Below are 144,179 nucleotides of genomic sequence, written 5' to 3'. Positions count from 1 at the left end.
TCTCCCTTCCACTCTGGAAAGTCCAAACGCAGCTTTTAGAAGAAACGTGTTTCTACCTCACTGAATCTAAACATAGATGCAACTTCCTAAAAGGAACCAACACACAGCAGATCAGTTTGTACGAAGCGGGTCTTCTGTGTTTGAAACGCATTCTTACTGCTAACTCTTATATGCGTCTCTAGGGCTGGAAATGACTGTTTCTGCATTCTCCAAAGAAAGGGTTTCTGAACCGCTGCAAACGCACATCAATTTAACTCTGGAAGTTGAATGCACACATTGACAACCATTCTGCTAGATAGCTCCGTTTTGGTTTTAGAGCAAGGTATTTCTCTTTACAGCCTTTTCTCCCATCCACTCTGGAATGTCCAAATGCAGCTTTTAGAAGAAACGTGTTTCTACCTCGCTGAATCTAAACATAGATGCAACTTCCTAAAAGGAACCAACACACAAGAGATGAGTTTGTACAAAGCGGGTCTTCTCTGTTTGAAACGCATTCTTAATGCTAACTCTTACATGCGTCTCTAGGGCTGGAAATGACTTTCTGCATTCACCAAAGAAAGGGTTTCTGAACCGCTGCAAACACACATCAGTTTAACTCTGGAAGTTGAATGCACACATTGGCAACCATTCTGCTAGATAGCTCCGTTTTGGTTTTAGAGCAAGGTATTTCTCTTTACAGACTGTTCTCCCGTCCACTCTGGAATGTCCAAACGCAGCTTTTAGAAGAAACGTGTTTCTACCTCGTTGAATCTAAACATAGATGAAACATCCTAAAAGGAACCAACACACAGCAGATGAGTTTGTACGAAGCGGGTCTTCTGTGTTTGAAACGCATTCTTACTGCTAATTCTTACATGCGTCTGTAGGGTTGGAAATGACTGTTTCTGCATTCTCCAAAGAAAGGGTTTCTGAACTGCTGCAAACACACATCAGTTTAACTCTGTAAGTTGAATGCACACATTGACAATCATTCTGCTAGATAGCTCCGTTTTGGTTTTAGAGCAAGGTATTTCTCTTTACAGCCTGTTCTCCCATCCAATCTGGAATGTCCAAACGCAGCTTTTAAAAGAAACGTGTTTCATCCTCGCTGAATCTAAACATATATGAAATTTCCTAAAAGGAACCAACACACAGCAGATGAGTTAGTACGAAGAAGGTCTTCGGTGTTTGAAACGCATTCTTACTGCTAACTCTTACAGGCGTCTCTAGGGCTGGAAATGACTGTTTCTGCATTCTCCAAAGAAAGGGTTTCTGAACTGCTGCAAACACACATGACTTTAACTCTGGAAGTTGAAAGTACACTTTGACAACCATTCTGCTAGATAGCTCCATTTTGGTTTTAGAGCAAGGTATTTCTCTTTACAGCCTGTTCTCCCATCCACTCTGGAATGTCCAAACGCAGCGTTTAGAAGAAACGTGTTTCTACCTCGCTGAATCTAAACATAGATGCAACTTCCTGAAAGGAACTAACACACAGCAGATCAGTTTGTACGAAGCGGGTCTTTTGTGTTTGAAACGCATTTTTACTGCTAACTCTTATATGCGTCTCCAGGGCTGGAAATGACTGTTTCTGCATTCTCCAAAGTAAGGGTTTCTGAACCGCTGCAAACACACGTCAGTTTAACTCTGGAAGTTGAATGCACACATTGACAACCATTCTGCTAGATAGCTCCGTTTTGGTTTTAGAGCAAGGTATTTCTCTTTACAGCCTGTTCTCCCATCCATTCTGGAATGTCCAAACGCAGCGTTTAGAAGAAACGTTTTTCTACCTCGCTGAATCTAAACATAGATGCAACTTCCTAAAAGGAACCAACACACAGCAGATGAGTTTGTACGGAGCCGGTCTTCTGTGTTTGAAACGCATTCTTACTGCTGACTGTTATATCCGTCACTAGTGCTGGAAATGACTGTTTCTGCATTCTCCAAATAAAGGGTTTCTGAACTGCTGCAAACACACATCAGTTTATCTCTGGAAGTTGAATGCACACATTGACAACCATTCAGCTAGATAGCTCCGTTTTGGTTTTAGAGCAAGGTATTTCTCTTTACAGCCTGTTCTCCCATCCACTCTGGAATGTCCAAAGGCAGGTTTTAGAAGAAACGTGGTTCTACCTCGCTGAATCTAAAAATAGATGCAACTTCCTAAAAGGAACCAACACACAAGAGATGAGTTTGTACGAAGCGGGTCTTCTGTGTTTGAAACGCATTCTTACTGCTAACTCTTATATGCGTCTCTATGGCTGGAAATGACTGTTTCTGCATTCTCCAAATTAAGGGTTCTGAACTGCTGCAAACACACATCCGTTTAACTCTGCAAGTTGAATGCACACATTGACAACCATTCTGCAAGATAGCTCCGTTTTGGTTTTAGAGCAAGGTATTTCTCTTTACAGCCTGTTCTCCCATCCACTCTGGAATGTCCAAACGCAGCTTTTAGAAGAAACGTGTTTCTACCTCGCTGAATCTAAACATAGATGCAACTTCCTAAAAGGAACCAACACACAGCATATCAGTTTGTACGAAGCGGGTCTTCTGTGTTTGAAACGCATTCTTACAGATAACTCTTATATGCGTCTCTAGGGCTGGAAAAGACTGTTTCTATCTTCTCCAAAGAAAGTGTTTTGGAACTGCAGCAAACACACATCACTTTAACTCTGGAATTTGAAAGGAATCTTTGACAACAATTCTGCTAGATAGCTCCGTTTTGGTTTTAGAGCAAGGTATTTCTCTTTACAGCCTGTTCTCCATTCCACTATGGAAAGTGCAAACGCAGCCTTTAAAAGAAACCTGTTTCTGCCTCGCTGAATCTCAACATAGACGAAACGTCTTAAAGGGAACCAACACACAAGAGATGAGTTTGTATGAAGCGGGTCTTCTGCGTTTGAAACGCATTCTTACTGCTAACTCTTATATGCGTCTCTAAGGCTGGAAATGACTGTTTCTGCATTCTCCAAAGAAAGGGTTCTGAACTGCTGAAAACACACATCAGTTTAACTCTGCAAGTTGAATGTACACATTGACAACCATTCTGCTAGATAGCTCCGTTTTGGTTTTAGAGCAAGGTATTTCTCTTTACAGCCTTTTCTCCCATCCACTCTGTAATGTCCAAACGCAGCTTTTAGAAGAAACGTGTTTCTACCCCGCTGAATCTAAACATAGATGCAACTTCCTAAAAGGAACCAATACACAGCCGATCAGTTTGTAAGAAGCGGGTCTTCTGTGTTTGAAACGCATTCTTTCTGCTCACTCTTATATGCGTCTCTAGGGCTGGAAATGACTGTTTCTGCATTCTCCAAAGAAAGGGTTTCTGAACCGCTGCAAACACACATCCGTTTAACTCTGCAAGTTGAATGCACACATTGACAACCATTCTGCTAGATAGCTCCGTTTTGGTTTTAAAGCAAGGTATTTCTCTTTACAGCCTGTTCTCCCATCCACTCTGGAATGTCCAAACGCAGCTTTTAGAAGAAACGTGTTTCTACCTCGCTGAATCTAAACATAGATGCAACTTCCTAAAAGGAACCAACACACAGCATATCAGTTTGTACGAAGCGGGTCTTCTGTGTTTGAAACGCATTCTTACTGCTAACTCTTACATGCGTCTCTAGGGCTGGAAATGACTGTTTCTGCGTTCCTTAAAGAAAGGGTTTCTGAACTGCTGCAAACACACATCAGTTTATCTCTGCAAGTTGAATGCACGCACTGACAACCATTCTGCTAGATAGCTCCGTTTTGGTTTTAGAGCAAGGTATTTCTCTTTACAGCCTGTTCTCCCATCCACTCTGGAATGTCCAAACGCAGCTTTTAGAAGAAACGTGTTTCTACCTCGTGAATCTAAACATAGATGCAACTTCCTAAAAGGAACCAACACACAGCAGATCAGGTTGTACGAAGCGGGTCTTCTGTGTTTGAAACGCATTCTTACTGCTAACTCTTATATGCGTCTCTAGGGCTGGAAATGACTGTTTCTGCATTCTCCAAAGAAAGGGTTTCTGAACTGCTGCAAACACATATCTGTTTAACTCTGGAAGTTGAATGCACACATTGACAACCATTCTGCTAGATAGATCCGTTTTGGTTTTAGAGTAAGGTATTTCTCTTTACAGCCTGTTCTCCCATCTACTCTGGAATATCCAAACGCAGCTTTTAGAAGAAACGTGTTTCTACCTCGCTGAATCTAAACATAGATGCAACTTCCTAAAAGGAACCAACACACAAGAGATGAGTTTGTACGAAGCGCGTCTTCTGTGTTTGAAACGCATTCTTACTGCTAACTCTTTTATGCGTCTCTAGGGCTGGAAATGACTGTTTCTGCATTCTCCAAAGAAAGGGTTCTGAACTGCTGCAAACACACATCAGTTTAACTCTGCAAGTTGAATGCACTCATTGACAACCATTCTGCTAGATAGCTCCGTTTTGGTTTTAGAGCAAGGTATTTCTCTTTACAGCCTTTTCTTCCATCCACTCTGGAATGTCCAAACGCAGCTTTTAGAAGAAACGTGTTTCTACCTCGCTGAATCTAAACATAGATACAACTTCCTAAAAGGAACCAAAACACAAGAGATGAGTTTGTACGGACCGGGTCTTCTGTGTTTTAAACACATTCTTACTGCTAACTGTTATATGCGTCACTAGGGCTGGAAATGACTGTTTCTGCATTCTCCAAAGAAAGGGTTTCTGAACTGCTGCAAACACACATCACTTTAACTCTGGAAGTTGAATGAACACATTGACAACCATTCTGCTAGATAGCTCCGTTTTGGTTTTAGAGCAAGGTATTTCTCTTTACAGCCTGTTCTCCCATCCACTCTGGAATGTCCAAATGCAGCTTCTAGAAGAAACGTGTTTCTACCTCGCTGAATCTAAACATAGATGCAACTTCCTAAAAGGAACCAACACACAGCACATGAGTTAGTACGAAGCAGGTCTTCGGTGTTTGAAACGCATTCTTACTGCTAACTCTTATAGGCGTCTCTAGGGCTGGCAATGACTGTTTCTGAATTCTCCAAAGAAAGGGTTTCTGAACCGCTGCAAACACACATCAGTTTAACTCTGGAAGTTGAATGCACACATTGACAACCATTCTGCTAGATAGCTCTGTTTTGGTTTTAGAGCAAGGTATTTCTCTTTACAGCCTGTTCTCCCATCCACTCTGGAAAGTCCAAAGGCTGCTTTTAGAAGAAACGTGTTTCTACCTCACTGAATCTAAACATAGATGCAACTTCCTAAAAGGAACCAAAACACAAGAGATGAGTTTGTACGAAGCGGGTCTTCTGTGTTTGAAACGCATTCTTACTGCTAACTGTTATATGCCTCACTAGGGCTGGAAATGACTGTTTCTGCATTCTCCAAAGAAAGGGATTCTGAACCGCTGCAAACACACATCAGTTTAAATCTGGAAGTTGAATGCACACATTGACCACCATTCTGCTAGATAGCTCCGTTTTGGTTTTAGATCAAGGTATTTCTCCTTACAGCCTGTTCTCCCATCCACTCTGGAAAGTCCAAACGCAGCTTTTAGAAGAAACGTGTTTCTACCTCACTGAATCTAAACATAGATGCAACTTCCTGAAAGGAACCAACACACAGCAGATCAGTTTGTACGAAGCGGGTCTTCTGTGTTTGAAACGCATTCTTACTGCTAACTCTTATATGCGTCTCTAGGGCTGGAAATGACTGTTTCTGCATTCTCCAAAGAAAGGGTTTCTGAACCGCTGCAAACGCACATCAGTTTAACTCTGGAAGTTGAATGCACACATTGACAACCATTCTGCTAGATAGCTCCGTTTTGGTTTTAGAGCAAGGTATTTCTCTTTACAGCCTGTTCTCCCATCCACTCTGTAATGTCCAAACGCAGCTTTTAGAAGAAACGTGTTTCTACCTCATTGAATCTAAACATAGATGCAACTTCCTAAAAGGAACCAACACACACCACATGAGTTTGTATGAAGTGGGTCTTCTGTGTTTGAAACTCATTTTTACTGCTACCTCTTATATGCGTCTCTAGGGCTGGAAATGACTGTATCTGCATTCTCCAAAGAAAGGGTTTCTGAAGTGCTGCAAACACACATCAGTATAACTCTGCAAGTTGAATGCACACACTGACAACCATTCTGCTAGATAGCTCCGTTTTAGTTTTAGAGCAAGGTATTTCTCTTTACAGCCTGTTCTCCCATCCACTCTGAAATGTCCAACCGCAGCTTTTAGAAGAAACGTGTTTCTACCTCGCTGAATCTAAACATAGATGCAACTTCCTAAAAGTAACCAACACACAGCATATCTGTTTGAACGAAGCGGGTCTTTTGTGTTTGAAACGCATTCTTACTTATAACTCTTATATGCGTCTCTAGGGCTGGAAAAGACTGTTTCTATCTTCTCCAAAGAAAGGGTTTCTGAACTGCAGCAAACTCACATCACTATAACTCTGGAAGTTGAAAGCACTCTTTGACAACCATTCTGCTAGATAGATCCGTTTTGGTTTTAGAGCAAGGTATTTCTCTTTACAGCCTGTTCTCCCATCCACTCTGGAATGTCCAAACGCAGCGTTTAGAAGAAACGTGTTTCTACCTCGCTGAATCTAAACATAGATGCAACTTCCTAAAAGGAACCAACACACAGCAGATGAGTTTGTACGAAGCGGGTCTTCTGTGTTTGAAACGCAATCTTACTGCTAACTCTTATATGCGTCTCTAGGGCTGGAAATGACTGTTTCTGCGTTCTCCAAAGAAAGGGTTTCTGAACCGCTGAAAAACACACATCAGTTTAACTCTGGAAGTTGAATGAACACATTGACAACCATTCAGCTAGATAGCTCCTTTTTGGTTTTAGAGCAAGGTATTTCTCTTTACAGCCTGTTCTCCCATCCACTCTGGAATGTCGAAATGCAGCTTTTAGAAGAAACGTGTTTCTACCTCGCTGAATCTAAACATAGATGCAACTTCCTAAAAGGAACCAACACTCAGCAGATGAGTTTGTACGAAGCGGGTCTTCTGTGTTTGAAACGCATTCTTACTGCTAACTCATATGTGTCTCTAGGGCTGGAAATGACTGTTTCTGCATTCTCCAAAGAAAGGGTTTCTGAACCGCTGCAAACACACATCAGTTTAACTATGCAAGTTGAATGCACACATTGACAACCATTCTGCAAGATAGCTCCGTTTTGGTTTTAGAGCAAGGTATTTCTCTTTACAGACTGTTCTCCCATCCACTCTGGAATGTCCAAACGCAGCTTTTAGAAGAAACGTGTTTCTACCTCGCTGAATCTAAACATAGATGCAACTTCCTAAAAGGAACCAACACACAGCATATCAGTTTGTACGAAGCGGGTCTTCTGTGTTTGAAACGCATTCTTACAGATAACTCTTATATGCGTCTCTAGGGCTGGAAAAGACTGTTTCTATCTTCTCCAAAGAAAGGGTTTCGGAACTGCAGCAAACACACATCACTTTAACTCTGGAATTTGAAAGGAATCTTTGACAACAATTCTGCTAGATAGCTCCGTTTTGGTTTTAGAGCAAGGTATTTCTCTTTACAGCCTGTTCTCCCATCCACTATGGAAAGTGCAAACGCAGCCTTTAAAAGAAACGTGTTTCTGCCTCGCTGAATCTCAACATAGATGAAACGTCCTAAAGGGAACCAACACACAAGAGATGAGTTTGTATGAAGCGGGTCTTCTGCGTTTGAAACGCATTCTTACTGCTAACTCTTATATGCGTCTCTAAGGCTGGAAATGACTGTTTCTGCATTGTCCAAAGAAAGGGTTCTGAACTGCTGCAAACACACATCCGTTTAACTCTGCAAGTTGAATGTACACATTGACAACCATTCTGCTAGATAGCTCCGTTTTGGTTTTAGAGCAAGGTATTTTTCTTTACAGCCTTTTCTCCCATCCACTCTGTAATGTCCAAACGCAGCTTTTAGAAGAAACGTGTTTCTACCCCGCTGAATCTAAACATAGATGCAACTTCCTAAAAGGAACGAACACACAGCCGATCAGTTTGTAAGAAGCGGGTCTTCTGTGTTTGAAACTCATTCTTACTGCTAACTCTTATATGCGTCTCTAGGGCTGGAAATGACTGTTTCTGCATTCTCCAAAGAAAGGGTTTCTGAACCGCTGCAAACACACATCGGTTTAACTCTGCAAGTTGAATGCACACATTGACAACCATTCTGCTAGATAGCTCCGTTTTGGTTTTAAAGCAAGGTATTTCTCTTTACAGCCTGTTCTCCCATCCACTCTGGAATGTCCAAACGCAGCTTTTAGAAGAAACGTGTTTCTACCTCGCTGAATCTAAACATAGATGCAACTTCCTAAAAGGAACCAACACACAGCATATCAGTTTGTACGAAGCGGGTCTTCTGTGTTTGAAACGCATTCTTACTGCTAACTCTTACATGCGTCTCTAGGGCTGGAAATGACTGTTTCTGCGTTCTTTAAAGCAAGGGTTTCTGAACTGCTGCAAACACACATCAGTTTAACTCTGCAAGTTGAATGCACGCACTGACAACCATTCTGCTAGATAGCTCCGATTTGGTTTTAGAGCAAGGTATTTCTCTTTACAGCCTGTTCTCCCATCCACTCTGGAAAGTCCAAAGGCAGCTTTTAGAAGAAACGTGTTTCTACCTCACTGAATCTAAACATAGATGCAACTTCCTAAAAGGAACCAAAACACAAGAGATGAGTTTGTACGAAGCGGGTCTTCTGTGTTTCAAACGCATTCTTACTGCTAACTGTTATATGCCTCACTAGGGCTGGAAATGACTGTTTCTGCATTCTCCAAAGAAAGGGTTTCTGAACCGCTGCAAACACACATCAGTTTAAATCTGGAAGTTGAATGCACACATTGACCATCATTCTGCTAGATAGCTCCGTTTTGGTTTTAGAGCAAGGTATTTCTCTTTACAGCCTGTTCTCCCATCCACTCTGGAAAGTCCAAACGCAGCTTTTAGAAGAAACGTGTTTCTACCTCACTGAATCTAAACATAGATGCAACTTCCTAAAAGGAACCAACACACAGCAGATCAGTTTGTACGAAGCGGGTCTTCTGTGTTTGAAACGCATTCTTACTGCTAACTCTTATATGCGTCTCTAGGGCTGGAAATGACTGTTTCTGCATTCTCCAAAGAAAGGGTTTCTGAACCGCTGCAAACGCACATCAGTTTAACTCTGGAAGTTGAATGCACACATTGACAACCATTCTGCTAGATAGCTCCGTTTTGGTTTTAGAGCAAGGTATTTCTCTTTACAGCCTGTTCTCCCATCCACTCTGTAATGTCCAAACGCAGCTTTTAGAAGAAACGTGTTTCTAACTCATTGAATCTAAACATAGATGAAACATCCTAAAAGGAACCAACTCCCAGCACATGAGTTTGTATGAAGTGGGTCTTCTGTGTTTGAAACGCATTCTTACTGCTACCTCTTATATGCGTCTCTAGGGCTGGAAATGACTGTTTCTGCATTCTCCAAAGAAAGGGTTTCTGAACTGCTGCAAACACACATCAGTATAACTCTGCAAGTTGAATGCACACACTGACAACCATTCTGCTAGATAGCTCCGTTTTGGTTTTAGAGCAAGGTATTTCTCTTTACAGCCTTTTCTCCCATCCACTCTGGAATGTCCAAACGCAGCATTTAGAAGAAACGTGTTTCTACCTCGCTGAATCTAAACATAGATGCAACTTCCTAAAAGGAACCAACACACAGCATATCAGTTTGTACGAAGCGGGTCTTCTGTGTTTGAAACGCATTCTTACTGCTAACTGTTATATCCGTCACTAGTGCTGGAAATGACTGTTTCTGCATTCTCCAAATAAAGGGTTTCTGAACTGCTGCAAACACACATCAGTTTATCTCTGGATGTTGAATGCACACATTGACAACCATTCTGCTAAATATGTCCGTTTTGGTTTTAGAGCAAGGTATTTCTCTTTACAGCCTGTTCTCCCATCCATTCTGGAATGTCCAAACGCAGCGTTTAGAAGAAACGTGTTTCTACCTCGCTGAATCTAAACATAGATGCAACTTCCTAAAAGGAACCAACACACAGCAGATGAGTTTGTACGAAGCGGGTCTTCTGTGTTTGAAACGCATTCTTACTGCTAACTGTTTATCCGTCACTAGTGCTGGAAATGACTGTTTCTGCATTCTCCAAATAAAGGGTTTCTGAACTGCTGCAAACACACATCAGTTTATCTCTGGAAGTTGAATGCACACAATGACAACCATTCTGCTAGATAGCTCCGTTTTGGTTTTAGAGCAAGGTATTTCTCTTTACAGCCTGTTCTCCCATCCACTCTGGAAAGTCCAAAGGCAGCTTTTAGAAGAAACGTGTTTCTACCTCGCTGAATCTAAAAATAGATGCAACTTCCTAAAAGGAACCAACACACAAGAGATGAGTTTGTACGAAGCGCGTCTTCTGTGTTTGAAACGCATTCTTACTGCTAACTCTTATATGCGTCTCTATGGCTGGAAATGACTGTTTCTGCATTCTCCAAATTAAGGGTTCTGAACTGCTGCAAACACACATCAGTTTAACTCTGCAAGTTGAAGGCACACATTGACAACCATTCTGCTAGATAGCTCCGTTTTGGTTTTAGAGCAAGGTATTTCTCTTTACAGCCTGTTCTCCCATCCACTCTGGAATGTCCAAATGCAGCTTTTAGAAGAAACGTGTTTCTACCTCGCTGAATCTAAACATATATGAAACTTCCTTAAAGGAACCAACACACAGCAGATGAGTTAGTACGAAGCAGGTCTTCGGTGTTTGAAACGCATTCTTACTGCTAACTCTTACAGGCGTCTCTAGGGCTGGAAATGACTGTTTCTGCATTCTCCAAAGAAAGGGTTTCTGAACTGCTGCAAACACACATCACTTTAACTCTGGACGTTGAAAGCACACTTTGACAACCATTCTGCTAGATAGCTCCGTTTTGGTTTTAGAGCAAGGTATTTCTCTTTACAGCCTGTTCTCCCATCCACTCTGGAATGTCCAAACGCAGCTTTTAGAAGAAACGTGTTTCTACCTCGCTGAATCTAAACATAGATGCAACTTCCTAAAAGGAACCAACACACAGCATATCAGTTTGTACGAAGCGGGTCTTCTGTGTTTGAAACGCATTCTTACTGCTAACTCTTACATGCGTCTCTAGGGCTGGAAATGACTGTTTCTGCGTTCTTTAAAGAAAGGGTTTCTGAACTGCTGCAAACACACATCAGTTCAATTCTGCAAGTTGAATGCACGCACTGACAACCATTCTGCTAGATAGCTCCGTTTTGGTTTTAGAGCAAGGTAATTTTCTTTACAGCCTGTTCTCCCATCCACTCTGGAATGTCCAAACGCAGCGTTTAGAAGAAACGTGTTTCTACCTCGCTGAATCTAAACATAGATGCAACTTCCTAAAAGGAACCAACACACAGTGTATCAGTTTGTACGAAGCGGGTCTTCTGTGTTTGAAAAGCATTCTTACTGCTAACTATTACATGCGTCTCTAGGGATGGAAATGACTGTTTCTGCATTCTCCAAAGAAAGGGTTTCTGAACCGCTGCAAACACACATCAGTTTTACTCTGGAAGTTGAATGCACATATTGACAACCATTCTGCTAGATAGCTCCGTTTTGGTTTTAGAGCAAGGTATTTCTCTTTACAGCCTGTTCTCCCATCTACTCTGGAATATCCAAACGCAGCTTTTAGAAGAAACGTGTTTCTACCTCGCTGAATCTAAACATATATGCAACTTCCTAAAAGGAACCAACACACAGCAGATGAGTTAGTACGAAGCAGGTCTTTGGTGTTTGAAACGCATTCTTACTGCTAACTCTTATATGCGTCTCTAGGGCTGGAAATGACTGTTTCTGCATTCTCCAAAGAAAGGGTTTCTGAACTGCTGCAAACACACATCAGTTTACCTCTGGAAGTTGAAAGCACACATTGACAACCATTCTGCTAGATAGCTCCGTTTTGGTTTTAGAGCAAGGTATTTCTCTTTACAACCTGTTCTCCCATCCACTCTGGAATGTCCAAACGCAGCTTTTAGAAGAAACGTGTTTCTACCTCGCTGAATCTAAACATAGATGCAACTTCCTAAAAGGAACGAACACACAGCAGAGGAGTTTGTACGAAGCGGGTCTTCTGTGTTTGAAACGCATTCTTACTGCTAACTCTTACATGCGTCTCTAGGGCTGGAAATGACTGTTTCTGCATTCTCCAAAGAAAGGGTTTCTGAACCGCTGCAAACACACATCAGTTTTACTCTGGAAGTTGAATGCACATATTGACAACCATTCTGCTAGATAGCTCCGTTTTGGTTTTAGAGCAAGGTATTTCTCTTTACAGCCTGTTCTCCCATCCATTCTGGAATGTCCAAATGCAGCTTTTAGAAGAAACGTGTTTCTACCTTGCTGAATCTAAACATAGATGCAACTTCCTAAAAGGAACCAACACACAGCAGATCAGTTTGTACGAAGCGGGTCTTTTGTGTTTGAAACGCATTCTTACTGCTAACTCTTATATGCGTCTCTAGGGCTGGAAATGACTGTTTCTGCATTCTCCAAAGAAAGGGTTTCTGAACTGCTGCAAACACACATCAGTTTTCCTCTGGAAGTTGAAAGCACACTTTGACAACCATTCTGCTAGATAGCTCCGTTTTGGTTTTAGAGCAAGTTATTTCTCTTTACAGCCTGTCCTCCCATCCACTCTGGAATGTCCAAACGCAGCTTCTAGAAGAAACGTGTTTCTACCTTGCTGAATCTAAACATAGATGCAACTTCCTAAAAGGAACGAACACACAGCAGAGGAGTTTGTACGAAGCGGGTCTTCTGTGTTTGAAACGCATTCTTACTGCTAACTCTTACATGCGTCTCTAGGGCTGGAAATGACTGTTTCTGCATTCTCCAAAGAAACGGTTTCTGAACCGCTGCAAACACACATCAGTTTAACTCTGGACGTTGTATGCACACATTGACAACCATTCAGCTAGATAGCTCCGTTTTGGTTTTAGAGCAAGGTATTTCTCTTTACAGCCTGTTCTCCCATCAACTATGGAAAGTCCAAACGCAGCATTTAATAGAAACGTGTTTCTGCGTCGCTGAATCTCAACATAGATGAAACTTCCTAAAAGGAACCAACACACAAGAGATGAGTTTGTACGAAGCGGGTCGTCTGCGTTTGAAACGCATTCTTACTGCTAACTCTTATATGCGTCTCTAGGGCTGGAAATGACTGTTTCTGCATTCTCCAAAGTAAGGGTTTCTGAACCGCTGCAAACACACATCAGTTTAACTCTGGAAGTTGAATGCACACACTGACAACCATTCTGCTAGATAGCTCCGTTTTGGTTTTAGAGCAAGGTAATTCTCTTTACAGCCTGTTCTCCCATCCACTCTGGAATGTCCAAACGCAGCTTTTAGAAGAAACGTGTTTCTACCTCGCTGAATCTAAACATAGATGCAACTTCCTAAAAGGAACCAACACACAGCAGATCAGTTTGTACGAAGCGGGTCTTTTGTGTTTGAAACGCATTCTTACTGTTAACTCTTTTATGCGTCTCCAGGGCTGGAAATGACTGTTTCTGCATTCTCCAAAGAAAGGGTTTCTGAACCGCTGCAAACACACATCAGTTTAACTCTGCAAGTTGAATGCACACATTGACAACCATTCTGCTAGAAAGCTCCATTTTGGTTTTAGAGCAAGTTATTTCTCTTTACAGCCTGTTCTCCCATCCACTATGGAATGTCCAAATGCAGCTTTTAGAAGAAACGTGTTTCTACCTCGCTGAATCTAAACATAGATGCAACTTCCTAAAAGGAAGCAACACACAAGAGATGAGTTTGTACGAAGCGGGTCTTCTGTGTTTGAAACGCATTCTTACTGCTAACTCTTATAGGCGTCTCTAGGGCTGGAAATGACTGTTTCTGCATTCTCCAAAGAAAGGGTTCTGAACTGCTGCAAACACACATCAGTTTAACTCTGCAAGTTGAATGCACACACTGACAACCATTCTGCTAGATAGCTCCGTTTTGGTTTAAAGCAAGGTATTTCTCTTTACAGCCTGTTCTCCCATCCACACTGGAATGTCCAAACGCAGCTTTTAGAAGAAACGTGTTTCTACCTCGCTGAATCTAAACATAGATGCAACTTCCTAAAAGGAACCAACACAGAGCAGATCAATTTGTACGAAGCGGGTCTTCTCTGTTTGAAACGCATTCTTACTGCTAACTCTTACAGGCGTGTCTAGGGCTGGAAATGACTGTTTCTGCATTCTCCAAAGAAAGGGTTTCTGAAACGCTGCAAACACACATCAGTTTAAATCTGGAAGTTGAATGCACACATTGACAACCATTCTGCTAGATAGCTCCGATTTGGTTTTAGAGCAAGGTATTTCTCTTTACAGCCTGTTCTCCCATCCACTCTGGAAAGTCCAAAGGCAGCTTTTAGAAGAAACGTGTTTGTACCTCACTGAATCTAAACATAGATGCAACTTCCTAAAAGGAACCAAGACACAAGAGATGAGTTTGTACGAAGCGGGTCTTCTGTGTTTGAAACGCATTCTTACTGCTAACTGTTATATGCCTCACTAGGGCTGGAAAAGACTGTTTCTGCATTCTCCAAAGAAAGGGTTTCTGAACCGCAGCAAACACACATCAGTTTAACTCTGGAAGTTGAATGCACCCATTGACAACCATTCTGCTAAATAGCTCCGTTTGTGTTTTAGAGCAAGGTATTTCTCTTTACAGCCTGTTCTCCCATCCACTCTGGAATGTCCAAACGCAGCTTTTAGAAGAAACGTGTTTGTAACTCGCTCAATCTAAACATAGATGCAACTTCCTGAAAGGAACCAACACACAGCAGATCAATTTGTACGAAGCGGCTCTTCTGTGTTTGAAACGCATTCTTAATGCTAACTCTTACATGCGTCTCTAGGGCTGGAAATGACTGTTTCTGCATTCTCCAAAGAAAGGGTTTCTGAACTGCTGCAAACACACATCAGTTTAACTCTGCAAGTTGAATGCACACACTGACAACCATTCTGCTAGATAGCTCCGTTTTGGTTTTAGAGCAAGGTATTTCTTTTTACAGCCTGTTCTCCCATCCACTCTGGAATGTCCAAACGCAGCTTTTAGAAGAAACGTGTTTCTACCTCGCTGAATCTAAGCATAGATGCAACTTCCTAAAACGAACCAACACACAGCAGATCAGTTTGTACAAAGCGGGTCTTCTCTGTTTGAAACGCATTCTTACTGCTAACACTTACATGCGTCCCTAGGGCTGGAAATGACTTTCTGCATTCTCCAAAGAAAGGGTTTCTGAACGGCTGCAAACACACATCAGTTTAACTGTGGAAGTTGAATGCACACATTGACAACCATTCTGCTAGATAGCTCCGTTTTGGTTTTAGAGCAAGGTATTTCTCTTTACAGCCTGTTCTCCCATCCACTCTGGAATGTCCAAATGCAGATTTTAGAAGAAACGTGTTTCTACCTGGCTGAATCTAAACATAGATGCAACTTCCTAAAAGGAACCAACACACAGCAGATCAGTTTGTACGAAGCAGGTCTTTTGTGTTTGAAACGCATTCTTACTGCTAACTCTTATATGCGTCTCAAGGGCTGGAAATGACTGTTTCTGCATTCTCCAAAGAAAGGGTTTCTGAACTGCTGCAAACACACATCAGTTTTCCTCTGGAAGTTGAAAGCACACTTTGACAACCATTCTGCTAGATAGCTCCGTTTTGGTTTTAGAGCAAGGTATTTCTCTTTACAGCCTGTCCTCCCATCCACTCTGGAATGTCCAAACGCAGCTTCTAGAAGAAACGTGTTTCTACCTCGCTGAATCTAAACATAGATGCAACTTCCTAAAAGGAACGAACACACAGCAGAGGAGTTTGTACGAAGCGGGTCTTCTGTGTTTGAAACGCATTCTTACTGCTAACTCTTACATGCGTCTCTAGGGCTGGAAATGACTGTTTCTGCATTCTCCAAAGAAAGGGTTTCTGAACCGCTGCAAACACACATCAGTTTAACTCTGGACGTTGTATGCACACATTGACAACCATTCAGCTAGATAGCTCCGTTTTGGTTTTAGAGCAAGGTATTTCTCTTTACAGCCTGTTCTCCCATCCACTATGGAAAGTCCAAACGCAGCATTTAATAGAAACGTGTTTCTGCGTCGCTGAATCTCAACATAGATGAAACTTCCTAAAAGGAACCAACACACAAGAGATGAGTTTGTACGAAGCGGGTCGTCTGCGTTTGAAACGCATTCTTACTGCTAACTCTTATATGCGTCCCTAGGGCTGGAAATGACTGTTTCTGCATTCTCCAAAGTAAGGGTTTCTGAACCGCTGCAAACACACATCAGTTTAAGTCTGGAAGTTGAATGCACACACTGACAACCATTCTGCTAGATAGCTCCGTTTTGGTTTTAGAGCAAGGTATTTCTCTTTACAGCCTGTTCTCCCATCCACTCTGGAATGTCCAAACGCAGCTTTTAGAAGAAACGTGTTTCTACCTCGCTGAATCTAAACATAGATGCAACTTCCTAAAAGGAACCAACACACAGCAGATCAGTTTGTACAAAGCGGGTCTTCTCTGTTTGAAACGCATTCTTACTGCTAACTCTTACATGCGTCTCTAGGGCTGGAAATGTCTTTCTGCATTCTCCAAAGAAAGGGTTTCTGAACCGCTGCAAACACACATCAGTTTAACTCTGGAAGTTGAATGCACACATTGACAACCATTCTGCTAGATAGCTCCGTTTTGGTTTTAGAGCAAGGTATTTCTCTTTACAGCCTGTTCTCCCATCCACTCTGGAATGTCCAAATGCAGCTTTTAGAAGAAACGTGTTTCTACCTCGCTGAATCTAAACATAGATGCAACTTCCTAAAAGGAACCAAAACACAAGAGATGAGTTTGTACGAAGCGCGTCTTCTGTGTTTGAAACGCATTCTTACTGCTAACTCTTATAGGCGTCTCTAGGGCTGGAAATGACTGTTTCTGCATTCTCCAAAGAAAGGGTTCTGAACTGCTGCAAACACACATCAGTTTAACTCTGCAAGTTGAATGCACACACTGACAACCATTCTGCTAGATAGCTCCGTTTTGGTTTAAAGCAAGGTATTTCTCTTTACAGCCTGTTCTCCCATCCACTCTGGAATGTCCAAACGCAGCTTTTAGAAGAAACGTGTTTCTACCTCGCTGAATCTAAACATAGATGCAACTTCCTAAAAGGAACCAACACAGAGCAGATCAATTTGTACGAAGCGGGTCTTCTCTGTTTGAAACGCATTCTTACTGCTAACTCTTATATGCGTCTCTAGGGCTGGAAATGACTGTTTCTGCATTCTCCAAAGAAAGGGTTTCTGAACAGCTGCAAACACACATCAGTTTAATTCTGCAAGTTGAATGCACACACTGACAACCATTCTTCTAGATAGCTCCGTTTTGGTTTTAGAGCAAGGTATTTCTCTTTACAGCCTGTTCTCCCATCCACTCTGGAATGTCCAAACGCAGCTTTTAGAAGAAACGTGTTTCTACCTCGCTGAATCTAAACATAGATGCAACTTCCTAAAAGGAACCAACACACAGCAGATCAGTTTGTACGAAGCGGGTCTTCTGTGTTTGAAACGCATTCTTACTGCTAACTCTTTTATGCGTCTCCAGGGCTGGAAATGACTGTTTCTGCATTCTCCAAAGAAAGGGTTTCTGAACCGCTGCAAACACACATCAGTTTAACTCTGCAAGTTGAATGCACACATTGACAACCATTCTGCTAGAAAGCTCCATTTTGGTTTTAGAGCAAGTTATTTCTCTTTACAGCCTGTTCTCCCATCCACTATGGAATGTCCAAACGCATCTTTTAAAAGAAACGTGTTTCTACCTCGCTGAATCTAAACATAGATGTAACATCCTAAAAGGAACCAACACACAAGAGATGAGTTTGTACGAAGCGGGTCTTCTGTGTTTGAAACGCATTCTTACTGCTAACTCTTATATGCGTCTCTAGGGCTGGAAAAGACTGTTTCTATCTTCTCCAAAGAAAGGGTTTCTGAACTGCAGCAAACACACATCACTTTAACTCTGGACTTTGAAAGCACACTTTGACAAGCATTCTGCTAGATAGCTCCGTTTTGGTTTTAGAGCAAGGTATTTCTCTTTACAGCCTGTTCTCCCATCCACTCTGGAATGTCCAAACGCATCTTTTAGAAGAAACGTGTTTCTACCTCGCTGAATCTAAACATAGATGCAACTTCCTAAAAGGAACCAACACACAGCATATCAGTTTGTACGAAGCGGGTCTTCTGTGTTTGAAACGCATTCTTACTGCTAACTCTTACATGCGTGTCTAGGGCTGGAAATGACTGTTTCTGCATTCTCCATAGAAAGGGTTTCTGAAACGCTGCAAATACACATCAGTTTAAATCTGGAAGTTGAATGCACACATTGACAATCATTCTGCTAGATAGCTCCGATTTGGTTTTAGAGCAAGGTATTCCTCTTTACAGCCTGTTCTCCCATCCACTCTGGAAAGTCCAAAGGCAGCTTTTAGAAGAAACGTGTTTCTACCTCACTGAATCTAAACATAGATGCAACTTCCTGAAAGGAACCAAGACACAAGAGATGAGTTTGTACGAAGCGGGTCTTCTGTGTTTGAAACGCATTCTTACTGCTAACTGTTATATGCCTCACTAGGGCTGGAAAAGACTGTTTCTGCATTCTCCAAAGAAAGGGTTTCTGAACCGCTGCAAACACACATCAGTTTAACTCTGGAAGTTGAATGCACACATTGACAACCATTCTGCTAAATAGCTCCGTTTGTGTTTTAGAGCAAGGTATTTCTCTTTACAGCCTGTTCTCCCATCCACTCTGGAATGTCCAAACGCAGCTTTTAGAAGAAACGTGTTTGTAACTCGCTCAATCTAAACATAGATGCAACTTCCTAAAAGGAACCAACACACAGCAGATCAATTTGTACGAAGCGGGTCTTCTGTGTTTGAAACGCATTCTTAATGCTAACTCTTACATGCGTCTCTAGGGCTGGAAATGACTGTTTCTGCATTCTCCAAAGAAAGGGTTTCTGAACTGCTGCAAACACACATCAGTTTAACTCTGCAAGTTGAATGCACACACTGACAACCATTCTGCTAGATAGCTCCGTTTTGGTTTTAGAGCAAGGTATTTCTTTTTACAGCCTGTTCTCCCATCCACTCTGGAATGTCCAAACGCAGCTTTTAGAAGAAACGTGTTTCTACCTCGCTGAATCTAAGCATAGATGCAACTTCCTAAAACGAACCAACACACAGCAGATCAGTTTGTACAAAGCGGGTCTTCTCTGTTTGAAACGCATTCTTACTGCTAACACTTACATGCGTCCCTAGGGCTGGAAATGACTTTCTGCATTCTCCAAAGAAAGGGTTTCTGAACGGCTGCAAACACACATCAGTTTAACTCTGGAAGTTGAATGCACACATTGACAACCATTCTGCTAGATAGCTCCGTTTTGGTTTTAGAGCAAGGTATTTCTCTTTACAGCCTGTTCTCCCATCCACTCTGGAATGTCCAAATGCAGCTTTTAGAAGAAACGTGTTTCTACCTCGCTGAATCTAAACATAGATGCAACTTCCTAAAAGGAACCAACACACAGCAGATCAATTTGTACGAAGCGGGTCTTCTGTGTTTGAAACGCATTCTTACTGCTTACTCTTACATGCGTCTCTAGTGCTGGAAATGACTGTTTCTGCATTCTCCAAAGAAAGGGTTTCTGAACTGCTGCAAACACACATCAGTTTAACTCTGGAAGTTGAATGAACACATTGACAACCCTTCTGCTAGATAGCTCCGTTTTTGCTTTAGAGCAAGGTAATTTTCTTTACAGCCTGTTCTCCCATCCACTCTGGAATGTCCAAACGCAGCTTTTAGAAGAAACGTGTTTCTACCTCGCTGAATCTAAACATAGATGCAACTTCCTAAAAGGAACCAACACACAGCGTATCAGTTTGTACGAAGCGTGTCTTCTGTGTTTGAAACGCATTCTTACTGCTAACTCTTACATGCGTTTCTAGGGATGGAAATGACAGTTTCTGCATTCTCCAAAGAAAGGGTTTCTGAACCGCTGAAAACACACATCAGTTTTACTCTGGAAGTTGAATGCACATATTGACAACCATTCTGCTAGATAGCTCCGTTTTGGTTTTAGAGCAAGGTATTTCTCTTTACAGAATGTTCTCCCATCCACTCTGGAATGTCCAAATGCAGCTTTTAGAAGAAACGTGTTTCTACCTCGCTGAATCTAAACATAGATGCAACTTCCTAAAAGGAACCAACATACAGCAGATCAATTTGTACGAAGCGGGTCTTCTGTGTTTGAAACGCATTCTTACTGCTAACTCTTACATGCGTCTCTAGGGCTGGAAATGACTGTTTCTGCATTCTCCAAAGAAAGGGTTTCTGAACTGCTGCAAACACACATCAGTTTAACTCTGGAAGTTGAATGAACACATTGACAACCCTTCTGCTAGATAGCTCCGTTTTTGCTTTAGAGCAAGGTAATTTTCTTTACAGCCTGTTCTCCCATCCACTCTGGAATGTCCAAACGCAGCGTTTAGAAGAAACGTGTTTCTACCTCGCTGAATCTAAACATAGATGCAACTTCCTAAAAGGAACCAACACACAGTGTATCAGTTTGTACGAAGCGGGTCTTCTGTGTTTGAAAAGCATTCTTACTGCTAACTCTTACATGCGTCTCTAGGGATGGAAATGACTGTTTCTGCATTCTCCAAAGAAAGGGTTTCTGAACCGCTGCAAACACACGTCAGTTTTACTCTGGAAGTTGAATGCACATATTGACAAACATTCTGCTAGATAGCTCCGTTTTGGTTTTAGAGCAAGGTATTTCTCTTTACAGCCTGTTCTCCCATCCACTCTGGAATGTCCAAATGCAGCTTTTAGAAGAAACGTGTTTCTACCTCGCTGAATCTAAACATATATGCAACTTCCTAAAAGGAACCAACACACAGCAGATGAGTTAGTACGAAGCAGGTCTTTGGTGTTTGAAACGCATTCTTACTGCTAAATCTTATATGCGTCTCTAGGGCTGGAAATGACTGTTTCTGCATTCTCCAAAGAAAGGGTTTCTGAACTGCTGCAAACACACATCAGTTTTCCTCTGGAAGTTGAAAGCACACTTTGACAACCATTCTGCTAGATAGCTCCGTTTTGGTTTTAGAGCAAGGTATTTCTCTTTACAGCCTGTCCTCCCATCCACTCTGGAATGTCCAAACGCAGCTTCTAGAAGAAACGTGTTTCTACCTCGCTGAATCTAAACATAGATGCAACTTCCTAAAAGGAACGAACACACAGCAGAGGAGTTTGTACGAAGCGGGTCTTCTGTGTTTGAAACGCATTCTTACTGCTAACTCTTACATGCGTCTCTGGGGTTGGAAATGACTGTTTCTGCATTCTCCAAAGAAAGGGTTTCTGAACCGCTGCAAACACACATCAGTTTAACTCTGGACGTTGTATGCACACATTGACAACCATTCTGCTAGATAGCTCCGTTTTGGTTTTAGAGCAAGGTATTTCTCTTTACAGCCTGTTCTCCCATCCATTCTGGAATGTCCAAACGCAGCGTTTAGAAGAAACGTGTTTCTACCTTGCTGAATCTAAACATAGATGCAACTTCCTAAAAGGAACCAACACACAGCAGATGAGTTTGTACGAAGCGGGTCTTTTGTGTTTGAAACGCATTCTTACTGCTAACTCTTATATGCGTCTCTAGGGCTGGAAATGACTCTTTCTGCATTCTCCAAAGTAAGGGTTTCTGAACCGCTGCAAACACACATCAGTTAACTCTGGAAGTTGAATGCACACACTGACAACCATTCTGCTAGATATCTCCGTTTTGGTTTTAGAGCAAGGTATTTCTCTTTACAGCCTGTTCTCCCATCCACTCTGGAATGTCCAAACGCAGCTTTTAGAAGAAACGTGTTTCTACCTCGCTGAATCTAAACATAGATGCAACTTCCTAAAAGGAACCAACACACAGCAGATCAGTTTGTACAAAGAGGGTCTTCTCTGTTTGAAACGCATTCTTACTGCTAACTCTTACATGCGTCTCTAGGGCTGGAAATGTCTTTCTGCATTCTCCAAAGAAAGGGTTTCTGAACCGCTGCAAACACACATCTGTTTAACTCTGGAAGTTGAATGCACACATTGACAACCATTCTGCTAGATAGCTCCGTTTTGGTTTTAGAGCAAGGTATTTCTCTTTACAGCCTGTTCTCCCATCCACTCTGGAATGTCCAAATGCAGCTTTTAGAAGAAACGTGTTTCTACCTCGCCGAATCTAAACATAGATGCAACTTCCTAAAAGGAAGCAACACACAAGAGATGAGTTTGTACGAAGCGGGTCTTCTGTGTTTGAAACGCATTCTTACTGCTAACTCTTATAGGCGTCTCTAGGGCTGGAAATGACTGTTTCTGCATTCTCCAAAGAAAGGGTTCTGAACTGCTGCAAACACACATCAGTTTAACTCTGCAAGTTGAATGCACACACTGACAACCATTCTGCTAGATAGCTCCGTTTTGGTTTAAAGCAAGGTATTTCTCTTTACAGCCTGTTCTCCCATCCACTCTGGAATGTCCAAACGCAGCTTTTAGAAGAAACGTGTTTCTACCTCGCTGAATCTAAACATAGATGTAACATCCTAAAAGGAACCAACACACAAGAGATGAGTTTGTACGAAGTGGGTCTTCTGTGTTTGAAACGAATTCTTACTGCTAACTCTTATATGCGTCTCTAGGGCTGGAAAAGACTGTTTCTATCTTCTCCAAAGAAAGGGTTTCTGAACTGCAGCAAACACACATCACTTTAACTCTGGACGTTGAAAGCACACTTTGACAAGCATTCTGCTAGATAGCTCCGTTTTGGTTTTAGAGCAAGGTATTTCTCTTTACAGCCTGTTCTCCCATCCACTCTGGAATGTCCAAACGCATCTTTTAGAAGAAACGTGTTTCTACCTCGCTGAATCTAAACATAGATGCAACTTCCTAAAAGGAACCAACACACAGCATATCAGTTTGTACGAAGCGGGTCTTCTGTGTTTGAAACGCATTCTTACTGCTAACTCTTACATGCCTGTCTAGGGCTGGAAATGACTGTTTCTGCATTCTCCAAAGAAAGGGTTTCTGAAACGCTGCAAACACACATCAGTTTAAATCTGGAAGTTGAATGCACACATTGACAACCATTCTGCTAGATAGCTCCGATTTGTTTTTAGAGCAAGGTATTTCTCTTTACAGCCTGTTCTCCCATCCACTCTGGAAAGTCCAAAGGCAGCTTTTAGAAGAAACGTGTTTCTACCTCACTGAATCTAAACATAGATGCAACTTCCTAAAAGGAACCAAGACACAAGAGATGAGTTTGTACGAAGCGCGTCTTCTGTGTTTGAAACGCATTCTTACTGCTAACTGTTATATGCCTCACTAGGGCTGGAAAAGACTGTTTCTGCATTCTCCAAAGAAAGGGTTTCTGAACCGCTGCAAACACACATCAGTTTAACTCTGGAAGTTGAATGCACACATTGACAACCATTCTGCTATATAGCTCCGATTTGGTTTTAGAGCAAGGTATTTCTCTTTACAGCCTGTTCTCCCATCCTCTCTGGAAAGTCCAAAGGCAGCTTTTAGAAGAAACGTGTTTCTACCTCACTGAATCTAAACATAGATGCAACTTCCTGAAAGGAACCAAGACGCAAGAGATGAGTTTGTACGAAGCGGGTCTTCTGTGTTTGAAACGCATTCTTACTGCTAACTGTTATATGCCTCACTAGGGCTGGAAAAGACTGTTTCTGCATTCTCCAAAGAAAGGGTTTCTGAACCGCTGCAAACACACATCAGTTTAACTCTGGAAGTTGAATGCACACATTGACAACCATTCTGCTAAATAGCTCCGTTTGTGTTTTAGAGCAAGGTATTTCTCTTTACAGGCTGTTCTCCAATCCACTCTGGAATGTCCAAACGCAGCTTTTAGAAGAAACGTGTTTGTAACTCGCTCAATCTAAAGATAGATGCAACTTCCTAAAAGGAACCAAAACACAGCAGATCAATTTGTACGAAGAGGGTCTTCTTTGTTTGAAACGCATTCTTAATGCTAACGCTTACATGCGTCTCTAGGGCTGGAAATGACTGTTTCTGCATTCTCCAAAGAAAGGGTTTCTGAACTGCTGCAAACACACATCAGTTTAACTCTGCAAGTTGAATGCACACACTGACAACCATTCTGCTAGATAGCTCCGTTTTGGTTTTAGAGCAAGGTATTTCTTTTTACAGCCTGTTCTCCCATCCACTCTGGAATGTCCAAACGCAGCTTTTAGAAGAAACGTGTTTCTACCTCGCTGAATCTAAGCATAGATGCAACTTCCTAAAACGAACCAACACACAGCAGATCAGTTTGTACAAAGCGGGTCTTCTCTGTTTGAAACGCATTCTTACTGCTAACACTTACATGCGTCTCTAGGGCTGGAAATGACTGTTTCTGCATTCTCCAAAGAAAGGGTTTCTGAACTGCTGCAAACACACATCAGTTTAACTCTGGAAGTTGAATGAACACATTGACAACCCTTCTGCTAGATAGCTCCGTTTTTGCTTTAGAGCAAGGTAATTTTCTTTACAGCCTGTTCTCCCATCCACTCTGGAATGTCCAAACGCAGGTTTTAGAAGAAACGTGTTTCTACCTCGCTGAATCTAAACATAGATGCAACTTCGTAAAAGGAACCAACACACAGCGTATCAATTTGTACGAAGCGTGTCTTCTGTGTTTGAAACGCATTCTTACTGCTAACTCTTACATGCGTCTCTAGGGATGGAAATGACTGTTTCTGCATTCTCCAAAGAAAGGGTTTCTGAACCGCTGCAAACACACATCAGTTTTACTCTGGAAGTTGAATGCACATATTGACAACCATTCTGCTAGATAGCTCCGTTTTGGTTTTAGAGCAAGGTATTTCTCTTTACAGAATGTTCTCCCATCCACTCTGGAATGTCCAAATGCAGCTTTTAGAAGAAACGTGTTTCTACCTCGCTGAATCTAAACATAGATGCAACTTCCTAAAAGGAACCAACACACAGCAGATGAGTTTGTACGAAGCGGGTCTTTTGTGTTTGAAACGCATTCTTACTGCTAACTCTTATATGCGTCTCTAGGGCTGGAAATGACTGTTTCTGCATTCTCCAAAGTAAGGGTTTCTGAACCGCTGCAAACACACATCAGTTTAACTCTGGAAGTTGAATGCACACACTGACAACCATTCTGCTAGATAGCTCCGTTTTGGTTTTAGAGCAAGGTATTTCTCTTTACAGCCTGTTCTCCCATCCACTCTGGAATGTCCAAACGCAGCTTTTAGAAGAAACGTGTTTCTACCTCGCTGAATCTAAACATAGATGCAACTTCCTAAAAGGAACCAACACACAGCAGATCAGTTTGTACAAAGCGGGTCTTCTCTGTTTGAAACGCATTCTTACTGCTAACTCTTACATGCGTCTCTAGGGCTGGAAATGTCTTTCTGCATTCTCCAAAGAAAGGGTTTCTGAACCGCTGCAAACACACATCAGTTTAACTCTGGATGTTGAATGCACACATTGACAACCATTCTGCTAGATAGCTCCGTTTTGGTTTTAGAGCAAGGTATTTCTCTTTACAGCCTGTTCTCCCATCCACTCTGGAATGTCCAAATGCAGCTTTTAGAAGAAACGTGTTTCTACCTCGCTGAATCTAAACATAGATGCAACTTCCTAAAAGGAAGCAACACACAAGAGATGAGTTTGTACGATGCGCGTCTTCTGTGTTTGAAACGCATTCTTACTGCTAACTCTTATAGGCGTCTCTAGGGCTGGAAATGACTGTTTCTGCATTCTCCAAAGAAAGGGTTCTGAACTGCTGCAAACACACATCAGTTTAACTCTGCAAGTTGAATGCACACACTGACAACCATTCTGCTAGATATCTCCGTTTTGGTTTAAAGCAAGGTATTTCTCTTTACAGCCTGTTCTCCCATCCACACTGGAATGTCCAAACGCAGCTTTTAGAAGAAACGTGTTTCTACCTCGCTGAATCTAAACATAGATGCAACTTCCTAAAAGGAACCAACACAGAGCAGATCAATTTGTACGAAGCGGGTCTTCTCTGTTTGAAACGCATTCTTACTGCTAACACTTACATGCTTCTCTAGGGCTGGAAATGACTTTCTGCATTCTCCAAAGAAAGGGTTTCTGAACCGCTGCAAACACACATCAGTTTAACTCTGGAAGTTGAAGGCACACATTGACAACCATTCTGCTAGATAGCTCCGTTTTGGTTTTAGAGCAACGTATTTCTCTTTACAGCCTGTTCTCCCGTCCACTCTGGATAGTCCAAACGCAGCTTTTAGAAGAAACGTCTTTCTACCTTGCTGAATCTAAACATAGATGCAACTTCCTAAAAGGAACCAACACACAGCAGATCAGTTTGTACGAAGCGGGTCTTCTGTGTTTGAAACGCATTCTTACTGTTAACTCTTTTATGCGTCTCCAGGGCTGGAAATGACTGCTTCTGCATTCTCCAAAGAAAGGGTTTCTGAACCGCTGCAAACACACATCAGTTTAACTCTGCAAGTTGAATGCACACATTGACAACCATTCTGCTAGAAAGCTCCATTTTGGTTTTAGAGCAAGTTATTTCTCTTTACAGCCTGTTCTCCCATCCACTATGGAATGTCCAAACGCATCTTTTAAAAGAAACGTGTTTCTACCTCGCTGAATCTAAACATAGATGTAACATCCTAAAAGGAACCAACACACAAGAGATGAGTTTGTACGAAGCGGGTCTTCTGTGTTTGAAACGCATTCTTACTGCTAACTCTTATATGCGTCTCTAGGGCTGGAACAGACTGTTTCTATCTTCTCCAAAGAAAGGGTTTCTGAACTGCAGCAAACACACATCACTTTAACTCTGGACGTTGAAAGCACACTTTGACAAGCATTCTGCTAGATAGCTCCGTTTTGGTTTTAGAGCAAGGTATTTCTCTTTACAGCCTGTTCTCCCATCCACTCTGGAATGTCCAAACGCATCTTTTAGAAGAAACGTGTTTCTACCTCGCTGAATCTAAACATAGATGCAACTTCCTAAAAGGAACCAACACACAGCATATCAGTTTGTACGAAGCGGGTCTTCTGTGTTTGAAACGCATTCTTACTGCTAACTCTTACATGCGTGTCTAGGGCTGGAAATGACTGTTTCTGCATTCTCCAAAGAAAGGGTTTCTGAAACGCTGCAAACACACATCAGTTTAAATCTGGAAGTTGAATGCACACATTGACAACCATTCTGCTAGATAGCTCCGATTTGGTTTTAGAGCAAGGTATTTCTCTTTACAGCCTGTTCTCCCATCCACTCTGGAAAGTCCAAAGGCAGCTTTTAGAAGAAACGTGTTTGTACCTCACTGAATCTAAACATAGATGCAACTTCCTAAAAGGAACCAAGACACAAGAGATGAGTTTGTACGAAGCGGGTCTTCTGTGTTTGAAACGCATTCTTACTGCTTACTGTTATATGCCTCACTAGGGCTGGAAAAGACTGTTTCTGCATTCTCCAAAGAAAGGGTTTCTGAACCGCAGCAAACACACATCAGTTTAACTCTGGAAGTTGAATGCACACATTGACAACCATTCTGCTAAATAGCTCCGTTTGTGTTTTAGAGCAAGGTATTTCTCTTTACAGCCTGTTCTCCCATCCACTCTGGAATGTCCAAACGCAGCTTTTAGAAGAAACGTGTTTGTAACTCGCTCAATCTAAACATAGATGCAACTTCCTGAAAGGAACCAACACACAGCAGATCAATTTGTACGAAGCGGCTCTTCTGTGTTTGAAACGCATTCTTAATGCTAACTCTTACATGCGTCTCTAGAGCTGGAAATGACTGTTTCTGCATTCTCCAAAGAAAGGGTTTCTGAACTGCTGCAAACACACATCAGTTTAACTCTGCAAGTTGAATGCACACACTGACAACCATTCTGCTAGATAGCTCCGTTTTGGTTTTAGAGCAAGGTATTTCTTTTTACAGCCTGTTCTCCCATCCACTCTGGAATGTCCAAACGCAGCTTTTAGAAGAAACGTGTTTCTACCTCGCTGAATCTAAGCATAGATGCAACTTCCTAAAACGAACCAACACACAGCAGATCAGTTTGTACAAAGCGGGTCTTCTCTGTTTGAAACGCATTCTTACTGCTAACACTTACATGCGTCCCTAGGGCTGGAAATGACTTTCTGCATTCTCCAAAGAAAGGGTTTCTGAACGGCTGCAAACACACATCAGTTTAACTCTGGAAGTTGAATGCACACATTGACAACCATTCTGCTAGATAGCTCCGTTTTGGTTTTAGAGCAAGGTATTTCTCTTTACAGCCTGTTCTCCCATCCACTCTGGAATGTCCAAATGCAGCTTTTAGAAGAAACGTGTTTCTACCTCGCTGAATCTAAACATAGATGCAACTGCCTAAAAGGAACCAACACACAGCAGATCAATTTGTACGAAGCGGGTCTTCTGTGTTTGAAACGCATTCTTACTGCTTACTCTTACATGCGTCTCTAGGGCTGGAAATGACTGTTTCTGCATTCTCCAAAGAAAGGGTTTCTGAACTGCTGCAAACACACATCAGTTTAACTCTGGAAGTTGAATGAACACATTGACAACCCTTCTGCTAGATAGCTCCGTTTTTGCTTTAGAGCAAGGTAATTTTCTTTACAGCCTGTTCTCCCATCCACTCTGGAATGTCCAAACGCAGCTTTTAGAAGAAACGTGTTTCTACCTCGCTGAATCTAAACATAGATGCAACTTCCTAAAAGGAACCAACACACAGCGTATCAGTTTGTACGAAGCGTGTCTTCTGTGTTTGAAACGCATTCTTACTGCTAACTCTTACATGCGTTTCTAGGGATGGAAATGACAGTTTCTGCATTCTCCAAAGAAAGGGTTTCTGAACCGCTGCAAACACACATCAGTTTTACTCTGGAAGTTGAATGCACATATTGACAACCATTCTGCTAGATAGCTCCGTTTTGGTTTTAGAGCAAGGTATTTCTCTTTACAGAATGTTCTCCCATCTACTCTGGAATGTCCAAATGCAGCTTTTAGAAGAAACGTGTTTCTACCTCGCTGAATCTAAAGATAGATGCAACTTCCTAAAAGGAACCAACATACAGCAGATCAATTTGTACGAAGCGGGTCTTCTGTGTTTGAAACGCATTCTTACTGCTAACTCTTACATGCGTCTCTAGGGCTGGAAATGACTGTTTCTGCATTCTCCAAAGAAAGGGTTTCTGAACTGCTGCAAACACACATCAGTTTAACTCTGGAAGTTGAATGAACACATTGACAACCCTTCTGCTAGATAGCTCCGTTTTTGCTTTAGAGCAAGGTAATTTTCTTTACAGCCTGTTCTCCCATCCACTCTGGAATGTCCAAACGCAGCGTTTAGAAGAAACGTGTTTCTACCTCGCTGAATCTAAACATAGATGCAACTTCCTAAAAGGAACCAACACACAGTGTATCAGTTTGTACGAAGCGGGTCTTCTGTGTTTGAAAAGCATTCTTACTGCTAACTCTTACATGCGTCTCTAGGGATGGAAATGACTGTTTCTGCATTCTCCAAAGAAAGGGTTTCTGAACCGCTGCAAACACACGTCAGTTTTACTCTGGAAGTTGAATGCACATATTGACAAACATTCTGCTAGATAGCTCCGTTTTGGTTTTAGAGCAAGGTATTTCTCTTTACAGCCTGTTCTCCCATCCACTCTGGAATGTCCAAATGCAGCTTTTAGAAGAAACGTGTTTCTACCTCGCTGAATCTAAACATATATGCAACTTCCTAAAAGGAACCAACACACAGCAGATGAGTTAGTACGAAGCAGGTCTTTGGTGTTTGAAACGCATTCTTACTGCTAAATCTTATATGCGTCTCTAGGGCTGGAAATGACTGTTTCTGCATTCTCCAAAGAAAGGGTTTCTGAACTGCTGCAAACACACATCAGTTTTCCTCTGGAAGTTGAAAGCACACTTTGACAACCATTCTGCTAGATAGCTCCGTTTTGGTTTTAGAGCAAGGTATTTCTCTTTACAGCCTGTCCTCCCATCCACTCTGGAATGTCCAAACGCAGCTTCTAGAAGAAACGTGTTTCTACCTCGCTGAATCTAAACATAGATGCAACTTCCTAAAAGGAACGAACACACAGCAGAGGAGTTTGTACGAAGCGGGTCTTCTGTGTTTGAAACGCATTCTTACTGCTAACTCTTACATGCGTCTCTGGGGTTGGAAATGACTGTTTCTGCATTCTCCAAAGAAAGGGTTTCTGAACCGCTGCAAACACACATCAGTTTAACTCTGGACGTTGTATGCACACATTGACAACCATTCTGCTAGATAGCTCCGTTTTGGTTTTAGAGCAAGGTATTTCTCTTTACAGCCTTTTCTCCCATCCATTCTGGAATGTCCAAACGCAGCGTTTAGAAGAAACGTGTTTCTACCTTGCTGAATCTAAACATAGATGCAACTTCCTAAAAGGAACCAACACACAGCAGATGAGTTTGTACGAAGCGGGTCTTTTGTGTTTGAAACGCATTCTTACTGCTAACTCTTATATGCGTCTCTAGGGCTGGAAATGACTCTTTCTGCATTCTCCAAAGTAAGGGTTTCTGAACCGCTGCAAACACACATCAGTTAACTCTGGAAGTTGAATGCACACACTGACAACCATTCTGCTAGATATCTCCGTTTTGGTTTTAGAGCAAGGTATTTCTCTTTACAGCCTGTTCTCCCATCCACTCTGGAATGTCCAAACGCAGCTTTTAGAAGAAACGTGTTTCTACCTCGCTGAATCTAAACATAGATGCAACTTCCTAAAAGGAACCAACACACAGCAGATCAGTTTGTACAAAGAGGGTCTTCTCTGTTTGAAACGCATTCTTACTGCTAACTCTTACATGCGTCTCTATGGCTGGAAATGTCTTTCTGCATTCTCCAAAGAAAGGGTTTCTGAACCGCTGCAAACACACATCTGTTTAACTCTGGAAGTTGAATGCACACATTGACAACCATTCTGCTAGATAGCTCCGTTTTGGTTTTAGAGCAAGGTATTTCTCTTTACAGCCTGTTCTCCCATCCACTCTGGAATGTCCAAATGCAGCTTTTAGAAGAAACGTGTTTCTACCTCGCCGAATCTAAACATAGATGCAACTTCCTAAAAGGAAGCAACACACAAGAGATGAGTTTGTACGAAGCGGGTCTTCTGTGTTTGAAACGCATTCTTACTGCTAACTCTTATAGGCGTCTCTAGGGCTGGAAATGACTGTTTCTGCATTCTCCAAAGAAAGGGTTCTGAACTGCTGCAAACACACATCAGTTTAACTCTGCAAGTTGAATGCACACACTGACAACCATTCTGCTAGATAGCTCCGTTTTGGTTTAAAGCAAGGTATTTCTCTTTACAGCCTGTTCTCCCATCCACTCTGGAATGTCCAAACGCAGCTTTTAGAAGAAACGTGTTTCTACCTCGCTGAATCTAAACATAGATGTAACATCCTAAAAGGAACCAACACACAAGAGATGAGTTTGTACGAAGCGGGTCTTCTGTGTTTGAAACGAATTCTTACTGCTAACTCTTATATGCGTCTCTAGGGCTGGAAAAGACTGTTTCTATCTTCTCCAAAGAAAGGGTTTCTGAACTGCAGCAAACACACATCACTTTAACTCTGGACGTTGAAAGCACACTTTGACAAGCATTCTGCTAGATAGCTCCGTTTTGGTTTTAGAGCAAGGTATTTCTCTTTACAGCCTGTTCTCCCATCCACTCTGGAATGTCCAAACGCATCTTTTAGAAGAAACGTGTTTCTACCTCGCTGAATCTAAACATAGATGCAACTTCCTAAAAGGAACCAACACACAGCATATGAGTTTGTACGAAGCGGGTCTTCTGTGTTTGAAACGCATTCTTACTGCTAACTCTTACATGCCTGTCTAGGGCTGGAAATGACTGTTTCTGCATTCTCCAAAGAAAGGGTTTCTGAAACGCTGCAAACACACATCAGTTTAAATCTGGAAGTTGAATGCACACATTGACAACCATTCTGCTAGATAGCTCCGATTTGTTTTTAGAGCAAGGTATTTCTCTTTACAGCCTGTTCTCCCATCCACTCTGGAAAGTCCAAAGGCAGCTTTTAGAAGAAACGTGTTTCTACCTCACTGAATCTAAACATAGATGCAACTTCCTAAAAGGAACCAAGACACAAGAGATGAGTTTGTACGAAGCGCGTCTTCTGTGTTTGAAACGCATTCTTACTGCTAACTGTTATATGCCTCACTAGGGCTGGAAAAGACTGTTTCTGCATTCTCCAAAGAAAGGGTTTCTGAACCGCTGCAAACACACATCAGTTTAACTCTGGAAGTTGAATGCACACATTGACAACCATTCTGCTATATAGCTCCGATTTGGTTTTAGAGCAAGGTATTTCTCTTTACAGCCTGTTCTCCCATCCTCTCTGGAAAGTCCAAAGGCAGCTTTTAGAAGAAACGTGTTTCTACCTCACTGAATCTAAACATAGATGCAACTTCCTGAAAGGAACCAAGACGCAAGAGATGAGTTTGTACGAAGCGGGTCTTCTGTGTTTGAAACGCATTCTTACTGCTAACTGTTATATGCCTCACTAGGGCTGGAAAAGACTGTTTCTGCATTCTCCAAAGAAAGGGTTTCTGAACCGCTGCAAACACACATCAGTTTAACTCTGGAAGTTGAATGCACACATTGACAACCATTCTGCTAAATAGCTCCGTTTGTGTTTTAGAGCAAGGTATTTCTCTTTACAGGCTGTTCTCCAATCCACTCTGGAATGTCCAAACGCAGCTTTTAGAAGAAACGTGTTTGTAACTCGCTCAATCTAAAGATAGATGCAACTTCCTAAAAGGAACCAAAACACAGCAGATCAATTTGTACGAAGAGGGTCTTCTTTGTTTGAAACGCATTCTTAATGCTAACGCTTACATGCGTCTCTAGGGCTGGAAATGACTGTTTCTGCATTCTCCAAAGAAAGGGTTTCTGAACTGCTGCAAACACACATCAGTTTAACTCTGCAAGTTGAATGCACACACTGACAACCATTCTGCTAGATAGCTCCGTTTTGGTTTTAGAGCAAGGTATTTCTTTTTACAGCCTGTTCTCCCATCCACTCTGGAATGTCCAAACGCAGCTTTTAGAAGAAACGTGTTTCTACCTCGCTGAATCTAAGCATAGATGCAACTTCCTAAAACGAACCAACACACAGCAGATCAGTTTGTACAAAGCGGGTCTTCTCTGTTTGAAACGCATTCTTACTGCTAACACTTACATGCGTCTCTAGGGCTGGAAATGACTGTTTCTGCATTCTCCAAAGAAAGGGTTTCTGAACTGCTGCAAACACACATCAGTTTAACTCTGGAAGTTGAATGAACACATTGACAACCCTTCTGCTAGATAGCTCCGTTTTTGCTTTAGAGCAAGGTAATTTTCTTTACAGCCTGTTCTCCCATCCACTCTGGAATGTCCAAACGCAGGTTTTAGAAGAAACGTGTTTCTACCTCGCTGAATCTAAACATAGATGCAACTTCGTAAAAGGAACCAACACACAGCGTATCAGTTTGTACGAAGCGTGTCTTCTGTGTTTGAAACGCATTCTTACTGCTAACTCTTACATGCGTCTCTAGGGCTGGAAATGACTGTTTCTGCATTCTCCAAAGAAAGGGTTTCTGAACTGCTGCAAACACACATCAGTTTAACTCTGGAAGTTGAATGAACACATTGACAACCCTTCTGCTAGATAGCTCCGTTTTTGCTTTAGAGCAAGGTAATTTTCTTTACAGCCTGTTCTCCCATCCACTCTGGAATGTCCAAACGCAGCGTTTAGAAGAAACGTGTTTCTACCTCGCTGAATCTAAACATAGATGCAACTTCCTAAAAGGAACCAACACACAGTGTATCAGTTTGTACGAAGCGGGTCTTCTGTGTTTGAAAAGCATTCTTACTGCTAACTCTTACATGCGTCTCTAGGGATGGAAATGACTGTTTCTGCATTCTCCAAAGAAAGGGTTTCTGAACCGCTGCAAACACACGTCAGTTTTACTCTGGAAGTTGAATGCACATATTGACAAACATTCTGCTAGATAGCTCCGTTTTGGTTTTAGAGCAAGGTATTTCTCTTTACAGCCTGTTCTCCCATCCACTCTGGAATGTCCAAATGCAGCTTTTAGAAGAAACGTGTTTCTACCTCGCTGAATCTAAACATATATGCAACTTCCTAAAAGGAACCAACACACAGCAGATGAGTTAGTACGAAGCAGGTCTTTGGTGTTTGAAACGCATTCTTACTGCTAAATCTTATATGCGTCTCTAGGGCTGGAAATGACTGTTTCTGCATTCTCCAAAGAAAGGGTTTCTGAACTGCTGCAAACACACATCAGTTTTCCTCTGGAAGTTGAAAGCACACTTTGACAACCATTCTGCTAGATAGCTCCGTTTTGGTTTTAGAGCAAGGTATTTCTCTTTACAGCCTGTCCTCCCATCCACTCTGGAATGTCCAAACGCAGCTTCTAGAAGAAACGTGTTTCTACCTCGCTGAATCTAAACATAGATGCAACTTCCTAAAAGGAACGAACACACAGCAGAGGAGTTTGTACGAAGCGGGTCTTCTGTGTTTGAAACGCATTCTTACTGCTAACTCTTACATGCGTCTCTGGGGTTGGAAATGACTGTTTCTGCATTCTCCAAAGAAAGGGTTTCTGAACCGCTGCAAACACACATCAGTTTAACTCTGGACGTTGTATGCACACATTGACAACCATTCTGCTAGATAGCTCCGTTTTGGTTTTAGAGCAAGGTATTTCTCTTTACAGCCTGTTCTCCCATCCATTCTGGAATGTCCAAACGCAGCGTTTAGAAGAAACGTGTTTCTACCTTGCTGAATCTAAACATAGATGCAACTTCCTAAAAGGAACCAACACACAGCAGATGAGTTTGTACGAAGCGGGTCTTTTGTGTTTGAAACGCATTCTTACTGCTAACTCTTATATGCGTCTCTAGGGCTGGAAATGACTCTTTCTGCATTCTCCAAAGTAAGGGTTTCTGAACCGCTGCAAACACACATCAGTTAACTCTGGAAGTTGAATGCACACACTGACAACCATTCTGCTAGATATCTCCGTTTTGGTTTTAGAGCAAGGTATTTCTCTTTACAGCCTGTTCTCCCATCCACTCTGGAATGTCCAAACGCAGCTTTTAGAAGAAACGTGTTTCTACCTCGCTGAATCTAAACATAGATGCAACTTCCTAAAAGGAACCAACACACAGCAGATCAGTTTGTACAAAGAGGGTCTTCTCTGTTTGAAACGCATTCTTACTGCTAACTCTTACATGCGTCTCTATGGCTGGAAATGTCTTTCTGCATTCTCCAAAGAAAGGGTTTCTGAACCGCTGCAAACACACATCTGTTTAACTCTGGAAGTTGAATGCACACATTGACAACCATTCTGCTAGATAGCTCCGTTTTGGTTTTAGAGCAAGGTATTTCTCTTTACAGCCTGTTCTCCCATCCACTCTGGAATGTCCAAATGCAGCTTTTAGAAGAAACGTGTTTCTACCTCGCCGAATCTAAACATAGATGCAACTTCCTAAAAGGAAGCAACACACAAGAGATGAGTTTGTACGAAGCGGGTCTTCTGTGTTTGAAACGCATTCTTACTGCTAACTCTTATAGGCGTCTCTAGGGCTGGAAATGACTGTTTCTGCATTCTCCAAAGAAAGGGTTCTGAACTGCTGCAAACACACATCAGTTTAACTCTGCAAGTTGAATGCACACACTGACAACCATTCTGCTAGATAGCTCCGTTTTGGTTTAAAGCAAGGTATTTCTCTTTACAGCCTGTTCTCCCATCCACTCTGGAATGTCCAAACGCAGCTTTTAGAAGAAACGTGTTTCTACCTCGCTGAATCTAAACATAGATGTAACATCCTAAAAGGAACCAACACACAAGAGATGAGTTTGTACGAAGCGGGTCTTCTGTGTTTGAAACGAATTCTTACTGCTAACTCTTATATGCGTCTCTAGGGCTGGAAAAGACTGTTTCTATCTTCTCCAAAGAAAGGGTTTCTGAACTGCAGCAAACACACATCACTTTAACTCTGGACGTTGAAAGCACACTTTGACAAGCATTCTGCTAGATAGCTCCGTTTTGGTTTTAGAGCAAGGTATTTCTCTTTACAGCCTGTTCTCCCATCCACTCTGGAATGTCCAAACGCATCTTTTAGAAGAAACGTGTTTCTACCTCGCTGAATCTAAACATAGATGCAACTTCCTAAAAGGAACCAACACACAGCATATGAGTTTGTACGAAGCGGGTCTTCTGTGTTTGAAACGCATTCTTACTGCTAACTCTTACATGCCTGTCTAGGGCTGGAAATGACTGTTTCTGCATTCTCCAAAGAAAGGGTTTCTGAAACGCTGCAAACACACATCAGTTTAAATCTGGAAGTTGAATGCACACATTGACAACCATTCTGCTAGATAGCTCCGATTTGTTTTTAGAGCAAGGTATTTCTCTTTACAGCCTGTTCTCCCATCCACTCTGGAAAGTCCAAAGGCAGCTTTTAGAAGAAACGTGTTTCTACCTCACTGAATCTAAACATAGATGCAACTTCCTAAAAGGAACCAAGACACAAGAGATGAGTTTGTACGAAGCGCGTCTTCTGTGTTTGAAACGCATTCTTACTGCTAACTGTTATATGCCTCACTAGGGCTGGAAAAGACTGTTTCTGCATTCTCCAAAGAAAGGGTTTCTGAACCGCTGCAAACACACATCAGTTTAACTCTGGAAGTTGAATGCACACATTGACAACCATTCTGCTATATAGCTCCGATTTGGTTTTAGAGCAAGGTATTTCTCTTTACAGCCTGTTCTCCCATCCTCTCTGGAAAGTCCAAAGGCAGCTTTTAGAAGAAACGTGTTTCTACCTCACTGAATCTAAACATAGATGCAACTTCCTGAAAGGAACCAAGACGCAAGAGATGAGTTTGTACGAAGCGGGTCTTCTGTGTTTGAAACGCATTCTTACTGCTAACTGTTATATGCCTCACTAGGGCTGGAAAAGACTGTTTCTGCATTCTCCAAAGAAAGGGTTTCTGAACCGCTGCAAACACACATCAGTTTAACTCTGGAAGTTGAATGCACACATTGACAACCATTCTGCTAAATAGCTCCGTTTGTGTTTTAGAGCAAGGTATTTCTCTTTACAGGCTGTTCTCCAATCCACTCTGGAATGTCCAAACGCAGCTTTTAGAAGAAACGTGTTTGTAACTCGCTCAATCTAAAGATAGATGCAACTTCCTAAAAGGAACCAAAACACAGCAGATCAATTTGTACGAAGAGGGTCTTCTTTGTTTGAAACGCATTCTTAATGCTAACGCTTACATGCGTCTCTAGGGCTGGAAATGACTGTTTCTGCATTCTCCAAAGAAAGGGTTTCTGAACTGCTGCAAACACACATCAGTTTAACTCTGCAAGTTGAATGCACACACTGACAACCATTCTGCTAGATAGCTCCGTTTTGGTTTTAGAGCAAGGTATTTCTTTTTACAGCCTGTTCTCCCATCCACTCTGGAATGTCCAAACGCAGCTTTTAGAAGAAACGTGTTTCTACCTCGCTGAATCTAAGCATAGATGCAACTTCCTAAAACGAACCAACACACAGCAGATCAGTTTGTACAAAGCGGGTCTTCTCTGTTTGAAACGCATTCTTACTGCTAACACTTACATGCGTCTCTAGGGCTGGAAATGACTGTTTCTGCATTCTCCAAAGAAAGGGTTTCTGAACTGCTGCAAACACACATCAGTTTAACTCTGGAAGTTGAATGAACACATTGACAACCCTTCTGCTAGATAGCTCCGTTTTTGCTTTAGAGCAAGGTAATTTTCTTTACAGCCTGTTCTCCCATCCACTCTGGAATGTCCAAACGCAGGTTTTAGAAGAAACGTGTTTCTACCTCGCTGAATCTAAACATAGATGCAACTTCGTAAAAGGAACCAACACACAGCGTATCAGTTTGTACGAAGCGTGTCTTCTGTGTTTGAAACGCATTCTTACTGCTAACTCTTACATGCGTCTCTAGGGATGGAAATGACTGTTTCTGCATTCTCCAAAGAAAGGGTTTCTGAACCGCTGCAAACACACATCAGTTTTACTCTGGAAGTTGAATGCACATATTGACAACCATTCTGCTAGATAGCTCCGTTTTGGTTTTAGAGCAAGGTATTTCTCTTTACAGAATGTTCTCCCATCCACTCTGGAATGTCCAAATGCAGCTTTTAGAAGAAACGTGTTTCTACCTCGCTGAATCTAAACATAGATGCAACTTCCTAAAAGGAACCAACATACAGCAGATCAATTTGTACGAAGCGGGTCTTCTGTGTTTGAAACGCATTCTTACTGCTAACACTTACATGCGTCTCTAGGGCTGGAAATGACTGTTTCTGCATTCTCCAAAGAAAGGGTTTCTGAACTGCTGCAAACACACATCAGTTTAACTCTGGAAGTTGAATGAACACATTGACAACCCTTCTGCTAGATAGCTCCGTTTTTGCTTTAGAGCAAGGTAATTTTCTTTACAGCCTGTTCTCCCATCCACTCTGGAATGTCCAAACGCAGCGTTTAGAAGAAACGTGTTTCTACCTCGCTGAATCTAAACATAGATGCAACTTCCTAAAAGGAACCAACACACAGTGTATCACTTTGTACGAAGCGGGTCTTCTGTGTTTGAAAAGCATTCTTACTGCTAACTCTTACATGCGTCTCTAGGGATGGAAATGACTGTTTCTGCATTCTCCAAAGAAAGGGATTCTGAACCGCTGCAAACACACGTCAGTTTTACTCTGGAAGTTGAATGCACATATTGACAAACATTCTGCTAGATAGCTCCGTTTTGGTTTTAGAGTAAGGTATTTCTCTTTACAGCCTGTTCTCCCATCCACTCTGGAAAGTCCAAATGCAGCTTTTAGAAGAAACGTGTTTCTACCTCGCTGAATCTAAACATATATGCAACTTCCTAAAAGGAACCAACACACAGCAGATGAGTTAGTACGAAGCAGGTCTTTGGTGTTTGAAACGCATTCTTACTGCTAAATCTTATATGCGTCTCTAGGGCTGGAAATGACTTTTTCTGCATTCTCCAAAGAAAGGGTTTCTGAACTGCTGCAAACACACATCAGTTTACCTCTGGAAGTTGAAAGCACACTTTGACAACCATTCTGCTAGATAGCTCCGTTTTGGTTTTAGAGCAAGGTATTTCTCTTTACAGCCTGTCCTCCCATCCACTCTGGAATGTCCAAACGCAGCTTCTAGAAGAAACGTGTTTCTACCTCGCTGAATCTAAACATAGATGCAACTTCCTAAAAGGAACGAACACACAGCAGAGGAGTTTGTACGAAACGGGTCTTCTGTGTTTGAAACGCATTCTTACTGCTAACTCTTACATGCGTCTCTAGGGCTGGAAATGACTGTTTGTGCATTCTCCAAAGAAAAAGTTTCTGAACCGCTGCAAACACACATCAGTTTAACTCTGGACGTTGTATGCACACATTGACAACAATTCAGCTAGATAGCTCCGTTTTGGTTTTAGAGCAAGGTATTTCTCTTTACAGCCTGTTCTCCCATCCATTCTGGAATGTCCAAACGCAGCGTTTAGAAGAAACGTGTTTCTACCTTGCTGAATCTAAACATAGATTCAACTTCCTAAAAGGAACCAACACACAGCAGATGAGTTTGTACGAAGCGGGTCTTTTGTGTTTGAAACGCATTCTTACTGCTAACTCTTATATGCGTCTCTAGGGCTGGAAATGACTGTTTCTGCATTCTCCAAAGTAAGGGTTTCTGAACCGCTGCAAACACACATCAGTTTAACTCTGGAAGTTGAATGCACACACTGACAACCATTCTGCTAGATAGCTCCGTTTTGGTTTTAGAGCAAGGTATTTCTCTTTACAGCCTGTTCTCCCATCCACTCTGGAATGTCCAAACGCAGCTTTTAGAAGAAACGTGTTTCTACCTCGCTGAATCTAAACATAGATGCAACTTCCTAAAAGGAACCAACACACAGCAGATCAGTTTGTACAAAGCGGGTCTTCTCTGTTTGAAACGCATTCTTACTGCTAACTCTTACATGCGTCTCTAGGGCTGGAAATGTCTCTCTGCATTCTCCAAAGAAAGGGTTTCTGAACCGCTGCAAACACACATCAGTTTAACTCTGGATGTTGAATGCACACATTGACAACCATTCTGCTAGATAGCTCCGTTTTGGTTTTAGAGCAAGGTATTTCTCTTTACAGCCTGTTCTCCCATCCACTCTGGAATGTCCAAATGCAGCTTTTAGAAGAAACGTGTTTCTACCTCGCTGAATCTAAACATAGATGCAACTTCCTAAAAGGAAGCAACACACAAGAGATGAGTTTGTACGAAGCGCGTCTTCTGTGTTTGAAACGCATTCTTACTGCTAACTCTTATAGGCGTCTCTAGGGCTGGAAATGACTGTTTCTGCATTCTCCAAAGAAAGGGTTCTGAACTGCTGCAAACACACATCAGTTTAACTCTGCAAGTTGAATGCACACACTGACAACCATTCTGCTAGATAGCTCCGTTTTGGTTTAAAGCAAGGTATTTCTCTTTACAGCCTGTTCTCCCATCCACACTGGAATGTCCAAACGCAGCTTTTAGAAGAAACTTGTTTCTACCTCGCTGAATCTAAACATAGATGCAACTTCCTAAAAGGAACCAACACAGAGCAGATCAATTTGTACGAAGCGGGTCTTCTCTGTTTGAAACGCATTCTTACTGCTAACTCTTATATGCGTCTCTAGGGCTGGAAATGACTGTTTCTGCATTCTCCAAAGAAAGGGTTTCTGAACTGCTGCAAACACACATCAGTTTAACTCTGCAAGTTGAATGCACACACTGACAACCATTCTGCTAGATAGCTCCGTTTTGGTTTTAGAGCAAGGTATTTCTCTTTACAGCCTGTTCTCCCATCCACTCTGGAATGTCCAAACGCAGCTTTTAGAAGAAACGTGTTTCTACCTCGCTGAATCTAAACATAGATGCAACTTCCTAAAAGGAACCAACACACAGCAGATCAGTTTGTACGAAGCGGGTCTTCTCTGTTTGAAACGCATTCTTACTGCTAACACTTACATGCTTCTCTAGGGCTGGAAATGACTTTCTGCATTCTCCAAAGAAAGGGTTTCTGAACCGCTGCAAACACACATCAGTTTAACTCTGGAAGTTGAAGGCACACATTGGCAACCATTCTGCTAGATAGCTCCGTTTTGGTTTTAGAGCAACGTATTTCTCTTTACAGCCTGTTCTCCCGTCCACTCTGGATAGTCCAAACGCAGCTTTTAGAAGAAACGTCTTTCTACCTTGCTGAATCTAAACATAGATGCAACTTCCTAAAAGGAACCAACACACAGCAGATCAGTTTGTACGAAGCGGGTCTTCTGTGTTTGAAACGCATTCTTACTGTTAACTCTTTTATGCGTCTCCAGGGCTGGAAATGACTGCTTCTGCATTCTCCAAAGAAAGGGTTTCTGAACCGCTGCAAACACACATCAGTTTAACTCTGCAAGTTGAATGCACACATTGACAACCATTCTGCTAGAAAGCTCCATTTTGGTTTTAGAGCAAGTTATTTCTCTTTACAGCCTGTTCTCCCATCCACTATGGAATGTCCAAACGCATCTTTTAAAAGAAACGTGTTTCTACCTCGCTGAATCTAAACATATATGTAACATCCTAAAAGGAACCAACACACAAGAGATGAGTTTGTACGAAGCGGGTCTTCTGTGTTTGAAACGCATTCTTACTGCTAACTCTTATATGCGTCTCTAGGGCTGGAACAGACTGTTTCTATCTTCTCCAAAGAAAGGGTTTCTGAACTGCAGCAAACACACATCACTTTAACTCTGGACGTTGAAAGCACACTTTGACAAGCATTCTGCTAGATAGCTCCGTTTTGGTTTTAGAGCAAGGTATTTCTCTTTACAGCCTGTTCTCCCATCCACTCTGGAATGTCCAAACGCATCTTTTAGAAGAAACGTGTTTCTACCTCGCTGAATCTAAACATAGATGCAACTTCCTAAAAGGAACCAACACACAGCATATCAGTTTGTACGAAGCGGGTCTTCTGTGTTTGAAACGCATTCTTACTGCTAACTCTTACATGCGTGTCTAGGGCTGGAAATGACTGTTTCTGCATTCTCCAAAGAAAGGGTTTCTGAAACGCTGCAAACACACATCAGTTTAAATCTGGAAGTTGAATGCACACATTGACAACCATTCTGCTAGATAGCTCCGATTTGGTTTTAGAGCAAGGTATTTCTCTTTACAGCCTGTTCTCCCATCCACTCTGGAAAGTCCAAAGGCAGCTTTTAGAAGAAACGTGTTTGTACCTCACTGAATCTAAACATAGATGCAACTTCCTAAAAGGAACCAAGACACAAGAGATGAGTTTGTACGAAGCGGGTCTTCTGTGTTTGAAACGCATTCTTACTGCTGACTGTTATATGCCTCACTAGGGCTGGAAAAGACTGTTTCTGCATTCTCCAAAGAAAGGGTTTCTGAACCGCAGCAAACACACATCAGTTTAACTCTGGAAGTTGAATGCACACATTGACAACCATTCTGCTAAATAGCTCCGTTTGTGTTTTAGAGCAAGGTATTTCTCTTTACAGCCTGTTCTCCCATCCACTCTGGAATGTCCAAACGCAGCTTTTAGAAGAAACGTGTTTGTAACTCGCTCAATCTAAACATAGATGCAACTTCCTGAAAGGAACCAACACACAGCAGATCAATTTGTACGAAGCGGCTCTTCTGTGTTTGAAACGCATTCTTAATGCTAACTCTTACATGCGTTTCTAGGGCTGGAAATGACTGTTTCTGCATTCTCCAAAGAAAGGGTTTCTGAACTGCTGCAAACACACATCAGTTTAACTCTGCAATTTGAATGCACACACTGACAACCATTCTGCTAGATAGCTCCCTTTTGGTTTTAGAGCAAGGTATTTCTCTTTACAGCCTGTTCTCCCATCCACTCTGGAATGTCCAAACGCAGCTTTTAGAAGAAACGTGTTTCTATCTCGCTGAATCTAAACATAGATGCAACTTCTTAAAAGGAACTAACACACAGCAGATCAGTTTGTACGAAGCGGGTCTTTTGTGTTTGAAACACATTCTTACTGCTAACTCTTATATGCCTCTCTAGGGCTGGAAATGACTGTTTCTGCATTCTCCAAAGTAAGGCTTTCTGAACCGCTGCAAACACACATCAGTTTAACTCTGGAAGTTCAATGCACACATTGCCAACCATTCAGCTAAATAGCTCCGTTTTCGTTTTAGAGCAAGGTATTTCTCTTTACAGCCTGTTCTCCCATCCATTCTGGAATGTCCAAACGCAGCGTTTAGAAGAAACGTGTTTCTACCTCCCTGAATGTAAACATAGATGCAACTTCCTAAAAGGAACCAACACACAGCAGATGAGTTTGTACGAAGCGGGTCTTCTGTGTTTGAAACGCATTCTTACTGCTAACTGTTATATCCGTCACTAGTGCTGGAAATGACTGTTTCTGCATTCTCCAAATAAAGGGTTTCTGAACTGCTGCAAACACACATCAGTTTATCTCTGGAAGTTGAATGCACACATTGACAACCATTCTGCTAGATAGCTCCGTTTTGGTTTTAGAGCAAGGTATTTCTCTTTACAGCCTGTTCTCCCATCCACTCTGGAATGTCCAAATGCAGCTTTTAGAAGAAACGTTTTTCTACCTCGCTGAATCTAAACATAGATGCAACTTCCTAAAAGGAACCAACACACAAGAGATGAGTTTGTACGAAGCGCGTCTTCGGTGTTTGAAACGCATTCTTACTGCTAACTCTTATAGGCGTCTCTAGGGCTGGAAATGACTGTTTCTGCATTCTCCAAAGAAAGGGTTTCTGAACTGCTGCAAACACACATCACTTTAACTCTGGAAGTTGAAAGCACACTTTGACAACCATGCTGCTAGATAGCTTCGTTTTGTTTTTAGAGCAAGGTATTTCTCTTTACAGCCTGTTCTCCCATCCACTCTGGAATGTCCAAACGCAGCTTCTAGAAGAAACGTGTTTCTACCTCGCTGAATCTAAACATAGATGCAACTTCCTAAAAGGAACGAACACACAGCAGATGAGTTTGTACGAAGCGGGTCTTCTGTGTTTGAAACGCATTCTTACTGCTAACTCTTACATGCGTCTCTAGGGCTGGAAATGACTGTTTCTGCATTCTCCAAAGAAAGGGTTCTGAACTGCTGCCAACACACATCAGTTTAACTCTGCAAGTTGAATGCACACACTGACAACCATTCTGCTAGATAGCTCCATTTTGGTTTTAGAGCAAGGTATTTCTCTTTACAGCCTGTTCTCCCTTCCACTCTGGAATGTCCAAACGCAGCTTTTAGAAGAAACGTGTTTCTACCTCGCTGAATCTAAACATAGATGCAACTTCCTAAAAGGAACCAACACACAGCAGATCAGTTTGTACAAAGCGGGTCTTCTCTGTTTGAAACGCATTCTTACTGCTAACTCTTACATGCGTCTCTAGGGCTGGAAATGTCGTTCTGCATTCTCCAAAGAAAGGGTTTCTGAACCGCTGCAAACACACATCAGTTTAACTCTGGAAGTTGAATGCACACATTGACAACCATTCTGCTAGATAGCTCCGTTTTGGTTTTAGAGCAAGGTATTTCTCTTTACAGCCTGTTCTCCCATCCACTCTGGAATGTCCAAATGCAGCTTTTAGAAGAAACGTGTTTCTACCTCGCTGAATCTAAACATAGATGCAACTTCCTAAAAGGAACCAACACACAAGAGATGAGTTTGTACGAAGCGCGTCTTCTGTGTTTGAAACGCATTCTTACTGCTAACTCTTATATGCGTCTTTAGGGCTGGAAATGACTGTTTCTGCATTCTCCAAAGAAAGGGTTCTGAACTGCTGCAAACACACATCAGTTTAACTCTGCAAGTTGAAGGAACACATTGACAACCATTATGCTAGATAGCTCCGTTTTGGTTTTAGAGCAAGGTATTTCTCTTTACAGCCTGTTCTCCCATCCACTCTGGAATGTCCAAACGCAGCTTTTAGAAGAAACGTGTTTCTACCTCGCTGAATCTAAACATAGATGCAACTTCCTAAAAGGAACCAACACACAGCAGATCAGTTTGTACGAAGCGGGTCTTCTCTGTTTGAAACGCATTCTTACTGCTAACACTTACATGCGTCTCTAGGGCTGGAAATGACTTTCTGCATTCTCCAAAGAAAGGGTTTCTGAACCGCTGCAAACACACATCAGTTTAACTCTGGAAGTTGAAGGCACACATTGACAACCATTCTGCTAGATAGCTCCGTTTTGGTTTTAGAGCAAGGTATTTCTCTTTACAGCCTGTTCTCCCGTCCACTCTGGAAAGTCCAAACGCAGCTTTTAGAAGAAACGTGTTTCTACCTTGCTGAATCTAAACATAGATGCAACTTCCTAAAAGGAACCAACACACAGCAGATCAGTTTGTACGAAGCGGGTCTTCTGTGTTTGAAACTCATTCTTACTGCTAATTCTTTTATGCGTCTCCAGGGCTGGAAATGACTGTTTCTGCATTCTCCAAAGAAAGGGTTTCTGAACCGCTGCAAACACACATCAGTTTAACTCTGCAAGTTGAATGCACACATTGACAACCATTCTGCTAGAAAGCTCCATTTTGGTTTTAGAGCAAGTTATTTCTCTTTACAGCCTGTTCTCCCATCCACTATGGAATGTCCAAACGCATCTTTTAAAAGAAACGTGTTTCTACCTCGCTGAATCTTATCATAGATGTAACATCCTAAAAGGAACCAACACACAAGAGATGAGTTTGTACGAAGCGGGTCTTCTGTGTTTGAAACGCATTCTTACTGCTAACTCTTATATGCGTCTCTAGGGCTGGAAAAGACTGTTTCTATCTTCTCCAAAGAAAGGGTTTCTGAACTGCAGCAAACACACATCACTTTAACTCTGGACGTTGAAAGCACACTTTGACAAGCATTCTGCTAGATAGCTCCGTTTTGGTTTTAGAGCAAGGTATTTCTCTTTACAGCCTGTTCTCCCATCCACTCTGGAATGTCCAAACGCATCTTTTAGAAGAAACGTGTTTCTACCTCGCTGAATCTAAACATAGATGCAACTTCCTAAAAGGAACCAACACACAGCATATGAGTTTGTACGAAGCGGGTCTTCTGTGTTTGAAACGCATTCTTACTGCTAACTCTTACATGCGTGTCTAGGGCTGGAAATGACTGTTTCTGCATTCTCCAAAGAAAGGGTTTCTGAAACGCTGCAAACACACATCAGTTTAAATCTGGAAGTTGAATGCACACATTGACAACCATTCTGCTAGATAGCTCCGATTTGGTTTTAGAGCAAGGTATTTCTCTTTACAGCCTGTTCTCCCATCCACTCTGGAAAGTCCAAAGGCAGCTTTTAGAAGAAACGTGTTTCTACCTCACTGAATCTAAACATAGATGCAACTTCCTAAAAGGAACCAAGACACAAGAGATGAGTTTGTACGAAGCGGGTCTTCTGTGTTTGAAACGCATTCTTACTGCTAACTGTTATATGCTTCACTAGGGCTGGAAAAGACTGTTTCTGCATTCTCCAAAGAAAGGGTTTCTGAACCGCTGCAAACACACATCAGTTTAACTCTGGAAGTTGAATGCACACATTGACAACCATTCTGCTAGATAGCTCCGTTTTGGTTTTAGAGCAAGGTATTTCTCTTTACAGCCTGTTCTCCCATCCACTCTGGAATGTCCAAATGCAGCTTTTAGAAGAAACGTGTTTCTACCTCGCTGAATGTAAACATAGATGCAACTTCCTAAAAGGAACCAACACACAGCATATCAGTTTGTACGAAGCGGGTCTTCTGTGTTTGAAACGCATTCTTACTGCTAACTGTTATATCCGTCACTAGTGCTGGAAATGACTGTTTTTGCATTCTCCAAATAAAGGGTTTCTGATCTTCTGCAAACACACATCAGTTTATCTCTGGAAGTTGAATGCACACATTGACAACCATTCTGCTAAATAGCTCCGTTTGTGTTTTAGAGCAAGGTATTTCTCTTTACAGCCTGTTCTCCCATCCACTCTGGAATGTCCAAACTCAGCTTTTAGAAGAAACGTGTTTGTAACTCGCTCAATCTAAACATAGATGCAACTTCCTAAAAGGAACCAACACACAGCAGACGAGTTTGTACGAAGCGGGTCTTCTGTGTTTGAAACGCATTCTTACTGCTAACTCTTATGTGCGTCTCTAGGGCTGGAAAAGACTGTTTCTATATTCTCCAAAGAAAGGGTTTCTGAACTGCAGCAAACACACATCACTTTAACTCTGGACGTTGAAAGCACACTTTGACAAGCATTCTGCTAGATAGCTCCGTTTTGGTTTTAGAGCAAGGTATTTCTCTTTACAGCCTGTTCTCCCATCCACTCTGGAATGTCCAAATGCAGCTTTTAGAAGAAACGTGTTTCTACCTCGCTGAATCTAAACATAGATGCAACTTCCTAAAAGGAACCAACACACAGCAGATGAGTTTGTACGAAGCGGGTCTTCTGTGTTTTAAACGCATTCTTACTGCTAACTGTTATATCCGTCACCAATGCTGGAAATGACTGTTTCTACATTCTCCAAATAAAGGGTTTCTGAACTGCTGCAAACACACATCAGTTTATCTCTGGAAGTTGAATGCACACATTGACAACCATTCTGCTAGATAGCTCTGTTTTGGTTTCAGAGCAAGGTATTTCTCTTTACAGCCTGTTCTCCCATTCACTCTGGAATGTCCAAACGCAGCTTTTAGAAGAAACGTGTTTCTACCTCGCTGAATCTAAACATAGATGCAACTTCCTAAAAGGAACCAACACACAGCAGATCAGTTTGTACGAAGCGGGTCTTTTTTGTTTGAAACGCATTCTTACTGCTAACTCTTATATGCGTCTCTAGGGCTGGAAATGACTGTTTCTGCATTCTCCAAAGAAAGGGTTTCTGAACTGCTGCAAACACACATCCGTTTAACTCTGCAAGTTGAATGCACACATTGACAACCATTCTGCTAGATAGCTCCGTTTTGGCTTAAAGCAAGGTATTTCTCTTCACAGCCTGTTCTCCCATCCACTCTGGAATGTCCAAACGCAGCTTTTAGAAGAAACGTGTTTCTACCTCGCTGAATCTAAACATAGATGCAACTTCCTAAAAGGAACCAACACACAGCAGATCAATTTGTACGAAGCGGGTCTTCTGTGTTTGAAACGCATTCTTAATGCTAACTCTTACATGCGTCTCTAGGGCTGGAAATGACTGTTTCTGCATTCTCCAAAGAAAGGGTTTCTGAACTGCTGCAAACACACATCAGTTTAACTCTGCAAGTTGAATGCACACACTGACAACCATTCTGCTAGATAGGTCCGTTTTGGTTTTAGAGCAAGGTATTTCTCTTTACAGCCTGTTCTCCCATCCACTCTGGAATGTCGAAACGCAGCTTTTAGAAGAAACGTGTTTCTACCTCGCTGAATCTAAGCATAGATGCAACTTCCTAAAACGAACCAACACACAGCAGATCAGTTTGTACACAGCGGGTCTTCTCTGTTTGAAACGCATTCTTACTGCTAACACTTACATGCGTCCCTAGGGCTGGAAATGACTTTCTGCATTCTCCAAAGAAAGGGTTTCTGAACGGTTGCAAACACACATCAGTTTAACTCTGCAAGTTGAATGCACACATTGACAACCATTCTGCTAGATAGCTCCGTTTTGGTTTTAGAGCAAGGTATTTCTCTTTACAGCCTGTTCTCCCATCCACTCTGGAATGTCCAAATGCAGCTTTTAGAAGAAACGTGTTTCTACCTCGCTGAATCTAAACATAGATGCAACTTCCTAAAACGAACCAACACACAGCAGATCAATTTGTACGAAGCGGGTCTTCTGTGTTTGAAACGCATTCTTACTGCTAACTCTTACATGCGTCTCTAGGGCTGGAAATGACTGTTTCTGCATTCTCCAAAGAAAGGGTTTCTGAACTGCTGCAAACACACATCAGTTTAACTCTGGAAGTTGAATGAACACATTGACAACCCTTCTGCTAGATAGCTCCGTTTTTGCTTTAGAGCAAGGTAATTTTCTTTACAGCCTGTTCTCCCATCCACTCTGGAATGTCCAAACGCAGCGATTAGAAGAAACGTGTTTCTACCTCGCTGAATCTAAACATAGATGCAACTTCCTAAAAAGAACCAACACACAGCGTATCAGTTTGTACGAAGCGGGTCTTCTGTGTTTGAAACGCATTCTTACTGCTAAATCTTACATGCGTCTCTAGGGATGGAAATGACTGTTTCTGCATTCTCCAAAGAAAGGGTTTCTGAACCGCTGCAAACACACATCAGTTTTACTCTGGAAGTTGAATGCACATATTGACAACCATTCTGCTAGATAGCTCCGTTTTGGTTTTAGAGCAAGGTATTTCTCTTTACAGCCTGTTCTCCCATCCACTCTGGAATGTCCAAATGCAGCTTTTAGAAGAAACGTGTTTCTACCTCGCTGAATCTAAACATATATGCAACTTCCTAAAAGGAACCAACACACAGCAGATGAGTTAGTACGAAGCAGGTCTTCGGTGTTTGAAACGCATTCTTACTGCTAACTCTTATAGGCGTCTCTAGGGCTGGAAATGACTGTTTCTGCATTCTCCAAAGAAAGGGTTTCTGAACTGCTGCAAACACACATCACTTTAACTCTGGAAGTTGAAAGCACACTTTGACAACCATTCTGCTAGATAGCTCCGTTTTGGTTTTAGAGCAAGGTATTTCTCTTTACAGCCTGTCCTCCCATCCACTCTGGAATGTCCAAACGCAGCTTCTAGAAGAAACGTGTTTCTACCTCGCTGAATCTAAACACAGATGCAACTTCCTAAAAGGAACGAACACACAGCAGATGAGTATGTACAAAGCGGGTCTTCTGTGTTTGAAACGCATTCTTACTGCTAACTCTTACATGCGTCTCTAGGGCTGGAAATGACTGTTTCTACATTCTCCAAAGAAAGGGTTTCTGAAGCGCTGCAAACACACATCAGTTTAACTCTGGACGTTGAATGCACACATTAACAACCATTCAGCTATATAGCTCCGTTTTGGTTTTAGAGCAAGGTATTTCTCTTTACAGCATGTTCTCCCATCCACTCTGGAATGTCCTAATGCAGCTTTTAGAAGAAATGTGTTTCTACCTCGCTGAATCTAAACATAGATGCAACTTCCTAAAAGGAACCAACACTCAGCAGATGAGTTTGTACGAAGCGGGTCTTCTGTGTTTGAAATGCATTCTTACTGCTAACTCTTATATGTGTCTCTAGGGCTGGAAATGACTGTTTCTGCATTCTCCAAAGAAAGGGTTTCTGAACCGCTGCAAACCCACATCAGTTTAACTCTGGAAGTTGAATGCACACATTGACAACCATTCTGCTAGATAGCTCTGTTTTGGTTTTAGAGCAAGGTATTTCGCTTTACAGCCTATTCTCCCATCCACTATGGATAGTCCAAACGCAGCCTTTAAAAGAAACGTGTTTCTGCCTCGCTGAATCTCAACATAGATGAAACTTCCTAAAAGGAACCAACACACAAGAGATGAGTTTGTACGAACCGGGTCTTCTGCGTTTGAAACGCATTCTTACAGCTAACTCTTATATGCGTCTCTAGGGCTGGTAATGACTGTTTCTGCATTCTCCAAAGAAAGGGTTTCTTAACTGCTGCAAACACACATCAGTTTAACTCTGGAAGTTGAATGAACACATTGACAACCCTTCTGCTAGATAGCTCCGTTTTTGCTTTAGAGCAAGGTATTTCTCTTTAGAGCCTGTTCTCCCATCCACTCTGGAATGTCCAAACGCATCTTTTAGAAGAAACGTGTTTCTTCCTCCCTGAATCTAAACATAGATGCAACTTTCTAAAAGGAACCAACACACAGCATATCAGTTTGTACGAAGCGGGTCTTCTGTGTTTGAAACGCATTCTTACTGCTAACTCTTACATGCGTCTCTAGGGCTGGAAATGATTGTTTCTGCATTCTCCAAAGAAAGGGTTTCTGAACCGCTGCAAAAACACACATCAGTTTAAATCTGGAAGTTGAATGCACACATTGACAACCATTCTGCAAGATAGCTCCGATTTGGTTTTAGAGCAAGGTAATTTTCTTTACAGCCTGTTCTCCCATCCACTCTGGAAAGTCCAAAGGCAGCTTTTAGAAGAAACGTGTTTCTACCTCGCTGAATGTAAACATAGATGCAACTTCCTAAAAAAAACCAACACAAAGCAGATGAGTTTGTACGAAGCGGGTCTTCTCTGTTTGAAACGCATTCTTACTGCTAACTGTTATATCCGTCACTAGTGCTGGAAATGACTGTTTCTGCATTCTCCAAATAAAGGGTTTCTGAACTATTGCAAACACTCATCAGTTTATCTCTGGAAGTTGAATGCACACATTGACAACCATTCTGCTAGATAGCTCCGTTTTGGTTTTAGAGCAAGGTATTTCTCTTTACAGCCTGTTCTCCCATCCAATCTGGAATGTCCAAACGCAGCTTTTAGAAGAAACGTGTTTCTACCTCGCTGAATCTAAACATAGATGCAACTTCCTAAAAGGAACCAACACACAGCAGATCAGTTTGTACGAAGTGGGTCTTCTGTGTTTGAAACGCATTCTTACTGCTAACTCTTACATGGGTCTCTAGGGCTGGAAATGACTTTCTGCATTCTCCAAAGAAAGGGTTTCTGAACCGCTGCAAACACACATCAGTTTAACTCTGCAAGTTGAATGCACACACTGACAACCATTCTGCTAGATAGCTCCGTTTTGGTTTTAGAGCAAGGTATTTCTCTTTACAGCCTGTTCTCCCATCCACTCTGGAATGTCCAAACGCAGCTTTTAGAAGAAACGTGTTTCTACCTCGCTGAATCTAAACATAGATGCAACGTCCTAAAAGGAACCAATACACAGCACATCAGTTTGTACGAAGCGGGTCTTCTCTGTTTGAAACGCATTGTTCCTGCTAACTCTTATATGCGTCTCTAGGGCTGGAAATGACTGTTTCTGCATTCTCCAAAGAAAGGGTTTCTGAACCGCTGCAAACACACATCAGTTTAACTCTGGAAGTTGAATGCACACATTGACAACCATTCTGCTAGATAGCTCCGTTTTGGTTTTAGAGCAAGGTATTTCTCTTTACAGCCTGTTCTCCCATCCACTCTGGAATGTCCAAACGCAGCTTTTAGAAGAAACGTGTTTCTACCTCGCTGAATCTAAACATAGATGCAACTTCCTAAAAGGAACCAACACACAGCATATCATTTTGTACGAGGCGGGGCTTTTGTGTTTGAAACGCATTCTTACTGATAACTCTTATATGCGTCTCTAGGGCTGGAAAAGACTGTTTCTATCTTCTCCAAAGAAAGGGTTTCTGAACTGCAGCAAACACACATCACTTTAACTCTGGAAGTTGAAAACACATTTTGACAACCACTCTGCTAGATAGCTCCGTTTGTGTTTTAGAGCAACGTATTTCTCTTTACAGCCTGTTCTCCCATCCACACTGGAATGTCCAAACGCAGCTTTTAGAAGAAACGTGTTTCTACCTCGCTGAATCTAAACATAGATGCAACTTCCTAAAAGGAACCAACACACAGCAGATCAGTTTCTAAGAAGCGGGTCTTCTGTGTTTGAAACGCATTCTTACTGCTAACTCTTTTATGCGTCTCTAGGGCTGGAAATGACTGTTTCTGCATTCTCCAAAGAAAGGGTTTCTGAAGCGCTGCAAACACACATCAGTTTAACTCTGCAAGTTGAATGCACACATTGACAACCATTCTGCTAGATAGCTCCATTTTGGTTTTAGAGCAAGTTATTTCTCTTTACAGCCTGTTCTCCCATCCACTATGGAATGTCCAAACGCATCTTTTAAAAGAAACGTGTTTCTACCACGCTGAATCTAAACATAGATATAACATCCTAAAAGGAACCAACACACAAGAGATGAGTTTGTACGAAGCGGGTCTTCTGTGTTTGAAACGCATTCTTACTGCTAACTCTTATATGCGTCTCTAGGGCTGGAAAAGACTGTTTCTATCTTCTCCAAAGAAAGGGTTTCTGAACTGCAGCAAACACACATCACTTTAACTCTGGACGTTGAAAGCACACTTTGACAAGCATTCTGCTAGATAGCTCCGTTTTGGTTTTAGAGCAAGGTATTTCTCTTTACAGCCTGTTCTCCCATCCACTCTGGAATGTCCAAACGCATCTTTTAGAAGAAACCTGTTTCTACCTCGCTGAATCTAAACATAGATGCAACTTCCTAAAAGGAACCAACACACAGCATATCAGTTTGTACGAAGCGGGTCTTATGTGTTTGAAACGCATTCTTACTGCTAAGTCTTACATGCGTCTCTAGGGATGGAAATGACTGTTTCTGCATTCTCCAAAGAAATGGTTTCTGAAACGCTGCAAACACACATCAGTTTAAATCTGGAAGTTAAATGCACACATTGACAACCATTCTGCTAGATAGCTCCGATTTGGTTTTAGAGCAAGGTATTTCTCTTTACAGCCTTTTCTCCCATCCACTCTGGAAAGTCCAAAGGCAGCTTTTAGAAGAAACGTGTTTCTACCTCGCTGAATGTAAACATAGATGCAACTTCCTAAAAGGAACTAACACACAGCAGATGAGTTTGTACGAAGCGGGTCTTCTGTGTTTGAAACGCATTCTTACTGCTAACTGTTATATCCGTCACTAGTGCTGGAAATGACTGTTTTTGCATTCTCCAAATAAAGGGTTTCTGAACTTCTGCAAACACACATCAGTTTATCTCTGGAAGTTGAATGCACACATTGACAACCATTCTCCTAAATAGCTCCGTTTGTGTTTTAGAGCAAGGTATTTCTCTTTACAGCCTGTTCTCCCATCCACTCTGGAATGTCCAAACGCAGCTTTTAGAAGAAACGTGTTTGTAACTCGCTCAATCTAAACATAGATGCAACTTCCTAAAAGGAACCAACACACAGCAGACGAGTTTGTACGAAGCGGGTCTTCTGTGTTTGAAACGCATTCTTACTGCTAACTCTTATGTGCGTCTCTAGGGCTGGAAAAGACTGTTTCTATCTTCTCCAAAGAAAGGGTTTCTGAACTGCAGCAAACACACATCACTTTATCTCTGGACGTTGAAAGCACACTTTGACAAGCATTCTGCTAGATAGCTCCGTTTTGGTTTTAGAGCAAGGTATTTCTCTTTACAGCCTGTTCTCCCATCCACTCTGGAATGTCCAAATGCAGCTTTTAGAAGAAACGTGTTTCTACCTCGCTGAATGTAAACATAGATGCAACTTCCTAAAAGGAACCAACACACAGCAGATGAGTTTGTACGAAGCGGGTCTTCTGTTTTTGAAACGCATTCTTAGTGCTAACTGTTATATCCGTCACTAGTGCTGGAAATGACTGTTTTTGCATTCTCCAAATAAAGGGTTTCTGAACTTCTGCAAACACACATCAGTTTATCTCTGGAAGTTGAATGCACACATTGACAACCATTCTCCTAAATAGCTCCGTTTGTGTTTTAGAGCAAGGTATTTCTCTTTACAGCCTGTTCTCCCATCCACTCTGGAATGTCCAAACGCAGCTTTTAGAAGAAACGTGTTTGTAACTCGCTCAATCTAAACATAGATGCAACTTCCTAAAAGGAACCAACACACAGCAGACGAGTTTGTACGAAGCGGGTCTTCTGTGTTTGAAACGCATTCTTACTGCTAACTCTTATGTGCGTCTCTAGGGCTGGAAAAGACTGTTTCTATCTTCTCCAAAGAAAGGGTTTCTGAACTGCAGCAAACACACATCACTTTAACTCTGGACGTTGAAAGCACACTTTGACAAGCATTCTGCTAGATAGCTCCGTTTTGGTTTTAGAGCAAGGTATTTCTCTTTACAGCCTGTTCTCCCATCCACTCTGGAATGTCCAAATGCAGCTTTTAGAAGAAACGTGTTTCTACCTCGCTGAATCTAAACATAGATGCAACTTCCTAAAAGGAACCAACACACAGCAGATGAGTTTGTACGAAGCGGGTCTTCTGTGTTTGAAACGCATTCTTACTGCTAACTGTTATATCCGTCACTAGTGCTGGAAATGACTGTTTCTACATTCTCCAAATAAAGGGTTTCTGAACTGCTGCAAACACACATCAGTTTATCTCTGGAAGTTGAATGCACACATTGACAATCATTCTGCTAGATAGCTCTGTTTTGTTTTCAGAGCAAGGTATTTCTCTTTACAGGCTGTTCTCCCATTCACTCTGGAATGTGCAAACGCAGCTTTTAGAAGAAACGTGTTTCTACCTCGCTGAATCTAAACATAGATGCAACTTCCTAAAAGGAACCAAGACACAAGAGATGAGTTTGTACGAAGCGGGTCTTCTGTGTTTGAAACGCATTCTTACTGCTAACTGTTATATGCCTCACTAGGGCTGGAAATGACTGTTTCTGCATTCTCCAAAGAAAGGGTTTCTGAACCGCTGCAAACACACATCCGTTTAACTCTGCAAGTTGAATGCACACATTGACAACCATTCTGCTAGATAGCTCCGTTTTGGTTTTAGAGCAAGGTATTTCTCTTTACAGCCTGTTCTCCCATCCACTCTGGAATGGCCAAATGCAGCTTTTAGAAGAAACGTGTTTCTACCTCGCTGAATGTAAACATAGATGCAACTTCCTAAAAGGAACCAACACACAGCAGATGAGTTTGTACGAAGCGGGTCTTCTGTGTTTGAAACGCATTCTTACTGCTAACTGTTATATCCGTCACTAGTGCTGGAAATGACTGTTTTTGCATTCTCCAAATAAAGGGTTTCTGAACTTCTGCAAACACACATCAGTTTATCTCTGGAAGTTGAATGCACACATTGACAACCATTCTCCTAAATAGCTCCGTTTGTGTTTTAGAGCAAGGTATTTCTCTTTACAGCCTGTTCTCCCATCCACTCTGGAATGTCCAAACGCAGCTTTTAGAAGAAACGTGTTTGTAACTCGCTCAATCTAAACATAGATGCAACTTCCTAAAAGGAACCAACACACAGCAGACGAGTTTGTACGAAGCGGGTCTTCTGTGTTTGAAACGCATTCTTACTGCTAACTCTTATGTGCGTCTCTAGGGCTGGAAAAGACTGTTTCTATCTTCTCCAAAGAAAGGGTTTCTGAACTGCAGCAAACACACATCACTTTAACTCTGGACGTTGAAAGCACACTTTGACAAGCATTCTGCTAGATAGCTCCGTTTTGGTTTTAGAGCAAGGTATTTCTCTTTACAGCCTGTTCTCTCATTCACTCTGGAATGTGCAAACGCAGCTTTTAGAAGAAACGTGTTTCTACCTCGCTGAATCTAAACATAGATGCAACTTCCTAAAAGGAACCAACACACAGCAGATCAATTTGTACGAAGCGGGTCTTCTGTGTTTGAAACGCATTCTTAATGCTAACTCTTACATGCGTCTCTAGGGCTGGAAATGACTGTTTCTGCATTCTCCAAAGAAAGGGTTTCTGAACTGCTGCAAACACACATCAGTTTAACTCTGCAAGTTGAATGCACACACTGACAAACATTCTGCTAGATAGCTCCGTTTTGGTTTTAGAGCAAGGTATTTCTCTTTACAGCCTGTTCTCCCATGCACCCTGGGATGTCCAAACGCAGGTTTTAGAAGAAACGTGTTTCTACCTCGCTGAATCTAAGCATAGATGCAACTTCCTAAAACGAACCAACACACAGCAGATCAGTTTGTACAAAGCGGGTCTTCTCTGTTTGAAACGCATTCTTACTGCTAACACTTACATGCGTCCCTAGGGCTGGAAATGACTTTCTGCATTCTCCAAAGAAAGGGTTTCTGAACGGCTGCAAACACACATCAGTTTAACTCTGCAAGTTGAATGCACACATTGACAACCATTCTGCTAGATAGCTCCGTTTTGGTTTTAGAGCAAGGTATTTCTCTTTACAGCCTGTTCTCCCATACACTCTGGAATGTCCAAATGCAGCTTTTAGAAGAAACGTGTTTCTACCTCGCTGAATCTAAACATAGATGCAACTTCCTAAAAGGAACCAACACACAGCAGATCAATTTGTACGAAGCGGGTCTTCTGTGTTTGAAACGCATTCTTACTGCTAACTCTTACATGCGTCTCTAGGGCTGGAAATGACTGTTTCTGCATTCTCCAAAGAAAGGGTTTCTGAACTGCTGCAAACACACATCAGTTTAACTCTGGAAGTTGAATGAACACATTGACAACCCTTCTGCTAGATAGCTCCGTTTTTGCTTTAGAGCAAGGTAATTTTCTTTACAGCCTGTTCTCCCATCCACTCTGGAATGTCCAAACGCAGCGTTTAGAAGAAACGTGTTTCTACCTCGCTGAATCTAAACATAGATGCAACTTCCTAAAAGGAACCAACACACAGCGTATCAGTTTGTACGAAGCGGGTCTTCTGTGTTTGAAACGCATTCTTACTGCTAACTCTTACATGCGTCTCTAGGGATGGAAATGACTGTTTCTGCATTCTCCAAAGAAAGGGTTTCTGAACCGCTGCAAACACACATCTGTTTATCTCTGGAAGTTGAATGCACACATTGACAACCATTCTGCTAGATAGCTCCGTTTTGGTTTTAGAGCAAGGTATTTCTCTTTACAGCCTGTTCTCCCATCCACTCTGGAATGTCCAAATGCAGCTTTTAGAAGAAACGTGTTTCTACCTCACTGAATGTAAACATAGATGCAACTTCCTAAAAGGAACCAACACACAGCAGATGAGTTTGTACGAAGCGGGTCTTCTGTGTTTGAAATGCATTCTTACTGCTAACTGTTATATCCGTCACTAGTGCTGGAAATGACTGTTTCTGCATTCTCCAAATAAAGGGTTTCTGAACTGCTGCAAACACTCATCAGTTTATCTCTGGAAGTTGAATGCACACTTTGACAACCATTCTGCTAGATAGCTCCGTTTTGGTTTTAGAGCAAGGTATTTCTCTTTACAGCCTGTTCTCCCATCCACTCTGGAATGTCCAAATGCAGCTTTTAGAAGAAACGTGTTTCTACCTCGCTGAATCTAAACATATATGAAACTTCCTAAAAGGAACCAACACACAGCAGATAAGTTAGTACGAAGCAGGTCTTCGGTGTTTGAAACGCATTCTTACTGCTAACTCTTATAGGCGTCTCTAGGGCTGGAAATGACTGTTTCTGCATTCTCCAAAGAAAGGGTTTCTGAACTGCTGCAGACACACATCACTTTAACTCTGGAAGCTGAAAGCACACTTTGACAACCATTCTGCTAGATAGCTCCGTTTTGGTTTTAGAGCAAGGTATTTCTCTTTACGACCTGTTCTCCCGTCCACTCTGGAATGTACAAACGCACCTTTTAGAAGAAACGTGTTTCTACCTCGTTGAATCTAAACATAGATGAAACATCCTAAAAGGAACCAACACACAGCAGATGAGTTTGTATGAAGTGGGTCTTCTGTGTTTGAAACGCATTCTTACTGCTAACTCTTATATGCGTCTCTAGGGTTGGAAATTACTGTTTCTGCATTCTCCAAAGAAAGGGTTTCTGAACTGCTGCAAACACACATCAGTTTAACTCTGGAAGTTGAATGCACACATTGACAACCATTCTGCTAGATAGCTCCGTTTTGGTTTTAGAGCAAGGTATTTCTCTTTACAGCCTGTTCTCCCATCCACTCTGGAATGTCCAAACGCAGCTTTTAAAAGAAACGTGTTTCAACCTCGCTGAATCTAAACATAGATGCAACTTCTTAAAAGTAACCAACACACAAGAGATGAGTTTGTACGAAGCTGGTATTCTGTGTTTAAAACGCATTCTTACAGCTAACTCTTATATGAATCTCTCGGGCTGGAAATGACTGTTTCTGCATTCTCCAAAGAAAGGGATTCTGAACTGCTGCAAACACACATCAGTTTATCTTTGGAAGTTGAATGCAGACATTGACAACCATTCTGCTAGATAGCTCCGTTTTGGTTTTAGAGCAAGGTATTTCTCTTTACAGCCTGTTCCCCCATCCACTCTGGAATGTCCAAATGCAGCTTTTAGAAGAAACGTGTTTCTACCTCGCTGAATCTAAACATATATGAAACTTCCTAAAACGAACCAACACACAGCAGATGAGTTAGTACGAAGCAAGTCTTCGGTGTTTGAAACGCATTCTTACTGCTAACTCTTATAGGCGTCTCTACGGCTGGAAATGACTGTTTCTGCATTCTCCAAAGAAAGGGATTCTGAACTGCTGCAGACACACATCACTTTAACTCTGGAAGTTGAAAGCACACTTTGACAACCATTCTGCTAGATAGCTCCGTTTTGGTTTTAGAGCAAGGTATTTCTCTTTACAGCCTGTTCTCCCATGCACTCTGGAATGTCCAAACGCAGCTTCTAGAAGAAACGTGTTTCTACCTCGCTGAATCTAAACATAGATGCAACTTCCTAAAAGGAACGAACACACAGCAGATGAGTTTGTACGAAGCGGGTCTTCTGTGTTTGAAACGCATTCTTACTGCTAACTCTTACATGCGTCTCTAGGGCTGGAAATGACTGTTTCTGCATTCTCCAAAGAAAGGGTTCTGAACTGCTGCAAACACACATCAGTTTAACTCTGCAAGTTGAAGGCACACATTGACAACCATTATGCTAGATAGCTCCGATTTGGTTTTAGAGCAAGGTATTTCTCTTTACAGCCTGTTCTCCCATCCAATCTGGAATGTCCAAACGCAGCTTTTAGAAGAAACGTGTTTCTACCTCGCTGAATCTAAACATAGATGCAACTTCCTAAAAGGAACCAACACACAGCAGATCAGTTTGTACGAAGTGGGTCTTCTGTGTTTGAAACGCATTCTTACTGCTAACTCTTACATGCGTCTCTAGGGCTGGAAATGACTGTTTCTGCATTCTCCAAAGAAAGGGTTTCTGAACTGCTGCAAACACACATCAGTTTAACTCTGGAAGTTGAATGAACACATTGACAACCCTTCTCCTAGATAGCTCCGTTTTTGCTTTAGAGCAAGGTAATTTTCTTTACAGCCTGTTCTCCCATCCACTCTGGAATGTCCAAACGCAGCGTTTAGAAGAAACGTGTTTCTACCTCGCTGAATCTAAACATAGATGCAACTTCCTAACAGGAACCAACACACAGCGTATCAGTTTGTACGAAGCGGGTCTTCTGCGTTTGAAACGGATTCTTACAGCTAACTCTTATATGCGTCTCTAGGGCTGGAAATGACTGTTTCTGCATTCTCCAAAGAAAGGGTTTCTTAACTGCTGCAAACACACATCAGTTTAACTCTGGAAGTTGAATGAACACATTGACAACCCTTCTGCTAGATAGCTCCGTTTTTGCTTTAGAGCAATGTATTTCTCTTTACAGCCTGTTCTCCCATCCACTCTGGAATGTCCAAACGCATCTTTTAGAAGAAACGTGTTTCTACCTCCCTGAATCTAAACATAGATGCAACTTCCTAAAAGGAACCAACACACAGCATATCAGTTTGTACGAAGCGGGTCTTCTGTGTTTGAAACGGATTCTTACTGCTAACACTTACATGCGTCTCTAGGGCTGGAAATGACTGTTTCTGCATTCTCCAAAGAAAGGTTTCTGAACCGCTGCAAACACACATCAGCTTAAATCTGGAAGTTGAATGCACACATTGACAACCATTCTGCTAGATAGCTCCTATTTGGTTTTAGAGCAAGGTATTTCTCTTTACAGCCTGTTCTCCCATCCACTCTGAAAAGTCCAAAGGCAGCTTTTAGAAGAAACGTGTTTCTACCTCACTGAATCTAAACATAGATGCAACTTCCTAAAAGGAACCAACACACAGCAGATGAGTTTGTACGAAGCGGGTCTTCTGTGTTTGAAACGCATTCTTACTGCTAACTGTTATATGCCTCACTAGGGCTGGAAATGACTGTTTCTGCATTCTCCAAAGTAAGGGTTTCTGAACCGCTGCAAACACACATCTGTTTATCTCTGGAAGTTGAATGCACACATTGACAACCATTCTGCTAGATAGCTCCGTTTTGGTTTTAGAGCAAGGTATTTCTCTTTACAGCCTGTTCTCCCATCCACTCTGGAATGTCCAAATGCAGCTTTTAGAAGAAACGTGTTTCTACCTCGCTGAATGTAAACATAGATGCAACGTCCTAAAAGGAACCAACACACAGCAGATGAGTTTGTACGAAGCGGGTCTTCTGTGTTTGAAACGCATTCTTACTGCTAACTGTTATATCCGTCACTAGTGCTGGAAATGACTGTTTCTGCATTCTCCAAATAAAGGGTTTCTGAACTGCTGCAAACACTCATCAGTTTATCTCTGGAAGTTGAATGCACACTTTGACAACCATTCTGCTAGATAGCTCCGTTTTGGTTTTAGAGCAAGGTATTTCTCTTTACAGCCTGTTCTCCCATCCACTCTGGAATGTCCAAATGCAGCTTTTAGAAGAAACGTGTTTCTACCTCGCTGAATCTAAACATATATGAAACTTCCTAAAAGGAACCAACACACAACAGATGAGTTAGTACGAAGCAGGTCTTCGGTGTTTGAAACTCATTCTTACTGCTAACTCTTATAGGCGTCTCTAGGGCTGGAAATGACTGTTTCTGCATTCTCCAAAGAAAGGGTTTCTGAACTGCTGCAAACACACATCACTTTAACTCTGGAAGTTGAAAGCACACTTTGACAACCATTCTGCTAGATAGCTCCGTTTAGGTTTTAGAGCAAGGTATTTCTCTTTACAGCCTGTTCTCCCATCCACTCTGGAATGTCCAAACGCAGCTTCTAGAAGAAACATGTTTCTACCTCGCTGAATCTAAACATAGATTCAACTTCCTAAAAGGAACGAACACACAGCAGATGAGTTTGTACGAAGCGGGTCTTCTGTGTTTGAAACGCATTCTTACTGCTAACTCTTACATGCGTATCTAGGGCTGGAAATGACTTTATGCATTCTCCAAAGAAAGGGTTTCTGAACTGCTGCAAACACACATCAGTTTAACTATGCAATTTGAATGCACACACTGACAACCATTCTGCTAGATAGCTCCGTTTTGGTTTTAGAGCAAGGTATTTCTCTTTACAGCCTGTTCTCCCATCCACTCTGGAATCTCCAAACGCAGCTTTTAGAAGAAACGTGTTTCTACCTCGCTGAATCTAAACATAGATGCAACTTCCTAAAAGGAACTAACACACAGCAGATCAGTTTGTACGAAGCGGGTCTTTTGTGTTTGAAACGCATTCTTATTGCTAACTCTTATATGCGTCTCTAGGGCTGGAAATGACTATTTCTGCATTCTCCAAAGTAAGGGTTTCTGAACCGCTGCAAACACACATCAGTTTAAATCTGGAAGTTGAATGCACACATTGACAACCATTCTGCTAGATAGCTCCGTTTTGGTTTTAGAGCAAGGTATTTCTCTTTACAGCCTGTTCTCCCATCGATTCTGGAATGTCCAAACGCAGCGTTTAGAAGAAACTTGTTTCTACCTCGCTGAATCTAAACATAGATGCAACTTCCTAAAAGGAACCAACACACAGCAGATGAGTTTGTACGAAGCGGGTCTTCTGTGTTTGAAACGCATTCTTACTGCTAACTGTTATATCCGTCACTAGTGCTGGAAATGACTGTTTCTGCATTCTCCAAATAAAGGGTTTCTGAACTGCTGCAAACACACTTCAGTTTATCTCTGGAAGTTGAATGCACACATTGACAACCATTCTGCTAGATAGCTCCGTTTTGGTTTTAGAGCAAGGTATTTCTCTTTACAGCCTGTTCTCCCATCCACTCTGGAATGTCCAAATGCAGCTTTTAGAAGAAACGTGTTTCTACCTCGCTGAATCTAAACATAGATGCAACTATCTAAAAGGAACCAACACACAAGAGATGAGTTTGTACGAAGCGCGTCTTCTGTGTTTGAAACGCATTCTTACTGCTAACTCTTATATGCGTCTCTATGGCTGGAAATGACTGTTTCTGCATTCTCCAAAGAAAGGGTTCTGAACTGCTGCAAACACACATCAGTTTAACTCTGCAAGTTGAAGGCACACATTGACAACCATTCTGCTAGATAGCTCCGTTTTGGTTTTAGAGCAAGGTATTTCTCTTTACAGCCTGTTCTCCCATGCACCCTGGAATGTCCAAACGCAGGTTTTAGAAGAAACGTGTTTCTACCTCGCTGAATCTAAGCATAGATGCAACTTCCTAAAACGAACCAACACACAGCAGATCAGTTTGTACAAAGCGGGTCTTCTCTGTTTGAAACGCATTCTTACTGCTAACACTTACATGCCTCCCTAGGGCTGGAAATGACTTTCTGCATTCTCCAAAGAAAGGGTTTCTGAACGGCTACAAACACACATCAGTTTAACTCTGCAAGTTGAATGCACACATTGACAACCATTCTGCTAGATAGCTCCGTTTTGGTTTTAGAGCAAGGTATTTCTCTTTACAGCCTGTTCTCCCATCCACTCTGGAATGTCCAAATGCAGCTTTTAGAAGAAACGTGTTTCTACCTCGCTGAATCTAAACATAGATGCAACTTCCTAAAAGGAACCAACACACAGCAGATCAATTTGTACGAAGCGGGTCTTCTGTGTTTGAAACGCATTCTTACTGCTAACTCTTACATGCGTCTCTAGGGCTGGAAATGACTGTTTCTGCATTCTCCAAAGAAAGGGTTTCTGAACTGCTGCAAACACACATCAGTTTAACTCTGGAAGTTGAATGAACACATTGACAACCCTTCTGCTAGATAGCTCCGTTTTTGCTTTAGAGCAAGGTAATTTTCTTTACAGCCTGTTCTCCCATCCATTCTGGAATGTCCAAACGCAGCGTTTAGAAGAAACGTGTTTCTACCTCGCTGAATCTAAACATAGATGCAACTTCCTAAAAGGAACCAACACACAGCGTATCAGTTTGTACGAAGCGGGTCTTCTGTGTTTGAAACGCATTCTTACTGCTAACTCTTACATGCGTCTCTAGGGATGGAAATGACTGTTTCTGCATTCTCCAAAGAAAGGGTTTCTGAACCGCTGCAAACACACATCTGTTTATCTCTGGAAGTTGAATGCACACATTGACAACCATTCTGCTAGATAGCTCCGTTTTGGTTTTAGAGCAAGGTATTTCTCTTTACAGCCTGTTCTCCCATCCACTCTGGAATGTCCAAATGCAGCTTTTAGAAGAAACGTGTTTCTACCTCGCTGAATGTAAACATAGATGCAACTTCCTAAAAGGAACCAACACACAGCAGATGAGTTTGTACGAAGCGGGTCTTCTGTGTTTGAAACGCATTCTTACTGCTAACTGTTATATCCGTCACTAGTGCTGGAAATGACTGTTTCTGCATTCTCCAAATAAAGGGTTTCTGAACTGCTGCAAACACTCATCAGTTTATCTCTGGAAGTTGAATGCACACTTTGACAACCATTCTGCTAGATAGCTCCGTTTTGGTTTTAGAGCAAGGTATTTCTCTTTACAGCCTGTTCTCCCGTCCACTCTGGAATGTCCAAATGCAGCTTTTAGAAGAAACGTGTTTCTACCTCGCTGAATCTAAACATATATGAAACTTCCTAAAAGGAACCAACACACAGCAGATGAGTTAGTACGAAACAGGTCTTCGGTGTTTGAAACGCATTCTTACTGCTAACTCTTATAGGCGTCTCTAGGGCTGGAAATGACTGTTTCTGCATTCTCCAAAGAAAGGGTTTCTGAACTGCTGCAGACACACATCACTTTAACCCTGGAAGCTGAAAGCACACTTTGACAACCATTCTGCTAGATAGCTCCGTTTTGGTTTTAGAGCCAGGTATTTCTCTTTACGACCTGTTCTCCCGTCCACTCTGGAATGTACAAACGCACCTTTTAGAAGAAACGTGTTTCCACCTCGTTGAATCTAAACATAGATGAAACATCCTAAAAGGAACCAACACACAGCAGATGAGTTTGTATGAAGTGGGTCTTCTGTGTTTGAAACGCATTCTTACTGCTAACTCGTATATGCGTCTCTAGGGTTGGAAATGACTGTTTCTGCATTCTCCAAAGAAAGGGTTTCTGAACTGCTGCAAACACACATCAGTTTAACTCTGCAAGTTGAATACACACATTGACAACCATTCTGCTAGATAGCTCCGTTTTGGTTTTAGAGCAAGGTATTTCTCTTTACAGCCTGTTCTCCCATCCACTATGGATAGTCCAAACGCAGCCTTTAAAAGAAACGTGTTTCTGCCTCGCTGAATCTCAACATAGATGAAACTTCCTAAAAGGAACCAACACACAAGAGATGAGTTTGTACGAAGCGGGTCTTCTGCGTTTGAAACGGATTCTTACAGCTAACTCTTATATGCGTCTCTAGGGCTGGAAATGACTGTTTCTGCATTCTCCAAAGAAAGGGTTTCTTAACTGCTGCAAACACACATCAGTTTAACTCTGGAAGTTGAATGAACACATTGACAACCCTTCTGCTAGATAGCTCCGTTTTTGCTTTAGAGCAAGGTATTTCTCTTTACAGCCTGTTCTCCCATCCACTCTGGAATGTCCAAACGCATCTTTTAGAAGAAACGTGTTTCTACCTCCCTGAATCTAAACATAGATGCAACTTCCTAAAAGGAACCAACACACAGCATATCAGTTTGTACGAAGCGGGTCTTCTGTGTTTGAAACGGATTCTTACTGCTAACTCTTACATGCGTCTCTAGGGCTGGAAATGACTGTTTCTGCATTCTCCAAAGAAAGTTTTCTGAACCGCTGCAAACACACATCAGTTTAAATCTGGAAGTTGAATGCACACATTGACAACCATTCTGCTAGATAGCTCCGATTTGGTTTTAGAGCAAGGTATTTCTCTTTACAGCCTGTTCTCCCATCCACTCTGAAAAGTCCAAAGGCAGCTTTTAGAAGAAACATGTTTCTACCTCACTGAATCTAAACATAGATGCAACTTCCTAAAAGGAACCAACACACAGCAGATGAGTTTGTACGAAGCGGGTCTTCTGTGTTTGAAACGCATTCTTACTGCTAACTGTTATATGCCTCACTAGGGCTGGAAATGACTGTTTCTGCATTCTCCAAAGAAAGGGTTTCTGAACCGCTGCAAACACACATCTGTTTATCTCTGGAAGTTGAATGCACACATTGACAACCATTCTGCTAGATAGCTCCGTTTTGGTTTTAGAGCAAGGTATTTCTCTTTACAGCCTGTTCTCCCATCCACTCTGGAATGTCCAAATGCAGCTTTTAGAAGAAACGTGTTTCTACCTCGCTGAATGTAAACATAGATGCAACGTCCTAAAAGGAACCAACACACAGCAGATGAGTTTGTACGAAGCGGGTCTTCTGTGTTTGAAACGCATTCTTACTGCTAACTGTTATATCCGTCACTAGTGCTGGAAATGACTGTTTCTGCATTCTCCAAATAAAGGGTTTCTGAACTGCTGCAAACACTCATCAGTTTATCTCTGGAAGTTGAATGCACACTTTGACAACCATTCTGCTAGATAGCTCCGTTTTGGTTTTAGAGCAAGGTATTTCTCTTTACAGCCTGTTCTCCCATCCACTCTGGAATGTCCAAATGCAGCTTTTAGAAGAAACGTGTTTCTACCTCGCTGAATCTAAACATATATGAAACTTCCTAAAAGGAACCAACACACAACAGATGAGTTAGTACGAAGCAGGTCTTCAGTGTTTGAAACTCATTCTTACTGCTAACTCTTATAGGCGTCTCTAGGGCTGGAAATGACTGTTTCTGCATTCTCCAAAGAAAGGGTTTCTGAACTGCTGCAAACACACATCACTTTAACTCTGGAAGTTGAAAGCACACTTTGACAACCATTCTGCTAGATAGCTCCGTTTTGGTTTTAGAGCAAGGTATTTCTCTTTACAGCCTGTTCTCCCATCCACTCTGGAATGTCCAAACGCAGCTTCTAGAAGAAACATGTTTCTACCTCGCTGAATCTAAACATAGATTCAACTTCATAAAAGGAACGAACACACAGCAGATGAGTTTGTACGAAGCGGGTCTTCTGTGTTTGAAACGCATTCTTACTGCTAACTCTTACATGCGTATCTAGGGCTGGAAATGACTTTATGCATTCTCCAAAGAAAGGGTTTCTGAACTGCTGCAAACACACATCAGTTTAACTATGCAATTTGAATGCACACACTGACAACCATTCTGCTAGATAGCTCCGTTTTGGTTTTAGAGCAAGGTATTTCTCTTTACAGCCTGTTCTCCCATCCACTCTGGAATGTCCAAACGCAGATTTTAGAAGAAACGTGTTTCTACCTCGCTGAATCTAAACATAGATGCAACTTCCTAAAAGGAACTAACACACAGCAGATCAGTTTGTACGAAGCGGGTCTTTTGTGTTTGAAACGCATTCTTATTGCTAACTCTTATATGCGTCTCTAGGGCTGGAAATGACTGTTTCTGCATTCTCCAAAGTAAGGGTTTCTGAACCGCTGCAAACACACATCAGTTTAAATCTGGAAGTTGAATGCACACATTGACAACCATTCTGCTAGATAGCTCCGTTTTGGTTTTAGAGCAAGGTATTTCTCTTTACAGCCTGTTCTCCCATCGATTCTGGAATGTCCAAACGCAGCGTTTAGAAGAAACGTGTTTCTACCTCGCTGAATCTAAACATAGATGCAACTTCCTAAAAGGAACCAACACACAGCAGATGAGTTTGTACGAAGCGGGTCTTCTGTGTTTGAAACGCATTCTTACTGCTAACTGTTATATCCGTCACTAGTGCTGGAAATGACTGTTTCTGCATTCTCCAAATAAAGGGTTTCTGAACTGCTGCAAACACACTTCAGTTTATCTCTGGAAGTTGAATGCACACATTGACAACCATTCTGCTAGATAGCTCCGTTTTGGTTTTAGAGCAAGGTATTTCTCTTTACAGCCTGTTCTCCCATCCATTCTGGAATGTCCAAATGCAGCTTTTAGAAGAAACGTGTTTCTACCTCGCTGAATCTAAAAATAGATGCAACTTCCTAAAAGGAACCAACACACAAGAGATGAGTTTGTACGAAGTGCGTCTTCTGTGTTTGAAACGCATTCTTACTGCTAACTCTTATATGTGTCTCTAGGGCTGGAAATGACTGTTTCTGCATTCTCCAAAGAAAGGGTTCTGAACTGCTGCAAACACACATCAGTTTAACTCTGCAAGTTGAAGGCACACATTGACAACCATTCTGCTAGATAGCTCCGTTTTGGTTTTAGAGCAAGGTATTTCTCTTTACAGCCTGTTCTCCCATCCACTCTGGAATGTCCAAATGCAGCTTTTAGAAGAAACGTGTTTCTACCTCGCTGAATCTAAACATATATGAAACTTCCTAAAAGGAACCAACACACAGCAGATAAGTTAGTACGAAGCAGGTCTTCGGTGTTTGAAACGCATTCTTACTGCTAACTCTTATAGGCGTCTCTAGGGCTGGAAATGACTGTTTCTGCATTCTCCAAAGAAAGGGTTTCTGAACTGCTGCAGACACACATCACTTTAACTCTGGAAGCTGAAAGCACACTTTGACAACCATTCTGCTAGATAGCTCCGTTTTGGTTTTAGAGCAAGGTATTTCTCTTTACGACCTGTTCTCCCGTCCACTCTGGAATGTACAAACGCACCTTTTAGAAGAAACGTGTTTCTACCTCGTTGAATCTAAACATAGATGAAACATCCTAAAAGGAACCAACACACAGCAGATGAGTTTGTATGAAGTGGGTCTTCTGTGTTTGAAACGCATTCTTACTGCTAACTCTTATATGCGTCTCTAGGGTTGGAAATTACTGTTTCTGCATTCTCCAAAGAAAGGGTTTCTGAACTGCTGCAAACACACATCAGTTTAACTCTGGAAGTTGAATGCACACATTGACAACCATTCTGCTAGATAGCTCCGTTTTGGTTTTAGAGCAAGGTATTTCTCTTTACAGCCTGTTCTCCCATCCACTCTGGAATGTCCAAACGCAGCTTTTAAAAGAAACGTGTTTCAACCTCGCTGAATCTAAACATAGATGCAACTTCTTAAAAGTAACCAACACACAAGAGATGAGTTTGTACGAAGCTGGAATTCTGTGTTTAAAACGCATTCTTACAGCTAACTCTTATATGAATCTCTCGGGCTGGAAATGACTGTTTCTGCATTCTCCAAAGAAAGGGATTCTGAACTGCTGCAAACACACATCAGTTTATCTTTGGAAGTTGAATGCAGACATTGACAACCATTCTGCTAGATAGCTCCGTTTTGGTTTTAGAGCAAGGTATTTCTCTTTACAGCCTGTTCCCCCATCCACTCTGGAATGTCCAAATGCAGCTTTTAGAAGAAACGTGTTTCTACCTCGCTGAATCTAAACATATATGAAACTTCCTAAAACGAACCAACACACAGCAGATGAGTTAGTACGAAGCAAGTCTTCGGTGTTTGAAACGCATTCTTACTGCTAACTCTTATAGGCGTCTCTACGGCTGGAAATGACTGTTTCTGCATTCTCCAAAGAAAGGGATTCTGAACTGCTGCAGACACACATCACTTTAACTCTGGAAGTTGAAAGCACACTTTGACAACCATTCTGCTAGATAGCTCCGTTTTGGTTTTAGAGCAAGGTATTTCTCTTTACAGCCTGTTCTCCCATGCACTCTGGAATGTCCAAACGCAGCTTCTAGAAGAAACGTGTTTCTACCTCGCTGAATCTAAACATAGATGCAACTTCCTAAAAGGAACGAACACACAGCAGATGAGTTTGTACGAAGCGGGTCTTCTGTGTTTGAAACGCATTCTTACTGCTAACTCTTACATGCGTCTCTAGGGCTGGAAATGACTGTTTCTGCATTCTCCAAAGAAAGGGTTCTGAACTGCTGCAAACACACATCAGTTTAACTCTGCAAGTTGAAGGCACACATTGACAACCATTATGCTAGATAGCTCCGATTTGGTTTTAGAGCAAGGTATTTCTCTTTACAGCCTGTTCTCCCATCCAATCTGGAATGTCCAAACGCAGCTTTTAGAAGAAACGTGTTTCTACCTCGCTGAATCTAAACATAGATGCAACTTCCTAAAAGGAACCAACACACAGCAGATCAGTTTGTACGAAGTGGGTCTTCTGTGTTTGAAACGCATTCTTACTGCTAACTCTTACATGCGTCTCTAGGGCTGGAAATGACTGTTTCTGCATTCTCCAAAGAAAGGGTTTCTGAACTGCTGCAAACACACATCAGTTTAACTCTGGAAGTTGAATGAACACATTGACAACCCTTCTCCTAGATAGCTCCGTTTTTGCTTTAGAGCAAGGTAATTTTCTTTACAGCCTGTTCTCCCATCCACTCTGGAATGTCCAAACGCAGCGTTTAGAAGAAACGTGTTTCTACCTCGCTGAATCTAAACATAGATGCAACTTCCTAACAGGAACCAACACACAGCGTATCAGTTTGTACGAAGCGGGTCTTCTGCGTTTGAAACGGATTCTTACAGCTAACTCTTATATGCGTCTCTAGGGCTGGAAATGACTGTTTCTGCATTCTCCAAAGAAAGGGTTTCTTAACTGCTGCAAACACACATCAGTTTAACTCTGGAAGTTGAATGAACACATTGACAACCCTTCTGCTAGATAGCTCCGTTTTTGCTTTAGAGCAATGTATTTCTCTTTACAGCCTGTTCTCCCATCCACTCTGGAATGTCCAAACGCATCTTTTAGAAGAAACGTGTTTCTACCTCCCTGAATCTAAACATAGATGCAACTTCCTAAAAGGAACCAACACACAGCATATCAGTTTGTACGAAGCGGGTCTTCTGTGTTTGAAACGGATTCTTACTGCTAACACTTACATGCGTCTCTAGGGCTGGAAATGACTGTTTCTGCATTCTCCAAAGAAAGGTTTCTGAACCGCTGCAAACACACATCAGCTTAAATCTGGAAGTTGAATGCACACATTGACAACCATTCTGCTAGATAGCTCCGATTTGGTTTTAGAGCAAGGTATTTCTCTTTACAGCCTGTTCTCCCATCCACTCTGAAAAGTCCAAAGGCAGCTTTTAGAAGAAACGTGTTTCTACCTCACTGAATCTAAACATAGATGCAACTTCCTAAAAGGAACCAACACACAGCAGATGAGTTTGTACGAAGCGGGTCTTCTGTGTTTGAAACGCATTCTTACTGCTAACTGTTATATGCCTCACTAGGGCTGGAAATGACTGTTTCTGCATTCTCCAAAGAAAGGGTTTCTGAACCGCTGCAAACACACATCTGTTTATCTCTGGAAGTTGAATGCACACATTGACAACCATTCTGCTAGATAGCTCCGTTTTGGTTTTAGAGCAAGGTATTTCTCTTTACAGCCTGTTCTCCCATCCACTCTGGAATGTCCAAATGCAGCTTTTAGAAGAAACGTGTTTCTACCTCGCTGAATGTAAACATAGATGCAACGTCCTAAAAGGAACCAACACACAGCAGATGAGTTTGTACGAAGCGGGTCTTCTGTGTTTGAAACGCATTCTTACTGCTAACTGTTATATCCGTCACTAGTGCTGGAAATGACTGTTTCTGCATTCTCCAAATAAAGGGTTTCTGAACTGCTGCAAACACTCATCAGTTTATCTCTGGAAGTTGAATGCACACTTTGACAACCATTCTGCTAGATAGCTCCGTTTTGGTTTTAGAGCAAGGTATTTCTCTTTACAGCCTGTTCTCCCATCCACTCTGGAATGTCCAAATGCAGCTTTTAGAAGAAACGTGTTTCTACCTCGCTGAATCTAAACATATATGAAACTTCCTAAAAGGAACCAACACACAACAGATGAGTTAGTACGAAGCAGGTCTTCGGTGTTTGAAACTCATTCTTACTGCTAACTCTTATAGGCGTCTCTAGGGCTGGAAATGACTGTTTCTGCATTCTCCAAAGAAAGGGTTTCTGAACTGCTGCAAACACACATCACTTTAACTCTGGAAGTTGAAAGCACACTTTGACAACCATTCTGCTAGATAGCTCCGTTTAGGTTTTAGAGCAAGGTATTTCTCTTTACAGCCTGTTCTCCCATCCACTCTGGAATGTCCAAACGCAGCTTCTAGAAGAAACATGTTTCTACCTCGCTGAATCTAAACATAGATTCAACTTCCTAAAAGGAACGAACACACAGCAGATGAGTTTGTACGAAGCGGGTCTTCTGTGTTTGAAACGCATTCTTACTGCTAACTCTTACATGCGTATCTAGGGCTGGAAATGACTTTATGCATTCTCCAAAGAAAGGGTTTCTGAACTGCTGCAAACACACATCAGTTTAACTATGCAATTTGAATGCACACACTGACAACCATTCTGCTAGATAGCTCCGTTTTGGTTTTAGAGCAAGGTATTTCTCTTTACAGCCTGTTCTCCCATCCACTCTGGAATCTCCAAACGCAGCTTTTAGAAGAAACGTGTTTCTACCTCGCTGAATCTAAACATAGATGCAACTTCCTAAAAGGAACTAACACACAGCAGATCAGTTTGTACGAAGCGGGTCTTTTGTGTTTGAAACGCATTCTTATTGCTAACTCTTATATGCGTCTCTAGGGCTGGAAATGACTATTTCTGCATTCTCCAAAGTAAGGGTTTCTGAACCGCTGCAAACACACATCAGTTTAAATCTGGAAGTTGAATGCACACATTGACAACCATTCTGCTAGATAGCTCCGTTTTGGTTTTAGAGCAAGGTATTTCTCTTTACAGCCTGTTCTCCCATCGATTCTGGAATGTCCAAACGCAGCGTTTAGAAGAAACTTGTTTCTACCTCGCTGAATCTAAACATAGATGCAACTTCCTAAAAGGAACCAACACACAGCAGATGAGTTTGTACGAAGCGGGTCTTCTGTGTTTGAAACGCATTCTTACTGCTAACTGTTATATCCGTCACTAGTGCTGGAAATGACTGTTTCTGCATTCTCCAAATAAAGGGTTTCTGAACTGCTGCAAACACACTTCAGTTTATCTCTGGAAGTTGAATGCACACATTGACAACCATTCTGCTAGATAGCTCCGTTTTGGTTTTAGAGCAAGGTATTTCTCTTTACAGCCTGTTCTCCCATCCACTCTGGAATGTCCAAATGCAGCTTTTAGAAGAAACGTGTTTCTACCTCGCTGAATCTAAACATAGATGCAACTTCCTAAAAGGAACCAACACACAAGAGATGAGTTTGTACGAAGCGCGTCTTCTGTGTTTGAAACGCATTCTTACTGCTAACTCTTATATGCGTCTCTATGGCTGGAAATGACTGTTTCTGCATTCTCCAAAGAAAGGGTTCTGAACTGCTGCAAACACACATCAGTTTAACTCTGCAAGTTGAAGGCACACATTGACAACCATTCTGCTAGATAGCTCCGTTTTGGTTTTAGAGCAAGGTATTTCTCTTTACAGCCTGTTCTCCCATGCACCCTGGAATGTCCAAACGCAGGTTTTAGAAGAAACGTGTTTCTACCTCGCTGAATCTAAGCATAGATGCAACTTCCTAAAACGAACCAACACACAGCAGATCAGTTTGTACAAAGCGGGTCTTCTCTGTTTGAAACGCATTCTTACTGCTAACACTTACATGCCTCCCTAGGGCTGGAAATGACTTTCTGCATTCTCCAAAGAAAGGGTTTCTGAACGGCTACAAACACACATCAGTTTAACTCTGCAAGTTGAATGCACACATTGACAACCATTCTGCTAGATAGCTCCGTTTTGGTTTTAGAGCAAGGTATTTCTCTTTACAGCCTGTTCTCCCATCCACTCTGGAATGTCCAAATGCAGCTTTTAGAAGAAACGTGTTTCTACCTCGCTGAATCTAAACATAGATGCAACTTCCTAAAAGGAACCAACACACAGCAGATCAATTTGTACGAAGCGGGTCTTCTGTGTTTGAAACGCATTCTTACTGCTAACTCTTACATGCGTCTCTAGGGCTGGAAATGACTGTTTCTGCATTCTCCAAAGAAAGGGTTTCTGAACTGCTGCAAACACACATCAGTTTAACTCTGGAAGTTGAATGAACACATTGACAACCCTTCTGCTAGATAGCTCCGTTTTTGCTTTAGAGCAAGGTAATTTTCTTTACAGCCTGTTCTCCCATCCATTCTGGAATGTCCAAACGCAGCGTTTAGAAGAAACGTGTTTCTACCTCGCTGAATCTAAACATAGATGCAACTTCCTAAAAGGAACCAACACACAGCGTATCAGTTTGTACGAAGCGGGTCTTCTGTGTTTGAAACGCATTCTTACTGCTAACTCTTACATGCGTCTCTAGGGATGGAAATGACTGTTTCTGCATTCTCCAAAGAAAGGGTTTCTGAACCGCTGCAAACACACATCTGTTTATCTCTGGAAGTTGAATGCACACATTGACAACCATTCTGCTAGATAGCTCCGTTTTGGTTTTAGAGCAAGGTATTTCTCTTTACAGCCTGTTCTCCCATCCACTCTGGAATGTCCAAATGCAGCTTTTAGAAGAAACGTGTTTCTACCTCGCTGAATGTAAACATAGATGCAACTTCCTAAAAGGAACCAACACACAGCAGATGAGTTTGTACGAAGCGGGTCTTCTGTGTTTGAAACGCATTCTTACTGCTAACTGTTATATCCGTCACTAGTGCTGGAAATGACTGTTTCTGCATTCTCCAAATAAAGGGTTTCTGAACTGCTGCAAACACTCATCAGTTTATCTCTGGAAGTTGAATGCACACTTTGACAACCATTCTGCTAGATAGCTCCGTTTTGGTTTTAGAGCAAGGTATTTCTCTTTACAGCCTGTTCTCCCGTCCACTCTGGAATGTCCAAATGCAGCTTTTAGAAGAAACGTGTTTCTACCTCGCTGAATCTAAACATATATGAAACTTCCTAAAAGGAACCAACACACAGCAGATGAGTTAGTACGAAACAGGTCTTCGGTGTTTGAAACGCATTCTTACTGCTAACTCTTATAGGCGTCTCTAGGGCTGGAAATGACTGTTTCTGCATTCTCCAAAGAAAGGGTTTCTGAACTGCTGCAGACACACATCACTTTAACCCTGGAAGCTGAAAGCACACTTTGACAACCATTCTGCTAGATAGCTCCGTTTTGGTTTTAGAGCAAGGTATTTCTCTTTACGACCTGTTCTCCCGTCCACTCTGGAATGTACAAACGCACCTTTTAGAAGAAACGTGTTTCCACCTCGTTGAATCTAAACATAGATGAAACATCCTAAAAGGAACCAACACACAGCAGATGAGTTTGTATGAAGTGGGTCTTCTGTGTTTGAAACGCATTCTTACTGCTAACTCGTATATGCGTCTCTAGGGTTGGAAATGACTGTTTCTGCATTCTCCAAAGAAAGGGTTTCTGAACTGCTGCAAACACACATCAGTTTAACTCTGCAAGTTGAATACACACATTGACAACCATTCTGCTAGATAGCTCCGTTTTGGTTTTAGAGCAAGGTATTTCTCTTTACAGCCTGTTCTCCCATCCACTATGGATAGTCCAAACGCAGCCTTTAAAAGAAACGTGTTTCTGCCTCGCTGAATCTCAACATAGATGAAACTTCCTAAAAGGAACCAACACACAAGAGATGAGTTTGTACGAAGCGGGTCTTCTGCGTTTGAAACGGATTCTTACAGCTAACTCTTATATGCGTCTCTAGGGCTGGAAATGACTGTTTCTGCATTCTCCAAAGAAAGGGTTTCTTAACTGCTGCAAACACACATCAGTTTAACTCTGGAAGTTGAATGAACACATTGACAACCCTTCTGCTAGATAGCTCCGTTTTTGCTTTAGAGCAAGGTATTTCTCTTTACAGCCTGTTCTCCCATCCACTCTGGAATGTCCAAACGCATCTTTTAGAAGAAACGTGTTTCTACCTCCCTGAATCTAAACATAGATGCAACTTCCTAAAAGGAACCAACACACAGCATATCAGTTTGTACGAAGCGGGTCTTCTGTGTTTGAAACGGATTCTTACTGCTAACTCTTACATGCGTCTCTAGGGCTGGAAATAACTGTTTCTGCATTCTCCAAAGAAAGGTTTCTGAACCGCTGCAAACACACATCAGTTTAAATCTGGAAGTTGAATGCACACATTGACAACCATTCTGCTAGATAGCTCCGATTTGGTTTTAGAGCAAGGTATTTCTCTTTACAGCCTGTTCTCCCATCCACTCTGAAAAGTCCAAAGGCAGCTTTTAGAAGAAACGTGTTTCTACCTCACTGAATCTAAACATAGATGCAACTTCCTAAAAGGAACCAACACACAGCAGATGAGTTTGTACGAAGCGGGTCTTCTGTGTTTGAAACGCATTCTTACTGCTAACTGTTATATGCCTCACTAGGGCTGGAAATGACTGTTTCTGCATTCTCCAAAGAAAGGGTTTCTGAACCGCTGCAAACACACATCTGTTTATCTCTGGAAGTTGAATGCACACATTGACAACCATTCTGCTAGATAGCTCCGTTTTGGTTTTAGAGCAAGGTATTTCTCTTTACAGCCTGTTCTCCCATCCACTCTGGAATGTCCAAATGCAGCTTTTAGAAGAAACGTGTTTCTACCTCGCTGAATGTAAACATAGATGCAACGTCCTAAAAGGAACCAACACACAGCAGATGAGTTTGTACGAAGCGGGTCTTCTGTGTTTGAAATGCATTCTTACTGCTAACTGTTATATCCGTCACTAGTGCTGGAAATGACTGTTTCTGCATTCTCCAAATAAAGGGTTTCTGAACTGCTGCAAACACTCATCAGTTTATCTCTGGAAGTTGAATGCACACTTTGACAACCATTCTGCTAGATAGCTCCGTTTTGGTTTTAGAGCAAGGTATTTCTCTTTACAGCCTGTTCTCCCATCCACTCTGGAATGTCCAAATGCAGCTTTTAGAAGAAACGTGTTTCTACCTCGCTGAATCTAAACATATATGAAACTTCCTAAAAGGAACCAACACACAACAGATGAGTTAGTACGAAGCAGGTCTTCGGTGTTTGAAACTCATTCTTACTGCTAACTCTTATAGGCGTCTCTAGGGCTGGAAATGACTGTTTCTGCATTCTCCAAAGAAAGGGTTTCTGAACTGCTGCAAACACACATCACTTTAACTCTGAAAGTTGAAAGCACACTTTGACAACCATTCTGCTAGATAGCTCCGTTTTGGTTTTAGAGCAAGGTATTTCTCTTTACAGCCTGTTCTCCCATCCACTCTGGAATGTCCAAACGCAGCTTCTAGAAGAAACATGTTTCTACCTCGCTGAATCTAAACATAGATTCAACTTCATAAAAGGAACGAACACACAGCAGATGAGTTTGTACGAAGCGGATCTTCTGTGTTTGAAACGCATTCTTACTGCTAACTCTTACATGCGTATCTAGGGCTGGAAATGACTTTATGCATTCTCCAAAGAAAGGGTTTCTGAACTGCTGCAAACACACATCAGTTTAACTATGCAATTTGAATGCACACACTGACAACCATTCTGCTAGATAGCTCCGTTTTGGTTTTAGAGCAAGGTATTTCTCTTTACAGCCTGTTCTCCCATCCACTCTGGAATGTCCAAACGCAGCTTTTAGAAGAAACGTGTTTCTACCTCGCTGAATCTAAACATAGATGCAACTTCCTAAAAGGAACTAACACACAGCAGATCAGTTTGTACGAAGCGGGTCTTTTGTGTTTGAAACGCATTCTTATTGCTAACTCTTATATGCGTCTCTAGGGCTGGAAATGACTGTTTCTGCATTCTCCAAAGTAAGGGTTTCTGAACCGCTGCAAACACACATCAGTTGAAATCTGGAAGTTGAATGCACACATTGACAACCATTCTGCTAGATAGCTCCGTTTTGGTTTTAGAGCAAGGTATTTCTCTTTACAGCCTGTTCTCCCATCCACTCTGGAATGTCCAAATGCAGCTTTTAGAAGAAACGTGTTTCTACCTCGCTGAATGTAAACATAGATGCAACGTCCTAAAAGGAACCAACACACAGCAGATGAGTTTGTACGAAGCGGGTCTTCTGTGTTTGAAACGCATTCTTACTGCTAACTGTTATATCCGTCACTAGTGCTGGAAATGACTGTTTCTGCATTCTCCAAATAAAGGGTTTCTGAACTGCTGCAAACACTCATCAGTTTATCTCTGGAAGTTGAATGCACACTTTGACAACCATTCTGCTAGATAGCTCCGTTTTGGTTTTAGAGCAAGGTATTTCTCTTTACAGCCTGTTCTCCCATCCACTCTGGAATGTCCAAATGCAGCTTTTAGAAGAAACGTGTTTCTACCTCGCTGAATCTAAACATATATGAAACTTCCTAAAAGGAACCAACACACAACAGATGAGTTAGTACGAAGCAGGTCTTCGGTGTTTGAAACTCATTCTTACTGCTAACTCTTATAGGCGTCTCTAGGGCTGGAAATGACTGTTTCTGCATTCTCCAAAGAAAGGGTTTCTGAACTGCTGCAAACACACATCACTTTAACTCTGGAAGTTGAAAGCACACTTTGACAACCATTCTGCTAGATAGCTCCGTTTAGGTTTTAGAGCAAGGTATTTCTCTTTACAGCCTGTTCTCCCATCCACTCTGGAATGTCCAAACGCAGCTTCTAGAAGAAACATGTTTCTACCTCGCTGAATCTAAACATAGATTCAACTTCCTAAAAGGAACGAACACACAGCAGATGAGTTTGTACGAAGCGGGTCTTCTGTGTTTGAAACGCATTCTTACTGCTAACTCTTACATGCGTATCTAGGGCTGGAAATGACTTTATGCATTCTCCAAAGAAAGGGTTTCTGAACTGCTGCAAACACACATCAGTTTAACTATGCAATTTGAATGCACACACTGACAACCATTCTGCTAGATAGCTCCGTTTTGGTTTTAGAGCAAGGTATTTCTCTTTACAGCCTGTTCTCCCATCCACTCTGGAATCTCCAAACGCAGCTTTTAGAAGAAACGTGTTTCTACCTCGCTGAATCTAAACATAGATGCAACTTCCTAAAAGGAACTAACACACAGCAGATCAGTTTGTACGAAGCGGGTCTTTTGTGTTTGAAACGCATTCTTATTGCTAACTCTTATATGCGTCTCTAGGGCTGGAAATGACTATTTCTGCATTCTCCAAAGTAAGGGTTTCTGAACCGCTGCAAACACACATCAGTTTAAATCTGGAAGTTGAATGCACACATTGACAACCATTCTGCTAGATAGCTCCGTTTTGGTTTTAGAGCAAGGTATTTCTCTTTACAGCCTGTTCTCCCATCGATTCTGGAATGTCCAAACGCAGCGTTTAGAAGAAACTTGTTTCTACCTCGCTGAATCTAAACATAGATGCAACTTCCTAAAAGGAACCAACACACAGCAGATGAGTTTGTACGAAGCGGGTCTTCTGTGTTTGAAACGCATTCTTACTGCTAACTGTTATATCCGTCACTAGTGCTGGAAATGACTGTTTCTGCATTCTCCAAATAAAGGGTTTCTGAACTGCTGCAAACACACTTCAGTTTATCTCTGGAAGTTGAATGCACACATTGACAACCATTCTGCTAGATAGCTCCGTTTTGGTTTTAGAGCAAGGTATTTCTCTTTACAGCCTGTTCTCCCATCCACTCTGGAATGTCCAAATGCAGCTTTTAGAAGAAACGTGTTTCTACCTCGCTGAATCTAAACATAGATGCAACTTCCTAAAAGGAACCAACACACAAGAGATGAGTTTGTACGAAGCGCGTCTTCTGTGTTTGAAACGCATTCTTACTGCTAACTCTTATATGCGTCTCTATGGCTGGAAATGACTGTTTCTGCATTCTCCAAAGAAAGGGTTCTGAACTGCTGCAAACACACATCAGTTTAACTCTGCAAGTTGAAGGCACACATTGACAACCATTCTGCTAGATAGCTCCGTTTTGGTTTTAGAGCAAGGTATTTCTCTTTACAGCCTGTTCTCCCATGCACCCTGGAATGTCCAAACGCAGGTTTTAGAAGAAACGTGTTTCTACCTCGCTGAATCTAAGCATAGATGCAACTTCCTAAAACGAACCAACACACAGCAGATCAGTTTGTACAAAGCGGGTCTTCTCTGTTTGAAACGCATTCTTACTGCTAACACTTACATGCCTCCCTAGGGCTGGAAATGACTTTCTGCATTCTCCAAAGAAAGGGTTTCTGAACGGCTACAAACACACATCAGTTTAACTCTGCAAGTTGAATGCACACATTGACAACCATTCTGCTAGATAGCTCCGTTTTGGTTTTAGAGCAAGGTATTTCTCTTTACAGCCTGTTCTCCCATCCACTCTGGAATGTCCAAATGCAGCTTTTAGAAGAAACGTGTTTCTACCTCGCTGAATCTAAACATAGATGCAACTTCCTAAAAGGAACCAACACACAGCAGATCAATTTGTACGAAGCGGGTCTTCTGTGTTTGAAACGCATTCTTACTGCTAACTCTTACATGCGTCTCTAGGGCTGGAAATGACTGTTTCTGCATTCTCCAAAGAAAGGGTTTCTGAACTGCTGCAAACACACATCAGTTTAACTCTGGAAGTTGAATGAACACATTGACAACCCTTCTGCTAGATAGCTCCGTTTTTGCTTTAGAGCAAGGTAATTTTCTTTACAGCCTGTTCTCCCATCCATTCTGGAATGTCCAAACGCAGCGTTTAGAAGAAACGTGTTTCTACCTCGCTGAATCTAAACATAGATGCAACTTCCTAAAAGGAACCAACACACAGCGTATCAGTTTGTACGAAGCGGGTCTTCTGTGTTTGAAACGCATTCTTACTGCTAACTCTTACATGCGTCTCTAGGGATGGAAATGACTGTTTCTGCATTCTCCAAAGAAAGGGTTTCTGAACCGCTGCAAACACACATCTGTTTATCTCTGGAAGTTGAATGCACACATTGACAACCATTCTGCTAGATAGCTCCGTTTTGGTTTTAGAGCAAGGTATTTCTCTTTACAGCCTGTTCTCCCATCCACTCTGGAATGTCCAAATGCAGCTTTTAGAAGAAACGTGTTTCTACCTCGCTGAATGTAAACATAGATGCAACTTCCTAAAAGGAACCAACACACAGCAGATGAGTTTGTACGAAGCGGGTCTTCTGTGTTTGAAACGCATTCTTACTGCTAACTGTTATATCCGTCACTAGTGCTGGAAATGACTGTTTCTGCATTCTCCAAATAAAGGGTTTCTGAACTGCTGCAAACACTCATCAGTTTATCTCTGGAAGTTGAATGCACACTTTGACAACCATTCTGCTAGATAGCTCCGTTTTGGTTTTAGAGCAAGGTATTTCTCTTTACAGCCTGTTCTCCCGTCCACTCTGGAATGTCCAAATGCAGCTTTTAGAAGAAACGTGTTTCTACCTCGCTGAATCTAAACATATATGAAACTTCCTAAAAGGAACCAACACACAGCAGATGAGTTAGTACGAAACAGGTCTTCGGTGTTTGAAACGCATTCTTACTGCTAACTCTTATAGGCGTCTCTAGGGCTGGAAATGACTGTTTCTGCATTCTCCAAAGAAAGGGTTTCTGAACTGCTGCAGACACACATCACTTTAACCCTGGAAGCTGAAAGCACACTTTGACAACCATTCTGCTAGATAGCTCCGTTTTGGTTTTAGAGCAAGGTATTTCTCTTTACGACCTGTTCTCCCGTCCACTCTGGAATGTACAAACGCACCTTTTAGAAGAAACGTGTTTCCACCTCGTTGAATCTAAACATAGATGAAACATCCTAAAAGGAACCAACACACAGCAGATGAGTTTGTATGAAGTGGGTCTTCTGTGTTTGAAACGCATTCTTACTGCTAACTCGTATATGCGTCTCTAGGGTTGGAAATGACTGTTTCTGCATTCTCCAAAGAAAGGGTTTCTGAACTGCTGCAAACACACATCAGTTTAACTCTGCAAGTTGAATACACACATTGACAACCATTCTGCTAGATAGCTCCGTTTTGGTTTTAGAGCAAGGTATTTCTCTTTACAGCCTGTTCTCCCATCCACTATGGATAGTCCAAACGCAGCCTTTAAAAGAAACGTGTTTCTGCCTCGCTGAATCTCAACATAGATGAAACTTCCTAAAAGGAACCAACACACAAGAGATGAGTTTGTACGAAGCGGGTCTTCTGCGTTTGAAACGGATTCTTACAGCTAACTCTTATATGCGTCTCTAGGGCTGGAAATGACTGTTTCTGCATTCTCCAAAGAAAGGGTTTCTTAACTGCTGCAAACACACATCAGTTTAACTCTGGAAGTTGAATGAACACATTGACAACCCTTCTGCTAGATAGCTCCGTTTTTGCTTTAGAGCAAGGTATTTCTCTTTACAGCCTGTTCTCCCATCCACTCTGGAATGTCCAAACGCATCTTTTAGAAGAAACGTGTTTCTACCTCCCTGAATCTAAACATAGATGCAACTTCCTAAAAGGAACCAACACACAGCATATCAGTTTGTACGAAGCGGGTCTTCTGTGTTTGAAACGGATTCTTACTGCTAACTCTTACATGCGTCTCTAGGGCTGGAAATAACTGTTTCTGCATTCTCCAAAGAAAGGTTTCTGAACCGCTGCAAACACACATCAGTTTAAATCTGGAAGTTGAATGCACACATTGACAACCATTCTGCTAGATAGCTCCGATTTGGTTTTAGAGCAAGGTATTTCTCTTTACAGCCTGTTCTCCCATCCACTCTGAAAAGTCCAAAGGCAGCTTTTAGAAGAAACGTGTTTCTACCTCACTGAATCTAAACATAGATGCAACTTCCTAAAAGGAACCAACACACAGCAGATGAGTTTGTACGAAGCGGGTCTTCTGTGTTTGAAACGCATTCTTACTGCTAACTGTTATATGCCTCACTAGGGCTGGAAATGACTGTTTCTGCATTCTCCAAAGAAAGGGTTTCTGAACCGCTGCAAACACACATCTGTTTATCTCTGGAAGTTGAATGCACACATTGACAACCATTCTGCTAGATAGCTCCGTTTTGGTTTTAGAGCAAGGTATTTCTCTTTACAGCCTGTTCTCCCATCCACTCTGGAATGTCCAAATGCAGCTTTTAGAAGAAACGTGTTTCTACCTCGCTGAATGTAAACATAGATGCAACGTCCTAAAAGGAACCAACACACAGCAGATGAGTTTGTACGAAGCGGGTCTTCTGTGTTTGAAATGCATTCTTACTGCTAACTGTTATATCCGTCACTAGTGCTGGAAATGACTGTTTCTGCATTCTCCAAATAAAGGGTTTCTGAACTGCTGCAAACACTCATCAGTTTATCTCTGGAAGTTGAATGCACACTTTGACAACCATTCTGCTAGATAGCTCCGTTTTGGTTTTAGAGCAAGGTATTTCTCTTTACAGCCTGTTCTCCCATCCACTCTGGAATGTCCAAATGCAGCTTTTAGAAGAAACGTGTTTCTACCTCGCTGAATCTAAACATATATGAAACTTCCTAAAAGGAACCAACACACAACAGATGAGTTAGTACGAAGCAGGTCTTCGGTGTTTGAAACTCATTCTTACTGCTAACTCTTATAGGCGTCTCTAGGGCTGGAAATGACTGTTTCTGCATTCTCCAAAGAAAGGGTTTCTGAACTGCTGCAAACACACATCACTTTAACTCTGAAAGTTGAAAGCACACTTTGACAACCATTCTGCTAGATAGCTCCGTTTTGGTTTTAGAGCAAGGTATTTCTCTTTACAGCCTGTTCTCCCATCCACTCTGGAATGTCCAAACGCAGCTTCTAGAAGAAACATGTTTCTACCTCGCTGAATCTAAACATAGATTCAACTTCATAAAAGGAACGAACACACAGCAGATGAGTTTGTACGAAGCGGATCTTCTGTGTTTGAAACGCATTCTTACTGCTAACTCTTACATGCGTATCTAGGGCTGGAAATGACTTTATGCATTCTCCAAAGAAAGGGTTTCTGAACTGCTGCAAACACACATCAGTTTAACTATGCAATTTGAATGCACACACTGACAACCATTCTGCTAGATAGCTCCGTTTTGGTTTTAGAGCAAGGTATTTCTCTTTACAGCCTGTTCTCCCATCCACTCTGGAATGTCCAAACGCAGCTTTTAGAAGAAACGTGTTTCTACCTCGCTGAATCTAAACATAGATGCAACTTCCTAAAAGGAACTAACACACAGCAGATCAGTTTGTACGAAGCGGGTCTTTTGTGTTTGAAACGCATTCTTATTGCTAACTCTTATATGCGTCTCTAGGGCTGGAAATGACTGTTTCTGCATTCTCCAAAGTAAGGGTTTCTGAACCGCTGCAAACACACATCAGTTGAAATCTGGAAGTTGAATGCACACATTGACAACCATTCTGCTAGATAGCTCCGTTTTGGTTTTAGAGCAAGGTATTTCTCTTTACAGCCTGTTCTCCCATCGATTCTGGAATGTCCAAACGCAGCGTTTAGAAGAAACGTGTTTCTACCTCGCTGAATCTAAACATAGATGCAACTTCCTAAAAGGAACCAACACACAGCAGATGAGTTTGTACGAAGCGGGTCTTCTGTGTTTGAAACGCATTCTTACTGCTAACTGTTATATCCGTCACTAGTGCTGGAAATGACTGTTTCTGCATTCTCCAAATAAAGGGTTTCTGAACTGCTGCAAACACACTTCAGTTTATCTCTGGAAGTTGAATGCACACATTGACAACCATTCTGCTAGATAGCTCCGTTTTGGTTTTAGAGCAAGGTATTTCTCTTTACAGCCTGTTCTCCCATCCACTCTGGAATGTCCAAATGCAGCTTTTAGAAGAAACGTGTTTCTACCTCGCTGAATCTAAACATAGATGCAACTTCCTAAAAGGAACCAACACACAAGAGATGAGTTTGTACGAAGCGCGTCTTCTGTGTTTGAAACGCATTCTTACTGCTAACTCTTATATGCGTCTCTATGGCTGGAAATGACTGTTTCTGCATTCTCCAAAGAAAGGGTTCTGAACTGCTGCAAACACACATCAGTTTAACTCTGCAAGTTGAAGGCACACATTGACAACCATTCTGCTAGATAGCTCCGTTTTGGTTTTAGAGCAAGGTATTTCTCTTTACAGCCTGTTCTCCCATGCACCCTGGAATGTCCAAACGCAGGTTTTAGAAGAAACGTGTTTCTACCTCGCTGAATCTAAGCATAGATGCAACTTCCTAAAACGAACCAACACACAGCAGATCAGTTTGTACAAAGCGGGTCTTCTCTGTTTGAAACGCATTCTTACTGCTAACACTTACATGCCTCCCTAGGGCTGGAAATGACTTTCTGCATTCTCCAAAGAAAGGGTTTCTGAACGGCTACAAACACACATCAGTTTAACTCTGCAAGTTGAATGCACACATTGACAACCATTCTGCTAGATAGCTCCGTTTTGGTTTTAGAGCAAGGTATTTCTCTTTACAGCCTGTTCTCCCATCCACTCTGGAATGTCGAAATGCAGCTTTTAGAAGAAACGTGTTTCTACCTCGCTGAATCTAAACATAGATGCAACTTCCTAAAAGGAACCAACACACAGCAGATCAATTTGTACGAAGCGGGTCTTCTGTGTTTGAAACGCATTCTTACTGCTAACTCTTACATGCGTCTCTAGGGCTGGAAATGACTGTTTCTGCATTCTCCAAAGAAAGGGTTTCTGAACTGCTGCAAACACACATCAGTTTAACTCTGGAAGTTGAATGAACACATTGACAACCCTTCTGCTAGATACCTCCGTTTTTGCTTTAGAGCAAGGTAATTTTCTTTACAGCCTGTTCTCCCATCCACTCTGGAATGTCCAAACGCAGCGTTTAGAAGAAACGTGTTTCTACCTCGCTGAATCTAAACATAGATGCAACTTCCTAAAAGGAACCAACACACAGCGTATCAGTTTGTACGAAGCGGGTCTTCTGTGTTTGAAACGCATTCTTACTGCTAACTCTTACATGCGTCTCTAGGGATGGAAATGACTGTTTCTGCATTCTCCAAAGAAAGGGTTTCTGAACCGCTGCAAACACACATCTGTTTATCTCTGGAAGTTGAATGCACACATTGACAACCATTCTGCTAGATAGCTCCGTTTTGGTTTTAGAGCAAGGTATTTCTCTTTACAGCCTGTTCTCCCATCCACTCTGGAATGTCCAAATGCAGCTTTTAGAAGAAACGTGTTTCTACCTCGCTGAATGTAAACATAGATGCAACTTCCTAAAAGGAACCAACACACAGCAGATGAGTTTGTACGAAGCGGGTCTTCTGTGTTTGAAACGCATTCTTACTGCTAACTGTTATATCCGTCACTAGTGCTGGAAATGACTGTTTCTGCATTCTCCAAATAAAGGGTTTCTGAACTGCTGCAAACACTCATCAGTTTATCTCTGGAAGTTGAATGCACACTTTGACAACCATTCTGCTGGATAGCTCCGTTTTGGTTTTAGAGCAAGGTATTTCTCTTTACAGCCTGTTCTCCCATCCACTCTGGAATGTCCAAATGCAGCTTTTAGAAGAAACGTGTTTCTACCTCGCTGAATCTAAACATATATGAAACTTCCTAAAAGGAACCAACACACAGCAGATGAGTTAATACGAAACAGGTCTTCGGTGTTTGAAACGCATTCTTACTGCTAACTCTTATAGGCGTCTCTAGGGCTGGAAATGACTGTTTCTGCATTCTCCAAAGAAAGGGTTTCTGAACTGCTGCAGACACACATCACTTTAACTCTGGAAGCTGAAAGCACACTTTGACAACCATTCTGCTAGATAGCTCCGTTTTGGTTTTAGAGCAAGGTTTTTCTCTTTACGACCTGTTCTCCCGTCCACTCTGGAATGTACAAACGCACCTTTTAGAAGAAACGTGTTTCTACCTCGTTGAATCTAAACATAGATGAAACATCCTAAAAGGAACCAACACACAGCAGATGAGTTTGTATGAAGTGGGTCTTCTGTGTTTGAAACGCATTCTTACTGCTAACTCGTATATGCGTCTCTAGGGTTGGAAATGACTGTTTCTGCATTCTCCAAAGAAAGGGTTTCTGAACTGCTGCAAACACACATCAGTTTAACTCTGCAAGTTGAATACACACATTGACAACCATTCTGCTAGATAGCTCCGTTTTGGTTTTAGAGCAAGGTATTTCTCTTTACAGCCTGTTCTCCCATCCACTATGGATAGTCCAAACGCAGCCTTTAAAAGAAACGTGTTTCTGCCTCGCTGAATCTCAACATAGATGAAACTTCCTAAAAGGAACCAACACACAAGAGATGAGTTTGTACGAAGCGGGTCTTCTTCGTTTGAAACGGATTCTTACAGCTAACTCTTATATGCGTCTCTAGGGCTGGAAATGACTGTTTCTGCATTCTCCAAAGAAAGGGTTTCTTAACTGCTGCAAACACACATCAGTTTAACTCTGGAAGTTGAATGAACACATTGACAACCCTTCTGCTAGATAGCTCCGTTTTTGCTTTAGAGCAATGTATTTCTCTTTACAGCCTGTTCTCCCATCCACTCTGGAATGTCCAAACGCATCTTTTAGAAGAAACGTGTTTCTACCTCCCTGAATCTAAACATAGATGCAACTTCCTAAAAGGAACCAACACACAGCATATCAGTTTGTACGAAGCGGGTCTTCTGTGTTTGATACGGATTCTTACTGCTAACTCTTACATGCGTCTCTAGGGCTGGAAATGACTGTTTCTGCATTCTCCAAAGAAAGGTTTCTGAACCGCTGCAAACACACATCAGTTTAAATCTGGAAGTTGAATGCACACATTGACAACCATTCTGCTAGATAGCTCCGATTTGGTTTTAGAGCAAGGTATTTCTCTTTACAGCCTGTTCTCCCATCCACTCTGAAAAGTCCAAAGGCAGCTTTTAGAAGAAACGTGTTTCTACCTCACTGAATCTAAACATAGATGCAACTTCCTAAAAGGAACCAACACACAGCAGATGAGTTTGTACGAAGCGGGTCTTCTGTGTTTGAAACGCATTCTTACTGCTAACTGTTATATGCCTCACTAGGGCTGGAAATGACTGTTTCTGCATTCTCCAAAGAAAGGGTTTCTGAACCGCTGCAAACACACATCTGTTTATCTCTGGAAGTTGAATGCACACATTGACAACCATTCTGCTAGATAGCTCCGTTTTGGTTTTAGAGCAAGGTATTTCTCTTTACAGCCTGTTCTCCCATCCACTCTGGAATGTCCAAATGCAGCTTTTAGAAGAAACGTGTTTCTACCTCGCTGAACGTAAACATAGATGCAACGTCCTAAAAGGAACCAACACACAGCAGATGAGTTGGTACGAAGCGGGTCTTCTGTGTTTGAAACGCATTCTTACTGCTAACTGTTATATCCGTCACTAGTGCTGGAAATGACTGTTTCTGCATTCTCCAAAGAAAGGGTTTCTGAACTGCTGCAAACACTCATCAGTTTATCTCTGGAAGTTGAATGCACACTTTGACAACCATTCTGCTAGATAGCTCCGTTTTGGTTTTAGAGCAAGGTATTTCTCTTTACAGCCTGTTCTCCCATCCACTCTGGAATGTCCAAATGCAGCTTTTAGAAGAAACGTGTTTCTACCTCGCTGAATCTAAACATATATGAAACTTCCTAAAAGGAACCAACACACAACAGATGAGTTAGTACGAAGCAGGTCTTCGGTGTTTGAAACTCATTCTTACTGCTAACTCTTATAGGCGTCTCTAGGGCTGGAAATGACTGTTTCTGCATTCTCCAAAGAAAGGGTTTCTGAACTGCTGCAAACACACATCACTTTAACTCTGGAAGTTGAAAGCACACTTTGACAACCATTCTGCTAGATAGCTCCGTTTTGGTTTTAGAGCAAGGTATTTCTCTTTACAGCCTGTTCTCCCATCCACTCTGGAATGTCCAAACGCAGCTTCTAGAAGAAACATGTTTCTACCTCGCTGAATCTAAACATAGATTCAACTTCATAAAAGGAACGAACACACAGCAGATGAGTTTGTACGAAGCGGGTCTTCTGTGTTTGAAACGCATTCTTACTGCTAACTCTTACATGCGTATCTAGGGCTGGAAATGACTTTATGCATTCTCCAAAGAAAGGGTTTCTGAACTGCTGCAAACACACATCAGTTTAACTATGCAATTTGAATGCACACACTGACAACCATTCTGCTAGATAGCTCCGTTTTGGTTTTAGAGCAAGGTATTTCTCTTTACAGCCTGTTCTCCCATCCACTCTGGAATGTCCAAACGCAGCTTTTAGAAGAAACGTGTTTCTACCTCGCTGAATCTAAACATAGATGCAACTTCCTAAAAGGAACTAACACACAGCAGATCAGTTTGTACGAAGCGGGTCTTTTGTGTTTGAAACGCATTCTTATTGCTAACTCTTATATGCGTCTCTAGGGCTGGAAATGACTGTTTCTGCATTCTCCAAAGTAAGGGTTTCTGAACCGCTGCAAACACACATCAGTTTAAATCTGGAAGTTGAATGCACACATTGACAACCATTCTGCTAGATAGCTCCGTTTTGGTTTTAGAGCAAGGTATTTCTCTTTACAGCCTGTTCTCCCATCGATTCTGGAATGTCCAAACGCAGCGTTTAGAAGAAACGTGTTTCTACCTCGCTGAATCTAAACATAGATGCAACTTCCTAAAAGGAACCAACACACAGCAGATGAGTTTGTACGAAGCGGGTCTTCTGTGTTTGAAACGCATTCTTACTGCTAACTGTTATATCCGTCACTAGTGCTGGAAATGACTGTTTCTGCATTCTCCAAATAAAGGGTTTCTGAACTGCTGCAAACACACTTCAGTTTATCTCTGGAAGTTGAATGCACACATTGACAACCATTCTGCTAGATAGCTCCGTTTTGGTTTTAGAGCAAGGTATTTCTCTTTACAGCCTGTTCTCCCATCCACTCTGGAATGTCCAAATGCAGCTTTTAGAAGAAACGTGTTTCTACCTCGCTGAATCTAAACATATATGAAACTTCCTAAAAGGAACCAACACACAGCAGATAAGTTAGTACGAAGCAGGTCTTCGGTGTTTGAAACGCATTCTTACTGCTAACTCTTATAGGCGTCTCTAGGGCTGGAAATGACTGTTTCTGCATTCTCCAAAGAAAGGGTTTCTGAACTGCTGCAGACACACATCACTTTAACTCTGGAAGCTGAAAGCACACTTTGACAACCATTCTGCTAGATTGCTCCGTTTTGGTTTTAGAGCAAGGTATTTCTCTTTACGACCTGTTCTCCCGTCCACTCTGGAATGTACAAACGCACCTTTTAGAGGAAACGTGTTTCTACCTCGTTGAATCTAAACATAGATGAAACATCCTAAAAGGAACCAACACACAGCAGATGAGTTTGTATGAAGTGGGTCTTCTGTGTTTGAAACGCATTCTTACTGCTAACTCTTATATGCGTCTCTAGGGTTGGAAATTACTGTTTCTGCATTCTCCAAAGAAAGGGTTTCTGAACTGCTGCAAACACACATCAGTTTAACTCTGGAAGTTGAATGCACACATTGACAACCATTCTGCTAGATAGCTCCGTTTTGGTTTTAGAGCAAGGTATTTCTCTTTACAGCCTGTTCTCCCATCCACTCTGGAATGTCCAAACGCAGCTTTTAAAAGAAACGTGTTTCAACCTCGCTGAATCTAAACATAGATGCAACTTCTTAAAAGTAACCAACACACAAGAGATGAGTTTGTACGAAGCTGGTATTCTGTGTTTAAAACGCATTCTTACAGCTAACTCTTATATGCATCTCTCGGGCTGGAAATGACTGTTTCTGCATTCTCCAAAGAAAGGGATTCTGAACTGCTGCAAACACACATCAGTTTATCTCTGGAAGTTGAATGCAGACATTGACAACCATTCTGCTAGATAGCTCCGTTTTGGTTTTAGAGCAAGGTATTTCTCTTTACAGCCTGTTCCCCCATCCACTCTGGAATGTCCAAATGCAGCTTTTAGAAGAAACGTGTTTCTACCTCGCTGAATCTAAACATATATGAAACTTCCTAAAACGAACCAACACACAGCAGATGAGTTAGTACGAAGCAAGTCTTCGGTGTTTGAAACGCATTCTTACTGCTAACTCTTATAGGCGTCTCTAGGGCTGGAAATGACTGTTTCTGCATTCTCCAAAGAAAGGGATTCTGAACTGCTGCAGACACACATCACTTTAACTCTGGAAGTTGAAAGCACACTTTGACAACCATTCTGCTAGATAGCTCCGTTTTGGTTTTAGAGCAAGGTACTTCTCTTTACAGCCTGTTCTCCCATGCACTCTGGAATGTCCAAACGCAGCTTCTAGAAGAAACGTGTTTCTAACTCGCTGAATCTAAACATAGATGCAACTTCCTAAAAGGAACGAACACACAGCAGATGAGTTTGTACGAAGCGGGTCTTCTGTGTTTGAAACGCATTCTTACTGCTAACTCTTACATGCGTCTCTAGGGCTGGAAATGACTGTTTCTGCATTCTCCAAAGAAAGGGTTCTGAACTGCTGCAAACACACATCAGTTTAACTCTGCAAGTTGAAGGCACACATTGACAACCATTATGCTAGATAGCTCCGATTTGGTTTTAGAGCAAGGTATTTCTCTTTACAGCCTGTTCTCCCATCCAATCTGGAATGTCCAAACGCAGCTTTTAGAAGAAACGTGTTTCTACCTCGCTGAATCTAAACATAGATGCAACTTCCTAAAAGGAACCAACACACAGCAGATCAGTTTGTACGAAGTGGGTCTTCTGTGTTTGAAACGCATTCTTACTGCTAACTCTTACATGCGTCTCTAGGGCTGGAAATGACTGTTTCTGCATTCTCCAAAGAAAGGGTTTCTGAACTGCTGCAAACACACATCAGTTTAACTCTGGAAGTTGAATGCACACATTGACAACCCTTCTCCTAGATAGCTCCGTTTTTGCTTTAGAGCAAGGTAATTTTCTTTACAGCCTGTTCTCCCATCCACTCTGGAATGTCCAAACGCAGCGTTTAGAAGAAACGTGTTTCTACCTCGCTGAATCTAAACATAGATGCAACTTCCTAACAGGAACCAACACACAGCGTATCAGTTTGTACGAAGCGGGTCTTCTGCGTTTGAAACGGATTCTTACAGCTAACTCTTATATGCGTCTCTAGGGCTGGAAATGACTGTTTCTGCATTCTCCAAAGAAAGGGTTTCTTAACTGCTGCAAACACACATCAGTTTAACTCTGGAAGTTGAATGAACACATTGACAACCCTTCTGCTAGATAGCTCCGTTTTTGCTTTAGAGCAATGTATTTCTCTTTACAGCCTGTTCTCCCATCCACTCTGGAATGTCCAAACGCATCTTTTAGAAGAAACGTGTTTCTACCTCCCTGAATCTAAACATAGATGCAACTTCCTAAAAGGAACCAACACACAGCATATCAGTTTGTACGAAGCGGGTCTTCTGTGTTTGAAACGGATTCTTACTGCTAACACTTACATGCGTCTCTAGGGCTGGAAATGACTGTTTCTGCATTCTCCAAAGAAAGGTTTCTGAACCGCTGCAAACACACATCAGTTTAAATCTGGAAGTTGAATGCACACATTGACAACCATTCTGCTAGATAGCTCCGATTTGGTTTTAGAGCAAGGTATTTCTCTTTACAGCCTGTTCTCCCATCCACTCTGAAAAGTCCAAAGGCAGCTTTTAGAAGAAACGTGTTTCTACCTCACTGAATCTAAACATAGATGCAACTTCCTAAAAGGAACCAACACACAGCAGATGAGTTTGTACGAAGCGGGTCTTCTGTGTTTGAAACGCATTCTTACTGCTAACTGTTATATGCCTCACTAGGGCTGGAAATGACTGTTTCTGCATTCTCCAAAGAAAGGGTTTCTGAACCGCTGCAAACACACATCTGTTTATCTCTGGAAGTTGAATGCACACATTGACAACCATTCTGCTAGATACCTCCGTTTTGGTTTTAGAGCAAGGTATTTCTCTTTACAGCCTGTTCTCCCATCCACTCTGGAATGTCCAAATGCAGCTTTTAGAAGAAACGTGTTTCTACCTCGCTGAATGTAAACATAGATGCAACGTCCTAAAAGGAACCAACACACAGCAGATGAGTTTGTACGAAGCGGGTCTTCTGTGTTTGAAACGCATTCTTACTGCTAACTGTTATATCCGTCACTAGTGCTGGAAATGACTGTTTCTGCATTCTCCAAATAAAGGGTTTCTGAACTGCTGCAAACACTCATCAGTTTATCTCTGGAAGTTGAATGCACACTTTGACAACCATTCTGCTAGATAGCTCCGTTTTGGTTTTAGAGCAAGGTATTTCTCTTTACAGCCTGTTCTCTCATCCACTCTGGAATGTCCAAATGCAGCTTTTAGAAGAAACGTGTTTCTACCTCGCTGAATCTAAACATATATGAAACTTCCTAAAAGGAACCAACACACAACAGATGAGTTAGTACGAAGCAGGTCTTCGGTGTTTGAAACTCATTCTTACTGCTAACTCTTATAGGCGTCTCTAGGGCTGGAAATGACTGTTTCTGCATTCTCCAAAGAAAGGGTTTCTGAACTGCTGCAAACACACATCACTTTAACTCTGGAAGTTGAAAGCACACTTTGACAACCATTCTGCTAGATAGCTCCGTTTTGGTTTTAGAGCAAGGTGTTTCTCTTTACAGCCTGTTCTCCCATCCACTCTGGAATGTCCAAACGCAGCTTCTAGAAGAAACATGTTTCTACCTCGCTGAATCTAAACATAGATTCAACTTCCTAAAAGGAACGAACACACAGCAGATGAGTTTGTACGAAGCGGGTCTTCTGTGTTTGAAACGCATTCTTACTGCTAACTCTTACATGCGTATCTAGGGCTGGAAATGACTTTATGCATTCTCCAAAGAAAGGGTTTCTGAACTGCTGCAAACACACATCAGTTTAAATCTGGAAGTTGAATGCACACATTGACAACCATTCTGCTAGATAGCTCCGTTTTGGTTTTAGAGCAAGGTATTTCTCTTTACAGCCTGTTCTCCCATCCACTCTGGAATGTCCAAATGCAGCTTTTAGAAGAAACGTGTTTCTACCTCGCTGAATCTAAAAATAGATGCAACTTCCTAAAAGGAACCAACACACAAGAGATGAGTTTGTACGAAGCGCGTCTTCTGTGTTTGAAACGCATTCTTACTGCTAACTCTTATATGTGTCTCTAGGGCTGGAAATGACTGTTTCTGCATTCTCCAAAGAAAGGGTTCTGAACTGCTGCAAACACACATCAGTTTAACTCTGCAAGTTGAAGGCACACATAGACAACCATTCTGCTAGATAGCTCCGTTTTGGTTTTAGAGCAAGGTATTTCTCTTTACAGCCTGTTCTCCCATCCACTCTGGAATGTCCAAATGCAGCTTTTAGAAGAAACGTGTTTCTACCTCGCTGAATCTAAACATATATGAAACTTCCTAAAAGGAACCAACACACAGCAGATAAGTTAGTACGAAGCAGGTCTTCGGTGTTTGAAACGCATTCTTACTGCTAACTCTTATAGGCGTCTCTAGGGCTGGAAATGACTGTTTCTGCATTCTCCAAAGAAAGGGTTTCTGAACTGCTGCAGACACACATCACTTTAACTCTGGAAGCTGAAAGCACACTTTGACAACCATTCTGCTAGATAGCTCCGTTTTGGTTTTAGAGCAAGGTATTTCTCTTTACGACCTGTTCTCCCGTCCACTCTGGAATGTACAAACGCACCTTTTAGAAGAAACGTGTTTCTACCTGGTTGAATCTAAACATAGATGAAACATCCTAAAAGGAACCAACACACAGCAGATGAGTTTGTATGAAGTGGGTCTTCTGTGTTTGAAACGCATTCTTACTGCTAACTCTTATATGCGTCTCTAGGGTTGGAAATTACTGTTTCTGCATTCTCCAAAGAAAGGGTTTCTGAACTGCTGCAAACACACATCAGTTTAACTCTGGAAGTTGAATGCACACATTGACAACCATTCTGCTAGATAGCTCCGTTTTGGTTTTAGAGCAAGGTATTTCTCTTTACAGCCTGTTCTCCCATCCACTCTGGAATGTCCAAACGCAGCTTTTAGAAGAAACGTGTTTCAACCTCGCTGAATCTAAACATAGATGCAACTTCTTAAAAGTAACCAACACACAAGAGATGAGTTTGTACGAAGCTGGAATTCTGTGTTTAAAACGCATTCTTACAGCTAACTCTTATATGCATCTCTCGGGCTGGAAATGACTGTTTCTGCATTCTCCAAAGAAAGGGATTCTGAACTGCTGCAAACACACATCAGTTTATCTCTGGAAGTTGAATGCAGACATTGACAACCATTCTGCTAGATAGCTCCGTTTTGGTTTTAGAGCAAGGTATTTCTCTTTACAGCCTGTTCCCCCATCCACTCTGGAATGTCCAAATGCAGCTTTTAGAAGAAACGTGTTTCTACCTCGCTGAATCTAAACATATATGAAACTTCCTAAAACGAACCAACACACAGCAGATGAGTTAGTACGAAGCAAGTCTTCGGTGTTTGAAACGCATTCTTACTGCTAACTCTTATAGGCGTCTCTAGGGCTGGAAATGACTGTTTCTGCATTCTCCAAAGAAAGGGATTCTGAACTGCTGCAGACACACATCACTTTAACTCTGGAAGTTGAAAGCACACTTTGACAACCATTCTGCTAGATAGCTCCGTTTTGGTTTTAGAGCAAGGTATTTCTCTTTACAGCCTGTTCTCCCATGCACTCTGGAATGTCCAAACGCAGCTTCTAGAAGAAACGTGTTTCTACCTCGCTGAATCTAAACATAGATGCAACTTCCTAAAAGGAACGAACACACAGCAGATGAGTTTGTACGAAGCGGGTCTTCTGTGTTTGAAACGCATTCTTACTGCTAACTCTTACATGCGTCTCTAGGGCTGGAAATGACTGTTTCTGCATTCTCCAAAGAAAGGGTTCTGAACTGCTGCAAACACACATCAGTTTAACTCTGCAAGTTGAAGGCACACATTGACAACCATTATGCTAGATAGCTCCGATTTGGTTTTAGAGCAAGGTATTTCTCTTTACAGCCTGTTCTCCCATCCAATCTGGAATGTCCAAACGCAGCTTTTAGAAGAAACGTGTTTCTACCTCGCTGAATCTAAACATAGATGCAACTTCCTAAAAGGAACCAACACACAGCAGATCAGTTTGTACGAAGTGGGTCTTCTGTGTTTGAAACGCATTCTTACTGCTAACTCTTACATGCGTCTCTAGGGCTGGAAATGACTGTTTCTGCATTCTCCAAAGAAAGGGTTTCTGAACTGCTGCAAACACACATCAGTTTAACTCTGGAAGTTGAATGAACACATTGACAACCCTTCTCCTAGATAGCTCCGTTTTTGCTTTAGAGCAAGGTAATTTTCTTTACAGCCTGTTCTCCCATCCACTCTGGAATGTCCAAACGCAGCGTTTAGAAGAAACGTGTTTCTACCTCGCTGAATCTAAACATAGATGCAACTTCCTAACAGGAACCAACACACAGCGTATCAGTTTGTACGAAGCGGGTCTTCTGTGTTTGAAACGCATTGTTACTGCTAACTATTACATGCGTCTCTAGGGATGGAAATGACTGTTTCTGCATTCTCCAAAGAAAGGGTTTCTGAACCGCTGCAAACACACATCAGTTTTACTCTGGAAGTTGAATGCACATATTGACAACCATTCTGCTAGATAGCTCCGTTTTGGTTTTAGAGCAAGGTATTTCTCTTTACAGCCTGTTCTCCCATCCACTCTGGAATGTCCAAATGCAGCTTTTAGAAGAAACGTGTTTCTACCTCGCTGAATCTAAACATATATGCAACTTCGTAAAAGGAACCAACACACAGCAGATGAGTTAGTACGAAGCAGGTCTTCGGTGTTTGAAACGCATTCTTACTGCTAACTCTTATAGGCCTCTCTAGGGCTGGAAATGACTTTTTCTGCATTCTCCAAAGAAAGGGTTTCTGAACTGCTGCAAACACACATCACTTTAACTCTGAAAGTTGAAAGCACACTTTGACAACCATTCTGCTAGATAGCTCCGTTTTGGTTTTAGAGCAAGGTATTTCTCTTTACAGCCTGTCCTCCCATCCACTCTGGAATGTCCAAACGCAGCTTCTAGAAGAAACGTGTTTCTACCTCGCTGAATCTAAACATAGATGCAACTTCCTAAAAGGAACGAACACACAGCAGATGAGTTTGTACGAAGCGGGTCTTCTGTGTTTGAAACGCATTCTTACTGCTAACTCTTACATGCGTCTCTAGGGCTGGAAATGACTGTTTCTGCATTCTCCAAATAAAGGGTTTCTGAACTGCTGCAAACACACATCAGTTTAACTCTGGACGTTGAATGCACACATTGACAACCATTCAGCTAGATAGCTCCGTTTTGGTTTTAGAGCAAGGTATTTCTCTTTACAGCATGTTCTCCCATCCACTCTGGAATGTCCAAATGCAGCTTTTAGAAGAAACGTGTTTCTACCTCGCTGAATCTAAACATAGATGCAACTTCCTAAAAGGAACCAACACTCAGCAGATGAGTTTGTACGAAGCGGGTCTTCTGTGTTTGAAACGCATTCTTACTGCTAACTGTTATATCCGTCACTAGTGCTGGAAATGACTGTTTCTGCATTCTCCAAAGAAAGGGTTTCTGAACTGCTGCAAACACACATCAGTTTATCTCTGGAAGTTGAATGCACACATTGACAACCATTCTGCTAGATAGCTCCGTTTAGGTTTTAGAGCAAGGTATTTCTCTTTACAGCCTGTTCTCCCATCCACTCTGGAATGTCCAAATGCAGCTTTTAGAAGAAACGTGTTTCTACCTCGCTGAATCTAAACATAGATGCAACTTCCTAAAAGGAACCAACACAGAAGAGATGAGTTTGTACGAAGCACGTCTTCTGTGTTTGAAACGCATTCTTACTGCTAACTCTTATATGCGTCTCTATGGCTGGAAATGACTGTTTCTGCATTCTCCAAAGAAAGGGTTCTGAACTGCTGCAAACAACATCAGTTTAACTCTGCAAGTTGAAGGCACACATTGACAACCATTCTGCTAGATAGCTCCGTTTTGGTTTTAGAGCAAGGTATTTCTCTTTACAGCCTGTTTTCCCATCCACTCTGGAATGTCCAAATGCAGCTTTTAGAAGAAACGTGTTTCTACCTCGCTGAATCCAAACATATATGAAACTTCCTAAACGGAACCAACACACAGCAGATGAGTTAGTACGAAGCAGGTCTTCCGTGTTTGAAACGCATTCTTACTGCTAACTCTTATAGGCGTCTCTAGGGCTGGAAATGACTGTTTCTGCATTCTCCAAAGAAAGGGTTTCTGAACTGCTGCAAACGCACATCACTTTAACTCTGGAAGTTGAAAGCACACTTTGACAACCATTCTGCTAGATAGCTCCGTTTTGGTTTTAGATCAAGGTATTTCTCTTTACAGCCTGTTCTCCCATCCACTCTGGAATGTCCAAACGCAGCTTCTAGAAGAAACGTGTTTCTTCCTCGCTGAATCTAAACATAGATGCAACTTCCTAAAAGGAACGAACACACAGCAGATGAGTTTGTACGAAGCGGGTCTTCTGTGTTTGAAACGCATTCTTACTGCTAACTCTTACATGCGTCTCTAGGGCTGGAAATGACTGTTTCTGCATTCTCCAAAGAAAGGGTTCTGAACTGCTGCAAACACACATCAGTTTAACTCTGCAAGTTGAAGGCACACATTGACAACCATTCTGCTAGATAGCTCCGTTTTGGTTTTAGAGCAAGGTATTTCTCTTTACAGCCTGTTCTCCCATCCAATCTGGAATGTCCAAATGCAGGTTTTAGAAGAAACGTGTTTCTACCTCGCTGAATCTAAACATATATGAAACTTCCTAAAACGAACCAACACAAAGCAGATGAGTTAGTACGAAGCAGGTCTTCGGTGTTTGAAACGCATTCTTACTGCTAACTCTTATAGGCGTCTCTAGGGCTGGAAATGAATGTTTCTGCATTCTCCAAAGAAAGGGTTTCTGAACCGCTGCAAACACACATCAGTTTAACTCTGGAAGTGAATGCACACATTGACAACCATTCTGCTAGATAGCTCTGTTTTGGTTTTAGAGCAAGGTATTTCTCTTTACAGCCTGTTCTCCCATCCACTATGGAGAGTCCAAACGCAGCCTTTAAAAGAAACGTGTTTCTGCCTCGCTGAATCTCAACATAGATGAAACTTCCTAAAAGGAACCAACACACAAGAGATGAGTTTGTACGAAGCGGGTCTTCTGTGTTTGAAACGCATTCTTACTGCTAACTCTTATATGCGTCTCTAGGGCTGGAAATGACTGTTTCTGCATTCTCCAAAGAAAGGGTTTCTTAACTGCTGCAAACACACATCAGTTTAACTCTGGAAGTTGAATGAACACATTGACAACCCTTCTGCTAGATAGCTCCGTTTTTGCTTTAGAGCAAGGTATTTCTCTTTACAGCCTGTTCTCCCATCCACTCTGGAATGTCCAAACGCATCTTTTAGAAGAAACGTGTTTCTACCTCCCTGAATCTAAACATAGATGCAACTTCCTAAAAGGAACCAACACACAGCAGATGAGTTTGTACGAAGCGGGTCTTCTGTGTTTGAAACGCATTCTTACTGCTAACTCTTACATGCGTCTCTAGGGCTGGAAATGACTGTTTCTGCATTCTCCAAAGAAAGGGTTTCTGAACCGCTGCAAACACACATCAGTTTAACTCTGGAAGTTGAATGCACACATTGACAACCATTCTGCTAGATAGCTCCGATTTGGTTTTAGAGCAAGGTATTTCTCTTTACAGCCTGTTCTCCCATCCACTCTGGATAGTCCAACGCAGCTTTTAGAAGAAACGTGTTTCTACCTCACTGAATCTAAACATAGATGCAACTTCCTAAAAGGAACCAAGACACAAGAGATGAGTTTGCACAAAGCGGGTCTTCTGTGTTTGAAACGCATTCTTACTGCTAACTGTTATATACCTCACTAGGGCTGGAAATGACTGTTTCTGCATTCTCCAAAGAAAGGGTTTCTGAACCGCTGCAAACACACATCTGTTTATCTCTGGAAGTTGAATGCACACATTGACAACCATTCTGCTAGATAGCTCCGTTTTGGTTTTAGAGCAAGGTATTTCTCTTTACAGCCTGTTCTCCCATCCACTCTGGAATGTCCAAATGCAGCTTTTAGAAGAAACGTGTTTCTACCTCGCTGAATGTAAACATAGATGCAACTTCCTAAAAGGAACCAACACACAGCAGATGAGTTTGTACGAAGCGGGTCTTCTGTGTTTGAAACGCATTCTTACTGCTAACTGTTATATCCGTCACTAGTGCTGGAAATGACTGTTTCTGCATTCTCCAAATAAAGGGTTTCTGAACTGCTGCAAACACACATCAGTTTATCTCTGGAAGTTGAATGCACACATTGACAACCATTCTGCTAGATAGCTCCGTTTTGGTTTTAGAGCAAGGTATTTCTCTTTACAGCCTGTTCTCCCATCCACTCTGGAATGTCCAAATGCAGCTTTTAGAAGAAACGTGTTTCTACCTCGCTGAATCTAAACATATATGAAACTTCCTAAAACGAACCAACACACAGCAGATGAGTTAGTACGAAGCAGGTCTTCGGTGTTTGAAACGCATTCTTACTGCTAACTCTTATAGGCGTCTCTAGGGCTGGAAATGACTGTTTCTGCATTCTCCAAAGAAAGGGTTTCTGAACTGCTACAGACACACATCACTTTAACTCTGGAAGTTGAAAGCACACTTTGACAACCATTCTGCTAGATAGCTCCGTTTTGGTTTTAGAGCAAGGTATTTCTCTTTACAGCCTGTTCTCCCATGCACTCTGGAATGTCCAAACGCAGCTTCTAGAAGAAACGTGTTTCTACCTCGCTGAATCTAAACATAGATGCAACTTCCTAAAAGGAACGAACACACAGCAGATGAGTTTGTACGAAGCGGGTCTTCTGTGTTTGAAACGCATTCTTACTGCTAACTCTTACATGCGTCTCTAGGGCTGGAAATGACTGTTTCTGCATTCTCCAAAGAAAGGGTTCTGAACTGCTGCAAACACACATCAGTTTAACTCTGCAAGTTGAAGGCACACATTGACAACCATTATGCTAGATAGCTCCGTTTTGGTTTTAGAGCAAGGTATTTCTCTTTACAGCCTGTTCTCCCATCCAATCTGGAATGTCCAAACGCAGCTTTTAGAAGAAACGTGTTTCTACCTCGCTGAATCTAAACATAGATGCAACTTCCTAAAAGGAACCAACACACAGCAGATCAGTTAGTACGAAGTGGGTCTTCTGTGTTTGAAACGCATTCTTACTGCTAACTCTTACATGGGTCTCTAGGGCTGGAAATGACTTTCTGCATTCTCCAAAGAAAGGGTTTCTGAACCGCTGCAAACACACATCAGTTTAACTCTGGAAGTTGAATGCACACATTGACAACCATTCTGCTAGATAGCTCTGTTTTGGTTTTAGAGCAAGGTATTTCTCTTTACAGCCTGTTCTCCCATCCACTCTGGAATGTCCAAACGCAGCTTTTAGAAGAAACGTGTTTCTACCTCGCTGAATCTAAACATAGATGCAACTTCCTAAAAGGAACTAACACACAGCAGATCAGTTTGTACGAAGCGGGTCTTTTGTGTTTGAAACGCATTCTTACTGCTAACTCTTATATGCGTCTCTAGGGCTGGAAATGACTGTTTCTGCATTCTCCAAAGTAAGGGTTTCTGAACTGCTGCAAACACACATCAGTTTAACTCTGGAATTTGAATGCACACATTGACAACCATTCTGCTAGATAGCTCCGTTTTGGTTTTAGAGCAAGGTATTTCTCTTTACAGCCTGTTCTCCCATTGATTCTGGAATGTCCAAACGCAGCGTTTAGAAGAAACGTGATTCTACCTCACTGAATCTAAACATAGATGCAACTTCCTAAAAGGAACCAACACACAGCAGATGAGTTTGTACGAAGCGGGTCTTCTGTGTTTGAAACGCATTTTTACTGCTAACTGTTATATCCGTCACTAGTGCTGGAAATGACTGTTTCTGCATTCTCCAAATAAAGGGTTTCTGAACTGCTGCAAACACACATCAGTTTATCTCTGGAAGTTGAATGCACACATTGACAACCATTCTGCTAGATAGCTCCGTTTTGGTTTTAGAGCAAGGTATTTCTCTTTACAGCCTGTTCTCCCATCCACTCTGGAATGTCCAAATGCAGCTTTTAGAAGAAACGTGTTTCTACCTCGCTGAATCTAAACATAGATGCAACTTCCTAAAAGGAACCAACACACAAGAGATGAGTTTGTACGAAGCGCGTCTTCTGTGTTTGAAACGCATTCTTACTGCTAACTCTTATATGCGTCTCTATGGCTGGAAATGACTGTTTCTGCATTCTCCAAAGAAAGTGTTCTGAACTGCTGCAAACAACATCAGTTTAACTCTGCAAGTTGAAGGCACACATTGACAACCATTCTGCTAGATAGCTCCGTTTTGGTTTTAGAGCAAGGTATTTCTCTTTACAGCCTGTTTTCCCATCCACTCTGGAATGTCCAAATGCAGCTTTTAGAAGAAACGTGTTTCTACCTCGCTGAATCTAAACATATATGAAACTTCCTAAACGGAACCAACACACAGCAGATGAGTTAGTACGAAGCAGGTCTTCCGTGTTTGAAACGCATTCTTACTGCTAACTCTTATAGGCGTCTCTAGGGCTGGAAATGACTGTTTCTGCATTCTCCAAAGAAAGGGTTTCTGAACTGCTGCAAACGCACATCACTTTAACTCTGGAAGTTGAAAGCACACTTTGACAACCATTCTGCTAGATAGCTCCGTTTTGGTTTTAGATCAAGGTATTTCTCTTTACAGCCTGTTCTCCCATCCACTCTGGAATGTCCAAACGCAGCTTCTAGAAGAAACGTGTTTCTTCCTCGCTGAATCTAAACATAGATGCAACTTCCTAAAAGGAACGAACACACAGCAGATGAGTTTGTACGAAGCGGGTCTTCTGTGTTTGAAACGCATTCTTACTGCTAACTCTTACATGCGTCTCTAGGGCTGGAAATGACTGTTTCTGCATTCTCCAAAGAAAGGGTTCTGAACTGCTGCAAACACACATCAGTTTAACTCTGCAAGTTGAAGGCACACATTGACAACCATTATGCTATATAGCTCCGTTTTGGTTTTAGAGCAAGGTATTTCTCTTTACAGCCTGTTCTCCCATCCACTCTGGAATGTCCAAATGCAGGTTTTAGAAGAAACGTGTTTCTACCTCGCTGAATCTAAACATATATGAAACTTCCTAAAACGAACCAACACAAAGCAGATGAGTTAGTACGAAGCAGGTCTTCGGTGTCTGAAACGCATTCTTACTGCTAACTCTTATAGGCGTCTCTAGGGCTGGAAATGACTGTTTCTGCATTCTCCAAAGAAAGGGTTTCTTAACTGCTGCAAACACACATCAGTTTAACTCTGGAAGTTGAATGAACACATTGACAACCCTTCTGCTAGATAGCTCCTTTTTTGCTTTAGAGCAAGGTATTTCTCTTTACAGCCTGTTCTCCCATCCACTCTGGAATGTCCAAACGCATCTTTTAGAAGAAACGTGTTTCTACCTCCCTGAATCTAAACATAGATGCAACTTCCTAAAAGGAACAAACACACAGCAGATGAGTTTGTACGAAGCGGGTCTTCTGTGTTTGAAACGCATTCTTACTGCTAACTCTTACATGCGTCTCTAGGGCTGGAAATGACTGTTTCTGCATTCTCCAAAGAAAGGGTTTCTGAACCGCTGCAAACACACATCAGTTTAACTCTGGAAGTTGAATGCACACATTGACAACCATTCTGCTAGATAGCTCCGATTTGGTTTTAGAGCAAGGTATTTCTCTTTACAGCCTGTTCTCCCATCCACTCTGGAAAGTCCAAAGGCAGCTTTTAGAAGAAACGTGTTTCTACCTCCCTGAATCTAAACATAGATGCAACTTCCTAAAAGGAACCAACACACAGCAGATGAGTTTGTACGAAGCGCGTCTTCTGTGTTTGAAACGCATTCTTACTGCTAACTATTATATCCGTCACTAGTGCTGGAAATGACTGTTTCTGCATTCTCCAAATAAAGGGTTTCTGAACTGCTGCAAACACACATCAGTTTATCTCTGGAAGTTGAAAGCACACTTTGACAACCATTCTGCTAGATAGCTCCGTTTTGGTTTTAGAGCAAGGTATTTCTCTTTACAGCCTGTTCTCCCATGCACTCTGGAATGTCCAAACGCAGCTTCTAGAAGAAACGTGTTTCTACCTCGCTGAATCTAAACATAGATGCAACTTCCTAAAAGGAACGAACACACAGCAGATGAGTTTGTACGAAGCGGGTCTTCTGTGTTTGAAACGCATTCTTACTGCTAACTCTTACATGCGTCTCTAGGGCTGGAAATGACTGTTTCTGCATTCTCCAAAGAAAGGGTTCTGAACTGCTGCAAACACACATCAGTTTAACTCTGCAAGTTGAAGGCACACATTGACAACCATTATGCTAGATAGCTCCGTTTTGGTTTTAGAGCAAGGTATTTCTCTTTACAGCCTGTTCTCCCATCCAATCTGGAATGTCCAAACGCAGCTTTTAGAAGAAACGTGTTTCTACCTCGCTGAATCTAAACATAGATGCAACTTCCTAAAAGGAACCAACACACAGCAGATCAGTTTGTACGAAGTGGGTCTTCTGTGTTTGAAACGCATTCTTACTGCTAACTCTTACATTGGTCTCTAGGGCTGGAAATGACTTTCTGCATTCTCCAAAGAAAGGGTTTCTGAACCGCTGCAAACACACATCAGTTTAACTCTGGAAGTTGAATGCACACATTGACAACCATTCTGCTAGATAGCTCTGTTTTGGTTTTAGAGCAAGGTATTTCTCTTTACAGCCTGTTCTCCCATCCACTCTGGAATGTCCAAACACAGCTTTTAGAAGAAACGTGTTTCTACCTCGCTGAATCTAAACATAGATGCAACTTCCTAAAAGGAACTAACACACAGCAGATCAGTTTGTACGAAGCGGGTCTTTTGTGTTTGAAACGCATTCTTACTGCTAACTCTTATATGCGTCTCTAGGGCTGGAAATGACTGTTTCTCCATTCTCCAAAGTAAGGGTTTCTGAACCGCTGCAAACACACATCAGTTTAACTCTGGAAGTTGAATGCACACATTGACAACCATTCTGCTAGATAGCTCCGTTTTGGTTTTAGAGCAAGGTATTTCTCTTTACAGCCTGTTCTCCCATTGATTCTGGAATGTCCAAACGCAGCGTTTAGAAGAAAAGTGATTCTACCTCGCTGAATCTAAACATAGATGCAACTTCCTAAAAGGAACCAACACACAGCAGATGAGTTTGTACGAAGCGGGTCTTCTGTGTTTGAAACGCATTCTTACTGCTAACTGTTATATCCGTCACTAGTGCTCGAAATGACTGTTTCTGCATTCTCCAAAGAAAGGGTTTCTGAACTGCTGCAAACACACATCAGTTTATCTCTGGAAGTTGAATGCACACATTGACAACCATTCTGCTAGATAGCTCCGTTTAGGTTTTAGAGCAAGGTATTTCTCTTTACAGCCTGTTCTCCCATCCACTCTGGAATGTCCAAATGCAGCTTTTAGAAGAAACGTGTTTCTACCTCGCTGAATCTAAACATAGATGCAACTTCCTAAAAGGAACCAACACACAAGAGATGAGTTTGTACGAAGCATGTCTTCTGTGTTTGAAACGCATTCTTACTGCTAACTCTTATATGCGTCTCTATGGCTGGAAAAGACTGTTTCTGCATTCTCCAAAGAAAGGGTTCTGAACTGCTGCAAACAACATCAGTTTAACTCTGCAAGTTGAAGGCACACATTGACAACCATTCTGCTAGATAGCTCCGTTTTGGTTTTAGAGCAAGGTATTTCTCTTTACAGCCTGTTTTCCCATCCACTCTGGAATGTCCAAATGCAGCTTTTAGAAGAAACGTGTTTCTACCTCGCTGAATCCAAACATATATGAAACTTCCTAAACGGAACCAACACACAGCAGATGAGTTAGTACGAAGCAGGTCTTCCGTGTTTGAAACGCATTCTTACTGCTAACTCTTATAGGCGTCTCTAGGGCTGGAAATGACTGTTTCTGCATTCTCCAAAGAAAGGGTTTCTGAACTGCTGCAAACGCACATCACTTTAACTCTGGAAGTTGAAAGCACACTTTGACAACCATTCTGCTAGATAGCTCCGTTTTGGTTTTAGATCAAGGTATTTCTCTTTACAGCCTGTTCTCCCATCCACTCTGGAATGTCCAAACGCAGCTTCTAGAAGAAACGTGTTTCTTCCTCGCTGAATCTAAACATAGATGCAACTTCCTAAAAGGAACGAACACACAGCAGATGAGTTTGTACGAAGCGGGTCTTCTGTGTTTGAAACGCATTCTTACTGCTAACTCTTACATGCGTCTCTAGGGCTGGAAATGACTGTTTCTGCATTCTCCAAAGAAAGGGTTCTGAACTGCTGCAAACACACATCAGTTTAACTCTGGAAGTTGAAGGCACACATTGACAACCATTCTGCTAGATAGCTCCGTTTTGGTTTTAGAGCAAGGTATTTCTCTTTACAGCCTGTTCTCCCATCCAATCTGGAATGTCCAAATGCAGGTTTTAGAAGAAACGTGTTTCTACCTCGCTGAATCTAAACATATATGAAACTTCCTAAAACGAACCAACACAAAGCAGATGAGTTAGTACGAAGCAGGTCTTCGGTGTTTGAAACGCATTCTTACTGCTAACTCTTATAGGCGTCTCTAGGGCTGGAAATGAATGTTTCTGCATTCTCCAAAGAAAGGGTTTCTGAACCGCTGCAAACACACATCAGTTTAACTCTGGAAGTGAATGCACACATTGACAACCATTCTGCTAGATAGCTCTGTTTTGGTTTTAGAGCAAGGTATTTCTCTTTACAGCCTGTTCTCCCATCCACTATGGATAGTCCAAACGCAGCCTTTAAAAGAAACGTGTTTCTGCCTCGCTGAATCTCAACATAGATGAAACTTCCTAAAAGGAACCAACACACAAGAGATGAGTTTGTACGAAGCGGGTCTTCTGTGTTTGAAACGCATTCTTACTGCTAACTCTTATATGCGTCTCTAGGGCTGGAAATGACTGTTTCTGCATTCTCCAAAGAAAGGGTTTCTTAACTGCTGCAAACACACATCAGTTTAACTCTGGAAGTTGAATGAACACATTGACAACCCTTCTGCTAGATAGCTCCGTTTTTGCTTTAGAGCAAGGTATTTCTCTTTACAGCCTGTTCTCCCATCCACTCTGGAATGTCCAAACGCATCTTTTAGAAGAAACGTGTTTCTACCTCCCTGAATCTAAACATAGATGCAACTTCCTAAAAGGAACCAACACACAGCAGATGAGTTTGTACGAAGCGGGTCTTCTGTGTTTGAAACGCATTCTTACTGCTAACTCTTACATGCGTCTCTAGGGCTGGAAATGACTGTTTCTGCATTCTCCAAAGAAAGGGTTTCTGAACCGCTGCAAACACACATCAGTTTAACTCTGGAAGTTGAATGCACACATTGACAACCATTCTTCTAGATAGCTCCGATTTGGTTTTAGAGCAAGGTATTTCTCTTTACAGCCTGTTCTCCCATCCACTCTGGAAAGTCCAAAGGCAGCTTTTAGAAGAAACGTGTTTCTACCTCACTGAATCTAAACATATATGAAACTTCCTAAAACGAACCAACACAAAGCAGATGAGTTAGTACGAAGCAGGTCTTCGGTGTTTGAAACGCATTCTTACTGCTAACTCTTATAGGCATCTCTAGGGCTGGAAATGACTGTTTCTGCATTCTCCAAAGAAAGGGTTTCTGAACCGCTGCAAACACACATCAGTTTAACTCTGGAAGTGAATGCACACATTGACAACCATTCTGCTAGATAGCTCTGTTTTGGTTTTAGAGCAAGGTATTTCTCTTTACAGCCTGTTCTCCCATCCACTATGGAGAGTCCAAACGCAGCCTTTAAAAGAAACGTTTTTCTGTCTCGCTGAATCTCAACATAGATGAAACTTCCTAAAAGGAACCAACACACAAGAGATGAGTTTGTACGAAGCGGGTCTTCTGTGTTTGAAACGCATTCTTACAGCTAACTCTTATATGCGTCTCTAGGGCTGGAAATGACTGTTTCTGCATTCTCCAAAGAAAGGGTTTCTTAACTGCTGCAAACACACATCAGTTTAACTCTGGAAGTTGAATGAACACATTGACAACCGTTCTGCTAGATAGCTCCGTTTTTGCTTTAGAGCAAGGTATTTCTCTTTACAGCCTGTTCTCCCATCCACTCTGGAATGTCCAAACGCATCTTTTAGAAGAAACGTGTTTCTACCTCCCTGAATCTAAACATAGATGCAACTTCTTAAAAGGAACCAACACACAGCAGATGAGTTTGTACGAAGCGGGTCTTCTGTGTTTGAAACGCATTCTTACTGCTAACTCTTACATGCGTCTCTAGGGCTGGAAATGACTGTTTCTGCATTCTCCAAAGAAAGGGTTTCTTAACTGCTGCAAACACACATCAGTTTAACTCTGGAAGTTGAATGAACACATTGACAACCGTTCTGCTAGATAGCTCCGTTTTTGCTTTAGAGCAAGGTATTTCTCTTTACAGCCTGTTCTCCCATCCACTCTGGAATGTCCAAACGCATCTTTTAGAAGAAACGTGTTTCTACCTCCCTGAATCTAAACATAGATGCAACTTCTTAAAAGGAACCAACACACAGCAGATGAGTTTGTACGAAGCGGGTCTTCTGTGTTTGAAACGCATTCTTACTGCTAACTCTTACATGCGTCTCTAGGGCTGGAAATGACTGTTTCTGCATTCTCCAAAGAAAGGGTTCTGAACTGCTGCAAACACACATCAGTTTAACTCTGCAAGTTGAAGGCACACATTGACAACCATTATGCTATATAGCTCCGTTTTGGTTTTAGAGCAAGGTATTTCTCTTTACAGCCTGTTCTCCCATCCACTCTGGAATGTCCAAATGCAGGTTTTAGAAGAAACGTGTTTCTACCTCGCTGAATCTAAACATATATGAAACTTCCTAAAACGAACCAACACAAAGCAGATGAGTTAGTACGAAGCAGGTCTTCGGTGTCTGAAACGCATTCTTACTGCTAACTCTTATAGGCGTCTCTAGGGCTGGAAATGACTGTTTCTGCATTCTCCAAAGAAAGGGTTTCTTAACTGCTGCAAACACACATCAGTTTAACTCTGGAAGTTGAATGAACACATTGACAACCCTTCTGCTAGATAGCTCCTTTTTTGCTTTAGAGCAAGGTATTTCTCTTTACAGCCTGTTCTCCCATCCACTCTGGAATGTCCAAACGCATCTTTTAGAAGAAACGTGTTTCTACCTCCCTGAATCTAAACATAGATGCAACTTCTTAAAAGGAACCAACACACAGCAGATGAGTTTGTACGAAGCGGGTCTTCTGTGTTTGAAACGCATTCTTACTGCTAACTCTTACATGCGTCTCTAAGGCTGGAAATGACTGTTTCTGCATTCTCCAAAGAAAGGGTTTCTGAACCGCTGCAAACACACATCAGTTTAACTCTGGAAGTTGAATGCACACATTGACAACCATTCTGCTAGATAGCTCCGATTTGGTTTTAGAGCAAGGTATTTCTCTTTACAGCCTGTTCTCCCATCCACTCTGGAAAGTCCAAAGGCAGCTTTTAGAAGAAACGTGTTTCTACCTCCCTGAATCTAAACATAGATGCAACTTCCTAAAAGGAACCAACACACAGCAGATGAGTTTGTACGAAGCGGGTCTTCTGTGTTTGAAACGCATTCTTACTGCTAACTGTTATATCCGTCACTAGTGCTGGAAATGACTGTTTCTGCATTCTCCAAATAAAGGGTTTCTGAACTGCTGCAAACACACATCAGTTTATCTCTGGAAGTTGAAAGCACACTTTGACAACCATTCTGCTAGATAGCTCCGTTTTGGTTTTAGAGCAAGGTATTTCTCTTTACAGCCTGTTCTCCCATGCACTCTGGAATGTCCAAACGCAGCTTCTAGAAGAAACGTGTTTCTACCTCGCTGAATCTAAACATAGATGCAACTTCCTAAAAGGAACGAACACACAGCAGATGAGTTTGTACGAAGCGGGTCTTCTGTGTTTGAAACGCATTCTTACTGCTAACTCTTACATGCGTCTCTAGGGCTGGAAATGACTGTTTCTGCATTCTTCAAAGAAAGGGTTCTGAACTGCTGCAAACACACATCAGTTTAACTCTGCAAGTTGAAGGCACACATTGACAACCATTATGCTAGATAGCTCCGTTTTGGTTTTAGAGCAAGGTATTTCTCTTTACAGCCTGTTCTCCCATCCAATCTGGAATGTCCAAACGCAGCTTTTAGAAGAAACGTGTTTCTACCTCGCTGAATCTAAACATAGATGCAACTTCCTAAAAGGAACCAACACACAGCAGATCAGTTTGTACGAAGTGGGTCTTCTGTGTTTGAAACGCATTCTTACTGCTAACTCTTACATTGGTCTCTAGGGCTGGAAATGACTTTCTGCATTCTCCAAAGAAAGGGTTTCTGAACTGCTGCAAACGCACATCACTTTAACTCTCGAAGTTGAAAGCACACTTTGACAACCATTCTGCTAGATAGCTCCGTTTTGGTTTTAGATCAAGGTATTTCTCTTTACAGCCTGTTCTCCCATCCACTCTGGAATGTCCAAACACAGCTTCTAGAAGAAACGTGTTTCTTCCTCGCTGAATCTAAACATAGATGCAACTTCCTAAAAGGAACGAACACACAGCAGATGAGTTTGTACGAAGCGGGTCTTCTGTGTTTGAAACGCATTCTTACTGCTAACTCTTACATGCGTCTCTAGGGCTGGAAATGACTGTTTCTGCATTCTCCAAAGAAAGGGTTCTGAACTGCTGCAAACACACATCAGTTTAACTCTGGAAGTTGAAGGCACACATTGACAACCATTCTGCTAGATAGCTCCGTTTTGGTTTTAGAGCAAGGTATTTCTCTTTACAGCCTGTTCTCCCATCCAATCTGGAATGTCCAAATGCAGGTTTTAGAAGAAACGTGTTTCTACCTCGCTGAATCTAAACATATATGAAACTTCCTAAAACGAACCAACACAAAGCAGATGAGTTAGTACGAAGCAGGTCTTCGGTGTTTGAAAAGCATTCTTACTGCTAACTCTTATAGGCGCCTCTAGGGCTGGAAATGAATGTTTCTGCATTCTCCAAAGAAAGGGTTTCTGAACCGCTGCAAACACACATCAGTTTAACTCTGGAAGTGAATGCACACATTGACAAATATTCTGCTAGATAGCTCTGTTTTGGTTTTAGAGCAAGGTATTTCTCTTTACAGCCTGTTCTCCCATCCACTATGGATAGTCCAAACGCAGCCTTTAAAAGAAACGTGTTTCTGCCTCGCTGAATCTCAACATAGATGAAACTTCCTAAAAGGAACCAACACACAAGAGATGAGTTTGTACGAAGCGGGTCTTCTGTGTTTGAAACGCATTCTTACTGCTAACTCTTATATGCGTCTCTAGGGCTGGAAATGACTGTTTCTGCATTCTCCAAAGAAAGGGTTTCTTAACTGCTGCAAACACACATCAGTTTAACTCTGGAAGTTGAATGAACACATTGACAACCCTTCTGCTAGATAGCTCCGTTTTTGCTTTAGAGCAAGGTATTTCTCTTTACAGCCTGTTCTCCCATCCACTCTGGAATGTCCAAACGCATCTTTTAGAAGAAACGTGTTTCTACCTCCCTGAATCTAAACATAGATGCAACTTCCTAAAAGGAACCAACACACAGCAGATGAGTTTGTACGAAGCGGGTCTTCTGTGTTTGAAACGCATTCTTACTGCTAACTCTTACATGCGTCTCTAGGGCTGGAAATGACTGTTTCTGCATTCTCCAAAGAAAGGGTTTCTGAACCGCTGCAAACACACATCAGTTTAACTCTGGAAGTTGAATGCACACATTGACAACCATTCTGCTAGATAGCTCCGATTTGGTTTTAGAGCAAGGTATTTCTCTTTACAGCCTGTTCTCCCATCCACTCTGGAAAGTCCAAAGGCAGCTTTTAGAAGAAACGTGTTTCTACCTCACTGAATCTAAACATATATGAAACTTCCTAAAACGAACCAACACAAAGCAGATGAGTTAGTACGAAGCAGGTCTTCGGTGTTTGAAACGCATTCTTACTGCTAACTCTTATAGGCGTCTCTAGGGCTGGAAATGACAGTTTCTGCATTCGCCAAAGAAAGGGTTTCTGAACCGCTGCAAACACACATCAGTTTAACTCTGGAAGTGAATGCACACATTGACAACCATTCTGCTAGATAGCTCTGTTTTGGTTTTAGAGCAAGGTATTTCTCTTTACAGCCTGTTCTCCCATCCACTATGGATAGTCCAAACGCAGCCTTTAAAAGAAACGTTTTTCTGTCTCGCTGAATCTCAACATAGATGAAACTTCCTAAAAGGAACCAACACACAAGAGATGAGTTTGTACGAAGCGGGTCTTCTGTGTTTGAAACGCATTCTTACAGCTAACTCTTATATGCGTCTCTAGGGCTGGAAATGACTGTTTCTGCATTCTCCAAAGAAAGGGTTTCTTAACTGCTGCAAACACACATCAGTTTAACTCTGGAAGTTGAATGAACACATTGACAACCGTTCTGCTAGATAGCTCCGTTTTTGCTTTAGAGCAAGGTATTTCTCTTTACAGCCTGTTCTCCCATCCACTCTGGAATGTCCAAACGCAGCTTTTAGAAGAAACGTGTTTCTACCTCCCTGAATCTAAACATAGATGCAACTTCCTAAAAGGAACCAACACACAGCAGATGAGTTTGTACGAAGCGGGTCTTCTGTGTTTGAAACGCATTCTTACTGCTAACTCTTACATGCGTCTCTAGGGCTGGAAATGACTGTTTCTGCATTCTCCAAAGAAAGGGTTTCTGAACCGCTGCAAACACACATCAGTTTAACTCTGGAAGTTGAATGCACACATTGACAACCATTCTGCTAGATAGCTCCGATTTGGTTTTAGAGCAAGGTATTTCTCTTTACAGCCTGTTCTCCCATCCACTCTGGAAAGTCCAACGCAGCTTTTAGAAGAAACGTGTTTCTACCTCACTGAATCTAAACATAGATGCAACTTCCTAAAAGGAACCAAGACACAAGAGATGAGTTTGCACAAAGCGGGTCTTCTGTGTTTGAAACGCATTCTTACTGCTAACTGTTATATGCCTCACTAGGGCTGGAAATGACTGTTTCTGCATTCTCCAAAGAAAGGGTTTCTGAACCGCTGCAAACACACATCTGTTTATCTCTGGAAGTTGAATGCACACCTTGACAACCATTCTGCTAGATAGCTCCGTTTTGGTTTTAGAGCAAGGTATTTCTCTTTACAGCCTGTTCTCCCATCCACTCTGGAATGTCCAAATGCAGCTTTTAGAAGAAACGTGTTTCTACCTCGCTGAATGTAAACATAGATGCAACTTCCTAAAAGGAACCAACACACAGCAGATGAGTTTGTACGAAGCGGGTCTTCTGTGTTTGAAACGCATTCTTACTGCTAACTGTTATATCCGTCACTAGTGCTGGAAATGACTGTTTCTGCATTCTCCAAATAAAGGGTTTCTGAACTGCTGCAAACACACATCAGTTTATCTCTGGAAGTTGAATGCACACATTGACAACCATTCTGCTAGATAGCTCCGTTTTGGTTTTAGAGCAAGGTATTTCTCTTTACAGCCTGTTCTCCCATCCACTCTGGAATGTCCAAATGCAGCTTTTAGAAGAAACGTGTTTCTACCTCGCTGAATCTAAACATATATGAAACTTCCTAAAACGAACCAACACACAGCAGATGAGTTAGTACGAAGCAGGTCTTCGGTGTTTGAAACGCATTCTTACTGCTAACTCTTATAGGCGTCTCTAGGGCTGGAAATGACTGTTTCTGCATTCTCCAAAGAAAGGGTTTCTGAACTGCTGCAGACACACATCACTTTAACTCTGGAAGTTGAAAGCACACTTTGACAACCATTCTGCTAGACAGCTCCGTTTTGGTTTTAGAGCAAGGTATTTCTCTTTACAGCCTGTTCTCCCATGCACTCTGGAATGTCCAAACGCAGCTTCTAGAAGAAACGTGTTTCTACCTCGCTGAATCTAAACATAGATGCAACTTCCTAAAAGGAACGAACACACAGCAGATGAGTTTGTACGAAGCGGGTCTTCTGTGTTTGAAACGCATTCTTACTGCTAACTCTTACATGCGTCTCTAGGGCTGGAAATGACTGTTTCTGCATTCTCCAAAGAAAGGGTTCTGAACTGCTGCAAACACACATCAGTTTAACTCTGCAAGTTGAAGGCACACATTGACAACCATTATGCTAGATAGCTCCGTTTTGGTTTTAGAGCAAGGTATTTCTCTTTACAGCCTGTTCTCCCATCCAATCTGGAATGTCCAAACGCAGCTTTTAGAAGAAACGTGTTTCTACCTCGCTGAATCTAAACATAGATGCAACTTCCTAAAAGGAACCAACACACAGCAGATCAGTTTGTACGAAGTGGGTCTTCTGTGTTTGAAACGCATTCTTACTGCTAACTCTTACATGGGTCTCTAGGGCTGGAAATGACTGTTTCTGCATTCTCCAAAGAAAGGGTTCTGAACTGCTGCAAACACACATCAGTTTAACTCTGCAAGTTGAAGGCACACATTGACAACCATTCTGCTATATAGCTCCGTTTTGGTTTTAGAGCAAGGTATTTCTCTTTACAGCCTGTTCTCCCATCCACTCTGGAATGTCCAAATGCAGGTTTTAGAAGAAACGTGTTTCTACCTCGCTGAATCTAAACATATATGAAACTTCCTAAAACGAACCAACACAAAGCAGATGAGTTAGTACGAAGCAGGTCTTCGGTGTCTGAAACGCATTCTTACTGCTAACTCTTATAGGCGTCTCTAGGGCTGGAAATGACTGTTTCTGCATTCTCCAAAGAAAGGGTTTCTGAACTGCTGCAAACACACATCACTTTAACTCTGGAATTTGAAAGCACACTTTGACAACCATTCTGCTAGATAGCTCCGTTTTGGTTTTAGAGCAAGGTATTTCTCTTTACAGCATGTTCTCCCATCCACTCTGGAATGTCCAAACGCAGCTTTTAGAAGAAACGTGTTTCTACCTCGCTGAATCTAAACATAGATGCAACTTCCTGAAAGGAACGAACACACAGCAGATCAATTTGTACGAAGCGGGTCTTTTGTGTTTGAAACGCATTGTTACTGATAACTCTTATATGCGTCTCTAGGGCTGGAAATGACTGTTTCTGCATTCTCCAAAGTAAGGGTTTCTGAACCGCTGCGAACACACATCAGTTTAACTCTGGAAGTTGAATGCACACATTGACAACCATTCTGCTAGATAGCTCCGTTTTGGTTTTAGAGCAAGGTATTTCTCTTTACAGCCTGTTCTCCCATCGATTCTGGAATGTCCAAACGCAGCGTTTAGAAGAAACGTGTTTCTACCTCGCTGAATCTAAACATAGATGCAACTTCCTAAAAGGAACCAACACACAGCAGATGAGTTTGTACGAAGCGGGTCTTCTGTGTTTGAAACGCATTCTTACTGCTAACTGTTATATCCGTCACTAGTGCTGGAAATGACTGTTTCTGCATTCTCCAAATAAAGGGTTTCTGAACTGCTGCAAACACACATCAGTTTATCTCTGGAAGTTGAATGCACACATTGACAACCATTATGCTAGATAGCTCCGTTTTGGTTTTAGAGCAAGGTATTTCTCTTTACAGCCTGTTCTCCCATCCACTCTGGAATGTCCAAATGCAGCTTTTAGAAGAAACGTGTTTCTACCTCGCTGAATCTAAACATAGATGCAACTTCCTAAAAGGAACCAACACAGAAGAGATGAGTTTGTACGAAGCGCGTCTTCTGTGTTTGAAACGCATTCTTACTGCTAACTCTTACATGCGTCTCTATGGCTGGAAATGACTGTTTCTGCATTCTCAAAAGAAAGGGTTCTGAACTGCTGCAAACACACATCAGTTTAACTCTGGAAGTTGAAAGCACACTTTGACAACCATTCTGCTAGATATCTCCGTTTTGGTTTTAGAGCAAGGTATTTCTCTTTACCGCCTGTTCTCCCATCCACTCTGGAATGTCCAAACGCAGCTTTTAGAAGAAACGTGTTTCTACCTCGCTGAATCTAAACATAGATGCAACTTCCTAAAAGGAACGAACACACAGCAGATGAGTTTGTACTAAGCGGGTCTTCTGTGTTTGAAACGCATACTTACTGCTAACTCTTACATGCGTCTCTAGGGCTGGAAATGACTGTTACTGCATTCTCCAAAGAAAGGGTTCTGAACTGCTGCAAACACACATCAGTTTAACTCTGCAAGTTGAAGGCACACATTGACAACCATTCTGCTAGATAGCTCCGTTTTGGTTTTAGAGCAAGGTATTTCTCTTTACAGCCTGTTCTCCCATCCACTCTGGAATGTCCAAACGCATCTTTTAGAAGAAACGTGTTTCTACCTCCCTGAATCTAAACATAGATGCAACTTCCTAAAAGGAACCAACACACAGCAGATGAGTTTGTACGAAGCGGGTCTTCTGTGTTTGAAACGCATTCTTACTGCTAACTCTTACATGCGTCTCTAGGGCTGGAAATGACTGTTTCTGCATTCTCCAAAGAAAGGGTTTCTGAACCGCTGCAAACACACATCAGTTTAACTCTGGAAGTTGAATGCACACATTGACAACCATTCTGCTAGATAGCTCCGATTTGGTTTTAGAGCAAGGTATTTCTCTTTACAGCCTGTTCTCCCATCCACTCTGGAAAGTCCAAAGGCAGCTTTTAGAAGAAACGTGTTTCTACCTCCCTGAATCTAAACATAGATGCAACTTCCTAAAAGGAACCAACACACAGCAGATGAGTTTGTACGAAGCGGGTCTTCTGTGTTTGAAACGCATTCTTACTGCTAACTGTTATATCCGTCACTAGTGCTGGAAATGACTGTTTCTGCATTCTCCAAATAAAGGGTTTCTGAACTGCTGCAAACACACATCAGTTTATCTCTGGAAGTTGAAAGCACACTTTGACAACCATTCTGCTAGATAGCTCCGTTTTGGTTTTAGAGCAAGGTATTTCTCTTTACAGCCTGTTCTCCCATGCACTCTGGAATGTCCAAACGCAGCTTCTAGAAGAAACGTGTTTCTTCCTCGCTGAATCTAAACATAGATGCAACTTCCTAAAAGGAACGAACACACAGCAGATGAGTTTGTACGAAGCGGGTCTTCTGTGTTTGAAACGCATTCTTACTGCTAACTCTTACATGCGTCTCTAGGGCTGGAAATGACTGTTTCTGCATTCTCCAAAGAAAGGGTTCTGAACTGCTGCAAACACACATCAGTTTAACTCTGCAAGTTGAAGGCACACATTGACAACCATTATGCTAGATAGCTCCGTTTTGGTTTTAGAGCAAGGTATTTCTCTTTACAGCCTGTTCTCCCATCCAATCTGGAATGTCCAAACGCAGCTTTTAGAAGAAACGTGTTTCTACCTCGCTGAATCTAAACATAGATGCAACTTCCTAAAAGGAACCAACACACAGCAGATCAGTTTGTACGAAGTGGGTCTTCTGTGTTTGAAACGCATTCTTACTGCTAACTCTTACATTGGTCTCTAGGGCTGGAAATGACTTTCTGCATTCTCCAAAGAAAGGGTTTCTGAACCGCTGCAAACACACATCAGTTTAACTCTGGAAGTTGAATGCACACATTGACAACCATTCTGCTAGATAGCTCTGTTTTGGTTTTAGAGCAAGGTATTTCTCTTTACAGCCTGTTCTCCCATCCACTCTGGAATGTCCAAACGCAGCTTTTAGAAGAAACGTGTTTCTACCTCGCTGAATCTAAACATAGATGCAACTTCCTAAAAGGAACTAACACACAGCAGATCAGTTTGTACCAAGCGGGTCTTTTGTGTTTGAAACGCATTCTTACTGCTAACTCTTATATGCGTCTCTAGGGCTGGAAATGACTGTTTCTCCATTCTCCAAAGTAAGGGTTTCTGAACCGCTGCAAACACACATCAGTTTAACTCTGGAAGTTGAATGCACACAGTGACAACCATTCTGCTAGATAGCTCCGTTTTGGTTTTAGAGCAAGGTATTTCTCTTTACAGCCTGTTCTCCCATCCATTCTGGAATGTCCAAACGCAGCGTTTAGAAGAAACGTGATTCTACCTCGCTGAATCTAAACATAGATGCAACTTCCTAAAAGGAACCAACACACAGCAGATGAGTTTGTACGAAGCGGGTCTTCTGTGTTTGAAACGCATTCTTACTGCTAACTGTTATATCCGTCACTAGTGCTGGAAATGACTGTTTCTGCATTCTCCAAAGAAAGGGTTTCTGAACTGCTGCAAACACACATCAGTTTATCTCTGGAAGTTGAATGCACACATTGACAACCATTCTGCTAGATAGCTCCGTTTAGGTTTTAGAGCAAGGTATTTCTCTTTACAGCCTGTTCTCCCATCCACTCTGGAATGTCCAAATGCAGCTTTTAGAAGAAACGTGTTTCTACCTCGCTGAATCTAAACATAGATGCAACTTCCTAAAAGGAACCAACACACAAGAGATGAGTTTGTACGAAGCATGTCTTCTGTGTTTGAAACGCATTCTTACTGCTAACTCTTATATGCGTCTCTATGGCTGGAAATGACTGTTTCTGCATTCTCCAAAGAAAGGGTTCTGAACTGCTGCAAACAACATCAGTTTAACTCTGCAAGTTGAAGGCACACATTGACAACCATTCTGCTAGATAGCTCCGTTTTGGTTTTAGAGCAAGGTATTTCTCTTTACAGCCTGTTTTCCCATCCACTCTGGAATGTCCAAATGCAGCTTTTAGAAGAAACGTGTTTCTACCTCGCTGAATCCAAACATATATGAAACTTCCTAAACGGAACCAACACACAGCAGATGAGTTAGTACGAAGCAGGTCTTCCGTGTTTGAAACGCATTCTTACTGCTAACTCTTATAGGCGTCTCTAGGGCTGGAAATGACTGTTTCTGCATTCTCCAAAGAAAGGGTTTCTGAACTGCTGCAAACGCACATCACTTTAACTCTGGAAGTTGAAAGCACACTTTGACAACCATTCTGCTAGATAGCTCCGTTTTGGTTTTAGATCAAGGTATTTCTCTTTACAGCCTGTTCTCCCATCCACTCTGGAATGTCCAAACGCAGCTTCTAGAAGAAACGTGTTTCTTCCTCGCTGAATCTAAACATAGATGCAACTTCCTAAAAGGAACGAACACACAGCAGATGAGTTTGTACGAAGCGGGTCTTCTGTGTTTGAAACGCATTCTTACTGCTAACTCTTACATGCGTCTCTAGGGCTGGAAATGACTGTTTCTGCATTCTCCAAAGAAAGGGTTCTGAACTGCTGCAAACACACATCAGTTTAACTCTGGAAGTTGAAGGCACACATTGACAACCATTCTGCTAGATAGCTCCGTTTTGGTTTTAGAGCAAGGTATTTCTCTTTACAGCCTGTTCTCCCATCCAATCTGGAATGTCCAAATGCAGCTTTTAGAAGAAACGTGTTTCTACCTCGCTGAATCTAAACATATATGAAACTTCCTAAAACAAACCAACACAAAGCAGATGAGTTAGTACGAAGCAGGTCTTCGGTGTTTGAAACGCATTCTTACTGCTAACTCTTATAGGCGTCTCTAGGGCTGGAAATGAATGTTTCTGCATTCTCCAAAGAAAGGGTTTCTGAACCGCTGCAAACACACATCAGTTTAACTCTGGAAGTGAATGCACACATTGACAACCATTCTGCTAGATAGCTCTGTTTTGGTTTTAGAGCAAGGTATTTCTCTTTACAGCCTGTTCTCCCATCCACTATGGATAGTCCAAACGCAGCCTTTAAAAGAAACGTGTTTCTGCCTCGCTGAATCTCAACATAGATGAAACTTCCTAAAAGGAACCAACACACAAGAGATGAGTTTGTACGAAGCGGGTCTTCTGTGTTTGAAACGCATTCTTACTGCTAACTCTTATATGCGTCTCTAGGGCTGGAAATGACTGTTTCTGCATTCTCCAAAGAAAGGGTTTCTTAACTGCTGCAAACACACATCAGTTTAACTCTGGAAGTTGAATGAACACATTGACAACCCTTCTGCTAGATAGCTCCGTTTTTGCTTTAGAGCAAGGTATTTCTCTTTACAGCCTGTTCTCCCATCCACTCTGGAATGTCCAAACGCATCTTTTAGAAGAAACGTGTTTCTACCTCCCTGAATCTAAACATAGATGCAACTTCCTAAAAGGAACCAACACACAGCAGATGAGTTTGTACGAAGCGGTCTTCTGTGTTTGAAACGCATTCTTACTGCTAACTCTTACATGCGTCTCTAGGGCTGGAAATGACTGTTTCTGCATTCTCCAAAGAAAGGGTTTCTGAACCGCTGCAAACACACATCAGTTTAACTCTGGAAGTTGAATGCACACATTGACAACCATTCTGCTAGATAGCTCCGATTTGGTTTTAGAGCAAGGTATTTCTCTTTACAGCCTGTTCTCCCATCCACTCTGGAAAGTCCAAAGGCAGCTTTTAGAAGAAACGTGTTTCTACCTCACTGAATCTAAACATATATGAAACTTCCTAAAACGAACCAACACAAAGCAGATGAGTTAGTACGAAGCAGGTCTTCGGTGTTTGAAACGCATTCTTACTGCTAACTCTTATAGGCGTCTCTAGGGCTGGAAATGACTGTTTCTGCATTCTCCAAAGAAAGGGTTTCTGAACCGCTGCAAACACACATCAGTTTAACTCTGGAAGTGAATGCACACATTGACAACCATTCTGCTAGATAGCTCTGTTTTGGTTTTAGAGCAAGGTATTTCTCTTTACAGCCTGTTCTCCCATCCACTATGGATAGTCCAAACGCAGCCTTTAAAAGAAACGTTTTTCTGTCTCGCTGAATCTCAACATAGATGAAACTTCCTAAAAGGAACCAACACACAAGAGATGAGTTTGTACGAAGCGGGTCTTCTGTGTTTGAAACGCATTCTTACAGCTAACTCTTATATGCGTCTCTAGGGCTGGAAATGACTGTTTCTGCATTCTCCAAAGAAAGGGTTTCTTAACTGCTGCAAACACACATCAGTTTAACTCTGGAAGTTGAATGAACACATTGACAACCGTTCTGCTAGATAGCTCCGTTTTTGCTTTAGAGCAAGGTATTTCTCTTTACAGCCTGTTCTCCCATCCACTCTGGAATGTCCAAACGCATCTTTTAGAAGAAACGTGTTTCTACCTCCCTGAATCTAAACATAGATGCAACTTCCTTAAAGGAACCAACACACAGCAGATGAGTTTGTACGAAGCGGGTCTTCTGTGTTTGAAACGCATTCTTACTGCTAACTCTTACATGCGTCTCTAGGGCTGGAAATGACTGTTTCTGTATTCTCCAAAGAAAGGGTTTCTGAACCGCTGCAAACACACATCAGTTTAACTCTGGAAGTTGAATGCACACATTGACAACCATTCTGCTAGATAGCTCCGATTTGGTTTTAGAGCAAGGTATTTCTCTTTACAGCCTGTTCTCCCATCCACTCTGGAAAGTCCAACGCAGCTTTTAGAAGAAACGTGTTTCTACCTCACTGAATCTAAACATAGATGCAACTTCCTAAAAGGAACCAAGACACAAGAGATGAGTTTGCACAAAGCGGGTCTTCTGTGTTTGAAACGCATTCTTACTGCTAACTGTTATATGCCTCACTAGGGCTGGAAATGACTGTTTCTGCATTCTCCAAAGAAAGGGTTTCTGAACCGCTGCAAACACACATCTGTTTATCTCTGGAAGTTGAATGCACACATTGACAACCATTCTGCTAGATAGCTCCGTTTTGGTTTTAGAGCAAGGTATTTCTCTTTACAGCCTGTTCTCCCATCCACTCTGGAATGTCCAAATGCAGCTTTTAGAAGAAACGTGTTTCTACCTCGCTGAATGTAAACATAGATGCAACTTCCTAAAAGGAACCAACACACAGCAGATGAGTTTGTACGAAGCGGGTCTTCTGTGTTTGAAACGCATTCTTACTGCTAACTGTTATATCCGTCACTAGTGCTGGAAATGACTGTTTCTGCATTCTCCAAATAAAGGGTTTCTGAACTGCTGCAAACACACATCAGTTTATCTCTGGAAGTTGAATGCACACATTGACAACCATTCTGCTAGATAGCTCCGTTTTTGTTTTAGAGCAAGGTATTTCTCTTTACAGCCTGTTCTCCCATCCACTCTGGAATGTCCAAATGCAGCTTTTAGAAGAAACGTGTTTCTACCTCGCTGAATCTAAACATATATGAAACTTCCTAAAACGAACCAACACACAGCAGATGAGTTAGTACGAAGCAGGTCTTCGGTGTTTGAAACTCATTCTTACTGCTAACTCTTATAGGCGTCTCTAGGGCTGGAAATGACTGTTTCTGCATTCTCCAAAGAAAGGGTTTCTGAACTGCTGCAGACACACATCACTTTAACTCTGGAAGTTGAAAGCACACTTTGACAACCATTCTGCTAGATAGCTCCGTTTTGGTTTTAGAGCAAGGTATTTCTCTTTACAGCCTGTTCTCCCATGCACTCTGGAATGTCCAAACGCAGCTTCTAGAAGAAACGTGTTTCTACCTCGCTGAATCTAAACATAGATGCAACTTCCTAAAAGGAACGAACACACAGCAGATGAGTTTGTACGAAGCGGGTCTTCTGTGTTTGAAACGCATTCTTACTGCTAACTCTTACATGCGTCTCTAGGGCTGGAAATGACTGTTTCTGCATTCTCCAAAGAAAGGGTTCTGAACTGCTGCAAACACACATCAGTTTAACTCTGCAAGTTGAAGGCACACATTGACAACCATTATGCTAGATAGCTCCGTTTTGGTTTTAGAGCAAGGTATTTCTCTTTACAGCCTGTTCTCCCATCCAATCTGGAATGTCCAAACGCAGCTTTTAGAAGAAACGTGTTTCTACCTCGCTGAATCTAAACATAGATGCAACTTCCTAAAAGGAACCAACACACAGCAGATCAGTTTGTACGAAGTGGGTCTTCTGTGTTTGAAACGCATTCTTACTGCTAACTCTTACATGGGTCTCTAGGGCTGGAAATGACTTTCTGCATTCTCCAAAGAAAGGGTTTCTGAACCGCTGCAAACACACATCAGTTTAACTCTGCAAGTTGAATGCACACATTGACAACCATTCTGCTAGATAGCTCTGTTTTGGTTTTAGAGCAAGGTATTTCTCTTTACAGCCTGTTCTCCCATCCACTCTGGAATGTCCAAACGCAGCTTTTAGAAGAAACGTGTTTCTACCTCGCTGAATCTAAACATAGATGCAACTTCCTAAAAGGAACTAACACACAGCAGATCAGTTTGTACGAAGCGGGTCTTTTGTGTTTGAAACGCATTCTTGCTGCTAACTCTTATATGCGTCTCTAGGGCTGGAAATGACTGTTTCTGCATTCTCCAAAGTAAGGGTTTCTGAACTGCTGCAAACACACATCAGTTTAACTCTGGAATTTGAATGCACACATTGACAACCATTCTGCTAGATAGCTCCGTTTTGGTTTTAGAGCAAGGTATTTCTCTTTACAGCCTGTTCTCCCATTGATTCTGGAATGTCCAAACGCAGCGTTTAGAAGAAACGTGATTCTACCTCACTGAATCTAAACATAGATGCAACTTCCTAAAAGGAACCAACACACAGCAGATGAGTTTGTACGAAGCGGGTCTTCTGTGTTTGAAACGCATTTTTACTGCTAACTGTTATATCCGTCACTAGTGCTGGAAATGACTGTTTCTGCATTCTCCAAATAAAGGGTTTCTGAACTGCTGCAAACACACATCAGTTTATCTCTGGAAGTTGAATGCACACATTGACAACCATTCTGCTAGATAGCTCCGTTTTGGTTTTAGAGCAAGGTATTTCTCTTTACAGCCTGTTCTCCCATCCACTCTGGAATGTCCAAATGCAGCTTTTAGAAGAAACGTGTTTCTACCTCGCTTAATCTAAACATAGATGCAACTTCCTAAAAGGAACCAACACACAAGAGATGAGTTTGTACGAAGCGCGTCTTCTGTGTTTGAAACGCATTCTTACTGCTAACTCTTATATGCGTCTCTATGGCTGGAAATGACTGTTTCTGCATTCTCCAAAGAAAGGGTTCTGAACTGCTGCAAACAACATCAGTTTAACTCTGCAAGTTGAAGGCACACATTGACAACCATTCTGCTAGATAGCTCCGTTTTGGTTTTAGAGCAAGGTATTTCTCTTTACAGCCTGTTTTCCCATCCACTCTGGAATGTCCAAATGCAGCTTTTAGAAGAAACGTGTTTCTACCTCGCTGAATCTAAACATATATGAAACTTCCTAAACGGAACCAACACACAGCAGATGAGTTAGTACGAAGCAGGTCTTCCGTGTTTGAAACGCATTCTTACTGCTAACTCTTATAGGCGTCTCTAGGGCTGGAAATGACTGTTTCTGCATTCTCCAAAGAAAGGGTTTCTGAACTGCTGCAAACGCACATCACTTTAACTCTGGAAGTTGAAAGCACACTTTGACAACCATTCTGCTAGATAGCTCCGTTTTGGTTTTAGATCAAGGTATTTCTCTTTACAGCCTGTTCTCCCATCCACTCTGGAATGTCCAAACGCAGCTTCTAGAAGAAACGTGTTTCTTCCTCGCTGAATCTAAACATAGATGCAACTTCCTAAAAGGAACGAACACACAGCAGATGAGTTTGTACGAAGCGGGTCTTCTGTGTTTGAAACGCATTCTTACTGCTAACTCTTACATGCGTCTCTAGGGCTGGAAATGACTGTTTCTGCATTCTCCAAAGAAAGGGTTCTGAACTGCTGCAAACACACATCAGTTTAACTCTGCAAGTTGAAGGCACACATTGACAACCATTATGCTATATAGCTCCGTTTTGGTTTTAGAGCAAGGTATTTCTCTTTACAGCCTGTTCTCCCATCCACTCTGGAATGTCCAAATGCAGGTTTTAGAAGAAACGTGTTTCTACCTCGCTGAATCTAAACATATATGAAACTTCCTAAAACGAACCAACACAAAGCAGATGAGTTAGTACGAAGCAGGTCTTCGGTGTCTGAAACGCATTCTTACTGCTAACTCTTATAGGCGTCTCTAGGGCTGGAAATGACTGTTTCTGCATTCTCCAAAGAAAGGGTTTCTTAACTGCTGCAAACACACATCAGTTTAACTCTGGAAGTTGAATGAACACATTGACAACCCTTCTGCTAGATAGCTCCGTTTTTGCTTTAGAGCAAGGTATTTCTCTTTACAGCCTGTTCTCCCATCCACTCTGGAATGTCCAAACGCATCTTTTAGAAGAAACGTGTTTCTACCTCCCTGAATCTAAACATAGATGCAACTTCCTAAAAGGAACCAACACACAGCAGATGAGTTTGTACGAAGCGGGTCTTCTGTGTTTGAAACGCATTCTTACTGCTAACTCTTACATGCGTCTCTAGGGCTGGAAATGACTGTTTCTGCATTCTCCAAAGAAAGGGTTTCTGAACCGCTGCAAACACACATCAGTTTAACTCTGGAAGTTGAATGCACACATTGACAACCATTCTGCTAGATAGCTCCGATTTGGTTTTAGAGCAAGGTATTTCTCTTTACAGCCTGTTCTCCCATCCACTCTGGAAAGTCCAAAGGCAGCTTTTAGAAGAAACGTGTTTCTACCTCACTGAATCTAAACATATATGAAACTTCCTAAAACGAACCAACACAAAGCAGATGAGTTAGTACGAAGCAGGTCTTCGGTGTTTGAAACGCATTCTTACTGCTAACTCTTATAGGCGTCTCTAGGGCTGGAAATGACTGTTTCTGCATTCTCCAAAGAAAGGGTTTCTGAACCGCTGCAAACACACATCAGTTTAACTCTGGAAGTGAATGCACACATTGACAACCATTCTGCTAGATAGCTCTGTTTTGGTTTTAGAGCAAGGTATTTCTCTTTACAGCCTGTTCTCCCATCCACTATGGATAGTCCAAACGCAGCCTTTAAAAGAAACGTTTTTCTGTCTCGCTGAATCTCAAAATAGATGAAACTTCCTAAATGGAACCAACACACAAGAGATGAGTTTGTACGAAGCGGGTCTTCTGTGTTTGAAACGCATTCTTACAGCTAACTCTTATATGGGTCTCTAGGGCTGGAAATGACTGTTTCTGCATTCTCCAAAGAAAGGGTTTCTTAACTGCTGCAAACACACATCAGTTTAACTCTGGAAGTTGAATGAACACATTGACAACCGTTCTGCTAGATAGCTCCGTTTTTGCTTTAGAGCAAGGTATTTCTCTTTACAGCCTGTTCTCCCATCCACTCTGGAATGTCCAAACGCATCTTTTAGAAGAAACATGTTTCTACCTCCCTGAATCTAAACATAGATGCAACTTCCTAAAAGGAACCAACACACAGCAGATGAGTTTGTACGAAGCGGGTCTTCTGTGTTTGAAACGCATTCTTACTGCTAACTCTTACATGCGTCTCTAGGGCTGGAAATGACTGTTTCTGCATTCTCCAAAGAAAGGGTTTCTGAACCGCTGCAAACACACATCAGTTTAACTCTGGAAGTTGAATGCACACATTGACAACCATTCTGCTAGATAGCTCCGATTTGGTTTTAGAGCAAGGTATTTCTCTTTACAGCCTGTTCTCCCATCCACTCTGGAAAGTCCAAAGGCAGCTTTTAGAAGAAACGTGTTTCTACCTCACTGAATCTAAACATAGATGCAACTTCCTAAAAGGAACCAAGACACAAGAGTTGAGTTTGCACAAAGCGGGTCTTCTGTGTTTGAAACGCATTCTTACTGCTAACTGTTATATGCCTCACTAGGGCTGGAAATGACTGTTTCTGCATTCTCCAAAGAAAGGGTTTCTGAACCGCTGCAAACACACATCTGTTTATCTCTTGAAGTTGAATGCACACATTGACAACCATTCTGCTAGATAGCTCCGTTTTGGTTTTAGAGCAAGGTATTTCTCTTTACAGCCTGTTCTCCCATCCACTCTGGAATGTCCAAATGCAGCTTTTAGAAGAAACGTGTTTCTACCTCGATGAATGTAAACATAGATGCAACTTCCTAAAAGGAACCAACACACAGCAGATGAGTTTGTACGAAGCGGGTCTTCTGTGTTTGAAACGCATTCTTACTGCTAACTGTTATATCCGTCACTAGTGCTGGAAATGACTGTTTCTGCATTCTCCAAATAAAGGGTTTCTGAACTGCTGCAAACACACATCAGTTTATCTCTGGAAGTTGAATGCACACATTGACAACCATTCTGTTAGATAGCTCCGTTTTGGTTTTAGAGCAAGGTATTTCTCTTTACAGCCTGTTCTCCCATCCACTCTGGAATGTCCAAATGCAGCTTTTAGAAGAAACGTGTTTCTACCTCGCTGAATCTAAACATAGATGCAACTTCCTAAAAGGAACCAACACACAAGAGATGAGTTTGTACGAAGCGCGTCTTCTGTGTTTGAAACGCATTCTTACTGCTAACTCTTATATGCGTCTCTATGGCTGGAAATGACTGTTTCTGCATTCTCCAAAGAAAGGGTTCTGAACTGCTGCAAACAACATCAGTTTAACTCTGCAAGTTGAAGGCACACATTGACAACCATTCTGCTAGATAGCTCCGTTTTGGTTTTAGAGCAAGGTATTTCTCTTTACAGCCTGTTTTCCCATCCACTCTGGAATGTCCAAATGCAGCTTTTAGAAGAAACGTGTTTCTACCTCGCTGAATCTAAACATATATGAAACTTCCTAAACGGAACCAACACACAGCAGATGAGTTAGTACGAAGCAGGTCTTCCGTGTTTGAAACGCATTCTTACTGCTAACTCTTATAGGCGTCTCTAGGGCTGGAAATGACTGTTTCTGCATTCTCCAAAGAAAGGGTTTCTGAACTGCTGCAAACGCACATCACTTTAACTCTGGAAGTTGAAAGCACACTTTGACAACCATTCTGCTAGATAGCTCCGTTTTGGTTTTAGATCAAGGTATTTCTCTTTACAGCCTGTTCTCCCTTCCACTCTGGAATGTCCAAACGCAGCTTCTAGAAGAAACGTGTTTCTTCCTCGCTGAATCTAAACATAGATGCAACTTCCTAAAAGGAACGAACACACAGCAGATGAGTTTGTACGAAGCGGGTCTTCTGTGTTTGAAACGCATTCTTACTGCTAACTCTTACATGCGTCTCTAGGGCTGGAAATGACTGTTTCTGCATTCTCCAAAGAAAGGGTTCTGAACAGCTGCAAACACACATCAGTTTAACTCTGCAAGTTGAAGGCACACATTGACAACCATTCTGCTATATAGCTCCGTTTTGGTTTTAGAGCAAGGTATTTCTCTTTACAGCCTGTTCTCCCATCCACTCTGGAATGTCCAAATGCAGGTTTTAGAAGAAACGTGTTTCTACCTCGCTGAATCTAAACATATATGAAACTTCCTAAAACGAACCAACACAAAGCAGATGAGTTAGTACGAAGCAGGTCTTCGGTGTCTGAAACGCATTCTTACTGCTAACTCTTATAGGCGTCTCTAGGGCTGGAAATGACTGTTTCTGCATTCTCCAAAGAAAGGGTTTCTGAACTGCTGCAAACACACATCACTTTAACTCTGGAAGTTGAAAGCACACTTTGACAACCATTCTGCTAGATAGCTCCGTTTTGGTTTTAGAGCAAGGTATTTCTCTTTACAGCATGTTCTCCCATCCACTCTGGAATGTCCAAACGCAGCTTTTAGAAGAAACGTGTTTCTACCTCGCTGAATCTAAACATAGATGCAACTTCCTGAAAGGAACGAACACACAGCAGATCAATTTGTACGAAGCGGGTCTTTTGTGTTTGAAACGCATTGTTACTGATAACTCTTATATGCGTCTCTAGGGCTGGAAATGACTGTTTCTGCATTCTCCAAAGTAAGGGTTTCTGAACCGCTGCGAACACACATCAGTTTAACTCTGGAAGTTGAATGCACACATTGACAACCATTCTGCTAGATAGCTCCGTTTTGGTTTTAGAGCAAGGTATTTCTCTTTACAGCCTGTTCTCCCATCGATTCTGGAATGTCCAAACGCAGCGTTTAGAAGAAACGTGTTTCTACCTCGCTGAATCTAAACATAGATGCAACTTCCTAAAAGGAACCAACACACAGCAGATGAGTTTGTACGAAGCGGGTCTTCTGTGTTTGAAACGTATTCTTACTGCTAACTGTTATATCCGTCACTAGTGCTGGAAATGACTGTTTCTGCATTCTCCAAATAAAGGGTTTCTGAACTGCTGCAAACACACATCAGTTTATCTCTGGAAGTTGAATGCACACATTGACAACCATTCTGCTAGATAGCTCCGTTTTGGTTTTAGAGCAAGGTATTTCTCTTTACAGCCTGTTCTCCCATCCACTCTGGAATGTCCAAATGCAGCTTTTAGAAGAAACGTGTTTCTACCTCGCTGAATCTAAACATAGATGCAACTTCCTAAAAGGAACCAACACAGAAGAGATGAGTTTGTACGAAGCGCGTCTTCTGTGTTTGAAACGCATTCTTACTGCTAACTCTTACATGCGTCTCTATGGCTGGAAATGACTGTTTCTGCATTCTCAAAAGAAAGGGTTCTGAACTGCTGCAAACACACATCAGTTTAACTCTGGAAGTTGAAAGCACACTTTGACAACCATTCTGCTAGATATCTCCGTTTTGGTTTTAGAGCAAGGTATTTCTCTTTACAGCCTGTTCTCCCATCCACTCTGGAATGTCCAAACGCAGCTTTTAGAAGAAACGTGTTTCTACCTCGCTGAATCTAAACATAGATGCAACTTCCTAAAAGGAACGAACACACAGCAGATGAGTTTGTACTAAGCGGGTCTTCTGTGTTTGAAACGCATTCTTACTGCTAACTCTTACATGCGTCTCTAGGGCTGGAAATGACTGTTACTGCATTCTCCAAAGAAAGGGTTCTGAACTGCTGCAAACACACATCAGTTTAACTCTGCAAGTTGAAGGCACACATTGACAACCATTCTGCTAGATAGCTCCGTTTTGGTTTTAGAGCAAGGTATTTCTCTTTACAGCCTGTTCTCCCATCCACTCTGGAATGTCCAAATGCAGCTTTTAGAAGAAACGTGTTTCTACCTGGTTGAATCTAAACATAGATGCAACTTCCTAAAAGGAACCAACACACAGCAGATCAGTTTGTACGAAGCGGGTCTTCTGTGTTTGAAACGCATTCTTACTGCTAACTCTTACATGCGTCCCTAGGGCTGGAAATGACTGTTTCTGCATTCTCCAAAGAAAGTGTTTCTGAACTGCTGCAAACACACATCAGTTTAACTCTGCAATTTGAATGCACACACTGACAACCATTCTGCTAGATAGCTCCGTTTTGCTTTTAGAGCAAGGTATTTCTCTTTACAGCCTTTTCTCCCATCCACTCTGGAATGTCCAAACGCAGCTTTTAGAAGAAACGTGTTTCTACCTCGCTGAATCTAAACATAGATGCAACTTCCTAAAAGGAACCAACACACAGCAGATCAGTTTGAACGAAGCGGGTCTTCTGTGTTTGAAACGCATTCTTACTGCTAACTCTTATATGCGTCTCTAGGGCTGGAAATGACTGTTTCTGCATTCTCCAAAGAAAGGGTTTCTGAACAGCTGCAAACACACATCAGTTTAACTCTGGAAGTTGAATGCACACATTGACAACGATTCTGCTAGATAGCTCCGTTTTGGTTTTAGAGCAAGGTATTTCTCTTTACAGCCTTTTCTCCCATACACTCTGGAATGTCCAAATGCAGCTTTTAGAAGAAACGTGTTTCTACCTCGCTGAATCTAAACATAGATGCAACTTCCTAAAAGGAACCAACACACAAGAGATGAGTTTGTACAAAGCGGGTCTTCTCTGTTTGAAACGCATTCTTAATGCTAACTCTTACATGCGTCTCTAGGGCTGGAAATGACTTTCTGCATTCTCCAAAGAAAGGGTTTCTGAACCGCTGCAAACACACATCAGTTTAACTCTGGAAGTTGAATGCACACATTGACAACCATTCTGCTAGATAGCTCCGTTTTGGTTTTAGAGCAAGGTATTTCTCTTTACAGCCTGTTCTCCCGTCCACTCTGGAATGTACAAACGCAGCTTTTAGAAGAAACGTGTTTCTACCTCGTTGAATCTAAACATAGATGAAACATCCTAAAAGGAACCAACACACAGCAGATGAGTTTGTATGAAGTGGGTCTTCTGTGTTTGAAACGCATTCTTACTGCTAACTCTTATATGCGTCTCTGGGGTTGGAAATGACTGTTTCTGCATTCTCCAAAGAAAGGGTTTCTGAACTGCTGCAAACACACATCAGTTTAACTCTGGAAGTTGAATGCACACATTGACAACCATTCTGCTAGATAGCTCCGTTTTGGTTTTAGAGCAAGGTATTTCTCTTTACAGCCTGTTCTCCCATCCACTCTGGAATGTCCAAACGCAGCTTTTAGAAGAAACGTGTTTCTAACTCGCTGAATCTAAACATAGATGCAACTTCCTAAAAGGAACCAACACTCAGCAGATGAGTTTGTACGAATCGGGTCTTCTGTGTTTGAAACGCATTCTTACTGCTAACTCTTATATGTGTCTCTAGGGCTGGCAATGACTGTTTCTGAATTCTCCAAAGAAAGGGTTCTGAACTGCTGCAAACACACATCACTTTAACTCTGCAAGTTGAAGGCACACATTGACAACCATTCTGCTAGATAGCTCCGTTTTGGTTTTAGAGCAAGGTATTTCTCTTTACAGCCTGTTCTCCCATCCACTCTGGAATGTCCAAACGCAGCTTTTAGAAGAAACGTGTTTCTAACTCGCTGAATCTAAACATAGATGCAACTTCCTAAAAGGAACCAACACACAGCAGATCAGTTTGTACGAAGCGGGTCTTCTGTGTTTGAAACGCATTCTTACTGCTAACTCTTATATGCGTCTCAAGGGCTGGAAATGACTGTTTCTGCATTCTCCAAAGAAAGGGTTTCTGAACCGCTGCAAACACACATCCGTTTAACTCTGCAAGTTGAAGGCACACATTGACAACCATTCAGCTAGATAGCTCCGTTTTGGTTTTAGAGCAAGGTATTTCTCTTTACAGCCTGTTCTCCCATCCACTCTGGAATGTCCAAACGCAGCTTTTAGAAGAAACGTGTTTCTACCTCGCTGAATCTAAACATAGATGCAACTTCCTAAAGGGAACCAACACTCAGCAGATGAGTTTGTACGAAGCGGGTCTTCTGTGTTTGAAACGCATTCTTACTGCTAACTCTTATATGTGTCTCTAGGGCTGGCAATGACTGTTTCTGAATTCTCCAAAGAAAGGGTTCTGAACTGCTGCAAACACACATCACTTTAACTCTGCAATTTGAAGGCACACATTGACAACCATTCTGCTAGATAGCTCCGTTTTGGTTTTAGAGCAAGGTATTTCTCTTTACAGCCTGTTCTCCCAGCCACTCTGGAATGTCCAAACGCAGCTTTTAGAAGAAACGTGTTTCTACCTCGCTGAATCTAAACATAGATGCAACTTCCTAAAAGGAACCAACACACAGCAGATCAGTTTGTACGAAGCGGGTCTACTGTGTTTGAAACGCATTCTTACTGCTAACTCTTATATGCGTCTCAAGGGCTGGAAATGACAGTTTCTGCATTCTCCAAAGAAAGGGTTTCTGAACCGCTGCAAACACACATCCGTTTAACTCTGCAAGTTGAATGCACACATTGACAACCATTCTGCTAGATAGCTCCGTTTTGGTTTAAAGCAAGGTATTTCTCTTTACAGCCTGTTATCCCATCCACTCTGGAATGTCCAAACGCAGCTTTTAGAAGAAACGTGTTTCTACCTCGCTGAATCTAATCATAGATGCAACTTCCTAAAAGGAACCAACACACAGCAGATCAATTTGTACGAAGCTGGTCTTCTGTGTTTGAAACGCTTTCTTACTGCTAACTCTTATATGCGTCTCTAGGGCTGGAAATGACTGTTTCTGCATTCTCCAAAGAAAGGGTTTCTGAACCGCTGCAAACACACATCAGTTTAACTCTGGAAGTTGAATGCACACATTGACAACAATTCTGCTATATAGCTCCGTTTTGGTTTTAGAGCAAGGTATTTCTCTTTACAGCCTTTTCTCCCATCCACTCTGGAATGTCCAAATGCAGCTTTTAGAAGAAACGTGTTTCTACCTCGCTGAATCTAAACATAGATGCAACTTCCTAAAAGGAACCAACACACAAGAGATGAGTTTGTACGAAGCGCGTCTTCTGTGTTGGAAACGCATTCTTACTGCTAACTCTTATATGCGTCTCTAGGGCTGGAAATGACTATTTCTGCATTCTCCAAAGAAAGGGTTCTGAACTGCTTCAAACACACATCACTTTAACTGTGCAAGTTGAAGGCACACATTGCAACCATTCTGCTAGATAGCTCCGTTTTGGTTTTAGAGCAAGGTATTTCTCTTTACAGCCTTTTCTCCCATCCACTCTGGAATGTCCAAACGCAGCTTTTAGAAGAAACGTGTTTCTACCTCGCTGAATCTAAACATAGATGCAACTTCCTAAAAGGAACCAACACACAGCAGATCAATTTGTACGAAGCGGGTCTTCTGTGTTTGAAACGCATTCTTACTGCTAACTATAATATGCGTCTCTAGGGCTAGAAATGACTGTTTCTGCATTCTCCAAAGAAAGGGTTCTGAACTGCTTCAAACACACATCAGTTTAACTCTGCAAGTTGAAGGCACACATTGACAACCATTATGCTAGATAGCTCCGTTTTGGTTTTAGAGCAAGGTATTTCTCTTTACAGCCTTTTCTCCCATCCACTCTGGAATGTCCAAAAGCAGCTTTTAGAAGAAACGTGTTTCTACCTCGCTGAATCTAAACATAGATGCAACTTCCTAAAAGGAACCAACACACAGCAGATCAGTTTGTACGAAGCGGGTCTTCTGTGTTTGAAAGGCATTCTTACTGCTAACTCTTATAAGCGCCTCTTGGGCTGGAAATGACTGTTTCTGCATTCTCCAAAGAAAGGGTTTCTGAACCGCTGCAAACACACATCCGTTTAACTCTAGAAGTTGAATGCACACATTGACAACCATTCTGCTAGATAGCTCCGTTTTGGTTTTAGAGCAAGGTATTTCTCCTTACAGCCTGTTCTCCCATCCACTATGGAATGTCCAAATGCAGCTTTTAGAAGAAACGTGTTTCTACCTCGCTGAATCTAAGCATATATGAAACTTCCTAAAAGGAACCAACACACAGCAGATGAGTTAGTACGAAGCAGGTCTTCGGTGTTTGAAACGCATTCTTACTGCTAACTCTTATAGGCGTCTCTAGGGCTGGAAATGACTGTTTCTGCATTCTCCAAAGAAAGGGTTTCTGAACTGCTGCAAACACACATCACTTTAACTCTGGAAGTTGAAAGCACACTTTGACAACCATTCTGCTAGATAGCTCCGTTTTGGTTTTAGAGCAAGGTATTTCTCTTTACAGCCTGTTCTCCCATGCACTCTGGAATGTCCAAACGCAGCTTCTAGAAGAAATGTGTTTCTACCTCGCTGAATCTAAACATAGATGCAACTTCCTAAAAGGAACGAACACACAGCAGATGAGTTTGTACGAAGCGGGTCTTCTGTGTTTGAAACGCATTCTTACTGCTAACTCTTACATGCGTCTCTAGGGCTGGAAATGACTGTTTCTGCATTCTCCAAAGAAAGGGTTCTGAACTGCTGCAAACACACATCAGTTTAACTCTGCAAGTTGAAGGCACACATTGACAACCATTATGCTAGATAGCTCCGTTTTGGTTTTAGAGCAAGGTATTTCTCTTTACAGCCTGTTCTCCCATCCAATCTGGAATGTCCAAACGCAGCTTTTAGAAGAAACGTGTTTCTACCTCGCTGAATCTAAACATAGATGCAACTTCCTAAAAGGAACCAACACACAGCAGATCAGTTTGTACGAAGAGGGTCTTCTGTGTTTGAAACGCATTCTTACTGCTAACTCTTACATGGGTCTCTAGGGCTGGAAATGACTTTCTGCATTCTCCAAAGAAAGCGTTTCTGAACCGCTGCAACCACACATCAGTTTAACTCTGGAAGTTGAATGCACACATTGACAACCATTCTGCTAGATAGCTCTGTTTTGGTTTTAGAGCAAGGTATTTCTCTTTACAGCCTGTTCTCCCATCCACTCTGGAATGTCCAAACGCAGCTTTTAGAAGAAACGTGTTTCTACCTCGCTGAATCTAAACATAGATGCAACTTCCTAAAAGGAACCAACACACAGCAGATCAATTTGTACGAAGCGGGTCTTCTGTGTTTGAAACGCATTCTTACTGCTAACACTTACATGCGTCTCTAGGGCTGGAAATGACTGTTTCTGCATTCTCCAAAGAAAGGGTTTCTCAACCGCTGCAAACACACATCAGTTTAACTCTGCAATTTGAATGCACACACTGACAACCATTCTGCTAGATAGCTCCGTTTTGGTTTTAGAGCAAGGTATTTCTCTTTACAGCCTGTTCTCCCATCCACTCTGGAATGTCGAAACGCAGCTTTTAGAAGAAACGTGTTTCTACCTCGCTGAATCTAAACATAGATGCAACTTCCTAAAAGGAACTAACACACAGCAGATCAGTTTGTTCGAAGCGGGTCTTTTGTGTTTGAAACGCATTCTTACTGCTAACTCTTATATGCGTCTCTAGGGCTGGAAATGACTGTTTCTGCATTCTCCAAAGTAAGGGTTTCTGAACCGCTGCAAACACACATCAGTTTAACTCTGGAAGTTGAATGCACACATTGACAACCATTCTGCTAGATAGTTCCGTTTTGGTTTTAGAGCAAGGTATTTCTCTTTACAGCCTGTTCTCCCATTGATTCTGGAATGTCCAAACGCAGCGTTTAGAAGAAACGTGTTTCTACCTCGCTGAATCTAAACATAGATGCAACTTCCTAAAAGGAACCAACACACAGCAGATGAGTTTGTACGAAGCGGGTCTTCTGTGTTTGAAACACATTCTTACTGCTAACTGTTATATCCGTCACTAGTGCTGGAAATGACTGTTTCTGCATTCTCCAAATAAAGGGTTTCTGAACTGCTGCAAACACACATCAGTTTAACTCTGCAAGTTGAAGGCACACACTGACAACCATTATGCTAGATAGCTCCGTTTTGGTTTTAGAGCAAGGTATTTCTCTTTACAGCCTGTTCTCCTATCCAATCTGGAATGTCCAAACGCAGCTTTTAGAAGAAACGTGTTTCTACCTCGCTGAATCTAAACATAGATGCAACTTCCTAAAAGGAACCAACACACAGCAGATCAGTTTGTACGAAGAGGGTCTTCTGTGTTTGAAACGCATTCTTACTGCTAACTCTTACATGGGTCTCTAGGGCTGGAAATGACTTTCTGCATTCTCCAAAGAAAGGGTTTCTGAACCGCTGCAACCACACATCAGTTTAACTCTAGAAGTTGAATGCACACATTGACAACCATTCTGCTTGATAGCTCTGTTTTGGTTTTAGAGCAAGGTATTTCTCTTTACAGCCTTTTCTCCCATCCACTCTGGAATGTCCAAACGCAGCTTTTAGAAGAAACGTGTTTCTACCTCGCTGAATCTAAACATAGATGCAACTTCCTAAAAGGAACCAACACACAGCAGATGAGTTTGTACGAAGTGGGTCTTCTGTGTTTGAAACGCATTCTTACTGCTAACTCTTACATGCGTATCTAGGGCTGGAAATGACTGTTTCTGCATTCTCCAAAGAAAGGGTTTCTGAACCGCTGCAAACACACATCAGTTTAACTCTGCAATTTGAATGCACACACTGACAACCATTCTGCTAGATAGCTCCGTTTTGGTTTTAGAGCAAGGTATTTCTCTTTACAGCCTGTTCTCCCATCGATTCTGGAATGTCCAAACGCAGCGTTTAGAAGAAACGTGTTTCTACCTCGCTGAATCTAAACATAGATGCAACTTCCTAAAAGGAACCAACACACAGCAGATGAGTTTGTACGAAGCGGGTCTTCTGTGTTTGAAACGCATTCTTACTGCTAACTGTTATATCCTTCACTAGTGCTGGAAATGACTGTTTCTGCATTCTCCAAATAAAGGGTTTCTGAACTGCTGCAAACACACATCAGTTTATCTCTGCAAGTTGAATGCACACATTGACAACCATTCTGATAGATAGCTCCGTTTTGGTTTTAGAGCAAGGTATTTCTCTTTACAGCCTGTTCTCACATCCACTCTGGAATGTCCAAATGCAGCTTTTAGAAGAAACGTGTTTCTACCTCGCTGAATCTAAACATAGATGCAACTTCCTAAAACGAACCAACACACAAGAGATGAGTTTGTACGAAGCGCGTCTTCTGTGTTTGAAACGCATTCTTACTGCTAACTCTTATATGCGTCTCTATGGCTGGAAATGACTGTTTCTGCATTCTCCAAAGAAAGGGTTCTGAACTGCTGCAAACACACATCGGTTTAACTCTGCAAGTTGAAGGCACACATTGACAACCATTCTGCTAGATAGCTCCGTTTTGGTTTTAGAGCAAGGTATTTCTCTTTACAGCCTGTTCTCCCATCCACTCTGGAATGTCCAAATGCAGGTTTTAGAAGAAACGTGTTTCTACCTCGCTGAATCTAAACATATATGAAACTTCCTAAAAGGAACCAACACACAGCAGATGAGTTAGTACGAAGCAGGTCTTCGGTGTTTGAAACGCATTCTTACTGCTAACTCTTATAGGCGTCTCTAGGGCTGGAAATGACTGTTTCTGCATTCTCCAAAGAAAGGGTTTCTGAACTGCTGCAAACACACATCACTTTAACTCTGGAAGTTGAAAGCACACTTTGACAACCATTCTGCTAGATAGCTCCGTTTTGGTTTTAGAGCAAGGTATTTCTCTTTACAGCCTGTTCTCCCATCCACTCTGGAATGTCCAAACGCAGCTTCTAGAAGAAACGTGTTTCTACCTCGCTGAATCTAAACATAGATGCAACTTCCTAAAAGGAACGAACACACAGCAGATGAGTTTGTACGAAGCGGGTCTTCTGTGTTTGAAACGCATTCTTACTGCTAACTCTTACATGCGTCTCTAGGGCTGGAAATGACTGTTACTGCATTCTCCAAAGAAAGGGTTTCTGAACCGCTGCAAACACACATCAGTTTAACTCTGCAATTTGAATGCACACACTGACAACCATTCTGCTAGATAGCTCCGTTTTGGTTTTAGAGCAAGGTATTTCTCTTTACAGCCTGTTCTCCCATCGATTCTGGAATGTCCAAACGCAGCGTTTAGAAGAAACGTGTTTCTACCTCGCTGAATCTAAACATAGATGCAACTTCCTAAAAGGAACCAACACACAGCAGATGAGTTTGTACGAAGCGGGTCTTCTGTGTTTGAAACGCATTCTTACTGCTAACTGTTATATCCTTCACTAGTGCTGGAAATGACTGTTTCTGCATTCTCCAAATAAAGGGTTTCTGAACTGCTGCAAACACACATCAGTTTATCTCTGCAAGTTGAATGCACACATTGACAACCATTCTGATAGATAGCTCCGTTTTGGTTTTAGAGCAAGGTATTTCTCTTTACAGCCTGTTCTCACATCCACTCTGGAATGTCCAAATGCAGCTTTTAGAAGAAACGTGTTTCTACCTCGCTGAATCTAAACATAGATGCAACTTCCTAAAACGAACCAACACACAAGAGATGAGTTTGTACGAAGCGCGTCTTCTGTGTTTGAAACGCATTCTTACTGCTAACTCTTATATGCGTCTCTATGGCTGGAAATGACTGTTTCTGCATTCTCCAAAGAAAGGGTTCTGAACTGCTGCAAACACACATCGGTTTAACTCTGCAAGTTGAAGGCACACATTGACAACCATTCTGCTAGATAGCTCCGTTTTGGTTTTAGAGCAAGGTATTTCTCTTTACAGCCTGTTCTCCCATCCACTCTGGAATGTCCAAATGCAGGTTTTAGAAGAAACGTGTTTCTACCTCGCTGAATCTAAACATATATGAAACTTCCTAAAAGGAACCAACACACAGCAGATGAGTTAGTACGAAGCAGGTCTTCGGTGTTTGAAACGCATTCTTACTGCTAACTCTTATAGGCGTCTCTAGGGCTGGAAATGACTGTTTCTGCATTCTCCAAAGAAAGGGTTTCTGAACTGCTGCAAACACACATCACTTTAACTCTGGAAGTTGAAAGCACACTTTGACAACCATTCTGCTAGATAGCTCCGTTTTGGTTTTAGAGCAAGGTATTTCTCTTTACAGCCTGTTCTCCCATCCACTCTGGAATGTCCAAACGCAGCTTCTAGAAGAAACGTGTTTCTACCTCGCTGAATCTAAACATAGATGCAACTTCCTAAAAGGAACGAACACACAGCAGATGAGTTTGTACGAAGCGGGTCTTCTGTGTTTGAAACGCATTCTTACTGCTAACTCTTACATGCGTCTCTAGGGCTGGAAATGACTGTTACTGCATTCTCCAAAGAAAGGGTTCTGAACTGCTGCAAACAGACATCAGTTTAACTCTGCAACTTGAAGGCACACATTGACAACCATTCTGCTAGATAGCTCCGTTTTGGTTTTAGAGCAAGGTATTTCTCTTTACAGCCTGTTCTCCCATCCACTCTGGAATGTCCAAATGCAGCTTTTAGAAGAAACGTGTTTCTACCTCGCTGAATCTAAACATATATGAAACTTCCTAAAAGGAACCAACACACAGCAGATGAGTTAGTACGAAGCAGGTCTTCGGTGTTTGAAACGCATTCTTACTGCTAACTCTTATAGGCGTCTCTAGGGCTGGAAATGACTGTTTCTGCATTCTCCAAAGAAAAGGTTTCTGAACTGCTGCAAACACACATCACTTTAACTCTGGAAGTTGAAAGCACACTTTGACAACCATTCTGCTAGATAGCTCCGTTTTGGTTTTAGAGCAAGGTATTTCTCTTTACAGCCTGTTCTCCCAGCCACTCTGGAATGTCCAAACGCAGCGTTTAGAAGAAACGTGTTTCTACCTCGCTGAATCTAAACATAGATGCAACTTCCTAAAAGGAACCAACACACAGCAGATCAGTTTGTACGAAGCGGGTCTTCTGTGTTTGAAACGCATTCTTACTGCTAACTCTTGTATGCGTCTCTAGGGCTGGAAATGACTGTTTCTGCATTCTCCAAAGAAAGGGTTTCTGAACTGCTGCAAACACACATCAGTTTAACTCTGCAAGTTGAATGCACACACTGACAACCATTCTGCTTGATAGCTCCATTTTGGTTTTAGAGCAAGGTATTTCACTTTACAGCCTGTTCTCCCTTCCACTCTGGAATGTCCAAACGCAGCTTTTAGAAGAAACGTGTTTCTACCTCGCTGAATCTAAACATAGATGCAACTTCCTAAAAGGAACCAACACACAGCAGATCAGTTTGTACAAAGCGGGTCTTCTCTGTTTGAAACGCATTCTTACTGCTAACTCTTACATGCGTCTCCAGGGCTGGAAATGACTTTCTGCATTCTCCAAAGAAAGGGATTCTGAACCGCTGCAAACACATATCAGTTTAACTCTGGAAGTTGAATGCACACATTGACAACCATTCTGCTAGATAGCTCCGTTTTGGTTTTAGAGCAAGGTATTTCTCTTTACGACCTGTTCTCCCGTCCACTCTGGAATGTCCAAACGCACCTTTTAGAAGAAACGTGTTTCTACCTCGTTGAATCTAAATATAGATGAAACATCCTAAAAGGAACCAACACACAGCAGATGAGTTTGTCTGAAGTGGGTCTTCTGTGTTTGAAACGCATTCTTACTGCTAACTCTTATATGCGTCTCTAGGGCTGGAAATGACTGTTTCTGCATTCTCCAAAGTAAGGGTTTCTGAACCGCTGCAAACACACATCAGTTTAACTCTGGACGTTGAATGCACACATTGACAACCATTCTGCTAGATAGCTCCGTTTTGGTTTTAGAGCAAGGTATTTCTCTTTACAGCCTGTTCTCCCATCCACTCTGGAATGTCCAAACGCAGCTTTTAAAAGAAACGTGTTTCAACCTCGCTGAATCTAAACATAGATGCAACTTCCTAAAAGTAACCAACACAAAAGAGATGAGTTTGTACGAAGCTGGTATTCTGTGTTTAAAACGCATTCTTACAGCTAACTCTTATATGCATCTCTCGGGCTGGAAATGACTGTTTCTGCATTCTCCAAAGAAAGGGTTTCTGAACTGCTGCAAACACACATCAGTTTATCTCTGGAAGTTGAATGCACACATTGACAACCATTCTGCTAGATAGCTCCGTTTTGGTTTTAGAGCAAGGTATTTCTCTTTACAGCCTGTTCTCCCATCCACTCTGGAATGTACAAATGCAGCTTTTAGAAGAAACGTGTTTCTACCTCGCTGAATCTAAACGTAGATGCAACTTCCTAAAAGGAACCAACACACAAGAGATGAGTTTGTACGAAGCGCGTCTTCTGTGTTTGAAACGCATTCTTACTGCTAACTCTTATATGCGTCTCTAGGGCTGGAAATGACTGTTTCTGCATTCTCCAAAGAAAGGGTTCTGAACTGCTGCAAACACACATCAGTTTAACTCTTCAAGTTGAAGGCACACATTGACAACCATTATGCTAGATAGCTCCGTTTTGGTTTTAGAGCAAGGTATTTCTCTTTACAGCCTTTTCTCCCATCCACTCTGGAATGTCCAAACGCAGCTTTTAGAAGAAACGTGTTTCTACCTCGCTGAATCTAAACATAGATGCAACTTCCTAAAAGGAACCAACACACAGCAGATCAGTTTCTACGAAGTGGGTCTTCTGTGTTTCAAACGCATTCTTACTGCTCACTCTTATATGCGTCTCTAGGGCTGGAAATGACTGTTTCTGCATTCTCCAAAGAAAGGGTTTCTGAACCGCTGCAAACACACATCAGTTTAACTCTGCAAGTTGAATGCACACACTGACAACCATTCTGCTAGATAGCTCCGTTTTGGTTTAAAGCAAGGTATTTCTCTTTACAGCCTGTTCTCCCATCCACTCTGGAATGTCCAAACGCAGCTTTTAGAAGAAACGTGTTTCTACCTCGCTGAATCTCAACATAGATGCAACTTCCTAAAAGGAACCAACACAGGGCAGATCAATTTGTACGAAGTGGGTCTTTTCTGTTTGAAACACATTCTTACTGCTAACTCTTATATGCGTCTCTAGGGCTGGAAATGACTGTTTCTGCATTCTCCAAAGAAAGGGTTTCTGAACAGCTGCAAACACACATCAGTTTAACTCTGGAAGTTGAATGCACACACTGACAACCATTCTGCTAGATAGCTCCATTTTGGTTTTAGAGCAAGGTATTTCTCTTTACAGCCTGTTCTCCCATCCACTCTGGAATGTCCAAACGCAGCTTTTAGAAGAAACGTGTTTCTACCTCGCTGAATCTAAACATAGATGCAACTTCCTAAAATTAACCAACACACAGCAGATCAGTTTGTACGAAGCGAGTCTTCTGTGTTTGAAACGCATTCTTACTGCTAACTCTTATATGCGTCTCTAGGGCTGGAAATGACTGTTTCTGCATTCTCCAAAGAAAGGGTTTCTGAACAGCTGCAAACGCACATCAGTTTAACTCTGGAAGTTGAATGCACACATTGACATCCATTCTGCTAGATAGCTCCGTTTTGGTTTTAGAGCAAGGTATTTCTCTTTACAGCCTGTTCTCCCATCCACTCTGGAATGTACAAATGCAGCTTTTAGAAGAAACGTGTTTCTACCTCGCTGAATCTAAACATAGATCTAACTTCCTAAAAGGAACCAACACACAAGAGATGAGTTTGTACGAAGCGCGTCTTCTGTGTTTGAAACGCATTCTTACTGCTAACTCTTATATGCGTCTCTAGGGCTGGAAATGACTGTTTCTGCATTCTCCAAAGAAAGGGTTCTGAACTGCTGCAAACACACATCAGTTTAACTCTTCAAGTTGAAGGCACACATTGACAACCATTATGCTAGATAGCTCCGTTTTGGTTTTAGAGCAAGGTATTTCTCTTTACAGCCTTTTCTCCCATCCACTCTGGAATGTCCAAACGCAGCTTTTAGAAGAAACGTGTTTCAACCTCGCTGAATCTAAACATAGATGCAACTTCCTAAAAGGAACCAACACACAGCAGATCAGTTTCTACGAAGTCGGTCTTCTGTGTTTCAAACGCATTCTTACTGCTCACTCTTATATGCGTCTCTAGGGCTGGAAATGACTGTTTCTGCATTCTCCAAAGAAAGGGTTTCTGAACCGCTGCAAACACACATCAGTTTAACTCTGCAAGTTGAATGCACACACTGACAACCATTCTGCTTGATAGCTCCGTTTTGGTTTAAAGCAAGGTATTTCTCTTTACAGCCTGTTCTCCCATCCACTCTGGAATGTCCAAACGCAGCTTTTAGAAGAAACGTGTTTCTACCTCGCTGAATCTAAACATAGATGCAACTTCCTAAAAGGAACCAACACAGAGCAGATCAATTTGTACGAAGCGGGTCTTTTCTGTTTGAAACGCATTCTTACTGCTAACTCTTATATGCGTCTCTAGGGCTGGAAATGACTGTTTCTGCATTCTCCAAAGAAAGGGTTTCTGAACAGCTGCAAACACACATCAGTTTAACTCTGGAAGTTGAATGCACACACTGACAACCATTCTGCTAG

The sequence above is a fragment of the Saimiri boliviensis genome, chromosome 11, assembly GCF_048565385.1.
Source record: "Saimiri boliviensis isolate mSaiBol1 chromosome 11, mSaiBol1.pri, whole genome shotgun sequence".
In the NCBI taxonomy this organism is placed as follows: Eukaryota; Metazoa; Chordata; class Mammalia; order Primates; family Cebidae; genus Saimiri; species Saimiri boliviensis.
Note: the sequence above shows the minus strand (reverse complement) of the source record.